This window comes from Aulonocara sp. 'chitande type north' Nkhata Bay, linkage group LG18 (assembly GCF_057382095.1).
Source record: "Aulonocara sp. 'chitande type north' Nkhata Bay isolate Kocher_YH1m ecotype deep benthic linkage group LG18, A_spYH_male_GT1.1, whole genome shotgun sequence".
Taxonomy (NCBI): domain Eukaryota; kingdom Metazoa; phylum Chordata; class Actinopteri; order Cichliformes; family Cichlidae; genus Aulonocara; species Aulonocara sp. 'chitande type north' Nkhata Bay.
This window is the reverse complement of record NC_141361.1, coordinates 3,215,986-3,357,707: the sequence shown is the minus strand read 5'-3', so window position 1 is coordinate 3,357,707 and position 141,722 is coordinate 3,215,986. Positions and strand designations below refer to the sequence as shown.

The 141,722-nt window shown below is 42.9% G+C and overlaps 2 protein-coding genes across 2 annotated transcripts; both read right to left on the bottom strand.

Annotated features, from left to right (window-relative positions):
* Positions 1 to 4,965: 4,965 nt before the first annotated feature.
* Positions 4,966 to 16,410, bottom strand: cavin4a (caveolae associated protein 4a). The gene is made up of 2 exons (XM_086271875.1): positions 15,783 to 16,410; positions 4,966 to 7,456 (listed from the first exon to the last, which is right to left on the bottom strand). The coding sequence occupies exons 1-2, from the start codon at positions 16,188 to 16,190 to the stop codon at positions 6,860 to 6,862; spliced, it is 1,005 nt and encodes a 334-aa protein (XP_086128001.1). The 5' UTR covers positions 16,191 to 16,410; the 3' UTR covers positions 4,966 to 6,859.
* Positions 16,411 to 21,457: 5,047 nt separating this feature from the next.
* On the bottom strand, positions 21,458 to 128,159 carry tmeff1a (transmembrane protein with EGF-like and two follistatin-like domains 1a). Its single transcript, XM_086271859.1, has 10 exons — positions 127,396 to 128,159; positions 80,195 to 80,304; positions 72,571 to 72,700; positions 54,021 to 54,050; positions 41,622 to 41,718; positions 40,630 to 40,778; positions 29,728 to 29,787; positions 26,043 to 26,169; positions 25,666 to 25,827; positions 21,458 to 24,502 (listed from the first exon to the last, which is right to left on the bottom strand). Exons 1-10 carry the CDS (start codon positions 127,541 to 127,543, stop codon positions 24,418 to 24,420), a joined length of 1,098 nt encoding a protein of 365 aa, XP_086127985.1. The 5' UTR covers positions 127,544 to 128,159; the 3' UTR covers positions 21,458 to 24,417.
* Positions 128,160 to 141,722: the final 13,563 nt, after the last annotated feature.

Below are 141,722 nucleotides of genomic sequence, written 5' to 3'. Positions count from 1 at the left end.
GCGTATACGGACAGGACATGGCTGCGACAGACTTCCCAAATCCACCTTCGCTTTTATAGCCGTGGTCTCTCATCTTGATTACACGAAGTAATTTACAATTACTACTCTGAAATATGAATTACATCTGTAATAATCACATACATGTAATAGAATGTTAATAGTACATTTCCCTTTTTTAGGAAATGACCTGTATGTATCTGTGTGACATCAATAAAAGGATCAAGTGCTGCATTGTCTTTAGTTACATTGATGTTATTTATTTATGGTACAACAGTGGTGGAATATCGCTGTTGCTTTCGTATGAATGACGCGGGCATACCTGCGTGGCCGCGATCTAATCCTGTTTACATAAAGTAAACCTGCTCCCCAGCAGGTTTACGCTTACGGCTCTGTTGCTATGACAGCAAGTCCCGGATGGGCTTCGGGGAACCGAACGATCCAGGATCACGCGAAATCGTCAACAATCTAATCCAGCTAACTCACTTAGCGCGGTACGAAGAACAGGCCCCTGAAGTAGGATTCACTCACGTCATCACTTAACGACCGGATAATCTCTCCAGCAGGTAGTTGGACGTAGGTAGGAGGCGCACAGGAGAAATCCCAATAATGTGCCCGAACTGCCTCAGCTGACTCGGGGATTTGCCTCCGTGCTCCCTCCGGATGTCCGAGCTCATCGCTCTCTCTGAGGCGGAGCTGAGAAGACTCCTTTCGTCTGTTTGCATTTGTGACTGCCGGCGAGGGTCTCTGTGTAACTTCTAAAACTTCACCACTTATATCAGACTTTTTTGTTATGAAGATTTAAATGAGCAAAACTTTTTTGTATCAGGTTGTAAACGTTTTTCTTCGTGCTGTCGGACTGTGGGGACTGACCGGCTTTGCAAATGTTCTCCCTGATCCTGGAGTTTTCAGGTATCAGCTGCTGCCTGCAGGCTCACCGTTTGCCTCGGCCTCTAATTTTGTCTTTGTTCACAAATTGGTTTGTTCCAAGAGCCTCGAAGTTCCTCAGCTGAACAAAACATATTTCAGTCGGCGTGTGACAGATGAAATAACAATGTTTTCCTTTCAAAATAAAGCTCTGACCGGGATGCACTCTACAGATAATTGTATTATCCAGAGCCTCTTTGATCGTCCTTCATCTTTACAGGGTTTGTGTTGCAGCCGGTCAGTTTGATTGGACTCTTTTAGGAAATAAGAGCCCCGGGGTTTGTAATAAATGTAATAAATTCATACTTGACAAACTGCAGCGGTCTCTGGCCATGCAGAGACGAGTCGCACTGTAAATCCCCTCTGGAGCGAAGCGTGGTGATTGGCGTTTTATTTGGAGGCCGGCGGCGGCAGCCGAGGGGTGACTCGGCGGGACTCTGCTGACTCGGTTGAGCAATCTTGTTTTACCGGTGCTGACGTCCCGGCAGTAATTTAATTTGAGCCACAGACAGTTGCGATCAGAGAGGAGGGATGATCAGAGCTTCTGTTAAACAGATGTTACTGACAAAATCATACATCTGTAAAAATATGAGCGTCAAAGAGTGAAACCTGATGAAAGTCAGAAATCTAATTACAGCAATATGAATTGTAATCTGCCCACAGGGACCGATGGAGCTCAGCAGTGATTTTATCGATCTGAGCTGTCCTGCATTAACCTGATGAGTTAATGGAGTTCTGAATTGAGTTTAAGGGCGATCGTGGCTCAAGAGTTGGGAGTTCGCCTTGTAATCGGAAGGTTGCCGGTTCGAGCCCCGGCTTGGACAGTCTCGGTCGTTGTGTCCTTGGGCAAGACACTTCACCCGTTGCCTACTGGTGGTGGTCAGAGGGCCCGGTGGCGCCAGTGTCCGGCAGCCTCGCCTCTGTCAGTGCGCCCCAGGGTGGCTGTGGCTACAATGTAGCTTGCCATCACCAGTGTGTGAATGTGTGTGTGAATGGGTGGATGACTGGATATGTAAAGCGCTTTGGGGACTAGTCCTTAGGGACTAGTAAAGCGCTATATAAATACAGGCCATTTACCATTTTTAATTAAAGAAAAATATCTCAAGCTTTCACATGAATACAAACAAGGAAGAGCCGGAGAAGTGTATGGGCTCAAAATGTGGTCATAAATATTTTGTACTTGTAAAAAAGATTTGTATGTGTAAAAAAGATTTGTATGTGTAAAAAAGATTTGTGTGTGCGTAAAAAAGATTTGTATGTGTAAAAAGAATTTGTGTGTGCGTAAAAAAGATTTGTGTGTGGACTTAGAAAAAAAAAAACCCAAGTTACAAGTACGGATTTTGACCCTATTTTTCTTCCTTTCATCTGATTGGTCAATGTCATGTCAATCACAAATGTAACAATCCAATCAGAGAACAGATGGGTTTAGCTGTCGGAGGGGCGCTTTTTTGAACTGCAGGTCCTTGAAGGGTGATACAGTTTGAAGCTGGAGGATCGCTATATAAATATCCGATAGCAGCTAGGTCCCCTAACTTTCAGTAGCTGTTGAAAGGAAAAAGTTGTGGTATATCAGTGGTTAGAAACACCATTATTACTTTAGGATTAGTTTAACACAAAGTCAGGGCTGACCCGGGACCATTGCTGTGAGTCACAGTGCGCAGCATAAAAGTCCTTTCACATCGGACGCAGGATGTGCTGCTAATGCTAACTGCTAACTAAAAGCAAAGGATCCAGAATTTGTTACGCTGGCTGCTGGGCTCTGTGGGTTTGTGCAGCAGCTCTACCTGTACTAGATGCACCTGCTCCTTGTCGTTTCTATCTCTGACTTTATGTCCTCTACAAGAGGTTTTTTTGCTGGTTCTTCAAATGTTCAATAAAAACATGTATGCTAATTCATGACGAAGAAAGCTTTGTAATGAAGACTGTCATTTCCAAAACACTGCCCGCCCCCACCCCGCGGTCCGCAGCGCTGTTGAAAAGGCTGTGGAAGTCCCTGTATTAAACACGTAGACCTGTGACACAAAAATCACCAAACTCGGACGACCACAGACTGTTTTCCTTCGTGGTGATGAAGGAAAACGCTGGGTTGGCATGTAAAAGGGCATTTATTCCCTTCAAAGACCAGCAGTTCAAAAAAAGCGCCCCTCCGACAGCCAAACCCATCTGTTCTCTGATTGGATTGTTACATTTGTGATTGACATGACATTGACCAATCAGATGAAAGGAAGAAAAATAGGGTCAAAATCCGTAAGTGTAACTTGCAGGGTTTTTTTTTCTAAGTCCACACACAAATCTTTTTTACACATACAAATCTTTTTTACGCACACACAAATCTTTTTTACACACACACAAATCTTTTTTACACATACAAATCTTTTTTACGCACACACAAATCTTTTTTACGCACACACAAATCTTTTTTACACACACACACATCTCTTTTACGCACACACAAATCTTTTTTACGCATACAAATCTTTTTTACATACACAAATCTTTTTTACAAGTACAAAATATTTATGACCACATTTTGAGCCCATAGAAGTGGACCCACCACATCGGGCTGAAAAATGAATCAACACTGCAGTTCCTCTAACGTCCACTAGAGGCTGCTTTTAAAGGTGAGTCACTGCCCATAGACTTCTATTTAAAAATGAGCAACTTTACAGCAGAAATTAACAATTAACAATGAACAAAATTAACATTCAACCCGATGCAAACAATATTTTTGGTCTTCTCTCCTCATATCAACAGTACAGAGGCCGTATTTGTTTACAACTCACCTACCTTTTAAGCTAGCGGAGGTGTAGCATCTCGGCTAAACAGAGTGGCTGAAGTGGACGTGTGCGCCATGTCTGTGCTGGAGGTGCAACAGAACTTTATCTCTTGATGTTCATTGCTGAACGGTGAACCCTGAATACGTCTGTGTGGCAGCTGATAAAAGTGAAAGTTCAGTTTATCAGGATCTCCGTTAGCTATAGCGGTGCAGCAGCTGGTCTTCCCGGGGTCCACGGAACAATCTATTGTCTCGCTGGCTCATACTGCTGGGAAATGATTAATGTTTATGTAAGGTTTTGTGTCTAAAATGCGCGCAGTTCTAACTGTAGAAATGAAAACTTTGATAAAACCCTGGCAGCACTAGTATGGAAGCCAGGAGAAACCTGATGGCTAAACTAACTAAACTTGAGCTGTGAGGTCTAGCACCATCATTCTGAAGCCAAAAATGTCGTAATGATTGTTGACACTGGTCATCTTTTGTCTGTGACAGCCCAAAGTCACACAGCATTCCCAGTTTATGGATTTTAACACCGTAGAGGACGACCTGTTCTCCTGCTGGCCTGCATCTGTTTTATATGACTGTATTTAATCTGCTTAGAAGACTCGGGCAGACTAGAGTCCTTTATGCCCCCCCCCCCCCCCCCCCCCCAGTGGAGTTCATAAAACTTTATTATTGTTTCCTGACACTTTTTTCTTTTTTCACTCACTGATGTGTCCTTGTTGAGTTAATTACAAACTGTTTGCCTGATTATAAATGCTTTATGCTTCTCAGGGCGCTCTTGAAAAGATGTCTTCAGTCTCAACGAGATGACCTGATTAATAGATTGTTGAGAAGGAAGGGACCCAAAGTGGAGACAGAACAAATCACTCTGTTCAATCATTCTGTTACAGTGTCACATATTTAAATGTAGTGTTTTACCGTACAGCTGGCTGAATAGGGTACAGAGACATTGTAGAAACCCTGTAAATAAAAAAAGTGCAAAGTATCAGTCCTGACTTTAAGCCAAAATAAAAGCTAATTGGGTGAGTTAGACCTGTGCAGGTGTAAACAAACGTTTTCTGTATCAGGTTGGGAGTCAATGGGCCCGAGTCATTGCTGGAGACAGCTTCTAGTGGACATTAGAGGAACTGCAGCTGTAGTCAGGTTTCATTATTCAGCCCTGGATGTTGGTCTCTCGGTCATAATTAGAGCTCTGACTTGATCAAACTGTGTGTGGACGCTGTATGAATAAAGGTTTAATAACAAAGGAAAGAAAAAGCAACAAGGTTTCACAAGAACTTTATTTATAGAAAAATGAAATAAAGTGAACAAAGGCAGCTGTTTTTCATCGTGTGGCTGATTATTGTAAAAATGGAAGCTGAGCTGTAATCAAACGTGAAAAAAGAAAAGCAAGAAGTGAATCCAAATATAATCTACTGCATTAAACTCTCTCAGCAAGCATAAGTAGTAAGATACACAGGAAGTGTATTTTCAAAATAAGGCACAGCACTAATGTATCACGGCAGCCCTATGAAAGCAAAGCCTCTAAAGAGTATCTGATGACTGAAACGTGGAAAACTTTAAATCCTGTGATCCTGATGGAGGCGGCGACCTCAGTAATCACTGCAGGAGAATAAACTCAGCGTGCTCACTGAACTTCAAAAGAACCTATGAATATCAAGCAGCAAAAAATAAAACATTCATACGCCAAAATCTCTCGCAAACCTTTGAAGCCACCAACACCAGAGCTCAGACCGCCTCAAATCCACCACATTCAATTTCAGACAGTAATTACAGTCTGGCTAATGTCACTGCTAGAAGGGGCTGCGCCTCTCGACTCCATGCAAACTTTTTATTAGTTTTAGCACCAGATCCTGCATCTGCTCCTCTATTAAACCTAAAGCTGCACCTAGAAAATATTTAATGAAACGCGTTTGACGGCTTTAATCAAACTTTATTTAAATTCTCTTGGACATCCCAAAGTTTCTGATGTTGTTTCAGGAGAAAAACAACCATAAAGATGTCCGTTTGGGGAGTTTGGGGGGGTTTCGTGGAATGATGCAGCCAAAGAAAACACGGGTTACTCGGTTTAAATATTTAACCTGCTGTAAACAAAGATGTAAAACAACATGTATCTTTAACCGGTTCACGCTGAGCAGCCTGGCGCAGATTTAAAGGTATTTTCTGTAAAAAATTTAATGAAAACTTTAACCACAAGGTGGCAGTGTTCCAGCTCTAAATACTGCGCCGATGTTACAGTTTCTCTCCATGTTTGACATTCTTAACACTTCCTGTGTTCTTCTGCATGTTAAGTTGACACTTTTACTAAATTTTAAACGGTTTTAAACCATCTTTAAATGATTTAAGCTCCTTTCTGAAAAATGTTTTATTAAATATGACTTCAAACAGAGCCCATAAAGTAATCTGGAAGTTTAGTGAGGTCACAAACCCCTGAAACTGAGGGCTTACTTATAGAGGAGGCGCCCCCTGCTGGTCAGAGAATCCAGGTTTATTCTGCATTGGCTTCAGGACAGCGTTGTCCATCCTTTATGTACAGTCTCTAGACAAATAGTTCCTAAAATTGGATATGTCACTTCCTGCTTGGCACCACGTCTCATAAACACTTTCAAAAACCTTCTCAGTGGCTTCTGTGAGGTCATTGGTTTATTTAAAGTTAAAGCGCTGGCTGATGTCGCCTCCAACTCTACAGGGTTACCTTTGCACACTGAAACCAGCCTGACATCGACTCTGTGTTGGTGTCTTTTCCCAACAGGCTTCTCAGAGACCAGCTGAGGCCAGTTTTACCTCTCCTGTGTAAATATATATATATGTATACTGTATATGAGCATCCTGATAAAAAAATCTCAAACTTTTGTTGTATTTCTCTAAGTTCTCATCAACATCTGACGTCTTTCGTTTCCGTTGTGCAATCAAACCTCGACCTCATCTGCACCTTTCACACTTTATGGACCTTTGATTTAAAGAAACCTGAATTTGTCTCCGTGCATCAGCTGATTTAAATATCTAGCGAACCTTTTAAATAACCAGTTGATATTCTGATGAATTTTCTGGTGTCAGTACCAACTTCTTCCTTTAAACAGTCAGACAAATAAAATGTCCTCCAATGATGTCGACCAATCACAGACCTTCTCTTTGATGTGTCCTACTTTGGGCCTTCTACTTCCTGTGATCTTCCTCTGCTATCCGGGTGGCACCAGCTTCCTCCACAGGCCCCTCCCTCTTGCTCTCCAGTGCGACCTTGGTGTAGGTGACCCCCTCTTCCGGCTTGCTCTCCTTCCCTTGGAGCTCGGCCTCGGCGCCCTCCTGGCCCTCGGCGCCCTCCTGGCCCTCGGCGACAACTCTCTCCTTCTTCAGCTTGATGCGGAAGGCCTCCTTGCTTGGAGCTTTCTTGGCGATGTTCTCTTTGAGCCGCTCGCCAGACTGCTTCAGCCGCTCGCCAGCCTGGTGCATCTTCTCCCTCCGCTCGGGTGGCATCACCTTCTCGCCCAGGTGGTGGAACTTGGTGCCCAGGTTATCTTTGGTTTTGCTCATATTCTCCTTTGAGAAGGCGGCCTTCAGTGTTTCCGTGCTCTTCATGACCGACTTCTTGAGTCGAGCAGCTCGCGAGGGGTCGGCTTCTTCCAGACTCAGGTACTCCTCGTCAGAGGAGAGGTCGGCGGGGACGTCGTAAGAGTCCGGCTCCATATCCAGCCCCTCCAGGCCGGGTCCTTTAGGGGACTTGGTGACGGCCACTGACGGGACCTCTGTCTCACCCTGCAGATTAAATGAAAGTTAATTAAATATTAGAGATTTATTATCGAATGTTTTTATTATTCCTGTTTTTAATGATTCTGTGTTACTGTCCCATCTGCTGAGTGTAAAAGAGATTTTAATCTCAATTAGAGATGCACAGAGTTCATTTCTTTTGTTTCCGCTTCCATGTTACAGACAGAAAACTTAGATTTTGGCTTTAGATTGAGACACGTTGGTGGTTACAGTTTTTAACAGAGCTTAAATGTGTTTGTTCAGCCCTGAAAACATCACATGGAAATAACTTATTTTCTTGAGACTGATTTTATGAGAAACAACCCAACAGGGCCCGTAATGTTGATTTTCTGCTTTTGTTTCCAGTTTAGTTGAAGTCAGGCTAAAACACTTCTTATTTCTGTCCTGGATGAATAGAGGTGAAACACATATCCAGTTAAAGCATCTGAGTCTGTGGAGGACAGACATCCATCTCAAATGTGCTTTAAAGATCTGGAGTTTGATTTTTATCCGTCTAAAGTGCTCATTAATCTTAAATATGCTTGACTCCTTACACTTTTGCAGCAGAAGTCATCATTCATTAGCAAAGCGCCTCGTCTATCTCGGGATAAACACACGCAGTTGAAACTGATATCCATCTGTCTCTTCTATCCACTGAGGATAAATTACTCTGCTGCTCGTAACACTGAAGGGAGCTCGCACAGAAAACTCGATATTCCTCTGAGATACTCTGTGAGACTCAACCTACAAGCTCTGAAAACACCGGCAGCGTCATAAGATCCAGTTTTTCTATTTTTGCACATGGCGAGTAACCAAGGAAGCGGCTGGCAGGAACGACACCTGGAACACAGAAATACTAACTGTACCACCCGGTGAAGTCGGAATTCTGGTCCCTGTTGGACTGAACTGTTATCACAGCTGATTTGAACAACTTCTCATCTCATTCTGTCAGATAAGCATCTCGCATGTGAAACAGTGGCCGCAGTATACCGTCCACCAAGAGACAGTCGTGTTTTACAGCTCGTCCACGTCAGGAGACGAGGGGCGGTGGTGGCATACGCCCACGAGACACCGATCCCAGTCTGGACCTTTGAGTATTACGCTCTCTGTTCAACTTGATGATCACGGCAAAATGTGTAGCAGACATGTGGACATGCACGCAGAAGATGCACTACCAGCAGGGGGCGATAGTGTATTTAAAGCCCAGAAGTTGGTAGCAAAAAAAACTCATATGAAGTACACTGCAGGGTCCTTAATCGCCAAAGATTAAGCTAAGTGGCTAACATGTACATATAAGTTAATATGTTAATAATATGTGTTTAAACACTTTCCTGTGATTATTTTCATGGTGGCTTGAAATAAAATGTCCCTCTGCTGTTACTGCAGCGTCTGCATGATGCACCGACGTGTCCGTGTCACGCTTTGCCATCATATCAGGCTGATCTGTTACTTTAGCTTTCACTCACTGAAAGATTTGCTAAAAACTTCTCGCCTCAATTCAGGCGCTAAAAATATCTCAGCTAGTTTTAGGTGCCAAAAACTGCTTGGCTAGCTCTGGGCACAAAAACAGATTGTTTAAATTCAGGTGCTAAAAACCGTAAAGAGGCTTGATTTGTTACTAGTTTGCTAATGCTAACTAACTTATTGTATTTTCGGACAGTAGAAGGAGAATTTGGTGAGTAAAATAAATGAGAAAAGGAGGAATTAAATGTCTCACATTCAAAGTTTAGTGCCCTCCTTAGTGCATGATGGAAACCTGTGTCCATGTGCTCGGGTTTTACAGCGACCAAGAGTTTTAATTGTTTTCGCGTCTTTACTCTTTCGAATGGCCGACACAACGGAGCAGCCGCTGGAGGAAGCTCGTCGCAGGCCTGCTCCACCTGCTGCGCCCTACAGGTGACTTTGGATGTGAAAGCCAATTAATCCTAATTAAGCCGTGGCCACCTGAGACGATGACACTCATTAATCAGGGCGGAGTCGTCAGAGCGTATCCACACGCTGTGAATGACACAATAATTACACCGGCAGGGAATGTGGGTCGAAGTATGTATTAATAACCTCGCCAGTAAAGGAGGAAGAAGAAACGGAGAGAAACCATCAGAGCTTTTAATTATGTTAACACACTCAGCCACACTCGAATCCCAACCTTTATGCGTTTAAATCATGAACGGGGTCTACCGCGTGCAGCAGCAGGGGCCAGGGGTCAGCCTCTAGTGAGCGTTAAAAAGAAACACAAAGCCACTTCCAAGAATCACGCGAACAAATTAAAGAACGACAAGAAAATCACAGCAGAGAGACGCAAAGGACAACAGAAACACGCAAAACAGGTAAAAAGAAACACGGAGAAGCACGAAGAGTCCAAAAGTGTCTGCAGAGAGGCACAAGGTGATTACAAGTGACCACAAAGAAACACAAAACAACCAAAAAGACACAAAAAACCCTCAAGGAGAAGCACAAAACAACTATAGACACATAATAAAAGAACACAATGACACCAACACAAACAAAGTAAAAGCACAAAATTACACAAAAACGTCTTAAAAGTCAAATTAAATTACTTCAACATGACGACTGGATGGAAAATAAACACAAAGAAACAAATAAATAAAATAAACAAAGTATTGATGATCACTATGAGGCCCGTCGTGGTTAACAAAGCTGCACAGTGAAGCTGTGAGTACGTGTTCAAATCTCAGCCGTATTTGTGGCGTTTGAAGAGCTTCCTGCTGCGGCGCCTCCTGTTAGCAGGGTGACCTCCTTTAATCGTGTTTGTTCACTCCTCATCGTCTCCCTGCAGAAACATCACAAACTAAAAGCCATCAGCTGCTCTAAAATTACACATTGTCCTCTGATGTCCGCCGCGCGCACCACAGCGGCCCTGAGAGTAAACCGGCGGCCATTTATCTTTTTCTTATTACTGCCCACCGTCCGCCCGTCATCATTCAGCCGCCGGCAGGCGACGAGCGTCTCTAACAAAGCGCTCGCTGCTTCCTGGTTAAACGGCCGCAGCCGAAGCTCTATATTAGGAGACGAAGGGAGGCCTCAGAATAATGACAGCACATCGGTCATGTGGAAACTCAACACTGCAACTGTCTGCAGAGGCACCGCCCGGGACCAGGCTGAGCTACAGCTGGGCTCGCTGTGAAGAAGGACAGCAGTATCTCATGTACTGTAGCTGGGAACACGCACAACACAGCAGATATGAATCATCGTCCATATGCGCACACGGCCTGGGGCGCGGTCATCGAGTGGAGAACTGCTGTATGATGTCATGTTGTTTTTTGGAGCCAGAAATGTAGTTAAGTGCTAAGTTAGCCGCTAATGTTAGCCAGCTTGGTTCAGTCTACATTCATAGACTGTATAAGTTCATCACACAGACACAGATAACTGCTAATTAACGCAAAGTAACAACATCAACACAGTTTTTACTGCAAAGCGCCCGCATTACCCCATATGGAAAAGAAATAGAAAAACTTATAAAAGACTTGTATGAGCTTTAGCTTGCTTCATATAGTGAATCATATCAGGCTTACATGATTTACTCATGAAAGTGGCCACTTTCTCATTACTTTCATATATTGTTTTTAGGAGGTGTCCAAAACATACAAGTTTAATTTATACAACTTTTCAAGGGATCTTATATGTGTTTTCACTCTTGTATGCTTTTCATACAAGTTTCACACAAGACAGATACAAACTTTATAAGATTTATATATATCTTTTCCATATGGGTCTGGTCAGAACACTGCATTAAAAATGCTCCAACAGCAAACCAGAGATTGAATAGAAAGTGAAAACAAGCAGACAGCTAGCAGCTACAGCAACCTGTAACTGCGTCTACTGACACAGTCGGTGGGAAAAGGTCAGTCAAAAAGACACCACCCCAAATAATCCATCCATTCACTTCTGCTTATCCTTTTTCAGGGTCGACCCCAAATAATGCAAATGTTAAGTCTCAATACAACTTAAATAGGTGTGGTACAAACTAAAAAACTAAAAACTAAAATCAGCCCCTCTGTAGTTTTTATAACAGAGGAAAAAAGCAAAAGAAATATATGCAAAAGGATACAAAATAAATTTTTAAAAACTTTGGAAAAAATTACAAAATTAAAGCACATGACCGCAAAGACACGCAAAACAGTTATACATGCAAAACATACAAGACAAACTACTTTTAAAAAACCCACAAAACACACCAAAGTCATGCAAAGCTGCTTGAAAACATTAAAAAAACATAAAAGTATCTAAAAAGAAAGAGTTTAAATGATCACAGAAACATGCAAAATGTCCACCTATGTCACAAAAAGACCACAAAACTGCACAAAAATGTTAACAAAGATACAAAAAACTACATGAAAACGACTTCAAGCAGAGGTTAAACAAACAACTACAGACACAAACTGTTTTTTTTGTTATTTCCAGAGTAAAAGTTCTTCTGAAACGACCTCAAAGAGATAAAAAGGTCCAAATGTTTCCACAGATTAATCGTGCACAGCATTTTCTTAAATACTGTAACCATGGCAACCCAATGCTGCTCAGATTTGCAGCAGCGCAGAGATGTGACCTGGACACCTGGAGGACTCTGACTTTCTCGCTCTGCAAGACCGTAAACTGTGTCTGCTCACAAACTCCCGTCAAACACAAGCAGGCCGAAGACGCGTTCAGCGGTTCGAACTGTGAAATGTGACGGCGCAGGCGAGAAGAACAAAACCCACCAAACAAAGTTGAGTGGAGCCCATAACCCTCCGCCCTCCCGTCTCTTTTTTAATGCAGACTCATCTCACAGGATTTTTTATCTTCTGTTATCCTTCATCTCTTTGGCTGCTTTTTAGCAGCCGGTCAGGTTGATTGACGTCTCGTTTCTCGCCACATCCTGACCGCTGTGATAAGCTGACATATCAGAGCCTGACTCTGGCTGACAGCAGTTTATGGCCTGTCCCTGCCGGCAAAGAGGGAGAACGCTGTGATCCCAGAATAGGCCCCTCTGTCACGGATCCACAGCAGCTGTTAGCAGCACACACAGAGCTCCGGTTACTATTCTGAAGTCTGAAGACATTATTGAGGACAGCAGGACCTGCAACTCACTGCTCAACTTATCTCTGCAGAGCTGCATGGAAAAGAGAGCAGGGCAGCTCCCACAGCTTCCCACTGGAAATGTGTGAAGGCTGCTTTTTGATTACAGGCCCAAAATATTTTCTTTATCAGCGCTGTAATGGACTCATTTCACTGTGATCTGATGTCAGTCACGTCTATAACTCTGCAAAACTCATACAGTGAATCTGACAAGAAAATTAATCTAATAAAAATCTGTAGCACTGGCATAAAACACTAAAAAACCACAAACACTCCAGTTTCAACCAGTGAGAACGAGCTCTGCAGCCAACTGTCTTTGAAGTCAACCCAGTTTAAGACTTTAACTGTCTTCAACAGTTAAATGCAGACTTTGGCTTTTAGTTGTCTTTGTACAGAAATAACCAGGCTAAAGGTTTCAAGTCTCTGTGCTAACCCAGGATAAACACGCCGTCACTACAGGCCGAATAAATAGGTCCAACTCTGAATGATCGATGACGCGCCGCGCTCTGACTGAAGTACTCTTAAAACAAACTAGAACATAGAAATACCAGCAGCGTTTGGAGGATCAGTGAGCCGGTTAGTTGACACACAGTGATGTGCTACCTGGAGCTATAGCTAGGCCAACGTGAACACAGTCAGTGGCTACATCCATGTTTGACACTATCTGTGTTTGGCACTTTAAATCTTATAGCTTATGATCCTGTTAAATGGACAGATGAGAGTAAATAGCACAAACTAAAGCTTTAAAATACACGACACGTACATTTGCATCCCAAATATAATGGAGTAGAAGAAGAAAGCATCATGACACAGAAACACAATATTGTAAGATTAAAAGTACTGTAGTCTAATGTTATACATCTCAAGTTTTCAGGCCCCTCTTCAGGAGACAGACACTATCTCTATTTTAAGGCCTGCTGAGGCCTCAGTTTTAGGCTTCAAACTTTCCTTTTTGCTAAAGCATATAGTTAGGGCTGGATCAGGTGACCCTGAATCCTCCCTTAGTTATGCTGCAACAGGCTGCTGGGGGATTCCCATGATGCACTGGGTGTTTCTTCTTCACCCACTATGAGTTAACAAACCTCTGCATTGAATCATATCTGTTATTAACCTCTGTCTCTCTTCCACAGCGTGTCTTTATCCTGTCTTCCTTCTCTCACCACAACCAGTCACAGCAGATGGCCCCGCCCCTCCCTGAGCCTGGTTCTGTTGGAGGTTTCTTCCTGTTAAAAGGGAGTTTTTCCTTCCCACTGTCGCCAAAGTGCTTGCTCATAGGGGGTCATATGATTGTTGGGTTTTTCTCTGTATGTATTATTGTAGGGTCTAGCTCACAATATAAAGCACCTTGAGGCGACTGTATAAATAAAGCTGAATCATCAGTAGGTGACGTGTACGAGTCTGTGATCTACATCTGTGATCCTTTTAACGAGGACTAAACACAAGACTGTAAGTTCATGCTGCTGATTGTTAGCACCATCACTAAACAAACAGTCGAGCACTCCAGTCTAAATGTTCCTGATTGAGATTTAAAATCCGACACAGCTGTCATCTGACAAAAGCTGAACTTATAAGGCCCCCAGCTACGAACACCGAGTCTTTGATCACCGTTATAAATCTTTCAGTTCACAGAAATGTTTTTTTATTTTCTGTCCATCATCCGACCAGCTCCTTCAGCAGAAAATCCCACCGCACTGCGGCTCCCAGCTGCCGTCTCTTCACGACTGACTTTTTCCAGCCGTTCAGGGAAGACTCGACAGAGCTTTTATTCTTGTAAATGTTGCTGTGCTTTCTAAATTAAAGAGTTCAGTCGAGTGTTTCTTATTAAAACTTTGAAGTGAATCCACCTGATCTGATTAAGGTCGCCCACACTTTGGCTGAAAGTGCGCCCTCTCAACATAATGAGGATGCTTTTCTATTAATTGCCAATGTTTTGGAGTCGAGGGTTCTTATGAGTTTGAACTTAATCCGCCCTTCATTTCCTCACATCGACGCTTGCGCCTCTCACTGCGTCCACCGCTTAATGAACCGAGTCAGAGTTCATCCAGTTAAGATCTCGCTGCTTGGCACAGACTTGGTCTACTTCATTTCTGATGCTTAATCATTCTCCAGTTGCTCGTAAACAAAAATTTGGATGTAGCTCAGAGATCTTCTCTGGGGACTAAATTCAGATTTTATCTGCTTTTTTAACTCATTCCACCGTTTAACTAATGTTCTTTAGCAGCTCCGCAGCACCGAAGGACAAAAGAGTCATTTTACACCAAATTTAAGGGTTGAGCTTTGGCCTCTTTTTTCCACGTGGAATAATGAGATGCCGTCCTAATAAAGCACATTAGGTCTCAGTCATGCAGGTCTAGAGACCGTCAGCGAGTCCACTGTCAATCACTTGACACTGGAAAAGAAAAGGGGAATTCCCAGTTCCAGAGTTGTTGCTGTGGTGGTTATTCTGGTCTCTTTTGCTTTTTGTTGCTTAACTATCCTCTTAAAGTCTGATAAACCCTGAAATTACTCAATTCAGCAATTAGCCACCCCGTGCCAGTTATTTGCTGGTCATTTGATTAAGCTTGCTCTAATAAGAAGAGAGTTAGTGGCTCCCAAACGTTCAAAATTTCTCTGCTTATTGCCTCTCAAGACGTGACATCATTCAGAAAATTCAACAACTTTTGTGAGAAATTCTAGAAAATAGACTCTTCTGATTTCCCGCGCTGAAAATTTATTTATTTTCCTTGATTAACTAAATCTGTTTAAGTCCTGATGAGGTCATCGTCAGAGAGACTTTGTGCTTCTGCACAACTATCTAACTGGTACTGGTACCAGTTAGATAGTTTTAGTACCAACATCTTCCAATCAGACGTTATCAGGCTGAAATGTGACACTTAAAACTCCAAACATGATTGTTTCTACTTTTCTATTCAGCTTCTAATGTGAAAATTTAAAAATATTCTGATTGGCTGGGTCATGAATCCTCTTCTATAAATTAGTTTATTGGATTACTGAGTGAAGACTGTTGACTTTGCTGTTATTTAGCTGCAGTTGTTCAGCTTCCCTTTAATATATTTTTGGTTTCTTTTGGTTTTCATTGATTAATTGTGTCCATTTAAGTCTTCAAAGATGTCAGTGTGGCACAATAATAAGTCTTTCTAAGAGAGAATCTATCTAAACCCTGCAGTTAAGCCATTAACCCACAGGCTCACTGTGGTGTGTTCAATGGGAAGAATTCATAAAGTCAACGTTTAAACATCCGACTCTGAGAAACTCTGCTGACCTGGTAGATGACGACTCTGAACTTGTTGCGGGTGAGCAGCTCATCCTGCGTGGACTCCACCTTCTTGACTCGGACGTTTTGCTTCTCCACGCGTGTCCGGACCTCCTTGACGTTGGCGCTGACTTTGCGGGTTTTCTGCAGGAGCTTCTCCACAGTGCCGCTGGTGTCGGTGTGGTCCTTTGCCAGCTTCAGGACGTCCCCCTGGATGGTCTTGATGTTGTTCTCCAGATCCTGCTGACGCTCCTCCATGCGCTGCTGGGAGGACTGGACGTTATCGATGATGCTGGCCACGCGCTCCAGCAAAGACAGGATGGTCAGGGCGCTGATGGGGTTCCCGGCCTCATCCTCCATCCCGGCGATCTCCAGCTTCTCCTGGATGCCTGCGCTGTGGTACTTGAGCTGATCCATTATCAGGACTCCTGAGATTCAAACTTAAGTTGTAAGAAAAGTTGTGGTTGTGCAGAACGGAACCAGGATCGTTGGGGTTACCGTCAGGGAGACCAGGGCAGCAGCACCGAGCACTTTGACCCAAACTCCGGTCTGGGGACGGGAGAGAGGAGCAAACTCCACCTACTCCTTTTTAAAAAGGCTTCGGATCCAAAGGGAGCCTGATTCAGTCCTCATCGGGATGTGGGCCAGGTGATAAACTTAGAGGGGAGCAGCAGTGCTCACACGAAACCCCCCTGCAGCTAAAAATAAAAACTCTTTGTAAGGCGACACGCTGACATTTTGGGAAATGCAAAGCAGGAGATGATGGAAATTCCCATTCAAGTTCCACTTTTCGATGCCAGCCCCACACAAGACTGATTCATAATTTTCCGTCAGTTTCACACGTTACACGCCAGCAGCTGTGAAACATGTACATCAGCAGCAGCTTAGGAGTCACTCTGCAGGCCTGCAGGGGCAGATGCAGCGAAGTCCCAGTTGTCTGGTGTGATTACACAGCGCGGGAATGTTTAGGGGATTAAACACTGCAGCTCTGCCCTTTTTGCTTTCCCAGGACGACAGAGTCCAAACATTGACTGAGATTCAGATCTGAGGCTCTTTATAGAGATGACTGACAGTTCCAGAGCGTGAGGAGGAGTATCAGAGCGACACTATTTTAATACCTGGTCCTCTGAAGCGGCACCGCACAGAGGGGTTTATTTAGTCTGCACTGTTCAGTGTGCAGCACACGTGTGTTAATATGTTGTATTTAGTGCTCGTTGCTTCACAGTCTGACACCATGAAACCAAACGTGCAGGCTACACTTCATCCTTCAATGACGTGCTGAAAAATGGGTGTTATGAATTAATACACCTTCGCTTAAAGCTCCTTCATCATGTACCAGCAAACTGAAAACAGTCTCACAGCAGTCTGTGAAATACTCACAAAATGTAATCTATTGATTTGTGTTCCTGAACACCAATTTTACATTTTGTAGAAAAAAAACATGTTTGTTTGTTTGTTTTTTTTACAGTCCAGACTTTCTATTGATTCACATGTCAGAACAGGAAGTGGAATTTTTCCAGACGTAACCTCTGAGGTCTAACTCATTGTAGGTAATAACCCTCACCTAATACTATACTTTGGACAAAAGCAAAACTGACCTTTCGGAAATGAAATTTTTATATCAGGTAGAATTAATGTTATCCTCATTCCCAGATTGTCAAAATTTGGACAAATGAGGGCTTAACATTAAAAAAATCTGTATGTAGGAGCGTGATGTGACACTCATGCTTCTGCATAAAGTAGTAGGCATGTCCCCGCTCTGAAACTCTATACTGTAAGTTGACGGGCACCTCCCTAGAAATGTGACCGATGCAGCCCACAAAGACCACGATTGGCCCCTTCAGTACTAACAGTATTAACCCCCTGTGCATTTCCTGCTATCTCTTATTTTGCTGTTAGTTTTTTAAATGGAACGAAAGAGAATTTACGAACTCATGCTTTCATGTCAAGCTTGCACTTGACTCCTTTTATGAACCAAAACTACTTACTACAGACGTACACAGACATTAGCTAAATGCAGCCTGTCTGTGGGAAGGAAAAAACCAGCATGAGTAAAGACTGGACGTCTTATGAGTCGCTGTTAATTATGAATAGCTTTTCTCAGTCATTAGCACAAATTTAAAGAGGACATAAAAGGATTTTATAAATAATTACTATTGTTGGAATTTATTCTGTGAAAAACTGGGATTTAAATTGATTACTTGTTAAATTATAATTGATTTTCGTGTAATAGAAACTTTCTGGCTCAGTGACCACATCACAGGCTTGGTTAGTTGGACAGCATTACCAGAAGAAGACGAGGCTGGCAGGCATTTCAACAACATACCGAGACTCCTTATATATACTTTCCAGTCGAGCAGGAGGAGAGAAAGAGTTAGCTCGGAGGAACTGGGTATTCAGAGGGGTTGGGCAGCATCACCTGGTGCAGGTGTGGACAGTGCACGGAAATGCCGATCAGCTGTCAGGGTACTGGTGTGGATCACATGCTTGTTTCCCCCATGACCGACATTTACCAGATGTTCTGCTGCTGATGTTGGAAATGGACATGCATCAGCAGCAGGTACGCTAACAATAACTAATGATAGCTTGTTAGCATCTAAAATGTGACAAAATGATGTCTGAAACATGAAACTTTATAATTTAAGTATGTCACTAATTCTGAGTTGCCATATACACTATCACTGTTTGGTTAATAAAACGTTCTTTGACTTGCTAGTTTGCTAACTAGCAGTAGTTCTGAGGTATGGCTGAGATATGGCACAAAAAGCATAAAATTATAGATGTTCTACAAAAACTAGCCTTGACTTATTTATGGCTTGTTTGACCCTGTGGTTAAACGAGGCTAACTGCACAGACAGTCTAACCTAAAGTGCTCCTACAAACCCTAGCATTGTGGCTAGCTATCACTTTTGTGCAGCTAGACAATAATGAGGAATCACTCGCTGCTTAAGTGGTAAAGAGAGCAGATGGACTGTGTCTCCTTGGTTTTTACCTCTATTAAATTAATTGCTGCAGCGATGACTATGGCCAAGTCCTGGAATATCGACATCTATATAGTTATCTGGATATTTGCTGAGATCTCTGCCCTGTAGCCTGCCACATCTGTCCCAGATGTGAAGTATACTTTAGCTTCAAATCAAAACTTTGTGTTATTTCCATTCAGTCACTGCTTTAAGTGATGTATACATCAAATGAAACCAGTAGAATTTGATCAGCACAGAATACCATATTATTACCTTTGTTGTCATCCTTGTGTCTGATTGGTACACAGTGTTAACCAGCAGTGTTTGACAAATTTTGCAGCAAATCTAATCTGATCATTTATCTGAAGCCCTGTCATAGCTGGCGAATGACTTCAGTGCTGCATTTGTCCTGAACTCACTGTTATACTGTACACAGGGTAAAGTAGGTTCATTTAATATTTATATGGATTTTGGTTTGTTTAGAAACAGCTCTCATATAAATCAGTTTAATTACACAACAACAAACATTTATAAAGTTACTGTTTTCTTTCTTCTAATTCGCTGTAAGTCCAGTTCAATAAAGACCAAACATATTAAATCAGCAGTTGCTCGCTCTGCCTTTATTTAAGCATTTCCTATGTTACATAACTACAGTCCATCCTTGTTTATGGAGAATAAACTACCTCTGGAGGCTGTTGAATGAGTGAAGGTTTGATCCTGGTAGGTTTTCTTTTCACTGGCTGATAGTTTGGAGCTGACTGACTGCTGAGTCTGGTCGACTGAAATCAGCAGCTGCTGCTGTCCCTGAATACCCCCCAACCCACCCAGCTCTGCTTCTGCACCCACCACCTCCAGTCTGCATCTCTATATTTACCCGGGGTGGCGTGCCTGAGGCCCCGCCACTGACAGAAATGTATGACACCTATAATGTGGCGGGTTTATTTTCATATGGCGAGCAGTGACCTCTGACATCTGCACACCAGGAGAATTCGGTTGGACAGTCGACGCTCCTGTGAGGGGGGGGTGCAGCGATAGTGGGAGCTGAAAGTACGACTTTCATATCCAACATCTGTGTTTGTTTTCAAACCACAAACTCCCACATCAGGGCTGATGCACGTAAACACTGTAACCACGCTCTGTCATTTGAACACTATTATACTGAGATACGCACGACTCTGGCAGCTCCACTTAATGACTAATTAAATCTGATAGGTGAGTACAAAATACCGTGAGCCAAGTTCATTTTCATGTGCTGCAGCCTGGTGGTCGTGCCAGATGATGCTGCACAGATATTAGAAAGTAAAGTCATCCCACAGTCCAGCTTTTACCGCCATTACTGTCTTTGTATCAGGAGAATATGAGGAAGATCCTGAAAAACTTTTTTTGTAGACTCAGCTTCTTCACACCTGGCTCATGCCTTCATCTGTCTCCTGACCCTAATCATTTTGACATTTATCAAATTATGAATTTATTCCAAGGGCAGAGTTACCTATTTTTTCAAAGTATTAAAATACCCGTGTGTGTGTGTGTGGATAGGGCCAGAGAGTCTAATTATTAGTGAAAATAACATCAGCCTGTTACGGCAGATGGCCCCACCCCTCCCTGAGCCTGGTTCAATATACAGTACAATATATAGTACCTTGAGGCGACTGTTGCTGTGACTTGGCGCTGTATAATAGATGGATGGTGTTTCCAGGTCTTAAAGTTAAGTGCCTTAAACCTGCATTCTTTTTATGTGCCAGCAGGGGGCGACTCTTTTCATCCCTAAAAACAGGTGGTTGAACACAAGTCTGTAGGTACGGAACCCCGCAGGGGACATGGGAGAAAAAAAATTAAGACGGACTTCGAGTTTGTTTTAAACGCGTGCTGCGTTTAAAGCATGGAAGTACTGACCTTACTTTGAGTTTGATTCCATAAAAAGTGACAAAAACATTAGCGTCCGCTGTGCGTGGGAAGAAAACTTCTTTTTACAGTGAAAAAAACCCCTAAACTTCCAAGCAAGCACAGAGTGCGCTACGAAGTAATGTAAAATTCACAGAGAAACTCACGGATTCTTCAACTGACAGCTGCGCACACCTGCACCAGGGTAACCCTCCGCCTACCGCAGTCCTGCTTTACAGGTGAAAATAGAGCAACAGGACTGCTAGTCTTTGATTTTATTTATTTTCTGCTGTGTTTTACTTGCATCTATTTGAAAGACTGAGTGTAAAAACAAAAAATATTTTATTTTATGAGCTGGAATGTGCAGAAAATAGGTTTAAATATTAAACTAATTTCTTCCAGTCAGAGAATGTTGCATATAATTAAATGTTTGCTTGATGCATAAAGTTAAAAGATTAAAACTAATAAGACAAGTTTTAAAAAGAGACTTTTCCATTTGATTACATTTTGTATGATGATTATGTAGAAAAAGTAGAATTGGGCTGAAAGATCTATTGCTTTATCACCTCTTCAGGTTGTAAATCGTGCTGATGAAGGGGCAGAGATGGTGTATGATGTGTAATTTTAGTGTTCAGTATGAAATGAGGACATCGTGTCTGTACAGGAAAAACAAAACTGTCTCTGGTCTCCAGCGACTGATGATGAAGGTCATCTCAACACTCAGTTTAAAAAACATCATTAATTCATCACAGGGCGTCGAGTGTGCCGTAACACGAGAGCATCAGTCACGAGAAGACGCAGAAATCGAAGAGAAAGCTCACAGGACACTCAATCAAATGACGCCACAGCACTCCGGTGTACATTAAAAAAACATTTTTTCTTTTTTTTATTTCGTCAGAGACCAAAAATAGCCTCGCCGAGTCTACATGCAGAATATAACATGTCAAACACATTCTAGTCACATTTAGAGAAGTCACGGCTGCGATGGTCGACAACAAGTAGAAACACGTTGCTCAGCAGAGGGGTGGGGGGAGGGGCTGACCTACAACCTGTAAATGTAGACTAAGACGGTACAGAAAACGTCAAATCAGAAACATACAGAGAAGAAAACAAACCTCCCTGGACCTGGGCACAGCCTCGGGGGCGTGGTCGTGAAATCTGGCGGCATCACCTGCTCATGTCTCACCTTTACCAGCAAATACAGTAAATTATTTACAGTTATTCAGTCGTTTTTGTGTATTAGCTGAACCAAAGGACTGTTTGGTCTCAGTGGATGATGTGAGTTCGCTGCTGGTGGATGGTTTCTGAATTAAATTTTAGAAGTAAATCAGCTGACACTTGTGTTTGCATTAAATACATGAGGATATTTTTCTTGTGTTGTATTCCCACAGACAAACTCTCTGACCAACTTCAACTTTAAATACAGCGTAAATGAGTCAGACCTTAAGAAAGTTGGCAACTTGGTGAAAAACAGATTTAAGGATTTTCTGACCTCTTGAATTATTACAACACGACTTAAAATGAGTGCTGTCGGCGTTAATCTCGTTAAAATGACGCTAACGCCATAAGGTGGCAAATCTCCATTAGCGAGTTAACGCGGGTCGCTCCCGTGCGAGCGGGTCGCCCCGTGCGAGCAGCTGCACAGCGTCGATGCACAAGTTAGCTTGTTAATGCGTTAGCGCCGTGCAGCCCCTCGAATGGGGCGATCCGCGTTAACTCTCTAATGGAGATTTGCCACCTTATGGCGTTAACGTCATTTTAACGAGATTAACACTGACAGCACTACTTAAAATGAAATGTTGCACCTTCAGAAATGTGTTAAAGTTCACTTTCACTGAAGAATGACATCCTTCAAATTTAACACAATTTGAAATGAAATTTGGATGTTGTGACAAACAAAAACACAAAGCTGGACTCAGAGTCGCACAGGCTCGTGACGGTCAGGGACACGAGGAACGACACAGAACTCATTCACCAGATGACACAAAGATCCCACGGAAACGTCGGCGTGATTGCTGTCGGAGCAAACCTCAAATGTGTTTTCTTGTTGTACGTTGCATTCACAAAAAAAATAACACCAAATTAGCTCCAACTGCTCTTTTCATGGTATCACCTCTTAAGCCTTGATTACAGTCTGTTGTGGACTCGGACAGCCGGAGACGGCACGGCCGACTCGTCAGTCCAGTCAGTTTTCTGCATTTCCACCAACTGGGGTGCAAACGTAGTTGGTGCATCGGAAACTCTCACAGAAACTTGCAGGCACGTCCACGAGATGACGTTTACGTCACTCAGACTCTAGCAGACGGGCAAAGCTTTAACATTAGCCGGCGTGCTGGCGACCTGCTCGGGGCTGTGGTTTTAGCCACGAGCACACTCTCAGAATCTAGACGAACAGGTGAAACGTCCATTACAAAAATAATCAAAACTTTACATCGAAACAGAACAAAAAGAGGAGGCTTGGATTATTTATTAGGATTACTAAATTACTCAGGATACTGATCAGATTTTTCCTCCTCCTCGCCGAAAGTACTTGACTGTGTTTGTGTGAATAACGTAAGGCCAAATGACGCTATGATTTCATCTAAAACCACGAGACACACATGTTCATACCAGAGAACAGAACGCTGCTATATTCTGTATTATTACTGTGTTATTTTTTCTCGTGGGATCGTCTGTGCTTGGAATGTTTTGCTGAGGGGAAAACACAAAACAGAAAACAAAATTATTCCCTCACATTCAGAGAAAATCCTTGATCGAAGCAACCAAGACTAACGTGAAAATTACCGTCAGGACGTTGACGTCGATTTGAAGTCCAGCCCTTCCTTTACAATCTTGCATACAGCATTCCTGCCTTTGTGTTCATGGCTTTACTGGTTTTACTTTCCTTTCATCAACGACGGGCAGAAATGCTCGTTGTGTGTTTCCTTGTCTTGATAAAGCCAACATTTGATTTCCAGACAATGCACATTCCTTTTCAGGGAAAAACCCCCAAACCACCCCCCGACTAACGCCTTCGTCCTCCATTCGTCAGTCCAACTTTTAACCGTACCATTGAAGGAGGGGCGGAGGAGGCATCGAGGCCGACAACTTTTCCTTTTAAAAAGTTAAAACTACACCACAGTACACAGTTATCACAAGTCATGCTAATATACATAAACTACAATTTCGAAGAAAAGTTAACATAAAAACTTCCAGTAAAAGCTACTTTCAAGAAAAGAATTCTTCATGGTAAGAATAAATTATTAGCTTGTTTGAACACAGTGAAGTCTTTACATGGACCAAAGGATGAGTGTAAACATATCTATGGTACCAGCTGGCCCCTCTCACCTCTACAAAAAAGGACGGAAACAAAAAACACTGCATTTGGTAATCAGCTGCACGTTATTAGTAAAAAGCAGAAAAGAAAGGGGCAAAGAAATCAACTTTTCAATAAATAGCACATTCCAGAGGGGCAGATGTGACTCTGTTAGCCAGCTCGACAAAGATACCGCAAAGCATTCAACAAAACCTCGTAGCAGGAAAACTGAGACGGCGGACATGGCGGCGATGCAAAGTGACAGCGGGTTGTGTTGAATCGGCTCCTTGAACTATTTGCGGCATTGGAGGAAAAAACAAAAAAATAAATGCGCAAAGATGCCATCCAAAATTAAAAGGAGGGAAAATAAGGCCCCTGAAATAAATATTCTTCTTTTAACAGTTTCCTAGGAGAAAAAGAAAACTCACTACACCTACTGTTAAAAAATGGTATATTCCCGCGTCGTAAGAAAACAATTATCAAAAAAGACCTCCGGCAGACACGGCTATACCATCCTGTTGTTAGTGTCCGAGGAAAAGTGTCCGAGATTTTGTTTTTGCCGGCGACCCCTGTTGTTCTTCGGGCATTTCCTGAAGACAAAGAGAGCGAGAAAGTCGGTGTTACAATTTGTGTCCGTTACTAAAATCAGATTTATATGCTGTGATTGAGTCAATCTCCCAATTTGGTGCCTTTTCTTTTTTAGATTTTAGATCGGCCATTGTACAGTATTGTGCAAAAGTCTTTTTCTTTATATTTTCTTTCCAAGGAGTCAGACTCGTTAGTTAAAGTGGTCTTGGCCAAAACTTCTCCAGGTTTTCTCTGCCTGACCATTTTCAGACAGAGGACGTGTTTTTCTTTCTTTTTGTTTGTCGAGCATAAAAAGGGCACAGATCTCAAGCACTGAACCAGCGTTGTGTCTACAAATAACGGGCAATTTTGCAAAAAACCATTTTTAAATTGTATCTTCGAGGCAGCGTGTCACAAAACCTCATAATGTGTTCCAGTTTATTTAGTTCAGTCCACAAAAATGTCACTGGCAACACATTTTGACAGATATAAAAGAGTATTTTTACACCAACAATGTGATTCCCAGAGAGCTATTTGCTGAACACATATCTTGGCGTGGTGTGTTCTTAAGTGGAGGAATAAAAAGTGACCAGTGAAAAGGAATTATTATTATTATTATTATTATTCAAGACCTGGACTGAAAATCAGTGACCACAGGTCTCATGACGGGACGAATGTTCAGTTCAGGTTCGGTGAGGGGAGCCATCTGTAAAACATGGCGGAGGCTCTGTTGTGTTTGGAGCTGTACTTCATGCAGTCGTGTTGGAGATCGTCACAACTGATGGTGTATTAATGCAGAAAGTTACCACCAGGCTTTTCATTAGCATGTAATGATCCCAATGATCCACACTGCCACTGCAGGAAAACCAACCAGCTCAACATTGTACAAACTCTGTTTTTGCCTTATTTACTGTGACTTCATGTTTCAGTCAACTCGCTGCATCTATTTTTCTAGTAAAGTATAAAATAATTAACACAATACTACTGCTATTACAGTGTTGAGGCTCCTGTGAAAGAAATGTCGCTCTTTTGATAAATACTGTAAGGACACAAAAGCTTTGTATCAAGCAGAAATGCTAAAGACTAAAATCAGTTAACACTTTGTAAGTATTTTAATGAGACGTAAAGACATAAATATTTGACAACTAAAACTTTAAACACTATTTTTTTCTTTGCACTTGAGTACCTTGTGATGCACATCACTACGGCAACAATGATGGCGATCTGCACGGCTCCGATGATGGCGGCGATCAGGACGTAGTGCAGCTTCTGTCCACTGGGGACCACGTAGAGGATGTTGAAGTCCTGAGGCTCGTCACACTGAGGACCTTTGTATCCTGCGTCACATCTGAGTCGGACACACAACAAGACTGTGTGATGTCACATGTTACATACTTTAGGATGGTGTAATAGTTTTGTGTTTGTTTCATGATTTAAACTTTGACATTTCACACTTTTACCACCACACTTCTGATGAGATCCATTAACTTGGACTCTAGTAAAAACAAACGCTTCATTTTTATGTATTTATTTGAAACATTTACAGCGGAGGCCGTTACAAACCTGCAGGTGGCCATGTTGTACTTGTTGATCTCACATTTCCCGTGAACGCAGAAGCCGGAGAAGCTGTCGGCACACGGGATGGACATTCCCGGGTAGAAACCTTCTCCGTGATCCACAATCCTGGTGTCTGAAAGGACGAAACGAGAAATCAGAGACACAAGGTGAGAACAATAAAGGGATTTTTATTATTGATTTACATTTTATTACATATTGATTTATAGTTTCTGTATCAAACACAAATCTTTACCACAATGCTGATGATGATTTGTTAGATTTTCCTTTGTAAGCTTTTCATTTTCGTTAGTTTCTTCCCTTTTTTCTATATTTAACGGAACAAATCTTCTTCCATAGTTTGTTTTGTGATGTTTATTTGATTGAACTATAGGCTGTTTTTCATATTTGGCCTAATCTGATCTCACAGCAGTTTGTGAAACAGTCACAACCTGTAATCTGTTGATGTGTGTTTCTGGACAGCGACCTTGAACACGGCGTTTAATCTTACAGGTCTACAAGGGTGAATGATTTTCCATTTTAAAAGGTAAAAGCAGTTTGTAGTAGGAGCTCGGAGGGATGGTGGTAGAGACCCACGATCAGATTTTCACACATCATTTAAACACAACATAAAGAGGCTCATAACCAGCAGCCTGTCACCTGGTTTGGCTCAAGTGTTAAACGGTAATTGTTTGGGGTTTGAAAAAGTCACGTTTATTTTAAAGCTTCGTTTGAGCCTCCCCACGGTCTCAACCCCAGATTTGTGCGTCTGACATAAAACATATTTCATGCCAGCGAGGACAAATTTGTGATAAAGTGTTTCAATAGGAAATAAGTCCATTTGTGTGAAATAAAGAGGAGACAATAGATTCACTACATGATGATTTAAAGACCTGAGACTGGGCTGTAACAGTGATTTCCCATCTTTGGGATAAATAAAGCACATCTTACTTTATTTGATCTTATATCATAATTTTGTAAAGATATATTTGGTAATTTGAACACACAGACACGTTTCATTGAGTTTGACTGTGACGTCGCTCATCTTACATTCAATTAACGAACATTATTAATATAATAACAATATACTGTTGTTTTTTAATGTTAAAGCTAAATTTGGTAAAAGCAGATCTACATTTTATGCTCCTAATAATAATAATAAATGAAGTGCTGTGCCACAAACGGAGTCATCTGCTGTGCGCTGCAGCGCTGTGCGAGGGCATAAATCCTAATAAGTCACACAGATCTGTCTCTCCGTGCTATGATTCACTGCAGTCTTAGAGGAAAAGCTGACAAAGCAAACTGTGCTGCTCATTAAAGTGACTGAAACGTTATATACCAAATCCACATTAACATGAAGGAAGCTGTTAACAAGAAGCCGCCTGTGTGTGCGTGTCACCAATTTTAAATTCTGCTGTTCGCCATGTTTACGATGGCCGCGATGACATCTCAGAGATTCGCGAGCTTAAGACTGTCTGAGTGCTGCTGGATGAAATGTTTGAACGAGATTATAGGACAACCTGACTGACAGTGAGAGCAGCGCCCCCTGCTGGCTATGAGAAAGGACGCGTGACTTAAATCCGCGTTTTACATCCAGACTGAAGTAAAATCACATAAAGTAGAACAAATGTGCATTCTTTTTAGTGGCAAGCAGGGGGCGCTCTGTGTGGCAGCAAACCCTTCTGTTCCTGTTGGAAAAGGATCCTCTGCTCTGATCCTAGTGAACACTTTCCCGATGAGATAATGAACTTCTCTGCTTTGGCTCATTTTGGAAAAAACATCAAGCCCATCTTATAAATTTTATTCCCTCTCAGAGTCAGAAAAATCGATCTTTTAAGCCGCCTGTGGTAAAACGTTGTTTTAAAAGTTTTTTTTGTGAGTGAACTTCTTCACTCCCTTTTTGAGTTGAGCCTTTTTAACCTTTCACTGTCTTTGGGAGCCGTGAGTGATGAAAGCTTGTAGTGAAGGGCAAGTAGGGACACGCCGCGGTTTGATTCATTCGTCACTGAATGATTTACTTATTTGAAGGACAGGCGCCGATGTGGTGAAGGTCACCTGAACGCTGCACAGAAGGAGAAGCTCAGCCTTTCTCAGCTCTTTATCGGAGGCAGAAATGTGTTGCTGTGTCGTTCCCTGTTTGCGATGTAGACAATGCTGCAGTTTAATCCCGCGCTTCTTTTGTCCGAGTTAAAACTCGGAGCGAAGGAGCTGCGGAGGAATCGCTCCCCCTGAGACGTTGTAAATGCACGGCGAGCTCTGCAGATAATAAAACGCTTTCGATTTTGTTTCATCTCCTCTTTGATCTCCAGACTCAACACTTGCGTCGTGCAGCTGATGGTTAAGGCGCTGAAATGCCCTCATTCTGCTCCTCTAATCTGCATGTTGACTTATGAGAAATCACACAGTCGCACCGGGATCAGGCTTAAAAAACTGTGTACTTTCTTTCTTTCAGAGCTGTGCCTTTTGATTTCCTGCACTTTTTTTCTTGCCCCCCTCTGAGGACCTTATTGTGTATTAAGGAGATTTTCATTAGGTTTTATCCTGCTGCTGTTGCTCCTCAGCAGGTTCAGACGCAGGTTAACAGGCTGCCGAAAGGCCGCAGGAAGTTTTACCGCATTAGAGGCAGGAAAAGTGGATTTACAGTGTGGTTATATAATATGAGCAAATACAAACAGAGTCCCAGAGGTTGTTAATGCGCAGACTGCTAGCCATGCTAGCGGCTCAGCTCTGTGCATATCCATCACATAGTGACACAGACTGAATAACAAGTAGAAGCTCGTGTCTGGATGGACGGCGTCCTGTAATTCTTCATTTAATGCCATCATTAGGTCAACACACCTGTGGTATGAATGCACCTGAGCTGCAAATCTGCACTGACAGGAAACTCTGTCGCTGCCAACAGTAATCTGATTCCTGAAAGTATCTTTTCAAGATTCAGTTTGACTTGTCTCTGTGTTCTCATATATGCATGATGCTAATGATGCTCAGGTTTGAACATAGGGAACAAAGACACTGACGTACAGGTAAAAGCTGTGCTGACACACTGCACAACATCTTCCTAATGGGGTCATTCTTGGCCACTGGAGGCTCCATCCCCACAGACTCTCGGGGGATGTGGGGATGGAGCCTCATGTTAAAATGTCCATAAAGAGTTCATCTTTTAAGGCTTTTCTAACAGCTGGCTGTAGCTGTTAGCGCTCTGCTAGCTGAACTGGACCTCTCATGCATGTTTGTGGTGTTGGAAGGAGTCTGCTCCACTTTTGAGGAGTCAAATTAAACGCTACATTTTTATGTGAATCAGTGCTAATTATCAGGTGCAGTTTACAGACGTATCTTGCAGTGTTAGCTGATAACTTGCTACACTATCCTCTCCTCTAAATCATTTTTTGCTTTGTGATCCACGCTGGAAGTCACACACAGTCAGAGCAGTTTACAGTACATTATTTTTCTTTTTCATTTTTATTGACTATAAATACAAAATCAAGTGTTTGGAAAGCTGCATGGAGCTTTGAGGGTGTTGTGCTATTTTGTGTCTGAACCTCTACAACACAGCTGGAGAGGGCAGTGTTCGTATGACTCACAGGGGCAAAATAATAGGGAAAAAATCAGGTGGAAATAATCTACATTTTCCGTTAACTTGCAGAGTGCAGCAACCTGGCAAAAAAGGAACATGAGGCGTGTTGAGCTTCCTTACCCAGGACGTTTCCTTTGAAAGGGCTGCCGTCGTCTTTCTTGCCCTGTTTTTCTTTGTCAGCTGCAGAAGAAACAGAAGGATGGAGTCGGTTACATTCAGAAATCTTCTCTAAATAAGCTCCAACAGTTTCTTTTTTCCCAACGTGATGGAAAACAAAGATTTCAGCGTTTCCATCCAGGCGACGGCTTGAGATCATTTCTATTTCCTCGGGTGAAACAGACACTGCCTGACCGCTTGACTTCCTCTTCGCTGTCTTGCATCGTGTCTTTTGTGATCTGTTTATTGACTCTGTGTGTGTGTGTCTGTGTGTTTACTCTTCAGGACAGACTAAAGGAAGTGAAAGATGTCGGGGGATGTTTACTCGCCATCTGAGTTTCGCTCTGTTAGAGTTGAGGTGGGTCAGTCTGATGGTCTGTGTGTGCTTTGTGTGGCCAACAGTGGTGGGTGCCAATAAACAAAGAAGCAGCAGGGTTTGGGTTCTTGTGTTGTTGTGGTTATTTTCCTGTTGACAGGCTTCATGTCTTCGTGCCGTCTGCAGGAGGATCTGCTGCGAATGTTAAACAGGGCATACACTCCGGTTTGTACGTCTATCATTGTGGGGACCCTGGTATACATATAGCCCTTATCCACTGGTACCTACTTAGCTCGGCTTGACTCGGTTTGTAGACTTTTCCTATAAGGTGGTAGAACCCGTTTGCTCAGCCCGCGTTAAAAATGGATCCAAAAATGTGGTGTCACCAGTGGCCAGCCAATGGCGTCACTCGACGAGTCATGAGACTGACTCCTTAACAAAAATTAAAATGCCATTTTTGAAACCTGGCAACGAAGGAAATGTGTCGCATACAAATGATGTTACGAGACTTTTGGCCACATTGCTACAACAACCCCATGCGCACAGGAGGTACAAACAAACCAAACTGAGTAGAGTCGAGTAGATACTGGTGGAAGCGAGGCTGTGGTGGACTCCCAGGACAATGTTTAATCATAACCTTTCGAATCCCTCCCACTTCCTATATCTCAAAAAAAATTCAAAATATGGGACAAGATGATATCAAGGTTTATTTGGGGTGGGAAGAAGCCCAGAATAAGACTAACAACACTGCAACTCCCGAAGCGCAAGGGAGGGATGGCCTTGCCGAACCTAAGGGAATACTTCTATGCAGCCCAACTCAGACCACTTGCTGGTTGGTGTAGACCAGAATATGAGGCAAGATGGAAGGAAATTGAGAAAGAAATCGAGGGAAACAACATTCAGATTTTTATCTCTGACAAACATTTAATGACAAAGAATAAAAGTGGAATGAATCAAATTGTGAAATTTACATTAGACATATGGCACATAGTAATAGAAAAATGTCAGTTAAAAGAACAATTATTTATACTCAGATGGTTTAGACATGATAAAAATTTCAAGGCAGGACAATTGGACCAAACATTCAAACAGTGGGAACTAAAAGGGATTACAGCAGTTTGTACCCTTATGAAAAACGGAGGACTAATGAGTTTCCAACAACTAAAAAACAAATACAAATTGGAAAATAGAGATTTCTTTAGATATTTGCAAGTTAGGGACTACTACGCAAAACAAATAAAATCTGACTGGCTTGGGAAACCACTGGGGGTTGTCGGAAAAGTAAAAGACTGCTATGAACATAAACAATTTAAAACTATTAACCTTTCGAATCCAGATGTCAGGATCAGAGGTATAGTTTAGTGAGAAACCAAGAACACCGTCTACTCATTAGCTTAATTATGAACTATGTAACTCATTTCAAAGTCTTTACTGAGGTCAGAGAACAAGTTAACCCAGGGCTGTTCTCACAGGGCTTATTTTTTCATACTGTCAATTCATTATTTGATACTTTGGCCATGTTTGATATGATTCTCCACAAGTGGAACAGTGTACACATATAAATGAAAAAAAAAATCCAAGAAAGATTTTATTTCACAGGGAATAAATTATAACAGCACAGCTTTCGTTTGCCTTTACCGACTGACGAAACTTAAAATCTCTGTGTAAGTGATAACAGCGATTATCAGTGATCTCTTCTAAGTTGGGCTTTGTGCTTCAGGCTCTGTGCGTGCTCACATGTGGCAGTGTTTCCTGGGATATATGACTCTTCCACACAAAATGATCCCTATGAGTGTCACCTCCTCCACTCAGGAACATAGAGTGGACACAAAAAGTATAATAGTGAAATGCAACACTGTGCCAGTAGCATGAGAACTGGATACATTTAACCATGAACAGTTACTGTTCCACGGTTTAATACAGACGATGCTTTAGTTTGTCAGCAGATCAAAATGAAATCAGGTGTTCTCGATGCACGGTTCAGCAGTGTGAATAAACTCAGCAGCAGATTAGAATCAAGTATAAAAACATTTACACCGTAACCATGGTGATTTAGCCAGTTAAGATGGGAGACACTTTGAATTTTCTGTTTTATAAGGTCAATACAGTTCACTAAGACATCAGCCTGACTTTTAAGGTCAGGTCCTTATTTTGTCTGTTGATATTTGAAATCACACCCAAAGTGAGGATGTAAAAAACCCACATTCTACAAAGTTGTCCTCATAATGCACCAAAATGCACTTGGTCTCCACATAGACATGTGTACACGCACACACACGCACACTCATCCATTTTTAATGCTCCATCATTCCTGAGGAAATATTGACAGAAATCTCTTTGTCTCCATCTTACCCTCCCCCTCCCTCCCTCCATCAGCATCTCCCCAAAGCCTCATTGTTTCCCATCTTTGCTCTTGCTCCGCTTTTTCTGTATTTGCAACCAAAAAATAAAAATCATAAAACAGTCTGCTGATGCAAGAAAAATATGAATGACAAACTGTTATAATAATTTTATGTGGTATAAGCATTAATATATGGACACCCTAGACCAGGGGTGTCCAACTCCAGTCCTCGTCTTCTTCACTTGTTCAGAGTCTTTAGTTATTTCTGGGTCCAAATGAGTCACAGATTATTATGTCAGGGTGATTTCATGCTGCAAGCTTGTAGCTAGCTTGTAGAATCTCCTGGTCTCGACTCTGTGAGCTTTCTTGTGTAATTGAGTGTAAATATCATCGAATGGCTGAAAGGATCCATCCACATCGTCAGGTTAGTTATTAACATGTTAATGTGTGGTTTGCATCTCTCACTATGAAAAACTCGATTCTAACAAATCATGACTGGTGTTAATAAAAAGCTGGGGCTGTAGAGAATTACAGCTTTTGTAATCAGTTAACAAGCTTACGTGAACCACAGGTCCACATTCGACCAATATTTGGCTCCGCCGCTGTGGAATAACAGGATCAATGTGTTCAAATCCTTTGAATTTGGTTTCTTGGCTGTGGTGCACTGAGTCACTGGCCTGCTGCCCTGAGGAAATAACAGATCAGAGAAGGTGGCAGGTGCTCTTCACCTCAGGGTGCAATACCACCCTCACCACCCACTCACCCTCACCTGCCACCTCACTGAGCCAATCAGATCACTGGCCACCTAAAAGCAATAACCACTGACAAGAAATCCATAACTCTTCCCAGGTTAGGGTCTCCTTAAAGTTCTATCTTATCTTATCTTACATTGTGATTCAAGGTGAGTCCATCAACATAAATCAGACCTGAGGCTCAGAGCTGTGCCGAGGCTGGAGGAGCTCTGGGTGTTGGCACAGACTGAAAAACATCACGCAGCAAACTGTGACTGCAAATGAGGTTTGCATCTAACACTTGCACCTCACCCTCGGCTCCTCTGAGAGGAAGAAACCTTCAGTGATGGTTCAGAGGAGCTGTGACTCATCGCAACGGTGTTTTCATCTCTGCCATAAAAAGATGCTCTGCATATTTGAGAATCAAACATGGGATTAAATTTATAAAACTGCGAGAAATCACTCAGAAAAAGAACTAACAGGCAGCCCAAAGCTGGAGGATGCTGATGAACCTTTGGACTCCTTTTTCATGTTTTTTGGCTGTAATTTACTCTCTTTTAAAGCTTCTGAGACAAGAAACCTACAACACTTTAAAGAAGAAAACCTTTAGTTACAAATGTCATTTAGAAGCTAATCAACTTTAAGCTTGAAGTCCAAGTCAGAGTTTTGCAGTCACAAAATGACCAGCAGCTTAAAAAGGTTCAAAGTAGTCTCACTTTCACCAACAGTATTACTATTATGATGCACCACAGTGTTCCCCTTTAATGTACTTAAAGTAATGTCATTTTATTCAAGTTTTCCTCCATTTTATTCAAGAAGAAAGGAAAACCATGAATCCATGACTGTGCATGTGGACATGAACCTCCTTATGCTCAGTAGGGGGCGACTCCTCTTCTTTAAATGCACAGAAATCTGACAGACGAAGGTGACGTCAGCGCACATGTTCTTGGTGAGTTTATGCTGTCAGTCACTAATCTGACTGAATATAACAGGATGGTCCCTCAGTTTGTTCTATGAACTCTTAAGGTTAGGGTTACTAATAAGCAAGATTACAATAACAATGTCCATATATGGTAATGTTAGGGAGGAGTTTGGGGTCAGCGGATGGGTCATTTTGATGACTCATATTTCCTATAATGCTGATCATTCCAGTTCTTAAGAGAACTGCTGTTCATGTTAATCTTCTGTTACAATGAGTCATGCTGCATTTGCGCTCTTTATCTGCAGAGATTCGTGGAAACACTTTGACTGAAGCATCATCGAAACTTTACTAACCAAACGGTGATGTCACAGGGGCAGTATTCATCATAGCATGTTTGACATACCATGTCAGCACCCACCAGTTTGTAAAGCCCTGCTGTGACTCCCTTGAGATTAAATTTTTCCCACCCTGGTGTCTGAAACCAGATGTAATGAGTGAGTCATTACCCAGCGAGCATATCTGGATAATAAGCTTTTTTGACAAGTACAATTACCGTAATTTATCAAAAGAACTCAGGGTTTTATTGACCTGAAAGTAGAGACTGAGACCCAAAACTCATCAACAGGAAAGTATTTACAGAGGTTCTTCTACAGGACGTGAAGCCTTTTGGCAACCGGAGGTAGTTTCACTGGTAGCTACCAGAAATAATTCAGGTTTCACTTTTCAGACCCACAAGTCACATCCATCTTTTATACTGTCTGTCTGGACTATGGGTATGCAGCTTACCCAGACATTCTTGTGCACAGTCCTCTAAAAGAGCAGTATGATGATGCTAGGCATCAGCTAAATACAAATGAAAAATTAATAATAAAAGATTAAAACAGCAGTATGAAAAGAACAAAGAAGAAACGGTCGAGTTTTCACTGTTTTCAAAATGAATTCAAATCAGGAGTTGATGATAATTAAGGCAGGCCTACAGATTAGCTAGAGGCCACATGGAACCACTGTTTGGAAGAAAAGTGAGTATCCCCGACCACTTCCTGTATGGCTGACGCTTGCTTATGAAATTGGTCACAAAGAGGTGTTGCACTGGAAAATTGGGATTTTTTTGGGTCTCTGGTAGGCTGCCGCAGTTGCCTTCAGTTTGTATGGAAGATGCCAACGTATCTGCAAACACAAACTACTCACTAAGTAGTTGAAAAGTCTGAATCAAGTACAAGTTTGCAAGTTGTTGTTTAATTAAGGCAGAATTTTTGTTTGGAAGGCAACGTCCTACATTTTCAGGTTTCACTACCTCTCAGTAGTTTGTGTTTGCAGACGAGTTGGTGGCTTCCATGCAAACTACAGGCGACCACAGCAACCTGCTAGTGACCGAGGCAGTTGTAAGGAGGGTTTTGGTTGCAGCACCATGTACCTCTTCTTTCTAATGTGATTTATTTCCCTCTCATTTAAACGACTTAAAATATTTGGCATGAACATCCCTACGGGTTATGCGATTCATATAAAGTCTATTATTTTGGTGGTGTTGTTGCAGACTTCCTGTTTGATTTTGCTGGAAGAAGCTGCAGGCAGCTGGGAACTCTTTCTCATAGTTTTCCGAGTTTTCTGGTAGCTTTGAAGTCTCCCTGCATTTCTGTTGTTTTGATTGTCTTATAGCTTTACCTGATAGTTTTACCCGAGTACTTCAAGGCAGAATGAATTCTGTTGGTTAAGCTAGGCTATAACAAACTATGGCCTTTTGAAATTTGAGAGTTGTTCTTTTAGCGATTGATAAAATGAAAATACTGCACTGGATTTAAATTCATAAGTTATGGCTCATATTACTCTGTAGGTGAAACTGATCTGAACTTGAAGTCTCTGCGTCTGTTCACTGTACTTAAAGTTGCAGTACAACAAACTAACTCTGTATTTCTGACTGATGTTATTTAAACCTGCTGTTGGTGCCAAGCAGGCCCTGCGTGTCAGATTATTTCAGGATGTTAACAAGGTGTGGATTAATTTCTTGCGGATTAAAACTGCGGCTCCTGCTCACTTGATTTGTTTCTTAATTGAAAACACCGGTGATTAGATGCATTAATTTGTCTGACACGGTTTCAATAACGAGGCTGATTTATGAAACGGTCACAGTCGTGCAGTCAGCAGTACTCAGCGAGCCCTGAACGCCATCAGTCCTGCATTTTACTACATCAGCAAGTCAATGTGAAGTAATGACCCACGTCTGCAGCCAGAGGAATAACGCTCAAGCTGGAAGATTTAAACAGCAGCAGTGACGGTCTTCAACTTAAACAAGTTTTTGAAAGTGAGCTGGAAAAACAAAGGAACGAAGAACAAGGTTTCAGTCAAATGAAGCAATAAGGACTAAACAGAAACAGAAGTGGACTCATATAAGAACGTAGAAGGAAAAAGTAAAGAAAGTAAAAAAAGATGGAAAAAGAAAGGAGTTAAAACTGAGGAAGAGAAATAAAAAGAGGAAAGCTTACATTTCTGAGAGAAAGATCAAAGACATCAGGAAAGAAGGAGAGAAAGGGCCGAAGACAAAAGAAGAACATGAAAGTGTGATTAATGGAAGGACGAAAAAACGAATCTGGGAAGAAAAGAAAAGTTCAGTGAGGAAAATAAAGAGTCAAATACAAAGAAGTGAAATGAGTACTAAACTTCTTCGTTTCATCCATTTAGAGTGTTTTTCCTTTCAGGGCGGGTTATTGTTGAAGAACGAGCTTATTTCATAATCCACACAGCTGATGGCGACCGTTTTCTGAGATTCGGTGAGATTTTCCAATCTGGATCGGATCAAACAGCCGCGGAGGCGTCAGTGGGCAGATTTCTGTCTGAACACAGAGCGGCGAAGCCGAGAGCTGCTCTCGACTTGCTGCAGTCGAGGTCAAAGGTCGTCGGAGCGGCTCAGACTGTTTACAGATCATCATGGAAGCATCAGCAGAAGCTTCGCTGAGCCACGGGGGACGAGCAGCGAGGGTTTACTACAGGCTTCAGCTCCTCATTGAGACTTCATCTCACAACGTCTTTTGTACCAAAGCCACAAATGTTTGGTCCACGGAGTCACGAGGACGAGAGGCCAGCTGTTGACTAGAAGTTATTTAAACATGCTTTAAATGATGTGATTGTCTCATGTGTGCACCATGAATAAGATCACTTTATCAGGTTTTAGCTTTTCTTCACAGTAACCTGTGATAGTTATCCTTCTGACAGCTGCATTTAATGCACATTTATACTGTCAGACTTAATTATTGTAAGCAGATCAGTTGATCTCAGAACTCAGCTGAGAGAATTCAGACTCAGAAATGAAAATTGGCGTCAACAAGCTAACTTTATGTTCATCAAATGGTTCTGAGTAACAGGAAAAACCAACACAGCATTAAAATGTCTCTTCAAAGAAACCGAAACATGAGGAATCAATCAGTCTGTAAAGTCGGTGATGGTGCCTGATGAGGTTAATCCAGCTTTGCAAAGTGAACGATTCGTTTCCTGTGAATTTGTGACTTCAGACTCGGTAAACTGCAAATCTGTTTCTCTGACTATTTAAGCCTCCTCAGGTTTATTATGAAAAATGGATTCAACTTCCTCCTGTTTCTTATTCGATGCTTAAACAAGCCTCTGGGTATCGTCGAAACGCCTTCACATTCAACTTGAGTGTCTTTAAAAGGTCAGTCGGTGTTTGTTTTCTGAACATTGATCAGCTCTGTGGACACGTGGAGCACAAACCAGCGCTGTGTTTGCTGCAGGTCAGGTTATTAGGAAAAAAAAGGAAACTGAACCATAATTACTGCTTTGTGTGACACTGAATGCCTCATTTCTGTCACACAGGAGGGACGTCTGTTTATCAAAACCCTCCATTTTCTGTCACGATCGTCTCCAGAGATCCGCTCTCCTCACTGGCTGAAAAAGGTGTTGGCGTCACTTATTCACACAGCGCTTCCTGCCGGCCGCCACAAAGCTGCACGTGGAGCTTTGAATCCAGTCGCTCATGCACGTCAGGAAACAGCGTGATGACAGAGAGCTCAGAGAGCTGAACAGACTGTGGGTGGAGGCGTACGCCATCATGATGGAGGTAAATCAAAAGCTTAAAAAACAGACGCTCGGAGATGTTTTACATTTTCACGTGCAAACAAAACCAAAATCACAGCTTGGTATCTCATCGCTCTGTGTCACAGGGCACCACCACTGTCAGAAACAGCTGAAAACACGAGGCATTGACGGAGTCTTATCATGGAAACACACACACACTTAAATAACTCTCTCCTCATGCAGATAATCACACCAATTATTCAGGATTGTTTATGCAACTGAAAAAACCCAAGAAACTCAATATTTCTTCCTCATCTTAGGAGTCAGCAACCATTTTGCTTTTAGTCAGAACAAAACAGCTCTGCTGCAGCTTCTAACTCACCGTGCACCTGCACCAGTGGAATGACCAAAGTATGATGCGCCATTTAAAAGTTCAAACACCTCACTGGATTCAAATTTGCATGCAAAACAGGAACACAGCCAAAGTGACGTCACCCACCCACATTTTTTAAACAAAATCTTCAGCTAGCACACTGAGAATATCGCTCTAATACCAGAATCTTTATTGTCAGTGTAGCATCGAAACACTGAACAATAAACTGAGGCCCAATTCTCAGTATGGACACTGGTGTAATCACGGCTCAAATAAGTGGATCGTATATCAGTAACAAGCCGCTCGGTTCAGTTCAGTGCTCTGTTTGCTGGTGGGAGAGCTAACGTAGCGTGACAGAAACTGAGAGCAGCTTTTATTTCGTCTTTCTCTGTCAGCTCCACATGTGCCAGAAGGTAAGTAGCAGCCAGGTGCTCCTAATCAATGCACCTGATTAACTGATCACGAGCAGGTTTGAGCGCCTCTATAAAAGTGACAGATTTGCTGGTCTGGAGATTCAGGTGTGTGTTAACAAAACACAATCTTCTCAGGAGTTCAAGATCACGCCATGCTGTTCTCAAAGAACGCGCACAAAATCCAAAGAGCTTCATTTTACCCTCTACAGGTCTCAGCATGTTAAAGGCAAAGTTCATGACAAGACAATTAGAAGATTGAACAAGAATCAGTTGTTTGGAAGCGTTTCCAGGAGGAAGGTGCGTCTAAAAAACATGGAACAAAAACATCTGGAGCGATGTTCTTTGGACGGAGGAAATAAAACACTAACACAGCCAAACAAGAACATTTTTAAGTTATCTAAGTGACTTATATATCATGCTTAACCTGAGTAGAGAAAGACTGCAGGGGTCTAAAAATGATGTGCCAGGAGTCCGCTGTTCTCGCCGGCTCTAGTGAGGCTTGAATCCCCGGCTAGCTCTCGAGCTGGTGGGTAACACACGAAAACGTCGGAGCACTTTTGCAAATACGTGATGTCCTGATAAACTGAGCAGATATTTGGAGTTTACACAGCTACATTCTAAAAGTTTATTTTGTGACCCAGAAAGATTAATAAGAGTAATATTTAAACTAATTAGCTGCCGCCATTGTTGGAAACTGGAACTGGCTGTCCTATGAATTCTGGGATAGTTTGGGCCATGAAGGATACACCCGACCCATCCTTTAAATCTGGGGAAATGAAGGAGGCATTTGTCTGCCACGTTTGGAGCAGCCTTCGTCGCCTGGCTGTGACGTAATTGGCTGACAAATGCGGTCTCCGAAAGATGCGGCCAAGGAATTGGGACATACCTATTGAGACTGCCAGCATGGTTGGGGAGGGGTGATGATTTGAGCAGTGAACCCCTCTGTACACCAAAGTATTGTAGAGTCAGGAGGCCGTGTGGCTGACAGCTAAACGCTGGCTAAAAGTAAGTCATGCAACGGTCCAATGATCCCAAGCTGAGCTGCAAATCTCCAAGAAAATGGCTGAAAAAGAAAATGCACCAAAGTCCTGACCTCAGCCTGATTGTAATGTGACACCTCAGGAGAGCTGTGCATAAACAAATGCTGCAAAAACCAGTGAAGTGAAGTGACGCCGTAAAGAAGAGCGTGAAAGACTGATAACATCATGCAGAAGTTACTGCTGCTGAAGGAGGATCTACAAAGCACTGCATCGCGGGTGTAGTTCTTCACAGGACTGCAGACAGTCTGGGTTGGACGACGGGGTTCTCTGCAGTCTTAAACAGGCCTTAGAGGGGCTGAACTCTAAGCTGCAACAAGCCTGATAAAACTGCATCGTGTTACTGTATCACCACCTCTGCTTCAGCATGCAGTCATTTATAAACGAGTTACAGTTACAGCCTCATTCTGTGATTTAAGATGAGATTAGCTTCAACGCGTCAACCTGAGCAGCTTTAAACTGCCCACAGAGCTCGTGTAATGCAATCGTGTAATCTCGTTAGGTCTTATGGGGAGGGATAGCTCAGTAGGTAGAGTGGTGGCCCCATGATCGGAAGGTCGGGGGTTCGATTCCCCTGAACAGCTACCCTGAGGTACCCCTGAGCAAGGTACCGTCCCTACACACTGCTCCCCGGGCGCCCAATGGCTGCCCACTGCTTCACTGAGTGAATGGGTTAAATGCAGGACCAATAAAGTACACTTTCTTCTTACCGGGGCACCTGCCCAGGTGTTTGACATCGATCTGCTCCTGCTTCATGCACGAGGCCTCTCTGACCAGGCAGGGGTTGTTGTAGGAGTTTCCGTCAGTGGCGCACACCGGGTTTTCATTGTGACCGCTGCAGTCGATGTTACATATGCACCTAAAGGGAGGAGAGGAGTCGAGTCAGGAGAATAAATGTTGTGTCTTCAGTCTGAACGCGTCTCTGCCACACAATCATTAACTGAAGTGCGTTTAGAGGAACGAAGACGCTGCTCATTAGTCCTCCACAGACCGGCTGCAGATACAAAGAACTAATTTCAATCCCTTTCAAGAACTCCTTCACTCGTGATTAATGGTTTCAAATTTACTCCCAGAGTTCAATGGTGGGACCTAAAAAAAGAACTTTTTGACTCTTATTTCAGTCGATTTATAGTCTTGTTTCGCTACGCTTAATAAGTCAAGTCGAGTTCATTTATGTAGCCCAATATGCCTGGAAGGGGATTGCAATCGATACAGTATAAAAAGCCTGTTGTCCTTAATCAGATCAGAATATCTCCCTTAAAAAACAACTTATAGGTAAAAATATGGAGGAACGCTCACAGAGAGAAGCAAATATATTGCTCACATAGAAATCAGGACCTTTATTTACCTCAACTACAAAAGTCAAACGGCCTTGGAGACGGATCTTATTTGTAAATCTCTCTCTGTGTAAGTCTGTAAAAGCCTCACTTCAGTTTATTTAAGTGGATTTTTCCAGTGTCATATATTTTATTCCTAGAGCAGCTTTGCATGATTGACAGCCCCAAATAATCCTTCTTTATCTCATACCGGGCCTCAGTTTATCCTGTCTGAAACAAGCTGTAAGCTAACTCTATATGATTGGCTGCCGCACACAAACAGAACAGGAGACAAAAAGTGAAGCTTTGGTGTTGTTGGTGTCAGTTTGTATTTACACAAACCTCGGGGGTGAGCTTCGTATGAATGTTACGAGTCGAACACTCACCAGACGTCCTCCGAGTCTTCGTCACACTCTGCTCCGTATTTGCATGTGCTGCACTTGGTGAACTTCTTCCCGACGTCTGAGCCCGAGCCCTCGTCGTCTGAAAGACACAAAGAAGAAAAACTTTAAGTATGAGTGTGCCTTTAAACAATAATGATTATTAATCAGTGTCTTTTCACTTTTTGTAAATCGCTTTGGACCAAAAGACGGTGCAGTGAGCAGTGAGATATACCAAAATGTACCAGTATTATTCACGGAGGCATTAGCTCAATTTTCTACAAAAATCACACACTGGTATCATGTAGCTATATGGAGCATTTTTTTTAAAGGAACACACACATTAGATTCCTTAGGGGTCATTTTGAGACAGGACCCCCTTTCAATAAACAGTCGCTACGGGAAAATGTTGTTTCCCAACCAGTAGGTGACTATCTGGAAACCACTGGGTGGAACCTACGGGTTGCTGGCAGTCGCTAATGGGAAGCCAACTGTTGCACCAAAAACTTTGTTGTGATTGCAACTTCTCCTTTGACGGAAGTGTGTGTTACCACTGAAAGCACATTTCAAGAAATGCGGCTTTTACTTTGAAGGTGAGCACTCCCCATTTCTGGTCACATTTCTCGAGCGTCGCTGCAGCTCAGAAAGGAAATGAGCAACTGCAGGAATCTGCCAGCAAAAAAGCAATCGCACTCTCAATAGAAACCAATCATCAACTAGTGGGGGAAGACACAATTTTCCCTTGCAACTAGTGATTACCAGATGGTTGCTGACCAGTGTTTTTATGTGGGACCAAACCTTAGGCCAGCAGTGTCCAACTCCAGGCCTCGAGGGCCGGAGTCCTGCAGGTTTTAGGTGTATCCTTGATCCAACACCTGGTGGTGAAAGTTTTCAGTAAAACAAAAGCTCAGGTCACAGTGATTCACTCTGATCCAAAAGTTCAAGGCCTGAACTACGATACATGCAGGGTTTGTTTCTACTCTTAACTCTGTATGAGGTCAAAGAGGGGAGATTTCCCTAATATGGTCATGTCAGGCACAGGAAGTCCCACCACCTTCTGTTTATCTGGTGCCTTAAAGAGAGCTAAAACAGCTTGTTTCATGCTGCAGGTGAAGCAGAATAGGCCCTCTGTGCCACACTGAGTACTGGTGAACCAGACCTTGACCTGTTTGCTCTTCCAACACATGAACCCAGAACCTGTGACTGTTTAAACACAGTTATAACGTCTGAATAAATTCAGCTTCACTTAAAAGTAAAGACGGGTTGTAAAGGAGGAGCCATGGTGTTGTTGTTGTACACTGTTACTGAGGAGCAGAGACGAGAGCTTGTACTGTGAAAAGTGTGCCGTTATTCACCTGTGACACTCTGCTTGTTGTTTCTCCAAAAAACTCGTTTTAATTTCAGCGCGCCGTCTGTTTTGCTCTGCTGGCTGTGAAACTCTTTATTCATCACTTTCCCCTCATACTTAGCTTTTATTATTATTATTTGTGCACATCTTTCCAGAACAGAAACCTGATTTCATTTCAAAAACAACCTCCAGCTCACATCAGCTTCTGTTCCGGTGAGCGCCGCCGTGCCCTTAACGCCGCAGGCGCCGTTTTCCACCATCAACACGCGACACGGCTCACGCGCTTTTCTATCAGACACAGCTGAACGTGTGAAGAGGCTCCCGAAGCTTATTGGCCAAATGGAAACAGAGACAACGCGTTATCATCTTATGATATTATTATTATTACCATTACAGGGGGATGCGTTTAATACCATCTCGCATGACGGCGTCTATTTTCCAGCAGGGAGCGAGTTCAGAGCAGATGAGGCGGTAACAACCCACAGCATCAAATATCAAAGAGCCGCGGGGATTATCCCAACCCGCCTTTCATCAAGGGAGCAGTTTTCATGATTCATCAAGTGTAATTTTGTCATGTAATAGAGGAAAAGCTCAGAGCCATCAAGGGGACGGAGAATAATCCGCAGGAAATGTAATGAGCATCCTCAAAGCTGCGCCCGGAGCCATTAAAACATCTATTCAACCTTAAAATCCAAAGAAAGGTGAGATCAGAGCTGCAGCTCCACTGCAAACAAGCAGCACCCTCAAAAACACTGGAAATAAAACACGAGTACACGTATAAGCAAAAGAGCCTTTACTCCAAAATCACAGTGTTGGACAAAATCACCAACACTCGTCTTTAAACCTTCAGTCTACTCTGATTAATACACAAGCAGGAGATTTAAATTTACTATGATCCAAAATCAGGATTTAAAATAAAAAAATCAGAAAAGGAAGAATCATGTAAAGATTTCAAGGAAGCTTTAAATTGTAAGTGAAAAAAGTCCTTCAGCACTAGAAGTTGCTTTTGAAACTGACCCCAGAGGATTTTATTTTGAAGGGTTTTCATGTAGGATGACATCAGATGATAATCCGTTTAATCTAATTCTGCACCTGCATCAGATTCATCCTCACTGATTACCTCGTATCCAAGTTTGAAAGATCACATGTTCCTTTCTCCTTCTAATTTTAAAATCTTATGAGAATTACTAGATTTTTCTATTGTTGTCAGTGTTTATTGTAATGACTTCATGCAGCCCATTTGCAGTACCTTCATGGCCCGCTGCGGGGCTGCGGGCCACACTTTGGGAATCACTGATTTTGTTAATTTGATTTGGTCCAAATCTAGCTCGACGTTTTATTACTTGTTTAAAAAGATGCTGAAAAAGTGACTTCGACGTATCACAGACTTTTAGGTTTGGCTGAAAGGTGAATGATGAAGTCGCCTTTTTAGGATGCGGGAAGATCTCCGTATGCATACAAAGCCTCTGAGCAATTTTCTACTCTGATGGTTCCTGAATGATGTGAAAGGCCAAGCTGGGCTTTAGTGGTTGCGGCTGCTTAGAATGCTGCCCCGCAGAGCCACACCTGATGGATGGTGGGTGGGTCCAACCACATGCTAAATAACTGCATTCAGTTTGGTGCAAAACGCTAACTAGTCAGTCTCAATCAAACACAGCTTTGAACAAAAACACGACTGTAACAGGAGCATAAACACAGCAGTGTCTCGAGCACTCACCAACACTTTTATTGTCTCAACAGACTTTAAAACCACAGCAAACACTGCAGTGGAGACATATACGGTACAGCGCTCATATTGTCATACTGCTTTCCTTTAAATGACTGTTCGCCTTAACCCTTAAATCTAAGCAGATGAGAGGTTGTGAGTGAATCAGTCCAGATCATCATCGTTCAGTTCAACGATGCAAAGACATCTGCTTTGTCTGTCTGTGAAACGTTACACAAAACAGCTCCACTGTTCACTTTCAAGGAAGCGAGCATCTGTCCGCACATGTCGCACATCTGCAACCGTTACTGTGAAATGTTGGTTTCACTTAACGGGAGCTGGTCAGCTGACACGTCCACCATCTTGGCATTATTATGAAGGAGGACTGTGGCAATATCTGAGTTTTAGTAAGCAAGTCTAGTTTATTTATGAAGTGTTTTTCACAGACATGCACAACAAAGTACAAAAAAACTGTAAAAACTATAAAATCAAAACCAAAAGAATAGAAATATTCACAGACTGAAAGGTTTCGTCCTCCGTGTTCTTCAGTCTCTGAAGAGATGAACAAAGTCTGAGCCTGCGATTGAAGACTGCGAGCTGCAGTGTGTTTAAGAGAGGCTGGGATTAAAAGATTGTGGCTCAGGAGGCAGCGCAGGAAAGGTTGGTGGTTCAATCCCAGGCTGCTCTAGTCTGCCAAAGTATCTTTAGGCAAGATACTGAACCATCTGAGAGTGATGTTAGATAGAAAGCATGCAGACGTAAGGTATGCTGTACAGAGCATGATATAAGAACCAGTCCGTCCTAAAATCTCTCTTGAACTCACTCAGTAGTCGGTAGTCTGGCTGCGACGCTGGAAACACGATTTCTCTAAACAGGGCGTTCCAGTGTTCGTATCGCTCGTTACAGACACATTTATAGAAGCTTTAAATAAAAAAGTATAATTAAAATTCCTGTTTGTTTAAAAAACAAACAATTACAGTGTTATTTAAAGTATTATCCTCTGTGGTTTATTAACACAGCCAGACGCTGCTGTTTTATTATTAATGTGTGGCAGCCAGATAACAGCTGGCCACTCATTAAAAAAAGGTGATGCCTCTCTGACAGCCTGTAGCATGTTCACAATATTATGTCCACCTCGAGACACACAGAGCTGCATTATGAGTAAGGATGGAGAGGTCGCGCTCTTATTATTTCTCACTTATTGCAAGATTTCGACAGCAAAAGCATGATTAAAATGACTGGTGAAGACAGACGCTGCAGTGTGTGTGTGTGTGTGTGTGTGTGTGTGTGTGTGTGTGGGCCTGCTGGCTGACAGATTGGCCTGCTGTGTGTGGATGTATTGAACACGGAGAGCTCAGCTGGGGCTCGGAGGCTGCCGATCGATTGACGGGGATCTGCAGCAGAGAGGCTCCTTTGTTTCTGTTCAACTCAGCTGACAGCAGGACGCTGCTGCTCCAAGCCGTCTCCACCCACAGCCAGAAACACAGCGACTGCACCAACAGCTAAAGCCTCCTCATATCCACACAGTGTCACATCTGGACTTTCGTGTTTCATCATTGAACGGGTGTAGAAGTGGTGCTCTCTCTGTGTATGAGACTTTGTGTCTGCATGCATGCACATAGTTTATGTAAAGACAAATTCATACACGGCGCAGGTACCAGGCTGTGTACAGAACCACTCTTAACAGTGAAGGAACTACACATCCCATAATGCACTGCAAATGCAAGATTCTAACGCAAATGACTTCCAGTATTCTTATGCAAAGTGATTCAGTATCATAGTGTTTAGTATAGTTTTAGTCTGGTGTGTGTCTGTACCTGTTTATATATCTTTGTGGGGACCAAAAGTTGGAATGTTACTATAGTTGTGGGGACCAACAGTCACAGCCCAAAGTGTCTGTCCTCACGAGTTTGAAGGCATTCTTGAGACTCAAAATGTGGTTTTAGTGTCAAGGTTACAATTAGGTTATTGTTAGGTTTAGGCTGAGGGTTAGGGATTTACTTTTGATATTTAGGGTAAGCGGCTAGGGAAAACATCATGTAAATTACATGTCCTCACTAAGATATCAAAACGAGAATGTGTGTGTGTATACTGAAGTAAAGTACACATGTGTAAACCGTGTTTTGTTCCCGAGTTCAATCACCGCTCTAATTGTTTCTCAAATTTCATGCTTGCCACTGGGTTTAAACATTGCCATGGTAATAGCCACCTCCATTAATCAGACAAGTCAGTGTTTCAACTTAGAATTGTGGGTAGAGTAGTTCTTTTCCCTGACATCACAAATAAAACGTTGATATCTTCGAGACTTGTGTTTTCTACAGGAGCATCTACAGCCGTTTCACTGTTGTGACTGTAAATAAGTCTAGTTTAGATGGTTACAGCTCATAATTATGACATAGTGGGCGTCTCGCTTTTTTTTTTTTTTTTAGAATTTTGTCATTCAGATATTATAAAGTTCAGGATACTCTATGTGTCATGTCTCCTTTCATAGAGGATTTCATAGATGTTAGCGAGGTTAGCCACGGTTGAATTACGTCACAGCTAAATCTCACATCTTTTGGATCCATCCTCATGTAGAAATCAGTCCACGTGCTTCATCCTATCCTCTGGCTAATGTTAGCTAACAGTAGCCAAACACACCCGTAACACAGAAAGAAAAAGCTAGCTATCCAACATAGCTAACCATAACTTTGTTGCTAACATCATCAGGATGTTATCAGCTGGTTATTTTTGCCCTCATGAGAAGTTATGTGTGGATGCTGCTCGCTGTTGACAAGAGGTTTTGAGGTAAAACACATGGGAGCAGCTTTAAACATCCCATTGGTTTGGATTTCTGTGGAAAACCCATCTTTGTGGAGTCTTTCATTTAGAAATCAGTCCTCAAGCTTTCCAAGGCAACTGAGAGTCAAGGAAGGCGCCATTTCTTTAAGCTGCGCTACAATCGATTCACACTTTAGCATTAATAAAAATAATTTAACACACGAAAAATATGAAATAGTAAAAGATCCACTGAATCTGATTTTCTGATCATCCAAACCTTAAACCGGTTTTGTGTCCAGAAGTGGACAGAGATCAGGTCTTCATCCTCCCCCTCATCATCACAGCGCTGACATCTGTTCAGTTTCAGACCAGGAGGCATCGAGGTTCAACACACACACACACACACACACACACACACACACACACACACACACACACACACACACACACACACACACACACACACACACACACACACACACTACAGAGGCAGGAGAAGGCTAATTAGACGTCGACAGAAAAGGTTAAAGTATCAAACTGACAGCTCAGGGTGGAGGCCGAAAGCAGCAGGTCGCCACCCGTGAATCATCCACAGCATCATGTGTTTAATCCAGCGTCTGTTATCATGAAACTAATACGTTTAGCATGACTGCAGATCAGGACAGATGTGACAGTCAAAGACAAAGGAAGGAAACAATAAGCTTTAAATGATTAATGTGACACAGAATTAAAAACTATAAATTATATTCCAGCTACTGTGCGATCAGCGCTGACGCTTAGTGCCAAAAATGCCTCTGAGAAGTTAATGGGTTTGTTGAAATGAAACCGTGTGCGTGACTCGAGCGGCGGAGGTATTTCTGTTCTAACGCAGACGTTATTTATTGGATGAATTATTCACGCCTTGTACAGCTGATTTGTTTGTTGTTGTTTGTGAATGTCAGGCTTCGTTTTATCAGTCCCGAGCAGATGCACTCGCTCCTCCTGTGAAATGGTGTGAAAAACTGCAGTGACCTGCTGTTACGGAGCCTTTTCATTCAGCCGTGTATTTGTGAGCTGAGGTGACTCACAGGTTCTGTATTTTCCAGCTTATTAACTAAAAACTTTCATTAAAAAGTTTTTTTAAGGCTGCAAATTAGATGTAGATTACAGGATACAGGTATATTCTTGCTTGTTGCATTTAAGCTGTTTAAAAGCTTAAATAAACATGAAGTTAGTATGGATTTCCTTCCAGTCACTATAGATCGAGTTGGCTTTGTTTTAGTTAAAGATTTGTCTCACTGACCTGTAAATAATGTGACTTTATTAGGTGATTCTCAGCTGTTTATGGTTTATGTTTGTAATGCACGAACCTTATATTTCTTTCCTTATCTAACGTTAAATGTTAAAGCTATTTTCTCAAAAGCTCATATATAATAAATGTATATTTAATGACTTAACCAAGAAGCAGAAACTTCTTTGGAAACCCATTTAGCTGCAATTTAGAGCTAAATCACAGCTGCTATTTAGTTGCTATTACAGCTGCAATTTACTGCTAAAAAAGGTCATGCACTGAAATGATAGATTTTTCCTTTCCTTTGCAGATTACCTGGAAAATACTGAAATAAAATTTCAAACTGCTAAGAATGGAGGGGAAAATAAATCTCATCGCGTATGCTCATATATGAACGAACCCACGGCCTGACACAGGGTTAAATCTGGCTTTGCAGATGCAGAAGCGTCGTGTTAAGACTGGTTAGTGGACAGTTTAAGGTTTCTAAGTTATTGGGGTGATCGTGGCTCAAGAGTTGGGAGTTCGTCTTGTAATCGGAAGGTTGCCGGTTCGAGCCCCGGCTCGGACAGTCTCGGTCGTTGTGTCCTTGGGCAAGACACTTCACCCGTTGCCTACTGGTGGTGGTCAGAGGGCCCGGTGGCGCCAGTGTCCGGCAGCCTCGCCTCTGTCAGTGCGCCCCAGGGCAGCTGTGGCTACAATGTAGCTGCCATCACCAGTGTGTGAATGTGTGGATGACTGGATATGCAAAGCGCTTTGGGGTCCTTAGGGACTAGTAAAGCGCTATATAAATACAGGCCATTTACCATCTGGACAGTCATTCCCAGAATGAAGAATGCTGGAGCCCAATTTTATGGACGTTTTGGATCTTCTAGTGCAGGAGTGTCCAACTCCAGGCCTCGAGGGCCGGAGTCCTGCAGGTTTTAGATGTGTCCTTCATTCATCACAGCTGATTTAAATGGTTAAATGACCTCCTCAACATGTCTTGAAGTTCTCCAGAGGCCTGCTAATGAACTAATCACTTGATTCAGGTGTGTTGACCCACAGTGAAATCTAAAACCTGCAGGACACCGGCCATCGAGGCTGCAGTTGGACACCGTTCTAGTGAGTCTTTTGGCGAGTGTGATCTTTCATCAGCAGCTTTCATTTTGTCTCACCACGGCCATCGCTCCATTTAAAACTGTGTGGTGCCACTGCTGTACCCCAAATCATGACCCTCTTGATTGGGAGTCGTCTGAAGGCCGTGTCCTCTGCTGTCATCACCAGTAATCTTGGAGTTGTGTTTGATTAGTCCCTGACACCAATCTAAAGCAGAGCTCTACATGCCTGTTTTTACAATCTCAGAATTTTTAGTTGATTGCGTTTCTAAAGAGGAGCTTGCTCATGCACTAATGTAAATGTATGTAATCCTGTATCCACTTTGGTAATTTGAATCTTTCTCACTCAGTAAATCTGCCCTGGATTTCTCACAGACAACTTCAGCCAGCAGGTCAAACACACGGTGTCGTATCACCGCAGTACTAACGCTCCTGCCACAACTTCACAGCTACTGTCACTGTTTACAATTAGAGTTTCTCACCTACGGAGCATGTCACTGTCAGGATCACAGCTGTGTGGTTTCTCAAGTTCTTCGACTTTAAGACGAATGTTTGTTCCACGGCCCATCGATACGGGGTGATGACGTTTCCAATGGCCCTCAAACACTGCCGGTAAACTTGCTGTCGTCTCCTGACAGTCAGTGGCGGCTGGACGATCCACATTCACCCAGCATGGACTGGAATTGATTTACATTTGTGCAGAGATTTTGCAAATAATCGCACCACGAGAAAACCGCTCTGGCTTGGTCAGACACACAGTAATAATGTCTCTGCTTAAACAATCTGACCCACTCTGGATGAATTTTTACAAACTGCCCATCGTTTATAAGGACAAAGCTTTTCAAGCTGGTTTACAAGAGCAACAATTGCTGCTTTTTCTAACATCTACAGATGGGTTTGTTCTCGTTGAGTCACTCTGTGCTGCACTATTGTCAGTAGGGCAGCACAGCAGTGAAAATACATTTTAACGGCCAATGAACAAAATATTTAAACAGCTGAGTGCAAGTAAAAAATATGTTGAATGGTTAAATTCGAACGCAAGTCTGCTTCTTTGTGTTTGAATCCAAAGCTTTGTGCAGACACATTTGTCAGTCAGCCTTTACCAAAGAGAAAACCAAGCCTTTAAACTTGAGCTGTAACAATTTGACCCTCAAAAAATGAACATGAAAGCAGCAAAGCCCAAAGAAAATTACAAATTACAGTGGAGAAGAAGGACTTGGCATCATCATGTCTCCCAATCAAGTCGAAATTATTCACACGGATGATCTGTGAGGAAGGAAAATCACCACATCTCCACGTAATCATTCAAATCACTCTTCATAAAGAACTTATCAGCCCTGAAGGGAACCTTTCAGATTTTAAAGGACAGACATTACACATGAATAGGGTAAAATCTTTTACCTAACAGATCTCATTAGAAAACTCTGCCAGTTGGTTGACCTACTTTAAGGGCATATTTTCTTACCTACTTTCTCTGATTTATTTAGTAGAGACTGCATCCTTCTGAATTCAGCAAGCATCAGTCTCCAGCTCACACCGGAGCAGTTTTCCATCATGGAAAAAGGTGGACTGCCATCTCAGGATGGAGAGGAGCTGCTGCCTCAAGTTAAGGAGTTCAAGTATCTCAGGGTTCATACGTAGGGGAGGAGTGGAGCAGGATATTGGTGGACAGATTGTCTACTGTGGTAAAGAGAGCTGTGAAGGCAGAGTTGCTGGTTTATTGGTTGATCTATGATCCTATCCTCCTCTGTGCCCACGAGCTTTAGGCACTGACTAAGATAAACAACAGAATAGAATCTGCTTTGGATTTCATTAAAAAGTTCTCCAGACTGTTTCACATCTGTCATATGTGCTCAGGGTGAATCTGCTCTCACTCATTCACAGCACAGGGCGCCAGTGGTGGATCTGCCAGTTCTGGTATTCTATGGCACAACTAGAGGAGTGATTCTCAAACTGTGGTACATGTACCACTTGTGGTACTTGGGCTCTCTCTGGTGGTAGGCGGGAAATCTCCAATGTTTTTAAAGATTAAATAATGTACCATTGTGGAGGTATGCAAAGATGACACAAGAGTTTCCGAAGCTCTTCTGGCAGCCTGAGTCGACCAAAAATGTCTCCCCGAGCGTGAGTCCTCTATGAAGAGCAGCCTTTCCTTATCGCCAAAGGTTGCGGCTGTTACAAAGCGCTGGGTCTTAAAGTTTCCCTGGGTCTTAAAACTGCAAAGGCGGCACAGCGTTGTCACGCTGATGCTTAAAACACTGCCCTTTTCCGCGGTGCCACCGCGCTGCGATCCCAGCCACCATCGATGAGTTGAAGGCCCCCGGGAGAATCGGTGGTGGTGCAGTAGATGCTGTCGGTGAGTCGGGAACTATCGCCTGGATGCCGAAGCACCTGGTTGCCAGGAGAATCTGATCCGCTTCTGCGAGTGAGCGGTAATCCTTCGCGGCCAGCAGCGGGGAGTTGGCAAGGCCAGCTCGCACCGGCACCTGTCAGAGGAAGACGTGAGTGAAGAGGAATCCGCCGTCATCCTAGCAAGGACAGCGTACTCTCCGTGGGCTCGAGAGCGGTACCATCACCCAAGCCCGAGAGAGAGAGGAGTTTCTCAGCCGTTCTGCATCGGAGAGGGAATAGCGCAGCACCAGCAGAGCCTTGAGAGCGGTGTATCATCACACGGCGGGTGGACAGCGGATCCAGCAAGGCCACCGCAGGATGGTATTTCGTGTCATCGGCTGAAACGCCACGAAGACCAAACTGAGCTTCGACATGCACAAACCAGGAAGGCCTGGAAGGCTGCCACAGCAAAAATTAAAACGTGCAGCTCTGCTATCACTTCCAACATAAATGAAGACAGAAAAATAAACAGCAGCGACGCTTGTAGGGTTACTGAAGTCGGGCTAGCTGGTATACAATGAGGTGCTGCGTGGTGGCTAGCTACACAGCTATGGCTAGCATAAACACAGTGAAGCTGGAGGATGAACGCTAACTTTTTTCAATTAAATGACAGTCTTAATAAAGCGGAGTAGTTTGGACAGACAGCGGTCCTGCTGATGGGTTGAGGGCCTTCTACGGTCCTGCCCAGCTCTCCTAGAGTAACTGCCTGTCTCCTGGAGAGACAGATATTGATGTACCATCCTGGAGGAGCAAACTCTGTAGGGCCCAGGTATCACTTCATGATACCATTAGTGACACTGACGGCCAAACTAGTGAAAAAACAGCGAAAAACGATGAGGAGGGAAAACGTGTCAGCGCTCTCTACGTCTAAAAACTGCTCCTGTTTTTGGGGTTGTCTCATTGCTGCCTTTCTTGTGCACCCGTTATAAATTTCATTAACACTAAAGCAGCTGGAAGTGATTAACAACCCCCTGTGATACTTACCTGACCAGATCAATACAACAGACGTTTGATTGAAATGATGAAGTTGAGGTTCCTCAGTCGATGACTTACATAAAGGCTTAGTTTGTAATGTATAAAATTGTATGTTTGAATATAAACGAGTTATTCTCATCATAAATGCACACAGATTTGTGCACATGTACAGTTAACAAAGTGAAATAAAGAACTAAATGTGTGTTTTAGTCAATTTTATTCTGCATGTCACATGCAGCCATGATTTACTGTTAGGAAACAAGTTAACAGGTGTGAACATGTTTAAAGAGCTGCCGTTAGTTTTCCTAACCTTTTCTAATCCTCCATGGATCAGCTCTTCCATCTCCTGCTGCTCAGAGGCCCCGCCCACATGCAGATGGCAGCGGATGGTGGAGGTACTGCCTCTCGAGCAGCCGCCTCCAATTAAAACCCCTCCAGCAGCCAAATTAAACAACAAACACTGTGGTCCGTGCTCACAGATGGTTGCAAAATGTCTCTGTTGCCAAATTTGGCAACAGCGAGGCTTTAAGCTCGACTCCCACAGGACAGACAACACCATTGTGTTCTTCAGGGAGGACTTAATGAAACCTTTATTAGAGGAGTTAACATTCAGGGCTGCAGAGGCACAGAAGGACTCACAGAGGCAGAATAAACGGTTCTGCGTGGAGGGGTTGTTCAGCCACGTTTTGACCTCAGTGATTAGTTTCTTCATATCACAGACGGCTCACAATACAAGCAGTTAATGTTTGTGCAGGGCAGATAACGACTCTGCTGTAATTGATTTGTGTTTGACTTTCACCCGCAGCAGAAGTGAAGCAGGAAATGAAATCTTTAAATAGCCCAGTGAAAGACAGACACTCACCGTCTCCGTCTCCTGAACCAGAACCGGGATCTGCGAAGACACAAGAGACACAAACCATCAGATTTCTGCTTGTTATTAAACCCTTAAACCAACCGTCTCCTGGACGGGAAGCCATGCAGCTTTTTAGTTCCTTTAGTGGTTTATTATATAAAGATCTTTTATTTAAGATATGTGCTTTTACAAACTTCATGTATAAAGTTGTTATTTATTGTAAACCCGACTAGAATTTGCAGCCCTGAACATCCAAGGGAAGATTTCAGATATATGCAAATGCCCTCCATGTTACGGATTCATAAGACTGTATGACTTTTGGGCTTTTTAAAAAGAAATCAATTCCATTACTGACTGATGATGAATTTTCGGTGTGGGCTTGAGCAGGTTTGCAGCATTAAAGCCACTGTTACTGCGATTATCAGGGACTTTGAACATTATTGAAAGAGGTGTGCATGTAAAAATTGTCACTACCATACAGTAAGTGAAAATAAACCTTGGAGATGTTCCAGGGAGTACGCGTACCACTTGTGGTACTTGGGCTCTCTCTGGTGGTAGGCGGGAAATCTCCAATGTTTTTAAAGATTAAATAATATACCATTGTGGAGGTATGCAAAGACGACACAAAAGTTTCCGAAGCTCTTCTGGGAGCCTGAGTCAACCAAAAAATGTCTCCCCGAGCGTGAGTCCTCTATGAAGAGCAGCCTTTCCTTATCGCCAGAGGTCGCGGCTGTTACAAAGCACTGGCGGGCTGGTTTCCCTGGGTCTTAAAACTGCAAAGCCAATTAGTCCAATCCAGTTTCAGTGGATTGGACTAATTGGTACTGGTATAAACAAGAACCAGACCCATTTATATAGCATCAGTACACAGTCACCTACGAGCAAAAACCTGGAGATGGTCGAAAGGAAGAACTCCCGTTCAACAGGAAGTGACCTCCAGCAGAACCGAGCTCATAGACTCTACTTGGATAGACCACCCAAGTGACTAATTTTAGCATTTTTTTTTATATTTTCAGTGATAATCATGCAAATCATGATCTATTGTTTTGTGTGAATAGCCTCAATGGTTCTGCTTTGATTTACTCAAACCAAGTACTAAATCAAACCCCATAGTTAGTAAAAATAACGCTATTTCACTCAGGGGGACTACAAACTTAAATATTGTTCCATCTATGAGATTTATCAATGGGTTGTGCCTAAAGGCATCAGGTGAGCCATCGGGTTAAAAAGAGCTACAAACCAAGAGCTTATAATTTCCAAATTTGAACAGAAATGAACCAAAATATACTTCAAGCATAATTCAAATGTTTAAACCGGCACAAACATATAAAGGCTGACACATGAAGCTGCAAACATTTGTACTGAACCCCAAAATCAGGGCTATTGATCTTGTACTCATTGATCAACTTTCATTCATTCATCCATTAACAGAGCAAATACATGTCAATCATGGTACAGCAGGTACAGGTATGTGGATGTAAGGGTGTATTCCTCTCTGGCAGCAGGTTTAAATAAACAGGATTATGTTTGCGGCGCCTCGTTGGCTCAGACCTGCGGCTCCATCAGGAAATTGACTGACAGCATAAAACTTGGCACGTCTGCCTCGAATTAAGAAATGGACGCCGCGTTTGGAGTTTCTGGCACGCAGCTGCTGCTGCATTAAGAAATGGACACCGGCTGCTTTGTTCAATTAAATTTCACCTTTAGCTGCTTCACTTCTTTACAAAGTCATGATGAGATTGTTTTTCATGGGAAAGCAGGAAGAAATGGTCCAAGAGTGGGTACAGATATTAATGGTTCTGTCAGTATGGTATTGATTAAACGTTAAGAGTTTGGTTGCAAACTGTAGGTGGGACTCTGCTTCAACCTCTTAAAAGCAAAAAAACAAAAAAAACAAAACATCAGTGGGTGAGGGAGATGTTAATTTAGTAAAGAGAAAATTATTTAATGTTCAAGGTGAAGGGTTTAAATCTTTTTCCAAAATCAGTGAGCAGTGGGGCTTGTTCTTTGATGCACTATTTTATGACCAGTATTCAGTGTTTGTAGTCATGTGACTGCTAATGACATGACATTAAGTGTAAAGAGAGCATAAAGAGACATTGTAGACCGATCTGCAACCACAGGCCAAAAAGGGAACGTTCCCAGTTTCTGTTTGGTGTCCAAGTTTTTCAGGTCAGCTAATAGTTTTTGGCTAGCTAGCCAAATAACATCTCTAATCACATAATATATTTTCATAATAATAACCATAGGTAGCAAAACACAGTTAGTCAGCTAGCTAGAATTAAATTGATAAAGTAACTCACAGTAAAGTATACTCTATTCCAGGAGTTGAATTAGCCAACCACATCTATATTAACATAGTTTGCTAAATAAGAAATCTTAAAGCATGTTTGTGTCAGCTGATAGCCACCTTCATGTGTCCACTTGCTGATATTACAAGGAGAGAATCCAGATAATGAAAAGATCCCGGGTGTGGTGAAGTTGCTTCCTTGTACAGGACTCAGAAAATCATCTTAGGATCAGAAGGTGCTTGATCCCTTACGTAGCACCTAGCTAGCTAACTTTAGCTAAACTTGCTAACATTGTTATTAGCAAAATGCTATCTGAAGCTACAGCAGTGGGGTTTTTTTGTAGTTATGTGGGGTTTGTGAGCTGAGAGACAGCCTTTTATTGACATTTGTTTGACATTTAATCATCTGTAAGCTAATATCATATATTTTAGCATCAAAACTGAACTGAGTTCTTAAAATCAGTCCACAGCCTGTCAGAGAAGTCAAAATGTTACAGTTACAATCTGTTCTAACACTGAAAAAAAAAAAGAACTTGTGAAAACAAGTTACCCAACATACATTTTATGAAATAATGCATTTATAACCACACTTCTGTGTCCTTCATGGTTTAGTTTGATTTCCTACAATCTAATCAAAACCTATAAAACAAGAGCTTGAAACAGACGTTTGTTGGAAACGGGTCTATCAGGGATTTAATTAGATAAACGAAACATTACAACGCTGTATTGATTTGCTGGGGGGGAGATTTAGTTATACATGAGCGCAGAGCACACTTTAGAAACTGATAACAAGTAATGATTAGAATTGCACTAGATGAGACAAAGAAAGATAAATCACGGAAATATATGCACCGTGGGTAACGAGAGGAGTCAGTTGGTACAGATTGGAAAATAATAAGGAACACGAGTGAAAGTCATACTTTTTTTTCTAAAATCAATTTGGCCTAACTTGAAATAAGAATATAAAACAGAAGCTAATGATCCCTGCTGGGAAATGCAAGGAAATCAGCTGTCAGTCAGACCCCACTGCGCTCACTGACCTGCCGCCATATTTAGCCTATATATGAAAGAGCGATGGGTAACAAACTAACAAGGAATGAAAGTAATTACAGGTGGGAGAAATATACTGAACTCTAAACCTGTTTTTACTGTTTAATTCATACATGATGTGACAAAAGAACAAATAATCCATAGTCCACTGTCATTCCCACACAGCAAATTCAAAAGTGTTAAATGTTTTGGTGTTAGTAGTCTTCTTGCAAAAGTAGAGTTTATTTTACTCTAAGTAGAGTCACATTCTTTTAATGTAACTCTGAGGTGTAAAATGATAGTAGTTAAAATCGAGTGTTAAAAATGAGTGTTTCTATTTCAAATCTGGAGGTGTTACAATGGAAACATTAACTCTTGAACTCTTGAACTCCAACAGGGGCTATAACACCAATAGAGTAAATTCACAGACTCCGCCCCCAGCACCATAGGCTCCAAACGAAGCTGGAGTGAAGCCGTTTCAGAACATTTTGCTCTACATATTTGAGTTGTTTGCCATGCTTGGTAAATCATTTTTTCAAAGATTGTTTCAATTATTATTATTATCTTTTACTTCTGTGGCTCTTTGGAGTTGAGACAAAGCTGTGTGAAAGGCATTAGCCATGTTGCTCGGTGATAGCATAATATTCTGTTTTAGCTAGCTGAAAGGTATTGTTTGCGGGCAAATACCACAGCCTTGAAAAACAGCTTGCATGTGAATTTTCAGTCAAACTTTTGGTCAAATACACCTAAAACAATGTCTAGATAGTGAAATGTTGGTATAATGGTGCCCACATCAAACATTACTGTGTCTGATGTGGGCTTATCTGATCATTACTGTGTTTTCTTTGAAAGTAAAATCTCAGCCCACACAAATATATCAACAGCAGTGATCACAAAACGGTGTATAACTGAAGACAGTAGTGAGATCTTTAACCAGGTCTTCCCATTAACACCTGACCTGTCCAAAGGTTCAGTCAATGAGCTCGTCAATAGCTTTAATGCAAAAATGTTAAATGTAATGGATACTATTGCCCCCATTAAGGTGAAGGTTATCTCTGGAAGGAAAAAGTCTCCATGGAGAAACTCCACACTAGTGAAAAATGAAAAAAGAGAGTGTAGGAAAGCTGAGCGCAGATGGAGAAAAACAAACCTCCAGGTTCATTATGACATCTATAAAGAGAAACTTCACAATTATAATTTACAACTGAGGAGTGCAAGAAGGTCCTACTTCTCTGACATCATCACTAAAAACAGCCATAATGCTCGGGTCTTATTTTCTACAGTTGACAGGCTAACAAACCCTCCTGTGCCAGTGGCAGCTGAACTTCATTCGACCATGGCCTGCAATGACTTTGCCAAATTCTTCACAGACAAAATCAAAAAGATTAGACAAGCAGTTGGTACATCAACAGCAGATCCAGGATATGTACTGTGTCCACCGAAAAACTGTTTAAACACCATCAAACAGTTTGACCCTATTAACAGCAAAGACCTGGAGGACATCTTAGGTCAACTGAACTCCTCCTCTTGCTGTTTAGATGTCCTGCCAACAAGTTTTTTCAAAAAGGTCTCAAAGACTTTGGAGTCAGACCTGTTACAGATCGTCAACTTTTCCTTAATGTCAGGTGTGTTTCCAGAACCACTAAAAACTGCTGTAATCAAACCTATACTGAAAAAGGACAATCTTGACAAGACACAAATGAAAAACTACAGGCCGATCTCAAATCTCCCATTTTTAAGTAAGATAATTGAAAAAGCAGTTTCTCAACAGCTCAATTACTTCTTAAAACAGAATAACTGCTACGATGCCTTCCAGTCAGGTTTTAGACAGAATCACAGCACTGAAACCGCTCTGACCAAAGTGTTCAATGACATATGTCTGAACACAGACAGTGGAAAAATGTCAGTCCTAGTTTTACTGGATCTCAGTGCAGCATTTGATACAGTTGACCACAACATATTACTCAAACGACTGGAGAACTGGACAGGTCCTTCAGGAACTGTACTAAACTGGTTCAAAACATACTTAGAAAACAGGAAATACTTTGTATCAATAGGTAACTTCACATCCGAGCAGACAAGTATCACATGTGGAGTTCCCCAAGGTTCCATCTTGGGACCCCCTCTGTTTAACATTTACATGCTCCCACTGGCACAGATTATAAAGAACAACAAAATAAACTACCACAGCTATGCAGATGACACACAAATATATATCACAATGTCACCAGGAGACTGAGGCCCTGTACAGGCTCTTGGTAAATGCATTGAGGAAATTAATGACTGGTTGTGCCACAATTTTCTCCAGCTAAACAAAAACAAAACTGAAGTAATAGTCTTTGGCGCCAAAGAAAAACGATTACAGGTCACCAGAGAACTTCAATCTATACATCTAAAAACCACAAACCAGGCGAGAAATTTGGGTGTAGTGATGGATGCAGACCTAAACTTAGAAAAACACATTAAGACAATAACAAAGTCAGCTTACTATCACCTCAAGAATATATCAAGGATAAAAGATCTGATGTCTCAACAGGACCTGGAAAAACTAGTCCATGCATTCATCTTTAGTAGGCTTGATTACTGTAACAGCATCTTTACAGGTCTACCTAAAAAATCAGTCAGACAACTACAGCTCATTCAGAACTCTGCTGCTCGAGTCCTCACTAAGACCAAAAAAGTGGACCACATCAGTCCAGCTCTGAGGTCTTTACACTGGCTGCCTGTCCGTCAGAGGATAGACTTTAAAGTTCTGATGCTGGTCTATAAAGCTCTGAATGGTTTAGGACCAAAATACATCAGTGACCTCCTGACCCAGTATGAACCTTCCAGATCCCTCAGGTCATCTGGATCCGGTCTTTTATCAGTTCCCAGAGTCAGAACCAGACACGGAGAAGCTGCATTCAGCTTTTATGCTCCTTATATCTGGAACAAACTCCCAGAAAGCCTCAGATCAGCTGAAACACTCAGTTTATTTAAATCCAGGTTGAAGACTCACCTGTTCTCAGCTGCATTTGAATAAAGCACCAAATCCACACTTTTAAGCTTAAATTTCAAAACTTACACTAACTACTGATCTTATCTATTTCTGATTTTATCTGTTTTGATTTTATATACTGTTTTGTTTGTTTGTTAAGCTTAAATTTCAAAACTTACATTAACTACTGATTTTATCTACTGTTCTGATTTTATCTGTTTTGATTTTATATACTGTTTTGTTTGTTTGTTTGTTTGTTAAGTGGGTTTAGAGCTCTGGGTAGCTCCCCAGCTGGGTCTAGACTGGGTCTAGAGAGTATTTTAAATTCAGGGAATTTAAAATAGAAAGTAGCTCGTCCACAGAAGGACTGGTAGCTCCCCTTACGATAAGGGTTCAGATCGCGCAAACAGGTGTGAAATGTGTGTGTTTAGTTAGTTTGTTTGCTTGTTTTAATCAATTTTAAATCATGCTTTTTATTTGTTTTTGTTTCTAATGTCTCTGTAAAGCACTTTGAATCACCTTGTTGTTGAATTGTGCTATACAAATAAATTTGCCTTGCCTTGCCTTGCCTTGCCTACTTGAAGCCTGAAAACGATCTCCCATAAAAAAAAACAAAAACGAGCAAACAGCAGTAGCAGACGTCCTGACTGGATTCTACGTTAGCATAGATCCCTCCAGAGTTTTGTGCACACGGTTTAGGTAAAAATGAAAAAGGTTGAGGTTTTACATTTAGTTCAGTATTACCTGTTGCCTGTGTCCTTGTCTTTTGGGAAAATACTTTATACAAGTAATGGCTCAAAAAGGATTCCTTTTTTTTTTTAACTGTGCTGCAATTGATTACTGGATTATTTGTGTCATTAATTAGTGTCAACTAATTTTTATTCAATCTCCACATAGGATATGCTTGTGAAGATGGAATATGGGGGAGAGCAGAAGTGCGTTGCAGTTCCACAAAGTGATGAATGAAGGACATGCATATTGTATTTTGTATTTATTGAAATAAGTGATGAGATGCTGTTATTTGCATTGTTATTTGCATTTACCAGCTCACCTATGTCAGACCTTTTGATAAACAAAATTCTAATGAAAGTGAGAACATGTATACTGTTACATCTTTCAGAAAATGTTTTGAAATTGTGGTGCACAGTTCAGAATAAATGTTTTTCAAAAACCATTGCATCTTTTTAGTAAATGTTTATTTCCAAAAGAAATTTCTAGAAGTTCAGAACAGTAAAATTCCCGCTTTTTAGAATGAATTAGAAGATAACTCTTACGTAGTTAAACTAAAATACTCTTTGAGAGTTAATATATAAACTCTTAACACCTAGTTAGCATTAGTAAGTGTTAAATTATCAACTCCAGACAGATTTGGTGTTTAACACTAAATCAGAGTTAACGTACCAACTCTCCAAAAAGAGTTAAATTAACACTCTCTGGTGTGGACCCATATAGACACTTTAATAGTGTTGAAATCTTTTTTTTTTTTGTTGAAATCAAATCTGACAGTGTTAATTTGGACATGCTGGATTTGCTGTGCAGGACATCTAATACTTGACTGAGTTTGTCAAAGTCATTGATTTTCACAGACGCAGACACGTGGTGTTCCTGAAACGATTTTGTTGCCTTTTCTGACTTTGGGTAAATTTTATTCCTCAATTAAATTGAAATGGTCGGGTCATATTAAGATTCGCCATGCACTGTTATTAACTTAAGAGACATAAAACTACAGTAAACGTAGTTTCTCTGTAAACTTGAATATTTAAACATTGGACTCTCAGCTTTGAACAAACCTCAAGTGGCCATTGGAGGGACTGCAGTTTATGGTGTTTCACTGCTCGGTTGGCGTAGACTGAAGAGAATGTTTATAAATGTGTGAATGTGATATTTTTGTGTCAATAAGACTAGAAAACTGCTAAATAAAAATCAATCCACTTACAATTTACTGTTCTGATGAAATGCAGATATCCAGCTGTTAAAGATGACTGCCGTCAGTATACCGACTCACAGTATTTATAGAAAGCACTTATTTAGATAAGCTGGCATGTGGACAGTATACATAGTTTTAATTTGGCTCTGTCCCATCCTTGGCTTATTTCTCAGCCCAGGAAATTCCTGCTTGGTCCGACCACAGCCTCGGACAGAGGTCTGGGATTTTGAACAGTTTTTTCTTCAGAGTCCTGAGTTTGGATCTTCCTCCTTCGAGATATTCAGAAAACTGAACTAAAGTGCAGTAAAACAAACAGTAAAGCACAAAATGGTCATACTGGACCAGAACCACGGTATCCTTGCTCCAGCACCCTCCCTCCAGCTTGCAGCAGTTTAAAACAGGATTAAATGTCTGTCTGAGCAGTGATGTGTTTGAGACGTGAGATGTCACCAACATCTGAAAATGACTGTTTACCCTGCAGGATGAGAACACACAGGGCAGGATGGAGGCAGTTTTCTGCAAAAAACCTTTGAAACAAGTTGTTTCTTTATCAAAAACTGAAGAAAAGCTCAAATTTGAAGTTTACAGTTGTGATTTGATCAAACCTGAAAAAGCAGGGATGCAGGCAGACAGGAAGACGGAAGAAGATGAAAGAATGCGAGATTGAATCAGACTGAGAAGCTTTAGGTTTTAGATCCAGCTGATAAAAAGAATCTGTAACTGCGTTGGACACTGGATCGCAGACACCAACTCTTTCTGATCAATAAACTTCAAAGAACCTCGGATTTAAAAAAAAACAACTTTCATCCTGAGAAGAGAAAAAAGAGCATCTTTCATTTAATCTGTGAAAACACCTTCAGCTGCGTCGCTGCTTTTCTAACACCTTTGTCAGCCACCTACAGACGGTGGAGGATCATTATAATTATAAGGATACGTAACTGTTCATTAACCGCGTGGACACGTTCACTCCTACAGAGTTAAACTCCTACAGAAGAATCGGACGCTGCAGCCGCACCGAGTCAATAAAATGAAACATGGCTGACCCTGTGGTTAATGAAGCAGGCCGAGGCTTTTACCGCAGCTCGCTGCTTCCTCTGCTGCCGTCCACATCTGTAAATCAATCTGCTTCCGAACGCTAAATATCATTAAAAGGTGTTCCTAATGTGCAAAATAATGAAAAGCAAATGAGGCCTGACAGGACGAATGATGAGCTGAAACCCACCTCCTCAAACATCCTGACAGATGTGGAGAGATGTAGGTGCGATAATTTAATTCACATTAAATTTAAACACAAGCTGCTGTTTTTAACCCAAAGCTACACGAACTTTACTGTTCACGTCATGACCAGCCTGCTGTCATCCTGACAGCAAGTCTGCTGTCCTGTGGCGCCCTGATGCATTCGGTTATGACGCTGCAAACGCATTGTTTATTAATGAGCAGGGTTACTGTCGTTGATGAGCGTCTTATAACCCAGAATTCTTTTTCTAACCAAACCAGTAAGGTTTTAAAGCTAAAACCAAACCGAGAGGACTCTGCTGCCTAATCTAAGCTTCTTTTCAGTGCTGAAACCTTACCGAGTAGTTTCTAGTGTCTAATCGTGACTGAGTGCTTATTTACACTTTAAACCAGTAAAAATATCATTTAAAAAAGAGCTGATACACCAACACCTGCAACCTTAAGACGCTACCATCATTCCATCCTACTAATAAGGACTTTCTTTGCCTCAGACAGTGCAGTTATCTCTCAATTCAGTTCAGTTCAATTCAATTTATATAGCACCAAATCACAACAGCAGTTACCTGAAGGTGGTTATTATTGCAAGTTAAAAACCCGTCTTTGGCCTTTCAGTGGCCACAATTGCTTCACCCATCAGAGCCATGATGCCAAAAATACTCCTTGAATGTCACAAGAGATGCAGAAGGTATCTGATGACAGAGGATTATGTCACCAAACCCAGGTCTGGTCTACACATTTAGAGCCTCGGTCACGTCACGCCGGACCTGTTACTGGACTTCGCTTCAATATTGGTGTCTGCAAAGTCTTTTCCTTTGTCCTTACAGTTGTCGATGTTTGTAGTGTAATGAAATAAGTCAGAGACAGAAATCTGAGACGATTTACAAGTTTATGAAAAAGGAGAAAAATGCAGTTTGCTGGTGTCAAACTAATAAACCTTTGTGTTATTTTAAATTAAGCGCTTTTTCAAATGCATTTTTTTTTCGCTTGAATTTTTTACTTTAAACAAGAAATTTTAATATCACCGCTACAACCATTAGGCTAGTGCATTGATTTATAATGCATGTGGAATATTTTGGGTCTTTGTTTGAGGATGTGTTGTGTAACTGGACCTTCTTAAATATTATTACATTTAAAAATGTCATGTAAAAGAGCAGGAAGTTAACCAAACCCTTCTCGACAGCCTGGCTCCCCGGTGACCTGCTGAGTGTTAAATACACCTGTAATCTGTTCAGTAGGTGTGAAGAGAAGAACCTACAAAATCAAGAGGATCCATCCTCTGGAGACTAACAATCCCGGCAAATATGTTAAGATGAACCACTTAAAGACAGAAAAAGGACCAAAAGCAGGTTGATTTCTTTTTATTAACTATGAAGTCCGTAAAACTACAACCAGCTGAACACTGGACAATTTCTACAAATGATCTGGTACTGTGACAGGTCAGAAATATCTGATGTTGTAACTCAGACCTCAGTGAGTTTTAATAATCACCCAGAAAAAGGGTTTTACGTTAGAACATCCTGCACACTCCAGCTCCTAATTAAAGGGGAAGTATGTTTCATCTGCAGGGCGAGTGCTCTGACACATAATGAAGTGCACAAAGAGCTCGTCTTTGTATTGATCAAACAACTGATTTACAAACTAATTGGGCCAAGAACAGGATCTGAGATTAATAAAGATTCCCACCTCATCCAGAGCGCCTCCACACCTCGAAACGCTCGCTGCCTAAAGGACACAAGTCTCCCTGCATTAGCACTAAATGTTGGCTTCAGATATAGACTGGTGTGGGACTGGGCGTAATTCCTGGGGACGCTGGCCTGGCCATCGATAAGCTCATTCCGGCTCCAGCGGGGCCCTGTTTGTATCTCAGGTTCACATAAACATGAAGGAAAATCGATGACATTGATGTTTGTCCCAGAGCTGCTCACTGCATCTGCATACTAAACAGCACATGCTATCGATAGCCAGGTCCAGTTTTGCTTTTAAAGTGGACCTCTTGTGCTCATTTCCACCTCTGTAGTTTTTACTATTGGACTCCACTAGAACAGCTTTGCATGACTCACAGTTCAAAATAATCCTTATTTATCTTACGAACCTCGGTAGAGCCATTCGATTCAACTGAACCAAGCTGCTTTAGCTCATTTTCTTTGAGGCCAACCTCCCTTTAGGCCAATCAGAGCCGATCTAAGAAAGTCATTCTGCTTCCACTTAATCAGACTATAAAGACATCAGGTTCCATCCAGGCAGGGAAATGATTCAACACCCATAACCAGCTGCTTCTGCTACACATGATCTGTTGGAGTTACTGGTTGGAAACAGCAACATCGAGGGTCCTGCTGTAAACTCTGAACAGACCAGTCTGCGTGTATTTGTGTAACAGTCTTTTATGGACAGCGTTCCTGTAAAATAATAATAAATAAAGACAATAACTGATATTTTTTTTCAGATTCTGACTTATTCGTGAGGACAATCTCATGAGTGGCCCCCATGAAACCAAAAGAGCGCAGACAGTGAGAACTGTCTTGATTTTATTACAATTTTAATATTTCATAGAATTTTTCTTATTTGGTCACATTTTGACATATTTGGCTACAGTGGTGCCGTCTTTAAATTACAGTCTTAATGTTTATACCCCTCCACACCTGACTGGTGCTGGAGGCTCATGGGTATTGTTGTTTTTGATTAGTTATTTACATTTTTTTCAATTTAATTCTACTATTTTACACACAGTCAAGTAATAAAAAAGTGTTCAGGCTTTCACTTCTTTAAACTAGAGCAGCTCTGCTTGATTCGGTTACAATTTATCTTCATTTATCTTAGAAACTTATAAACTTTTGCCCTCCCCACACCCCAACTGGCCCCTCCCTGAGCCTGGCTCTGCAGGAGGTTTCTTCCTGTTTAAGGGAGTTTTTCTTTGCCACTGTCACCACGTGCTCGCTCATAGGGTTGGTCTGATTTTTGGAGTTTTCTCTGTATTATTTTAGCATTTTATCTTACAATATAAAGTGCTTTGTTGCGATTTAGAGCCATATAAATAAAACTGAATTGAATTAAAGGATCAATAAGCTCATTCCAGAATTGCTACTCCTACAGTAGTGGTCCAAATTTAATCAAACTAGCACAAACTAATGAGTTTTTACCCAAACTGCAATCAAGGTAAAGGTCAGATATGTTGTTTCACTGGCAACGACCTGAACTGTGATGGATCATGAGCTCGCTGATTATTCAGAGTACTCTGCTTTAGCTGCAGGAGTGCATCAATAATTTAGTCGTTTGTAATTAATGAACATCTTTACTGGTCTTTATCTTACAATATAAAGCGCCTGGGCCTTGGTCCATCCCCTCAGTTTGTTCTCTGTCTGAAACTACACGATTTAGCCCCTCCCCCTTTGAGCCTTCCCTCTGATTGGCTGCACAGCACAAAAAAGGGTTCACTGCTACAGCTGTGTGCCTCAGATGACTTATGAGGGCTATCCCCTCTCTATGACATCATGCAGATCCAAGACTAGAAAAAAACCTCAGGCAGCCATCCGTCAGCCTCCTAGCAGACACACCTGTGCTGCCATAGTTGACAGTGACCTAACGTTGAGGTCGAGGTCACTGAGATTTAAACTTTTAGTAAATCCACTCATGGTAAAACTTTGAGGCTCCTATATCGCCTCAATCACAAGCTTAGTTGTCCACACCGCCCGCCCGGTGACGACGTTACCGCATCAGCCGTTTATGGCTGTGGGGTAAAGACTGTGTGAGTGTTTAGAGCAGGCTGAAGCCTGAGAGAATATCCACATTTGCTGGCATCATTATTTGATACTTTTGGTATAATTTAATATGAACACCCACTGGAGCAGTATATATACGGCAGAAAGCAGAAGAAGTTCCCTTGAAAAGTTTGCTGTCTGAACTTCAAAGGTCTGTAATGTCACATCATCTTCTTCCAGCTGTGAAATCTGCTCTGCTCTCCTCAGCCAATGGAGCCAGAAAGCCAACAACGAGCGTTTTAAAGAGTAATAAGTCTGACCTGAGGCTAATGTGGAGTCTCAGCCTCTCAGCTGGGCAGCTACACCCACCACTGACCTGTGATCAGATCCCAGCGAGGAGTCTCAGCCGTCCCAGCTCCTGTAACCTCCCACACTGCTCTCTAAGAAAAAAAGGGACCCAAATCGCTGCATTTCCTCCATCTCCTGTCCTGCTCGGGGAAATAAAATCAGCCGAGCTTTCGTGCGGTTGCCTCGGCTCAAAGCCGTCGAACGCTCCAATTACAGGAAGCATAAATCTCAGGGAGAGGAAATTGCAGAAGGCCAGGAGGGAGGCAAGGAAAGTGGAGGGCACAAGCTCTCCGGTGTAGTGGGTAATAAGAGCAGAGCACCAGCCGATGCCTCCTGGGAAATCAGGCCACTGCCCCTGCAGATGGAGTTGACCACCACCACCAACGTAGCCGCTGTGGCGTTGCTATAAGTTTCCACAACTCATTTCTCAGGAGAGGAGACATAAAATCTGTCTGGCCCGCAGAGACATCCGAGTCCAGGGAATCTGCGGGGTGTTTGATGGGGAAAATGCTAACCTGTTAGTGCTTTAGCGTAGCTCTGATGGATGGCTGGTGAGCATCCAGCTGTGGAAGACCAGCAGCCTTTGGGAAATGAAACCTGATTCATTCCTCACACACGGCTCTGTAGATACGCAGCATATGGCCAAAGGTTTGTGTAAATACAGTCTCATCCTGTTTTTATGGTTTGCTACTTTTAATTATGTAATTAAAGTAAAATATTTTTGCACATTTAAGTGTAACAGTACATCTGCTCACATAGGCAGAACCTCAAAGCAATGGTTTTTCCAGTGAGGCGTTGGAAAGCCAGATCACCAACTGTTAGCACCAGCAGCAGCTCACTAATGGGAGCAGTGGGTTCAGCATCTGGAGGAAAGGCTGACTAAAGGTTACAGCAGCACAGTAATGATCATGGCTTCAGGATGGCTGTGGTGTGACGTGCTAATGTGGTATTAATTGTCCTGATGCAGTAAAACTCCATCTGTTAGATCTTAAGCTTTAAGTGGTCAGGATCTTCGTAAGTAATCAGGATACTGTCGGCCTTGTGCTGTAATCTGACTTCTTAAAGATAATGAGTGGTTTTAATGATCTACACAGGCTTTCAGAGTAAAACAGGCCTGGGAGGGGACAAGATGCCACAAAATATATAACAGAACCAAAGTGTCTGTCAGAACAGAGCCCAACATGGAGCGACCATTAAATGACCCACGCTAAATCAGATGCTATGGCTAAACTTCGGGCATCTTCTTTTTTTAAATGATCCAAAGCTGAGAGGTTTTCAGGTTTGTAAACAGAAATTAATATAATTGACTTACTAGATGACCACGAACACAGAAATCAGACTGAAAACAAGGACCACCGAGGTTTAGAGCAGTTAGACGTTAGCAGGAAGTTAGCTCGCTAGTTTCCTTCTAAAGATGATAAACTGTGTTCTGATTGAAGTAATTCTAAAAAACTAAACTGCACGGCATTATCACAAGCGTGGGAATAAGTGAATACTAAACAGCAGCAGTGTTTGGAGCTGTAGCTAATCTAATTTAATATTAAAATAAAGACGTTAGCATAGGGACGATGGAGGATGAGGGTTAAATGTGTGAGGGGCAAACTTCAGCCAAGAGAACATCTCAGACGATTACTCAATAAAAACACCCGGCGCTGAGCTGGACGTCCACACTGAAGTCTTATTTGGACCAAGAGTGACTCTTTAATGAAGGGTTAAAATATCTGGAGTGGCGGCGCCCCTGGGCTGCAGTTTCACTGTGAGGTTTTAAGCAGTTAAAGATGTGCTGCACATGAATAACGCCAATAAAAAGGCAGAGGAGAGCGAGGACTATAGTTTTTGGAGGCTTGTTTCATTTCTCAAAAATAAGAGCCAGAACTGCAGCACATTAAAAAGACGAGAGGCTCGGGCATAGCAGGAAACCCTCGGACTAGAAAGTCAGTCGATACGTCATCAGAGAACAAGAGAAATTCAACAAACAAATAACCAACCTCCGTTTTTAAATGGCTAAGCCACAAATAAGGGGCGAACAGAGCTCAGATCAAAGACACGACGAACAACTGGAAAGATTTTATTTCATGACTCAGGAAGATTATTTGCACTGAACTTCAGACATTCCTAAAAACGATGCGAGAACAGGAACAATAGTCCAGACTGAACTATTCTCCAGTAGTTACTGTTGTGATGTGCTCGGAAATAACTTTGAAGACTATAAGTGATGTCAGCATCTTAACGACCCAACGGTCAGAAAAACAAAGAAAGCGGAGGCTCTGTTGATTTAAATCGATATAACGTCAGAAGCTCTCACCGCCTGCATTCTTCCCGCTCGCTGTGAGCGATTAAACCGGCTGCCCTTTGTTTTGAACATGCGCGTTGGGCGTTGAAAATCAAGATTCAATCTTCTGTTCCAGGTTGTGTTGTTGCTGTTCGTCTGTGTGGGTGTTGGTTCTGATGCAGGAGGTCCACTTTAATAACTGATCAATGGATGTGACGGTGAGTCGGACTCCAACACATCCCTGAGGTTTACAGAGCTTGTCAAAGGTCATCAGAGCTGCAGCTATTTTATTTGATTTATTCAGCATGAACTGATTTTAACCACACATATAGATCCTTTCAATGTCAACAACATGAAGAGACGTTTCATTTCCCTGAAAATAAGATAACACAGCAGACCTGAGCTGTTAGAAAAGACAAGCTTTTAACTAGAAACTGTATAATATGAAGTATTTCAGGTGTTTCTCTGCACAAACATAGAACTCATCATATTTCAAACTCTGGCTTTTATAATGTGAATAAGTGCCTCACTTATACTTTTAATTACGCTCCAGCAGTCGGCCTTGCTGCCGCGTTTTCATGCCTTCCGAGTTCACTGTCATTATGTTTTTAATTGACTGAACATCAAATGCTGAGAGCTCGTCCTCGGCTTTTCCTCTGAACTCTGCACAACATCATCAGTCACATTGATTTCAGAGAACGAGCCAGTTAATCAGCCGCAGATCAATTTTAATTACGAGTCGCTGAACGAGTCAGTAAAATCCTCCCAAACCTGGAGGGTTATGAAAGTCCAGGGTCAGAGACCGAGCAGTTACACTCAGCAGAGGCTCAAATGTGATCTATCAAATCTGTCAGCAACAAAGGTGATTTTTCCGCTGGGGTTACTTGTGTAGTAGCATTCCAACAGCGCCCTGTTTTCACCCACCGTCTAGTTCCAGTAGCCCAGCTCTCATCAGGGTGTCCTGGTTGCTCAACACCTGATGCGGTCCTTGTTAATCTGGGCAGCGCACGTGTCTGAGGTAGGCTTGGTTAGCAGGGGGGGGGGGCAGCTTAGGACCTTTACTGGATACTGACGCTCTGGTCGGGAAACGAGAATTGTGTGTATATATATAAAAAAAAAACGTATAATTATCTGCTGCTAACTGTGGCTGTCAAAAATATTCTAAATAAACAAAGCGGCACTACCAGTGTCTTTGTCTCTCGTAAAAAGCAGTAAAATGTACCTTTAATGGTTTTAGCTTGTATCTAATAAAAAGGTCTATAAAAAATTTGAAAGTTATTCGATACTTTTTAAAAAATCCCTTTGTGTTAGAAAATGTCGGCTTTTTAAAAACTTCCTCTCGTAATGACGGTCACAGCAGACTAATTACAGCTTAAAAGTAGTTTTTCTACAAACTTGAATGAAAATATTCTGTTGGAGAGGATGTCACGAGTACGTGACTGCAGCGACATCTCTCTCTATTTAAGCCTCAAAGTTTAGTTTCAAACTGCTCTGGAATCTAAAATCGGGCAGTTTTCTGCTTCTTCTTCTTTCAGCTGCTAAGATCTTCCTCTTTTCCTCCAGCCTGGCAGCTCCATCTTCATCATCTTTCGTCTAATATATCCACCTTTCCTCCTCTGCACACATCCACATCATCTCCACCTCTGTCTCTTGAGTGAATCCAGTCCTTCCTGCTCACTCCCAGTGAAAGTCTTACTCTTAGCTCGGCCGCCTGTCTTTGTCAGTGCTACTGTCTCCAAATCACACATCACAGCAGAATGATGCACACTACCAGCTTTAAACCTTCCCGTCCACTCTGCTGCTGTGCTTCTATCACAAATCACCGCTGACACCTGCCTCCACCCACTCCACCCTGACTGTCCGTTGCTTTGGTGTCCAAATGTTTAAACTCTCTACCTTCATTATGTCGGCTCCTCTCAGCTTCACTGCTGCAGTTTTTTTCTACTCTTGGATTTATATGATGTCACAGAGAGGGGATATCCCTAATATGGTCATTACAGGCACAGAAGCCCCTCCTGCTGTTTAAAATCTTTTGAGCGAGGCAGCCAATCAGAAGATTGTTAGCATAATGGGAGTGGGAGGAGCTAAAACAGAGAGCATCTACTGGTGGACAGCATTAAGGCCCAAGATAAGATAAATAAGGATTATTGTGAACTGTAAATCACACAAAGCTCCTTTAGTAGAGTCCAAGAATAGAACAGGCCCACAACAAATGGAAACTTAGCAAATTTCTCATATTTTTTCTTGAAAAAGAATCTGTGCAAACTGAAATGTGAAATTAGGTTTTAGTGTCAGAGCAGCAGAAGACTTGTTACTTGAACTGCTTTTTGCACTCACCTGCATCACTCGCAGCATTGATTGATTATATCAGGCGCTGAGTATATATATATTTAAAAGTTGGATGCTTTAAGACGGTGTGTATATCATGAGGTTGTATATGAGGTTGTTTCTCGACAGTTTCTCTTCGTAATTCCCTCTGTGCTGTTTTAAAAAAGCCATTACATCATGAGTGATGGAACAGAATGAAGACGAATGAAGGCGATGTTCAAATGAAGACGCCACGACTCTTAATATGAGGCGGCAGCTGAATGATTCCCTCAGATGACGCCTTAAACGGCGGAAGCCCTCATAGCCTGACTGATGTCCTCGCAGCTCGATATCAGTAAATGAGCCGTTATAATTCACTTTTCTGACGAACCCTCACTCTCAATCGGTCAGTCACCCGGACAGCGTTAATTCCTGTTTCCATTGCGTCAACACTGTGTACTTCCTGGCACACACTCACCGGTGGAGCAGGGCCCGTCGGACACCCGGGAGATGAGTCTCTGCTGCTTGCAGGACGCCTGTCGCCTGTAGCACTCGTTCTGGTAGGTGTCTCCGTTTGAGCCGCACACAGGGACGTAGTTTTTGTGACACTGGAAATCAAACACAATCAGATGTTAATTAAGCTTCAGTGTGACAACGGAGACGAACCATGGAGAGAGGGGGTCGCTTCACTCAGGGGGAGGAGTCAAAAACATGTAGATTGACTCTATCACAACTATGCAAAACTATTGATTACATCAGCTATACACATTACAGGAATTATTGTTGGTTACAATAATAATGATGATCAATAAGGTCTAGTTTTACATTTTGGTTTTATTTTGCTCGTTTGAGTCAAGCTTTTATTGTTAAAACATGTTTAGATGCTTTAAGTTTCATCAGCGTTTATCAGTTTGAATGTTAGCTTTAGATTTTACTCGTTGTCATATGGACGACATTTCTCAGATTGTAAGTCACAAAGTTTAGAACAGAAATACAATAAAAACACTTAACACATGAGTTTCATAGGAGTCACGTGTGTGAGCACATTATAAGAGCAGAAGCTGTGGAAGTTTGCTGGTGTGGAACATTCAGGTGTGTTAACACAATTTTCCCAGAGAATTCACCCCAATCTCACACCGTCCAATGCTCAGAGAAACTGCAAAACCCCCGAGAGTTTTGTGACAGCATGTTACAAAGCACGGAGGTGGAGAAGTGATGATTTGGGCACCGTACAGTTGACCTTGAACTCCTCTGCATATCGAAAGATTTTTGACTCAAATGTGAGGCCATCTGTCCCACAGCTAAAGCTTGGACCAAACTGGGTCATGCACCATGAAATGACCCAAAGCACAGCAACAAATCTACAACACGAGGGCTGAAACAGAAAAGAAAATGAGATCCTACAAGCAGTTTTTCACAGAAACACACACAGTCCTGAATAAAACCCTTCAGATACAGAGTATTTTATTTATTTGTGTTACATCAGAGTCAGAGAAACGTTACTATGTTATCAAATGTAATTCGCTATATTATTCTGCAACACTGTTGCAATGTGGTTCTAGTTTTCTTCTTAACTGAGCGGCTCTCAGCATGTTTTCTTTGAAGGTCCTGAGCCTGAGCATCACCTCCTTTGGATGTTTGCACAGAAATGAGTTCACGACTTGAAATGAGTCCATGCAGTGCACGTTTAAAGGTAGAGAGGAGAAAGATGGTGTTATCAAGCCTGTGCTGTACATGTGTGATCAATATGGGTCAAATATGATGCAAGCTGTCAGGCACTTACAGAGTTTCATTCGCTCTCCATGGAGGTTATATAAACCCACTCTGCTCACACTGTCAGCTATAAGCTACAGCTGCCAAGGACACATATCAGTGTTCAGCAATCCATATTCTATTAACTCTCACACATCAATCATTTAGCAGGAATCCCCTGCAGGTTTGACCTCCGTGACCTCCAACACACTGCAGAAGCAGTCCAGGTTCATATCCAACAGGAAGAGAGTCCGATGGAGTCGGCAGCTGAAATCCATGAAAGACAAAACAACCGATGAGCAGCATCCAACCTCCAGCTGAGAGGAGAACATTTTTCTGTCCTGTCAGGAGTCTTCCTGGTTTGCTCCGTCAGCATTTTGTGGTTTTGTTCTGCTGAAGTAAATTTGTTGTAACGTGTTTTTTTCTTTCCATCAGACTTTCAGCTAGAGCTCATTATCAGCACTCATCAGCATGTTTGGCTTTCTTTGTTCAGTTTTAGTGACTGAAGCTCTTTTTCTGTTCAGAGAAGCAAACTCAGAAGTTTTAATGATCGGGAATTAGTCGGATCCCTGCTGGTTAGAGGAGAACAGAAGGCTTATTTCGGTGAAAATAGAACAGATTAGTCCTTTAAATGAAGGCAGGTGTGATGAGTTTCATTGGAGGTGAATGTTTGATTTTTTTGACTGCATGGCCCTGCCTGCAGGCAGGCAGGTGGAGCAGCTCCTATCAGACAGTGAAATAGCTTTAATGAGGATCTCTGTCATCTCACTAAAGCGTAACACACGTAAAAATGTGTGTCTTGGACTGATTTACATTCACACATACGCAAACCTGCACAGAAACCATAAAGTTTTAATGGTTTCGAGCTATTTCAAGGCTCCACGGGAGATAAATCCGCTGAAAACTGCTGACTCGCAGTGCAGAGTTAGATTTATTTATCTGCATTAAAGGGCCACTTCAGCTCTCAGACACTTTTTACTTTCACAGAGCCGATAATGCTGCGAGGTGAAGCACAGCCATTGTCAGAAACTATATTTGAAAAGGGAAAATTTAAATAGTGCCAGTTCTGCTCATCTCCAGCTCCATATTTTTACTCTTTTAGAGTAGCTTTGCATGACTAACAGCTAAAAATAATCCTTCTTTATCTCACAATGGTCCTCGGTGCAGAGCCTCAGTTCCCCCTCTGTCTGAAACAAGCCCCTCCCCTTTAGGCCAGCTTTGTACTGACTGGCTGACTGTCACAAACAGAAGGTTTGAAGAGCAGGTGGGTGGGGTTTCCAATCTATGACATCACCAAGATCCAAAAGTAGACGCAAAAGTGTTTTGAGCAGTCTGCAGCCTGAGCTTTAGGCACACGAGGAAGTTTAATATGAACATCCACTGCTGGAAGAGGATATGTATGACAGGAAATGACTTGCCTCCAAATAAAACTCACTTTGCAAACATCTGGATCATGCTCCCAGTTGACTTTGGGGAAGTTCTCGTCCATGAATATTCTTTGTGAAGATGCAGACGTAGAGAACTGAACACAGAGACGGGCACCTCCGCCTGCCCACAAATAAAACTCACTGAAGCTTGAACCACTTTTCACATGGTTTGCTTCGGTGCTTTGTTTTCATATAAATTTTCAGATATAGAAATCTGAATCAACTGGGCCTCGATCCCCGCTGTTTGATCCCATTATAAAACCCCCAGAAGCGCCTCTTCCCCTACACTACATCTGCTCTTCCCTGCAGACACGAGAACACAGTGTGATGTTTTTTTGCACCATCAACAAGCAACCTTCAGGCTGTCCTTGAGGCCTTTTGTGGAGACAAAACAGAAGATGACAGTCAGGTCGTTCTCAAAAGGATCCAGCGTGCTTGACCTTTCAAAGCCTTCCAATTACAATTACTGTTCATCTTGTTAGCAAGTCTAGTGGCAGAAAAATGAAAACAGAACGATTTAGCTGTGTGAGGTTTGTGGAGCAGCCAGAAAGGCTCTGCTTCTGCTAATAAGCGATTTTAGTGTTTATTTATTAATAAGCTTGCACTGTTTAATATTAAATGTAGATCCAAAGCTGCAGCAGGAAGTAGTAGACTTCTGCATGTTTGAACTACCTGTAACGGCTCTTTATTCTTCTTTTGTTTTGCCACGATACACATTTGGACACTAGGGGGCAGTCACCTTTTAAATGACTGCATTTATAAAGGAAGGCTTGACATGATGATAACTATTTACAACAAATTAAAGGGTCATTCCATGAAAAATCACCCTGCTTGTACCATAACTTGTTTAACTCTGTTGTTTTGAGCCCTTGGAACTTCATCCATGCAGGAGATTTCCACGTGAAGTTCGCAGGGCTGAAAGACACCAAATAAATGTTACTGCGACTCCATCTGTGTCCTGATCTGAAGACAAAATCAAATCTCTGTTCAGCCTTATTTATACCTCTACTTTGAGCGTCACTATCATGGATACACGTCTGTGATGTGCAGCAACAGAAACAAGCTTCGGTACTCGGATGTTTGATCTTTTTTTCTCATCATTCGCCAGAGAAAAACTTCAAAAAGTGCGTTTTGGATAAACTTTAAAGGATCGGAACGTCGTGTGGGATCAGTTGCTGCTACAGCACATGCAGGATCTTATTGTACCTGTGTTTGCACACCAGGCTCATCTCCTAGTTTTATAATATAATCATATTTTAACACTTGTGAACATGACGAATGGCGGTGAGATGGAGAAACGGCACTGGTGGTCTCACACAGCATCACACTGATCAAATAACTTCAGGTCCTGAAGAAGCGTTCTGGGTGATGTCGGGGCTGCGGTGTGGACTTACACGAGTCTCATTCTGCAAGTTGTACTTGACTGTATTGCGTGCTTCAGGGCATGAACTGCATCATACTTTGCAGGTGGTCAGGGTGGGCGGTGGATTTACAAAGGGCCGGGCTTTTCATCATGCAGTCAGTGTGGACTGGAAGGCTTTCAGGCTCTTCCTCCTGTTACAATCAGAGTTATAATTCAGGCTGTCGGTGCTTCTGTGTGCAGCTGAAGACTCCTCAGAGCCGCCGTCTCGCTCGGACAGCTGTGAAACTCCTCTGATCACGTCGAACGGCTGCGCTCGCTTCGCTCTGTCCTCTTTGTGTGCACATGAATGTGGGTTCTGCTTTCAGCTCACGGAGCGTGACGGCCAGCTTCAAACAGCCGCCGTGTGTCTTGTTATTGCGGTGAAGCTGCGGCTCTGTGGTGAATTCTGCTTCCAGGAGCTGCCCTTCACGCTGCCGCTGCTTTTATTTTGCAGCCGTTCGACTAAATATGCAGCGAATACAACAGGCTGACGGGAGAGTAATTATATTTTGTTTCATATCAGAGGAACACGCTGCAGACGGGTCATGCTTCTTTATGTGTCAGAAAGAACTTCACGGTGTTTTTCCTCATTTTAGCTCCTAAAACTTTTTTTTTTTTTTTTTGCCTGTCCCGTTTGGCTCTTTTGCCCTCAGAATTGTTGTCTAAAGGCAAAGAAAGATGCCCAACGGATTTACTTTACCAAACTGACCATCCCAGCCTTGCCGTAATGGTCCATTTGATTCACCTTTTATTGTTTATTTTATTTTCACTTACTGAATACGGGACAGACTTGACTGGGGTCACTTACTGAACACGCTGCAGGCGGGTCATGCTTCTTTATGTGTCAGAAAGAACTTCACGGTGTTTTTCCTCATTTTAGCTCCTAAAACTAACAAGAATTAACTGAGAAGAGACCGCAGACAGGCCGGCTGCTCGCAGGATTTTATTATTCACACACTGCTGCTGTGACTGCTCCATTTTCATATTAAAGAGGGAGGTGAACATGACATGCCTGTCTCATTTTCAGAGGTAGGGCGCCTGAGCTGCCAATGAGAGATAGTGCTTCCTTGTGCACTGATCAAAGTTAGCATTCTGGCTACCACCATGTTAGCTTTTTCAGAGCTAGAAGTGACCGGCGTGTGGACAAGAGGGTGGAATTATCAGCTAATGCTACCTAGCTTTGTTAGCGAATTTATTTCATAAATGGGGTGCAAAATATAGACGCACATAAGTGTTACTAAAGCATGGAGTGTGCATTCCTGTCACACAGTGTTTACACCCCTCACCCCCAACTAATAGCTGCCCCTCCCTGAGCCTGGATTTGGTGGAGGATTAAAAGGGAGTTTTTCCTCCCCGTTTTCAATTCAATTCAATTTTATTTACATAGCGCCAAATCACAACATAAGTCGCCTCAAGGCGCTTCATAGATACAGAGAAAAACCCAACAATCATATGACCCCCTATGAGCAAGCACTTTGGCAACAGTGGGAAGGAAAAACTCCCTTTTAACAGGAAGAAACCTCCGGCAGAACCAGGCTCAGGGAGGGGCGGGGCCATCTGCTGCGACCGGTTGGGGTGAGAGAAGGAAGACAGGATAAAGACATGCTGTGGAAGAGAGACAGAGGTTAATAACAGATATGATTCAATGCAGAGAGGTCTATTAATACATAGTGAGTGAGAAAGGTGACTGGAAAGGAAAAACTCAATGCATCATGGGAATCCCCCGGCAGCCTACGTCTATTGCAGCATAACTAAGGGAGGATTCAGGGTCACCTGGTCCAGCCCTAACTATATGCTTTAGCAAAAAGGAAAGTTTTAAACCTAATCTTGAAAGTAGAGATAGTATCTGTCTCCTGAATCCAAACTGGAAGCTGGTTCCACAGAAGAGGGGCCTGAAAACTGAAGGCTCTGCCTCCCATTCTACTTTTAAATACTCTAGGAACAACAAGTAGGCCTGCAGAGCGAGAGCGAAGTGCTCTAATAGGGTGATATGGTACTACAAGGTCATTAAGATAAGATGGGGCCTGATTATTTAAGACCTTGTATGTGAGGAGCAGGATTTTGAATTCTGGATTTAACAGGAAGCCAATGAATGTTGTCCCCAAAGCGCTTGCTCATAGGGGGTCATATGATCGTTGTGGTCTCTCTGTATTATACTGCATAGGGTCTTTATTTTACAAAACCCTGACACAGGAGCTGAGACGTGCATCTGGACATTCATCCCATCCACCTACTGTTAGACTACTTAAATGACAAGAAATGTTCAGCCTGTGTTAAGGAATAAAGGTGGTCACACCAAACATCAACGTTCAGGCTTGTTAGAATTGCACAAACTCTGTTTTTGCCTCATAAGCTGTATTTCTGTGCATGTTTGCATGTTTCAGTAAACTGCTGCAAACACTTCCTGTTTTCATGGCAACCTATAAAGACATGCGGGGTGGCAAGACTTTTGCACACAGCTTTCCAAATATTTACTAGAATACCGTATTTTTGCACCGTAAGGCACATTAAGCAAAACAAAACAGTCAGATAAGTCAAACTTTCCCATGTTGTTGCAGTATATTAATGACTAATCTCGTATTGTGGATGGATTATCTCAGTTGTTCTCCTGACTGAAGTTTGGTCTGTTTACAGCATCCTGCGATTGCATTTGTCCCTAACCATCGGGAACCCTCACGTTAACTTTTATGGAGTGGAAAAAGGTTAGCGTTCATCCTCCAGCTTCACTGTTTATGCTAACATAGCCGTGTCGCTAGCGACCACGTAGCACATCATTATATACCAGCTAGTCCAACTTCAGTAACCCTACAAAAGTCACTGTTGTTTAGTTTCATGTCTTCACATTTTAATTTTTTCAGAAATCTCTCAGTCAGAACATGCTATATCATGTTTAGGTGGAAACTAGCGAGCTAACTCCATGCTAACTTCAAACTCCATTAAACTTAATAAATTCTGTTTTCATGGATGCCTGGATGTTAAACTTAATTGTTGCACCTTATTACAACGCTGATCATTTTATTAAAGATGAAAGAATTTAGACAGTTTCTAACTCTCAGTGATGCCGCAGTGTTCGTTTGTTTTTGGGACCTGAAGTGGACGGAGTTTAGGACCCAGATTACTCCGCGAGGCTCCTGACGATAGCTGTAATGCTCCGACAATCCATCAGGCGGTGCGGCTTCGTAGCTTACCAAAGTCGTACAAAAACATTTTCTAACAGATTTTTGAGCGCCGTGTACCACATAAAATGGGTTTGAGGTCAGTAAGCACATCAGAATTCATACATAAGGCGCACCGGATTATAAGGCGCACGGTCGATTCTTGAGAAAATGAAAGGATTTAAAGTGCGCCTTATAGTGCGGAAAATACAGTAATACACTTTATAGATAATATCAGCGAATGTTTCTGGAACCTTGTTAATATCAACTAATGGAACACAACTCTAACTTAAACATGTCATTGATGAACAGGTAAACGTTTTATATCCAATAAGATTAAAAAAAAAGAAAAATGATGTCATCTACCTGGAACTGGCAGACACACTTGAGCTGAGCACCGTCCTCTCTGCAGGTGCCCCCGAATCGGCAGGTGGAGTCATCACAGACCCTCAGGTCGCTCTTCTTCTCTGACAGATCTAACGGCAGAGACACAAACAAAGGCAGCGCGTTAAATACGGAGACAGACAACAGGCAGGCGGATCAATAAGGTGAGTCACACCTGCGGCACCTCCACGAGTGCTGCTGCTAAATCCCGACATCCCGGCTCTGATCACACGCTCCGTCCAGACAAGTTTATGAGTTTATGAACAATGAGAGCAGACGGCGAGCTAAGCTGCAGGAAAAATACGGACACGACAGAGATGATTGTTTATCAGCCCGAGCAGACACCTGGACTACAGGTGAGTGTTTACACCGGGGAAATAACAGATGGACTCGCAGAGCTGAGAAATCTGCTCTCCTCAGAGGGAAGAAAACTGGTGGGTGGTATCATCATTAATGCACAAAGCAGAAGTCACTTCTCATCTTCACCTGCCTGAGGAGCTGCTCACAATTACAGGAGTCTGACTGTACTCTGACTCACGGAGACGGTTCAGGTGGAAAAAAGCTCTCTCCCGGGGAATCGCTGGCTTCTTCGCTGTGATTTTTCCTCTTCAATCTAACGCGCTCGGTTGAATCGGTTACTGTGGATTGGTGCTAAATAAATCAAGCTGAATTGGTGGTGTAACCTAACCATGAAAACCCTGCTGTATCCCAGTAAACCAGCCTGATACTATCGGTAGATCCAAGATAAACGGAATAATCCGGGATCAACCTATCCTGACAGTGTTTACATGGATAAACATGTAAACACTATGGCTCAGTTTCACAGGGATGGACAACAGTCGGTCTCGTCTTAGACCACAAACTGTTTTTAATAAAGATCCTTTCAGTTCGGTGCTAGGCTAATCCGAACCTGGTAAACTGGCTCATGGAGTTAGAACTCCAAGAGGTGCTACTGTATGACTTCAAAGGATAAAATAATAATAACAACAATAATAATAATAACAATAATAATAATAATAACAATAATAATAATACTAATAATACTAATAATAATAATAAGCCCCCAGCTTTGCATGGTGCACAGTCAAAATAAGCCTCAGAAGGATTGTTAGCAGGTGGGAGGGACTTCTGTGAGGCAACAGCTAATTTGGGGGATTCTGGTGTAACCAGCACATATCTGAACCAAACTTTGGCCTAACAGCCAATAAAAAGGTACGATAGTTTACAATGAAATAAACAAGGAGCCTAAAAATACATAAATTATAATGAGTCAATAAAATCCTCATCAGGAAGCTTGTTAGTTTTATTTTATTTATTGAATGTTTAGTTACATTAAAAAGAAATTCAAAATAAAAATCTTTATAAGTTAATGCACGACATGGTTTTTATTCTCGGACTCTGACTCGTTTTATCCTCTCGGTTCATCCGTCTGAAACAAGCCCTTCTACCTCCATCTATTCAACTTGTTATTTGCCTCCCCTCTCACACAAAAGGTTTTAATATCAGAAGCCCCGCCCCTCTTAGTAGTAGAAAACACACCTATATGATACTGAGTGTTGAAACTTGTTGAAACATCAGAGCGCCGCTCTCAGGCTGAATGCTGTGGGGACAAACTCGCAGCTGATCCTGAATCAGTTTGGCTCTTTAAACTTTCACTCACGATCAGTTCATGAAATGTCACAAGGCGACTTATTTATGGGCATTTTTATCTGCGAGACTTCTAGAGCCGACACACACACACACACACACACACACACACACAGATAATAACAGGCCTACACGGCTCAGAAATGTGCTGTGAACTTGAATAATCCACATTTCCTTTGAGATTCCTGCAGCAGATTCCCGCCTCGGTGCCGGCACGAGCGCTGCCGAGTGGCTTTGAGGAGCCGTGTAATGGCCTGTAATTACTGTTTGCAAACCTCCCCGAGTCCCAAAAATGGCCGCCGCTGGCCGCAGTAACAGCCAACCCTGGAGCTCAGCAGCGTCTCAGAGACGGGCAATGTGAGCCTCCAGCTGAGAAAATAACACTCAGACTCAACGAGCAAGAAAACAAAAGAGTAACAGGCGAGTTTGGAAGAAGTCGTTCAAGGTAACAACAGCCGAGTTTTAAAATGAATGTTATGGTGTCTGATGTGAAAATCCTCTTACGTGTTTCAGCCAAGGCCCACGCGCAAACAGATGCTGTTTAAGAAATATCACAAACATTCACCGATGCTGAACGTGTGAAGCTTACACATGTGATCAGTTACTGATCAATAATTTCAGTTTTCCTCACCGTGAACCTCACACTGAGCCAAACAGCTGAGGAGTCTCACCTGTTTGATCTGAGAGTTAATCATCAGGATGCTGATTAGTGAACGTGAACGTCACATCATCAGAGACGAGCAAACAAAACATCAGATTTCACTTTCAGGGGTGAATTTGTGACAGAGAAAGAAAAATAAACTGCGGTTAAAGTTAAAAAGGTTAAAAAGAGCCAAACGGGACAGGCAAAAAAGAAGAAGAAAAAAAAAAGTTAAAAAGGTTAGTAAAAATCCAAAAATGTGGTAAAAGTAATGAGAAGTAAAAACATGAGAGGAAACAATACAAATAACAAACACAGAGAGCTTCAAAGATTTTTAACAAGTCAAAATCTTTTAAAAATAAAGTCAGAAAAATTGTGCAAAAAAAAAATTTCAATATGAGAAAATCTTAAATCTGAGATTAAAAGTATTAATCTCATATTAAAATTACTGGAAAAGAAAAAATGTCAAAAAAACTAGAACAATATAAAATATGAATATAACACAATGAGCCAAAAATAACATTAGAAACAGAATCTCAAATATGAGAGAAGTTATTCAAAAATTCAAAAAAGTAAATACAGGAAAAAATGAAATAGCAAATGAAACACGTGAGACATAAAAAAAAAATACAGAAAATGTGAGATATGAAGTTTAAATTCTGACAGTAAACGTTCAGAGCTGCAGAGCCAACCATCGTTAAACATCCCAGAGTCGCATCATCGTTTGTCCTAATGCCATCCGATCGTCCGGCTGCTCCAGTTTCCTCCACTTATTGATCTCATTTCTCAAATCTCAGGTGTCACCTTCTCGATTTTGACGTCTCTGTGAGAAATAATGGACAAACCCAGGAGAATCAGAGCAAATGAGCCGGTTCAGCAGCCTCGTGTAGGTCTGCAGGGCAGTCGTGGCTAATTAAGTCCAAGCAGCAGCCACATCCATCAGCCTGGAGGCCGACTGCTGATCAGCTGTGTGTGTGTGTGTGTGTGTGTGTGTGTGTGTGTGTGTGTGTGTGTGTGTGTGTGTGTGTGTGCGCTGCTTCCTGTTTGCAGGTTTAATACCCAGACAATTTGGGATTATGCTGATCGACAAGCCGAAGTCTTTAAACCTCCAGCTGGAGACAGACACACATGCAGATGAAGGCGCCTCGTTCACAAACCAGTGTTGGTGCTGTTTGTGTGTTGGCGCTGTTTGTGTGTCCGCGCCGTGTTATCTGCCTCCGCTGCTGATGTTTTTCTGTTTGTAGTCGACCGCGGCCGTGTTGTGTTCGGGTTCCTCGGCCTCATACATTTTACAACAGAAACAGGGATTTGAAATGCACATAATTCCCTCCTTTGGATCGGAGCAGAACTAAAGAAGCTGACGGAGCGTGGCAGCAGCCGCCGCCCGGAGGCACATCCACCTCCCAAATCCCTCGAGCCCGGCCCGGTCGTCATGGCCACCCCGCCTCTCCTCCGGCTCGTTATCTCACCCCCCTACCCCCCCTCCCCTGCAGCCCTGACTCCAGGAGATGGACGTCAATACTTCATCTTCTGTCTGCTGCTCCGAGTCCTTCGACATCCTTTTAACCCTTTCCCTGCAGAGACACAGATATGTGACTCCAACACACCGGAGCAGACACAGCCCGTCTGAAAGGTGGTTAGAACTGCTTTTCTCTGGATTTACAGGCAAATCTGGGAAAGACTACTTTTTTTTTCTCCTATTAAACCCTCTACAGGACCCAGATGAGCTACCTCAGCCCTAAATGTTACCATCGTGTTCTTCTTTCACCTTTACTTCATTTAAGATGAGACCCAGGCTGTATGAAGACTGACCCACCTGCAGTTTATTCCACATCTGGACTGCATTTCTTCACGTTATCTTTTTGGCCACAACGATGTTGCTTTTAACACTTTTACCAGCTCAAACACGGCCATGAGACCCAGTTCAGGGACGTCACGCCTTGAATTCCTCCACCCAGTTTCATGAGTCAGATCTATAATAAAATATTCCTGCTACAGCTGTTATGCTGGAATCAGATATCGTGTGACTCTGTGGGGACAGACTCAGTCTTTAAGCCAGCCTCGAGTGGACATTAGAGGAACTGCAGACTCTGGCTCTGTAGTGTTGGTTTAAGCTTTGTAGCTCTGGAGTTCAGCAGGTCCCAGGCTTCATGGAGGGATGTTTGTTTGGTTTTGGAGGTCAGCGCTGACCCTGGGATGTCTTTCCTTTAGCTAATGCTAATGAATGCTAGCCTGCCTGCTGAGGTCAGCGACGTCCGGACCTTTGAAAGTTTACTTTGTCTAAAAAACAAGAGTAAAAACTGGCACAAATGTGTGACGCTCTGCAGGCAGCCTATGAAGGAGCGGCCTGCCCTACGGTGCGTTGTGTTTAGTTTGTTGATGATCTCACGAGGAAAGATGATTGGCTGGTTTATGCATGAGGAGTGACTCAGAGACCCAGCAGCGCCAGAGCCGCGGAATGAGTAATTTTTTTTCTTTGTGCTGTTTTCGTTTTAACTGAAACAATATTTCTGTTTTTGTTGTTTTAGTTGTCGTTTTATAAACACAGCAATCATTGTAGATATTTACACACACAGTGGAGAAATCCTTCAGTGTTCAGCCTTGATTGCAGTGCAGCTCTAGGACTCTTCAGAGGTGCAGCCTTTTCTGCTGGTCACTGGAGCACAGCTGCTCCACCTTAAATAAATAAATATCGGACTCATTTCTAAACACGGTTACATCCCTGCTGCTCACAGACAAAACTGCATCAGATCAGATTACTCATCGAAACTCAGCATCGCCTTACTTAACGATAATGTAATCCTTGTAAAATCAAATTAGTAAAGTAGCCCTAATTAGGCCCAAATGTGTCTGCCATCTGAAACATATTTGAAAATTTTACATAACAGAAAACCACGGCCTCCTGGTGGGCAACGGCGGTACTGCACGTAAGCAGCAAATTCAACTTCTTTTATTTAACTGAAAATCTTCTTATTTTCTTCTTCTTCTTTTTTTAAAGAAACAGATGCACAACCTTAAAAATCAGATGGTTTAACGTTTATATGACTCACGCCTGACTCAGAACATGTAGGATGTATTAATTCAATTCAACTCAACTTTATTTATACGGCACCAAATCACAGTCACTTCAAGGCGCTTTACATTGTAAGGTAGACCTTACAATAATACATACAGAGAAAAACAATCATATGACCCCCTATGAGCAAGCACTGTGGCGACAGTGGGAAGGAAAAACTCCCTTTTAACAGGAAGAAACCTCTGGCTCAGGGAGGGGCGGGGCCATCTGCTGCGACCGGTTGGGGTGAGAGAAGGAAGACAGGACGAAAGACATAATCTTTAATAATCCTCTATTTCTGATCCTGAGAAATTAAACTGGAGAGTAAATCACCACAAAATCAAAACAAATAAATAATATCACAAAACTTTTTTTGTGCAGTTTTGTGTGATTTTCTGCTCTATGATGATCACAGCAGTCATTAAAAGGTTTGGGTTTGCTGCAGAAGATTTAGAAGTGGGCCTCTACAGTCTGGAATTTGGCCGGCTGCTTTAGAGCGATGCCAAAGATATTAGCAGCAGATTCTCTATAGCTCACAGTCAGCTGCCTCCCAAATGGCCCTCGGTACGGGGAGCACCAACGACAGCTTCACGATATGAGGTTTAGTCCCGACACCTTTCAATCTCCATCACATCCAACACCCTCACCATTCACGTACGCCCAACATATCCAGACCTCGACATCTATGCTATCAGGATAAGCCGTGTTATTCGCCTCCTAATGTTCTGGCTCATCGAGGATTCAGAGTTTGAAAAGGACATCGGAGAAAATTAGAGCGTCCTTAACAGCGTCATCAGTGAAACTTTCATCGCACTCCTTTCTTCTCCAGACAAAAGATCGTTTTCAAAGGCCACAGGAAGTTCAACATCCTCTGAAAAGTTCTGATAAAAACCATTCACACACACACACACACACACACACACACACACACACACACACACACACAGGCTGATATCTCCAGAGTGAGGTTCATTTCATAGAGAAGTGGAACCTTCTCAAGGACTGCTGTGGCGTATTGATTTGGTTTGCTAAAAGCAGAGAATTTATCCTCGGCAGAGACGAGAAACAGGAGAGGGAGGCGGCGTGACATTCATGTAAAGTACAAACATCAGTGATGCATGATGGGACTTCACCCCCCCTCTCAAAAACCCAAATGTTCCACTTCTTTGTGCCGTTACAGGCACAATGGACCCACTGCATAACAAAACTATCGGTTTGTGATCGTTCACTTTGTGCCTAAAACCCATCGTGAATGCTGATGTGTGAAGCTGCACATCCAGTATATTCAGATTTACCAAAGCCACGAGGAAACATGTCAGAGCGCCTTCAAAATAAAGTCAGAGCTCCTTCACAATAAAGTCAGAGCTCCTTCACAATAAAGTCAGAGCACAAAGGAAATGGCTGTGAAACAGAAGAATCTCATTCAGTCTTAACGTCCCCGGTGATTTACAGCTACACAATTACCTCATTACGAAACCTGGAGATGATCCCAGAGTTTAACAACGTAAAATACAATAAACTAACACAGATGACAAAAGCTGCAGTTCCCCTAACGACCATTTGAGTCCCATGTTTAAATGTTGAAATGCCCTCAGCCGTGTGTTTTGTGTGAATTAGGAAAAAACGGTATGGCTTCCTCTGAGGCAAGAAAACAGACTTTCTGGGAATCTTCATCCGAGGATGAAACGGTCACCTCACCAACACCCACATCTACCAGTTTTCAAGCTACTACCACCTTTCAGTGTTATATACACACAGCACCAAATCACAACAACAGCTGCCTAAAGCACCTTGTGTTTCTGCAGCCATCAGTGATGATACTTAAAAAGACAGTTAAAGGCTGAATAAGCTGCACAGGTGCAATGACCTCATCCAGGTATCTGCTAATTAGCGCTCAGTGAAAGAGTTTCTCACCAAACCTGAAGCAGAAACTTGTCGGATGTTCTGACCATCACGGTGAATTTTTAACACACCAGCAGTTCCAGTACAGCCCACTGGTCCTGCTCAGTGATTCCAGTTAGCTGAGGTGAAGCTAAGCAGACAGCTAGCAGGGACACTTCAGTTCAAGTAGTAACTTCTCTGTTAGGCCTTAAAATGGCTCAACTGAGTAACAGGCTTAAAGTTGTCCTTTAAGGCTGTAAACATGTTTATTTCCTTTGGACATTAGAAACACTGGAGTCTGTGTGACGGACTCACTGCTGGAGCCTCTAGTGGCCTTTGAAGAAACTGCAGCTGTTAGTGTTTAGCTTCATTTTGAACCCTGAGCTGACACGATGATGTTGATGACTCAGTGCACGAGAAAGAAACCAGAAAGGCCGTTTCTGTCGCAGCGAGTCTTCACTCAGTCCTCGATTTGACTTTGACTTGTCTCAGTAAAGTTGAGTGACGCTGCCTCTGTGCAGATGTTCCTCTGAAAATCATGAATTCTGATTAATTACTACAATAACTGTTTCGCTCAAGTTTTATATTATCATAGTTTTAGTAGTAAAAATAATGCGCTTTAAAAACAGCTACATCTTTATGAGGCGGGATCGTCTGCCAGGTTTCACTGCACCTGTTTCCTGTCTGGGATTTATTCTCTGATTTATTGATACTCCACAAATAACTGCACGCTTTTTGGAAACAGGCTGTGAGAGTTGTTCATAAATGTGTCTTCGCTATCAAACATGTGGATGTGAAGGAGAGCGCAGAGTGGGGCTGATGATGGATCTGAGCTCTGCTGACTGATGAAGAGTAAACGCTGCGAGCTGCTCGGCTCCTGTTTCTTCCTCGATCTTGGTGAAACCTTCTGACCGCAGCAGCTGGATGAAGAGCTTTTGTCTGTTCTTCTTCTGCTGCTTGAATAAAACATGAAAGCCCGACAGCCCCTTCCTCCTCCTCCTCAGCTTTATCGCTGCGAGCGATGCGAGCATGATGTCTTTAACTTTAACACTTTTAAATAAAGTGTTTGTTATTTTTTTTAAACTACAGCTGCCTCCCTGGCCTTCAGTTAGCGTCTCAGAAGACACGTTTAACAAAGACAATCTACAGACACTGAGTTTTCAATCTGCAGGGTCGAAGAGAGAAAAAAAACTTCCTGCAATAAAACAGAAACTCAGAAGTGAACTGAAATATTCTGGGAACGTTAACGTTAACGTCCCTGTGATGTCTCAGTCTCACAGACTGGACACGCTGCTTGTTAACCAAGCTAGTTAGCAAATACAGTGACCTCTGGCTCCAAAGAAACAACATGGCATGAGTAGGAAAATGCAAATTCAAAGCAAATACAAATACATATCAGTGCAATTTAAAAGTCTTTAAATTAAAAAATCCACTTGATGCTGAGTCCCAAACACTCGTCGGTTTTATAAACTGGATTCTCGGCGATGGAGGAAAAGCTCCCTGATGCTGTCTGAGAGCAGCTACGTGACTTATCGTGTCCTACAAACAGAGAAAGTCACTGGGCTGAAAATAAAACTGATCCCTAATCCCAGCTGTTGGTTATACTTTGGAAGGAAGTGATTCTCCCACTGGCGTCAGAACTGAATATTTATTATGGGATTTGAAATGGATCCAAAATCCTCTGAACTTCATATCTGGTCTAAAAACATGGTTACGATAAAATTCCTCCTGAGCGCGCTCGCCCTTTCTTCCTCGCTCTGCTGGGCTCTGAACGGTGTTTTTTCCTGAAACGATCCGACGTGTGAAAACAAAAGTGCAAATGAGGCCAAAGCAGCAGCACACAGCACAGAAACATGAGGCGGCGATTACATTTCAGGGATTTGAACCCCCGACCTCGTCTGAATCTCAGCAGATGCTGCCGAAGGACCTGCTGTCCAATCACAGCTCCTCCTCCTCTTTGTAACTGCAACTAATTTGTCCAGGTTCGAGTTTTTATTTCCTCCAGGGCGTCTGAGCGCGGGAGGCCTGGAGGGCCGGCAGACGCTCGGCTCGTTTGGCTTCATCAGCCGCGGCTGCTGCAGACTAATCTTCACCTGGGAAGCAGCGAGTGCAGCGCAGAGATAACAGCTTTGATGTTTTATTCATGTCGAGCAGATCAGAACGACACCAAAACTCCTTTTAGCTTCTTTCTGGAGTCTGACGCAGAGACAGAGCAGGAAGTAATTGACCTCCGGGGAAGTCTCTCCAACAAGTCGGGTCGCAGTTTGCTGTCAGCAGATTGGCTCGTTAGTAACAATCAAGCCTGAGAAGGAGTTTTCACAGAGACATCGTCTCAGATTTTCCATGCATTCTGGAAAATCTGGAATTCTCTGTGCAGTAGTGTCAGAGCAGGGTTCTTTCCTTGGACTCTGGATATATTTGGATTTCATTAATTCAGCAAAGCGTTAATTCAGACAGGGCGCAGAGTCAAGCTCCACCGTGATCCTGGCAGATCAGCTGATCTCAACGCCAACCAAGATCAGCTGATGGCTCAGCAGATACCCGTCTACACAGCTAGCTGGCAAAGCTCACAGAGGGAGCATTGTTTAGCATCTGATATCTGAACCAGCTTAGGCTGTGCTTTAGCCACATGCTCAACAAGAACATGATGAGAAACTGGAAGATGTCCCACACACGTCCACATCTTGAGTCTTCACTCTCAACAGTTACAGAAAATGAGTGTTTCCTTCAACACAAACCTCACAGGCTGTTGGCTATAAACAGCTAATGCTACCCAGTCCTGTGTTTAGGCTAAGGTGTGACCCACCTGCCACAGGCTTCAGTACAAGAGCAGCAACTTCAGGTCAGAGCGACGGCACAAAGTAACCAGCTTGAATTCACGTTTCTATAAATCTGCAACTGTTCTGTTGTGAACACGCTGCCAGATCTCTGACTGATCTGCACTAATTTCAGCTGTGAAACCAGCAGCTAAACTCCTGCCTTTTACAGCCCGTCCTTCAGGTGTCTCGCCATCACTAAAGTTTTTAAAGTCGTCCCCTGACCTGTCCGCGTATCGTCACGGCGAGCTGCAGAGGTGTGAAACAGCCGCTGAGCTGTGACACGCTTCAGACCGAGGCGTTAAACGAGCCGCCGGACCGACTCGTTATCCAGCCCCGTGCGTCCGTGAAATAAAACTCACTGAAGTGCGATTTATTTATCCCGCGGGCCAGAGCCCCGCCTCCAGGTGGCAGCAGCGGCGCTCACCTGCCACCTTAGCGCTCGGCGGCTTCCCGCCATCTCGGCCCGACGAGGCTTTAATTGTGTTTGTAGTGTTTATGAAAAGCTTCTCTGAGGCTGGTTTATTCATGGACCTAATGATGCCGGTCATCACAGCCGCTGACGCTGAGCCACACATCAGGGTTCATTTAATCACACCAACAACAACCCGCTCCTGTCCTGTTCTTTAATTACACATTTCAGCACATATTTCACTCACAGAGGCACCGAGAGAATCAAACGGCTGCTTTTCACTTTACTTTCATTCAAGACATTCTCCAAAAATCCATTTAGTACTTTTAGAGCTTCATTTAAAAAACCTCACTTGGAAAAACTGCAGAGAGAAATGAAGAGAGATGTCCTTAAAGCTACCCGACGCTGCAGCTGACGCTCCTCGCTGATTCACTGCTCTCAATATTTTTGTTGTTACAGTTAATGGAAAACCTATTTGCAGATGGAAAGTACTTTCAGCCATAATTCAGGCTGTATTTTATTTCTGTTTTGCCTGACTTACAGTGCCATTATACAGGCGCACATTATGTGCAGTAAAAGCTGCGCGACGGGGAGCACTTTTCAGCCAATTTGACTTCGCCCCACAAAGAGCTGACAGCAGGACCTACAGGCTAACATTTGGCTGAAAAGTGAAGGTTTTAAAGCTATTATGTGCTCCTTTTACATGAGATGGCAACCATCAATTGTACCGCAGCAGCACGCTGACGCTGAGGTGGAAAATTATTTTTGGAAACACACAAGAGCGACAACAAAGTAAGATTGTGATTTCCTCAGCTCAAAAGTGTGTCGCTGTATTTGGATATTTCACATTTATTTGTTATATTTGCACATTTAAAATGTTTATATCATGCGTATCATAGCTCTGCTGTTACTAATGTTATTAAAAATATACAAATATCAGCATTTTTCAATGGAAGCTCATCTCTGGGATCAACACAGATTACCAAGTGTTGATCCCAGTTTTCTGTTCGTACTGCAGCAGCTTTATTATTATTTACCAAAAGGACAATCTTCAAAGGTAAATGCTCTTTCAACCCCACACAGAGCCAGTAAGAGTCTGTGACGTATCATCGCTCAGTTTGGATGCAGCTCATCCTCGAGTCAGTCGCCACAGACTCCTCCTCCTTCACAACGACCGTACGGCGAGTGACTATTTTTTGGATTTTGTTATGGTTAAAAGTTAGGGGCGTGGCCTCTGCTGGAAGGTGACACACTCGACTGCTAGGCTTACCTCTAATGAAGTCATCACCTGGAGCTCTGATGCCTCTTTGACGTATCCAATAAATAAACATCTACTGGGTTTGCTGCCAAAGTGTGAAACTAAGCACTAATTATATATGCATGTTGCACGTGCTTATAGATGCAGCTTTATAAACTAGTTACCATTAGCTTGACACAGAGCACACACCTGCTTATCGAAACATGACTGGCTCCAAAACAAATGCAGAGTCCAGAAACCAATGGGTGGATGTGTCCATCTATTATATCCAGTCTGTGACAGACGGATGAAGTCCATACTAGAAGATAAGGAGGGTGGTGCACGGTGGAGTAGCTCAAACTTTGATGTGAGACGAGACATGGGTTCACGTCAAGTGTTTGGATAAATATTTCTGGATGAAGTCGTCTTATTTTTCATGCATTTCATTTTTACTTTAGCTTCAGTCACTGTTTGGTTTGATTTCTGAACCCAAACTACTTTGTTATGCTTATGAGGAGATCACCTCGGGGCGCCCAAGTGATCTCAGCAGAAAAACTCAAACAGTGGTTGCATTTTTTAAAGAGAGATTAAAAGGATTGATGTTTCCAGGCTAGCTCTTCCACTAGAGTCAATCATTTAAAATCTCCACCCTTCGGTGAAGGTCGGTGATGTCGTCAACCAGGAGAACAAAGGAGGAGCTTGTTCTTTTCTGTGGAGTCGGCACATGAGTGGTTGGGTCACTTCACTAATTTCTATGAGAGCAGGCACGCATGAAAAGAAAGTACAGGCCAGGAAGTCTGGCCGGATTATCACAATAAAAGATTTAAAGGTCGGTAAAGTATTTCACTGCATTTCTGGAGCTCTAATGCTTCGATATGCTTCTTCATTTATATAAATGAGGGGATTGCATTTCCTCCCACTGAGCTCTAATGTGGTCCTCGTCTGCTTACATAATTAAAATTAAGGACAGTCAGAGAAGATGAAGAAACAAGAAAATGATTTTAGTTCCTGAAGGCCGAGTCAGAGCTGAGCTTCAGAGAAAGAAAAGAGGAGAGCGAGGCAGAAAGCAAAGACAGCTCCTAAATATCCAGCAGACAGTCGGAGGAGGAGGAGGAGGAGGAGGAAGACGAACAGAGAGCTGACGACAGGATGAAAGACTTTAAGTGCTGAAAGAAGTCAGAGGCTGGCTCACCTCAGGCTCTTAGTCTGGAAGATATATGCAGTGTGTGTGTGTGTGTGTGTGTGTGTGTGTGTGTGTGTGTGTGTGTGACAGAGAGAGTGGGAGAATCATGACTTGATGTTTGGCACCTATTATCTAAACTGTAATCAGGCTGACATTTGAGAATCATTAGAAAGAAAGCCAGTGTGTGTGTGTGTGTGTGTGTGTGTGTGTGTGTGTGTGTGTGTGTGTGTATATCCTTGTATTCCTTATACTGTGAGGACTTCGTTTTTGGACTAAAAACATGTCTCTCTAAGACAAATTAGGAAATATAACTGGTTTAAACCAGTTAATCAGATGATCCAATCAATTATTTGCAATTTTTTAAAAAAAACCCCAATAAAATATAATAAATCTTCAACTTTCAGAAAAGATTTGCTGCTTTTCTTTTTGCAACTTCCACGTAACAACCTTGAGGACAGTGAATGATAAAAGTCTGGCTTTGTTCTTATTTTCCTTCTCAATGTTTATGCTACAGCAAACAGTGTAAAAATGTTAGCCTAGCTAACAAAACTGCTTCTATCAAGCCTGATTTCCTTGTCTCTTTATTGGCTAATCATGAGAATCAGATAGATTGGGAGCTATTTTGTGTTCATGTCAGCATTAAAAAAAAGATAATAGCTATATATAGCAAAAACTATAACTGCTAAGAGAAAATTAAAGTGGATCTGTCCTTCTCTGTCTTAGCTTCTGTCATATAAACTTTAGCCATGTTTAGCATCCACCACTGTAATAGTCGTGGATGCTAAAGATGGCTAAAGTTTCCAAGTAATCTTTGTAAGCTAAAAGCTAATGCTTCAGACTGCTCTGCAGACTCGAGTTTCAGGCATTTTTTTCTACCCTATCTAAAGGATGACAGAATATCCCTAATATGGCCATTTTTGCCTCCAAAAACAAGGTCAGAGGACAGAAATCATTCATGTCAATATTCCTTTAGTTTAAACGTTCATATTCATTTAATGGTGGTGTGTGAAAGAAAGAATTCAAGTTTATTAAAGCAACATTCACCTTCACTTTTCTGATGATGCTTTCCTGCAGGCGCTACGAGATTCTCTAATTATTACAAGGACGAATCTAATTGTTTTTAGGTTCACTAATTTGCAATAACAGAGTATTTCTGGGTAAAAAAATATGAAAATATTTCAGTTCCTGGCTAAGGCATTAACAGAAGTGTAACCCTGGTGCAAGCTCGAGGCAGTAGCTCAAGGTAATTCTCCTCCCGTTCACCTTTGGCTGCGACCCTGACAGTAATCTGTTTTCTACTCGTCCATCAGTCCACTGAAACCTCTGCTCTGCTGCTCTCCTCACTGTTCGAGCCGCTGCAGAGGATCTCCACACAAACCTCCTCCCCTCCCCCAAACTCTCAGCCTGCCACAGGAGACCGAAGCACTCAGGTCGACAACACAAAACGCACACGAAAAGAGACGAGGCCAAGGCCAGTCGAGAGGAGGAACCGCGGGCGCTTTCATTCTGCGTGTTTGTTGGCAGCTTTTATCCGTCTGTCCATGTTGTTCTCTCTTGTCAAGCTTAAAGGTGGTTTCACCGAGGACAGAAATCCAAACAGGCCAGAAACTCCTGCAGCTGCTTCCACCACCACCGCAGCCAAACGGACATTTAGGAAAGAGCAGCGCTCCAAAAAGACTAACAGTCAGATACTCGAGGAGCTAAAAGGCCCCGTTAATCACATTTAATAGCCTCACTGGCATTACGGGATGCCCTGCAACAGTTTTAGGATGGTGTCCTAGAAAAATGTGCAATAACCGTCCATGCGTCTGAATCGTAAAGAGCACCACTACCATTCAATCACTGCGCTCAGAAGGATGTCATACGATCCACTGACTGCTCCTGAAATCAGACTTTCAAATGTATTATTTTGGTTTCGTTGACTGAATGTTGGAACCTTCGTGACTTAATAAATATAACATCTTTATTTCACTGATTTTGTTCACCTTAGTTTCACGGCGCACAAGCACAAAATGTCTGAAGGCTTTAAAGGCTAAACAACAATCAAAGACCGACACTCGACTCTGACACCTGATGGCTACGACGGGACCCCGTCGAGTGAGCCGGCTGGAGGGGAAACACAAGAAGGGCTGAAGCTAGTTAGCAGTGACTGAACTTTCAAAATAAGAGCGCAGATGACGGTCCATTAATTACAAATGATGCTGTGTTTAAAAATGACTACGATGAGATGGAAAACGCACCTGGACAGCTAAAGATACACCTGAGAGGCTCAAGTACAGTCAGTGTGTGAGACGCAGTCTAACGGGTGAAAGAGGCCGTCCTTCAGCAGAAGCTAGTAAAAATATGACAGTCATCGGGTGACTTATCCAGTGACAGGAGCAGATTTTGGGGTTCATGGTGGATCTAAGACATCTGACGGTGATGCTGGAACAGAATATGTGCCTGTGTGTTGAGACCTGACTGACTTTTGGCACAAACAGCAGAAATCTGGCGACAACGGTTTTACAGCAGCTTACCCAACAGGGCAGAAAAAGCCCAATCTGGCACTGCTGGCAGGTTAAATAAAGCAGAAACACTGGAGCCGCTTTCCACAGCTTGAAGCTTTGAAAATAAAACTATCTGCTGTTATTATGTTGAGGCGACTCTTTGAATTAAAGTTGACATATGGGAAACAATAAATAGCTTCTATTCATTTGAAAAACGGAAAGCTGAAAAGTCCTGGGAGCGCGTTTGTGTTGGGGGCTGTTTGAGTGCAGAACAGTCTGCATGTGCGGCTTTGCTGAGTTTCAGCAGGAGTGAGTCTCAATAACCTGCAGCAGACTTCACTGACATTATTGTGATATCTCAGTTTGTGTCACTTTTTTGGCAAATAATCCAAAAATGAGCTGTGCTGCAAAGCTCCACAGGTAAGAAGATGATTTTGAATTTGAAATTAGACAGAATTTAAATCAGGCAGGTCCCAGCCCTCACAATCAGCTATTTTTGTACACAACCTTTGACCTTCCTGCTGTGAGAAAAGGATCTCCACAAAGGGAAAATGTCCTTTTTCTTTTCTTAATGTTGAGCTCGGAGAACGTCATCAGCAAAAAAGATCCAAATAAATCCATCAGGGCAGGAAAACACTTTTAAGCTCTGTTAAAAACTGCAAACAAATGATTGTTGTGCTGCAGCCTGAAGCCAAATTCTGTTTTTCTTCTTTTTAAATTCAGCACGATTTGTTGATAGCCAAATTGAGCGTGAGTGTCATGGGACAGATCACAGCTTAGTGATATGAGCTCCGTATCAATATGTGGGCAGAAATTAGTTTAGAGCCAACCCCACATGGTGATGTGACCCTCAAAAGTTCACCCAAAATGCATTTTTGTAAAGTTTTATCTGATAAATCACCTGCTCGTCCCTCTGCGTCACATCAGACCGCTGCAGTTTCATGAAACTGTAACATTAAAGTAAAGAGGAAGAGCTCACACAAAGGAAAGACAGGAGACAGAGAAGGGCATGATGGGAAACACAAGAACCACTAACGAATGAGGACAAACTCAGGACCAGAACCTGGTACCACGACAGGATTTAGTCAGGGCCGCTTCTTCTCTGCACATGAGCATTGTTGCGTTAACGAAACGTATTCCTCATTATCCTTTAAATTTCGGTCCTTTGGTGATTTCTCTGTCTCTCTTTCACTGCTTTCCTGCGGCTGTCTCACCTCCTCCACCAGATGTTTCCATCCCGGTGGTGCAGCTGCATCCAAACCCTCGAAGCAAACCGCTTCCTCACAGTCGCCATCATCCTCCTCATCACCTCGCCACCGGCTGTGAATTAGCTTGTGTGTCAGCCTCTTCAACTTCCTCCACCCCCGCGAACCGCTGTGTAATTTGCATAATTACCGCCCTATAACTTCATACAGTGTAATTTGTCTCAATACGATGTCGGCCGGTGAATTAACACTGCAGCGAGCTCAGCTTTACTGTATGTTGGTGGGTTTTTCTTAGACTGTGGCTTTTTATGGCAGGAAGGATGTAAAGAGCCACTTTGTCTCAAACCAACTGAGCCTTACTCACAGCTCTCAGAAAAATGTTACACTTCCCAATCTGCAGCAAAGTGTTTTATATATTTTCGACTCAGCCGATGTCGGATCTATTCTGTCCCATCTGCTCTCACCTGCAGAGGATCTGACATTCAGACTAATGTGAGAAGGCAGATTTTTGGTCTCATTTATGTCACTTATCTCGCCTTCAAAGACATTAATGACTGCAGGGACGGGGGTTCAGCACACGTCAGTTAAATGTAGCTCCGCCCACTCTCTGTAACAGGACTCGGTATTTCTGCAGTGGCACCAACGGAGGATAGGAACAGTGGATTTTTATTTCGCTTCTTTTTTTCAGTTCTGAATTGGTGTCCATGCAGATGTGTTCTGGGGTGCAGCGGTTAGAACATCTGCCTCACGTGTGACAGCGCTGGTTAAAGACAGAGAGCAGACACAAACATGCACTTTCATCCCCTTTGGGAAATAAGTGAGCAGCTGGGTGGAAGCAGTGCCTTCTTCTACATGCATGATGTGAGTCAACAGGTAAACCTGCAGGTCTCGATGTTCACCTGGTTGTTTAACGCGGTTTCATCCTCTCTGTGGGTTCTGCAGCATTTTTATGTGCACAACACTGAAAGAGGTAACAGCCTGATAAGAAACAACAATGCTTGTAACTGTTGTGTCAAACAAAACATGTGACATCACACGATTTCTCCTCATAAGCTTCTATAGATGAACGATGAAGTCGGGGCTCGATCGCGGTCACAGTGATCGGTGCAAGCTCAACAAAGGCTTTTTTTCCTATTAATGAGTCGATTCAGTTTTATTTATACAGCTCCAAATCGCAACAGTCACATCAAGGTGCTTTATATTGTACAGTAGATTCTACTATAATACATACAGAGAAAAGCCCAACAATCATATGACCCCTATGAGCAGCACTTTGGCGACAGTGGGAAGGAAAAACTCCCTTTTAACAGGAAGAAACCTCCAGCAGAACCAGGCTCAGGGAGGGGCGGGGCCATCTGCTGCGACCGGTTGGGGTGAGAGAAGGAAGAAATTCAATGAAATTCAATATTAGCATTAGATTAGATTCATATTTACTTCACCTTTACTGGGATCTCTGCATATAAAAAACACACACTTGTGACTCGACCACAGCTTCGTGCATCTCTGCCATCTTTGGATCTGCTTCACTGAGCCCTGATGTCAAAACCAGACAGACTGGCTTCATTTTAAATGAGAAATTTGTTTCTCTCCATGTTTGCAGAGGCTCGTTTATGTCCTCCTTAACTTTTTGTTTCAGCAGGTGTGTAAGAAAGAGTGGAGGTGAGACAGGTGAGGCATTTCACACACTGCCTGAGAACGATGAGGACAAACGTTATAAATCGAGGCTCGCGCTGCTATAAACTCCCCGTGAGTGTTTCTGTCTCACCAGCTCTCATGAGTGTGCTGTTGTGTTATTTTTAGTCTGTATTACTGAGGGTGGAGAGCGCTGACCTGCACTGGTCTCGGTCATGGAGGCCACACAGCACGACGATGTTGGACTGAAGAGTCTCGTTTATGAGACTAAACTTGTGATCCAGCGATGTTCTCCCCTTTGTTTGCCACATCACAACCAGGCGTGCAAGAAACGATCTTACAAAGAGTTCAAATTGAATAAAATCTGTATTTGTGTGTTAATTATTGTGTTTCCTTGAGCGAGACCTTTGAGCTCTGCTGCTGGTGTCCAGTTCTGCTGCGTCTGTGTGATTTCCCGGCTATAAAAGTGCTGCTTTCACTGTGGAAACCTCTTCAGAGCGTCTGCGAGCAGCGCCAAGCAGAGCCTGAGAGGCCCCTTTGTCCTCCTCGCGGCCGTTCTCACAGACTGTTTACGGCCTCTCTGCATGTTAGGACTGTTTATGAACCTCGCAGACGCCCCTGTCAGCTCGCCACGACCTCGCAACCGACCCAAAATCTGTCACAATCTTCCCCCGCTTCCCGAGGAGCGGACAAAGAGCCGGCGAACCTCACGACAGCAGCAACGACACATTTAGAAACCTTAATGATTAAACTGGATTGTTTAAAGCCGCTGTCACAAAGCAAACAGACGACCGTCTTGGTTTTCTGCCTCGCCTCACATTTGCATTTTCAATTTCAAGCTCTCACGTTGGTTTTATCCTTTGTTTTATTTCCCCTCCTTAACCGTCTGTCAGGATCTGTCTTCCTTTCTGCCTCGCGGTGTCTAACCTCACCCTCACCTAACCCAACCAATCACATAAATCTCACATCTGGCGTGTTAACGGCGCAGCGGAGATGGAAAATTTCTCACCCTGGTATTGATTCAGAAGCAACGTGATGAGCGCCTTAGTTCGAGACATCGCTTTGTCTCCTCTGGAAGACAAAAGAGAGATTTTAGCGGCGAGATGCTGGAGACAGAAACGGCCTCCGGCTGCAGTCGGAGTACTGCGAGACAAAAACCTCAGAAGAAGAAGCAGAGCTACTGAGATAAACAAGCGGCGAGACGCGAACTGCAAACAGGTGGAAGTCTGGCGAAAGCAGCCGGCCCCACACAGAGCGAGGGGGCTCATCAAGCTCGGCCGACATTTTCAGCGCCATCAATCAGAGTCAGACAGGAAGAGCGTTTAATTTAGCCGAATGCAGCTCAGCGTGGAGGTTCCTCCTCAAACGCAGGCAAGTTAAAAGAAAACACCAGAAATAATCCTGCATTTCATTATTTCTCAGTCTCAAGCACACTTGTTAGCTTCATTCCCAGACTTTAAAAAAATACAGCATTTTAATAACTCCGGTCAGAACTAGAGGATAAAACAGACGCGTGGCTGGGTGTGGGCGCTCCACGGCTCCTGTCGCATCCTTTACCGGTGTTGCGCCAAAACATGATTGCTCGTATTTAAACTGCAATAATAACTTGTTGGTCTATAATATGTGAAACATATGTCAAATGCATCCCACATGAATGTCATCAAGTCCTCCTGAGCCACAAACAACATTCCTGTAACAAGGTAGAAGCTGTATCCTTATGTGTCCTTTATTTATGCAGTTAAAAAAAACCTTGTTGACATTAAAAATGTCTTTTGTAAGAGGAATCAGCAGACCTGGCAACAAATATATCAATAGTTCTGCAAACATACTTTAAGTGGACAAAAAGAACCGGATTGGTTATAATGTAACTACAATAACACAGAGTTATGAAGATATTTCAAAAGCAGGTAATATTTAAATGTTATATAAAACCCTTTGTAAACCCTGTTCACCAACATACAAAAATATATTAGACACAAAAAACACACGGAAACATTGGAAATCAGTTTTTGGCACAACGCCTCTCAGTCTATAATCTGTATAATCTGTAATCTTTACAGATGGTTTTTTCAGGACACACTCAGCCTGCTCTCAGGTGTTAGTCTGTGATCGTCGCAGCTCTTTGTGCTCCAGGTTCTCCACATGTGCCTGCCCACCTTCCACCAGCGCTTCCTTTATCACACAGTCTCTGCATTATTTCAACTGTCAATTAAAGCCTTTGGACCTTGTTGTCTGGTGTCTGCGTTTGGGTCTGCCAGGTCTCTGAGCCGTCACCTGAAGATCAGTTGTTGTTTTAGGTTTTGCAATTTTGAAGCTTTGGCTTCATCATGCATGCATCGTCATCCTCACCTCCCGTAAGCATCGGCTGACGGAGGTCGCTCTGCTTCAGGCTGAACCGCGCTGCAGCATGTTCTTCTGTTGAGTCGGTACCACAAACTAAAATGTTCACACACAACCAACCACAAACTCTGAATGTGATGAATTCACCGCTCACTGCACGACACTGATGACTCTGAATCTGCTCTTAAAGTTCAGCTGCTACAGGTCGCCAACGACACGAAGCACAACAGAGGTGCATCCATTTCAACAGCACATGGCAGCTGCAGCTCCTGCTCACAGGACTGAAACCTGAATGATGGAAGGTGTTAAATGACAAATTGATGAAATGAGATCCAGCAGCAGCCATACAAACGTGAGTCATACGTCTGAATGATTCAGATTAGGATCTGAGATGTTGCTCTACTGTTAGTGCCCCTGTTAGAAATTACAGGGACGTTAGATCAGTCTGCAGATGCTTTATTCGTGGCTTTGCTTTCATGTGACGACTCTGATGTTTGTAATTCATCAGAGTAAAACAGGTCCAACCGCTGCGCCTCAGATCCAGACCAAAGGAAAGCAGCTTTGGTTACAGTTCTTGGAAACATGGTGGTTTCAGGTCAAAGTGAAGGAACATTTTCTGTCCAATCATCGTTTTATGTGCAGAGAAACATCACACAAGTGCGTACACGAATATAGATTTACTGCATGTTATTTATTAGTAAATCAATCGATGCAAACACAACGACGATAAATAACAATCCACTCACACAGCTGAGTCCAAACTGTGCGCGCGTTGTTCTGTGACGCGTCAGTGAAGCACGTGTTTGTGCTTATTTACAGGATGTTACACGGATTAATTTATGTCATTATAATTAAGAATAAAATAATCGTGATTTTCTTGACAGATACTGTTTATTGACCCGACAGCGAAGCACAGAGCCGAGTGCACTGCGGGGGTTTGTCTGTGAATCACTGATGCACGCCGTGTTTCCAGCTGCTGGGTTACTAACAGAACAACATAGAACTGAGCAGCATAGACTGACCCAACATCACAGAGCCAGGATCATATGCTAAACTATCCAGATAGTAACTCGTCTCATAAGCTAACAAACATATAGATGTAAGAGATTTTAAAACATTTTCCTTTAAATTACATTTTAAAAAGTGTATTTTCTTCTTTTTTCACCCTCCAATTCAATTTAAAGTTACGACGGAGCTAAAAGTGACATTTTTGTTGCATCTTTACAGATTCAACAACATCCTTGTCAGTGAATATTTGTTTTTTAAGGCTCTTATTATAACAAACAGGAAGTAAAAAGCTGTACCTCTACCCGACGATGACACAGGTACACATTTTTCCCATAATTTCAGCCGTTTTTAGCGGTCTTTAAATTTACATGCGTTTACATTTGACAGAAAAGCCTGGTCTCCAGGAGGAACGACAAACACACTGAAAACTCTCAAACACAAAAACACGACGATTATAATGTTTCTCCCAGAGAAACAAAACGGCAGCCTTCGAGATCAGGCCTGATCATCTCAATCATGTGCGCCCCAAACACTGAGCCGGAGCCCTGACAGATTTATATGTGAAGCACTTTTTCAGCCCCTTCCCCCTATCCTCCTCCTCCTCCCCCCCTCGCTTCGCAGAATGGATTTGCCCAAAGAGTCGGTGATGCGAGACTAATCAGGCCCAATTCCAATTCCGGGCACAGCGGAGGACACCAGACCCCTTGTCCCCGAGCTCAAACAGTAAACCAGCAGGTGATTTGCACTTGATGCATTTTAATTGGAGCACAAAGAGCTCCAGAGCTGTGTGTGTTTTGGGCTGTGAAATACATCTCTGCCCCTCCGCCCTCCCCCTCTGCAGCGCCTGACTCTGAGGAAAACAGGAGCCTTCAGACGTTGCTCTGGGTTTAGAGATGCCTGGCTGGAGCTGGAGGCTCCTTCGATCAATGGTGTGGGTGGGGGGAGCTAACCCCGAGCGCTGCAGCGGCTAATGGCTTCACAACAAATCCTGCAGAGAATATGAGCTCCTGAGGCTTGTGGTGACAAAGGCCGAGGAGGATGAAGGAAGGGCCGCATAGCTGTGCACACGCATACCAACAAACCACAGTGAGAGTGATGTACGAGGGCTGCAGAATTAAAAGCGAGGGCTTCACTGAATTATTACTCACCTCTGGCATGGAAATACTGGTCCAATCAATTCCCTCAGAATAAATAAATGTATGAACGGCCTCCGCGGGTGATTTTTGGATGGTGGAATTTATCACCATCAGCAAGAAGCTGCTCTGTATCCTCCAGCTAATAACGAGACATGAAGACAGTGTTCAGTCTCCCAGGCTCGCAGCTCACCTACAGACTGTTTACCAACGGCAGCGTTTCCCACAGATTTAAACTGTGTTTGTGGAGATACTGAGTCAGAGAGGGTGGATGCAACAATAAGAAAAAGCTGAGCATTTACACTTCGTAGGTTTCTCCTTCTGTGGATGGACAGTCCAGGACAGCTCTCTGCTCTTGGACTGTAGATGCTAGTGGTAGCTCCAGTGGGACTCAGTGGTGCCAGTTTTCCTGTGGACCGATGGAAACCCTTTGTTGTGTTCTGCAGCTCTGAAGCTGCACAAGTGCAGAAAACTTACGTTTGATTCATCGACAAAGAAGCACCGAAAAACGAGGTTGCTCGATGAACTTTCACATACACGTGTAACATTTGTCTTACTCATTTAAGTTAAGGGAGATAATTTGAACTTTCTGTACTAAAATTTTTATGCCTTTGGAGATCTGGATGTTTTACTCCCTTCTTGGCTTCAGGATCTTGAAAATGAAGAATAAATAAAAAAAAATGAAAGTTGGAAAAGTTTATTTTTTATGGAAAATGAACTTTTTTTTTTTCAGAGCGCAACTGCTCAAATGTGTAGCTTCATTAATGTTTTATGCTGAACAGGCTTCACAAGGCATGAAGTTGTTTTTCCGGCCTTGTTGAAGAAGTTTCAGGGGATTAAAACACAGTTTGGCCGACAGAATCCATTAAGGCTCTTTCAAGGTAAAAATGGCAAGGCAAGTTTTTAATTTCATTACATACTGTAATCTAATTGGTTTCGCCTGTGGTTAAATGGATTTCAGGGAGAAAAACACAATAAAACTGACCTAAATTAAACCTTTGCTGATTCTGAGCCTGAATTAATGATCATCGGTTTGAAGATACAAATGTGTTTTATGGGTTTTTAGGAGGAAAATTCAGGGCTTGACTCACCGCTGAACTGAACCTTCATTAAACAACAAAACTCCTCGGAGGTCCACCTGCTTTGTTCTGGAGATTTTTGGACTAGTTGAACAGATTAATTAATGGATTATATAACAGCAGGGTATCCTAAATCGGCTTGTCGTGGGGTCGATTTGGTTTTGGATACTAGTGAAACTTTAACAACTAGCAAAGTTTTTTTGGAGGCACGTCTTCGGCGTCGTAGGTTGCAGACAGAAAAATGAACAGATTAGAACATTTGAAGGAATCCTAATGGATTTTCCGACCACACTGATGTTTTTGTGTCAGGACAGAAGAAGAGAGGATCCCATTTAAAAGTGGCCAAAAACAAAGCCGCTGCTGAATGTGAGCCATAATTAGAATCGAGGCGAGTTTGGCTTTAATGTTATTTGGCAGAATTTAATGGGATTTTCTCCTGAAAAAAGGCACAAAGCCAAACCAAAATCTGTCAGCATATACAAAATAATCTAATTATTCAACTAGACATGTGTAATAAGCTGTTATTATCAGTTTTTTCTTGACAATGCTGTTTTCTTCATATGTTTGACGTCTCTTTCAGGCCCAGTAAACTGACATTAAGATGCTGGTCCATTTCTCAGGCACAGTTTAGAGCCCGAGTCTTTGTCTGTAGGCGACAGAAAGCCCTTTTCACAGCTTGATTTGGGAGGAGAGACTTTCCATAAAAGAAAAAGGAAATGTGCAGAGCTGGAGTGGAGACGGTGTGGCTAAAGCAGGCAGAATGTGGCTATCTGGATGTGCAGCCACGGTTTTGAGAGGTGGGGAGGCTGAAAAACAAAGAAGACAACACTGTGGAAATGAGGCTGGTGAAGCATCGGGAGTCCTCTGTTGCCATGGTGTTTCTCACAATGCTGAGCTTGAAATGAGGGACGTGGTGTCAGCGGAGGCTGAGTGCCTGAATAAATGAATCCCCACAGAACGCCGTATGTACGTTTAAAGCTGCCTTAATCAATAATTTATACGTAGCATGCAGGGTGCTGAATGTTGTGACAAAGCCACAGAAAGTTTCAGTGTTTCTGCAGCTCTGCTGAGACTTTTAGCCTCTTTTAGGTCCTCGTTTTGGTTTTGCAGAACATTTCCTTCTCAATATTCTGGCAGGCTGTTAACCTCCATTGTAATCAGCTATGAATCCGTAATCAGAGTGAGGAAGAACATAAAGTCTCCCCAGCAAATAGCCCACTGTCATAGGCAGAGGACCAGGCTACTATTGCAGGCCTACATTTGTGCTTTACATTACAAAACCAGGAAGTAGAAAATTCAGGGTTTCAGATCCCAAACCAAATCTAACCAAACTGCTTTCATTACAAACTCAGTTAAAGCCTCCAAAGCAGGTTGTAGACGAGGACCTGCTGCCAATCATTGCTGGGTTTTATTATGGATTTCTGGCACCTTCAGCAGAAAAAGGAACATCTGTGATTTCACAGCACCGAAAGTGACGTCTACAGATCAATGTACCATATTTTCGATGATTATTTTTGCTGTCGCCATGTTGGTGTTTTGGAATTGGACCGGATGAGTGAGGAGCTGGTCTGACTGGGAAACTGAGCAACACTGATTGCTCATTGGCTACCAAGTTGTGATTGTTAAGTCGTAAGCCAATGAGCGTAACCTAGGCAACCCTCCTGTTTGACTCTATTAAACACCATCAATTACAAAATGAACATGATGTTGTTCAGTCAATAAGGCATCAGCTGAGGACAAATTTTCTGTAGACTTCTTTGGAAGTGGAAGTCTTCCTGTTGGTCATTAAGAAGCTTTGAGGAAATTCCCTTCAGATCCAGATCTGAGGCTACGTCCACACTAGCCCGGATAGATCTGAAAACAGCGTTTTCCGCGTCCACACTAGCGTTTTCATTCGTTTTCACAGAGTTGTGCATCCACGTTGAAACGGCCCAAAACGCTTCCGTTCCAGTCCTGCGCAAAAGCGAGTGAGAGTTTGAAGAAAAGCTACCTGGAGCATGCACAGACTGATATTCATCTTTTTAGGGCTGTCAAAATTGAGAGCAAACAAAACAACTGCTGTATTATGCACTTCGCTATGTTTGTTTAATTGGTCACATGACTGCATCACATGACTGAAATGCATCATCGTTTTAGAAAGTCTGCGTTTTCGAGCACCCACACTGCGACGGGACAGCTCCGTTTTGAAATGTATGCGTTTTCGAGAGCATTTTCAAAACGCTGCATTTGTCCTTGAGGAAAGCGCCGTCTCAGTGTGGAGGGGAGGCCAAAACGAAACAAAAGGTGTGGCTGTAGCCTGAATGTCTCTCTGTGTTAGCTCTGCGACAGACAGACAACCTGTCCGGGACCCCGCCCCTCGCTCTATGACAGCTGGGATAGGCTTCAGCCGCACCACAGCTCTGAATTGGATAAGCTTAAGAAAATGGATGGATGGTCCCCCTAAGAATCAGCAAAGGAGGATTAAGTAGCACACGCTCATTTGCTAATGACTCCAATCAGTCATGAAGCTCATCACACTGACAAAAACACTTTTTTATAACCGCTTATCCATTCCTAATTTCAAAATCAATTACACCTAAATTAAACCTTAGACCAGGGGTTCCCAAAGTGGGGGGCACGCCCCTAGGGGGGTGGAGGGTGCGAAGATTTTCTTGTAAAACAAAGGGGGGCTACCAAAAACTACCTTAGACTTACCAGCCATTCTAACAGTAATGTTAGCAATGCTAGCACCGGCAGCCTTCCTTCTCTGTAGGTTAACACAACTGATCATTTCTTTATCAAAACACTGCCTGATTTTATTAAAGTCATCCATCCTATAATCCACCTGACTCGGCCATAGCTCCCATTACTGGATACAGTCAGAGATGAAATTAGTAATTGGTTTAATAAGCTAGCATTTCTGATGTTGAGCGCTAAAGGTTCAGAGCTAAAATAACTTCTGTGTTAGCCTTATTTTTTAACAAACAAACACCCACATAAAATATTGTGATAGTTTAAGGATATGAAAACATAAACCATGGGACAGATAATAACTGGCACCCATTGAGTGGGCTGGTAACATTCAGAATAGGAGAGCTTTATTGTCTCCTGTGTGCCGTCTGCCACTGGATGCAATGAAGTGTCACAATGTGCAGAAGAAAACTATCAAGCGAGTTCTGCCATAAAAACATCATATTTTCTGTTTCTTTGGGATGAGTGTCACACTGAAACAAAAACAACAAAACATATCAGTGCGTTCACATTTTACAGACTTATTTTTGGCATAAATATCAGAAATCTGGCCCCAACAGTTTTACAGTAGCTGACCCAAATGGGCAGAAAAAGCCCAATCTGGCATCACCGGCAGCTTAAATAAAGCAAAAATCCCTGGCATTGCTTTCCAAAGCCCGAAGCTACAGAAGCTGCTATCAGGTTATCGACTGCATCCACCAGTGAAAGGCAAACACAAGAGAAATTCCCACACACGAAGAACTGCGTGTAAATAAAGCAGGCACAGCTGCTTTCTGCAGTAAATATTCAGAGCTGTAAACTTCCTCCGGGGATTTGGAGGCCTGAGAATAAACAGAGCATCACATCAGCTCGTCGGATGATAAAACATCATCTCCTCCTCCACGTGCTTCTATCTGCCCAGAATGAAAACTTCACAGTTCTAGAATCCATTAATCAAACATTTCCAGGCTCCTCGTGCTCCTCCAGCAGGGTACAAGCTGACCAGCTAACATTTGCTAATGCAGATGTACAACATCTGTCTAATGTGTATTTTAAACAAGCCTCAACAGGTTTGAATGTAAAATTTGGAGCTGCTGAATCATCCATAATTGGTCCAGTTTAGCTCATCAAACTTCCTGTTTTAGTTTCTGCAGATATTTGACAGAACTTTCATGATGCTCTCCTCCACAGAGCGAGGAGCATTCAAGCATCAGCAGCTAAGTAGCAAAACTCTTCATAATGATTTACTAGGTGCTGAATCACAACAACAGTTGCCTCAGGGCACTTTCCACTGCAAGGTAAACCCCTACGATAATACAGACAAACCCCAGCGAGTCAGACGGCACACACTTGGCGACAGTGGGAAGGAAAAGGCCTCTTTTTTACCACAGTCTACGTGGGGACACCTACATATTCATTCAGGAAAACCTGCACGGCAACAGCAAGGATGTGGCCGTGTGATGACGCAGTGGCGGCTCTTAAGCCGTCTCGTTTTGTCCTCTTCTTCTTTTATCACACTTTGTCACACTTTAGCCATTTTTCCCACAGTGCATTGCTGGTGTATTGTTTGATGACTGTTTGGGCCTCAGTGCCAGCCGAGACAAACGACTGCACCGTCTCTGAGATAGAAAGTGCTTGTGGCTCCTCACAGCTTGGAAACACCCTGATATTCCAACCAAAGCTAAATCCCAACCTTTGTATTTGAATCATGTTTGCGAGCCCTTTTTTCTACAATCAGAAGCGAATCCGACAGAGAGAGGCAGAGTTTGCTGTAAGAGAGCAGCGGGCAGGCCGAGCCGCTCTAAATCTGACAAATGAGGCCTCTGCAGTCCCACTGGCTTCATAAACCTGCCGTTCACGCCTAATCTACCAAACCATTGACGCATGCTGTATCACCTCACATAATTGGCAGCCCACGCATTAAGCCAATGTCACCGAGAAATCATTTTCATTCTTTCAGCCAGGACGGAGGAGGCTGTCATCAAGTCTTAATTGTTCCTTTGGTTTGACGCCCAAACATCAAAAAAGATCAAGACGTGTTCGCAGGTTGTGTGAGTCAGACGCTTAGTTAAGAGACGCTGCGGGCGCCTCAGTCTGCAGTTCTTCCAGGAATTTGACATATTTAGTCTCATTTATCAGCAGCTCCATCCAGGAGGCGCCTGATCCTCCCGGAGCAGAACAACAAAGCCAAAAGCTCCAGCCAGAGTCATTAGAAACCTTCATCGAGCAGAAGATCAACAGATGGTCCGAACCCCCACAAAGGCTTGATATCAACATCATGGAGTCAGTTTGGTCTCACAGGAGGAGACAGAAGACACTGAGGCAGCTTGAATCTATGTTCTTCACAGTGAACATGCAAGGAACCTTGAAAAACTGTTTGCAGGATGACCTCATGCATCAGTTTGTGGACTGCACCATGTTGGAGTGACGAGAGGGTGGAGACTGTACGGTGCATCACACGGACAGCCGCTAATTAGAGCTTATTAACAATAAAATCCTGAAGTTTCACTCAGTGAAACATTAGCTTAGACTTCTTGGACAGTGGCAGTACAGACAAGCACACAGCAGCTGTATTATTCTTCTGATAACAGCAATAGAAATACACACACAGCCCAGAGGTCCAGTTCAGTGACTCCAATTAGCTGCTGAGATTAGCTCTCTGATGGGTGAGCTATAAAAGAAATAAAGCAATCATCAAGGAGGAATGAGGGAACCATCCGTATAGGCCACACTGCTGCAAGCCAATGGCTGTGATGGATTCATAACAACAAACAAAACCAAACATATCAGAAACAACACTTCTTTTGTTTTGTGCGAGTGTTCTTCTCTTTTTCTTTTGGTCTATGTGCTTCCACACCCGTCTCCATCTGGCCTGATCCAGAGCGCCTCCCGGCGTTCCTTGATCTGATCCAGCCATCGCCTCGTTGACCTTCCTCGAGGCCTTTTCCCTTTCAGGCTCACGTTTTGAATCACACGTCCACACCATCAAACTCTGGATCTCGCCTACCACCATTCGCTGTCGCACAGCCTCGGTCTGAGTGAGGCTTCGGCACAATTTACAAACGGTTACTCGTAGCAGCTAATGTTGGGCTCTCAAAATAACTGAAGCGGATAGCCGACGTCGCCGTGACTCTTCTATTAAAGCTGCTTCAGGCAAATGTTTTTGTGATTTGATGCTTTAAAAATAAAACTGAATTTAACTGAGTCGAATTACAATCACTTTATAGACACAAACACTGAGTCAGGTTCAGTTCAGCTCAACTTTCAGCAATAAAACTGCAAATCTTCCAATGATGAAGTCAACAGAGTCTTAAAATTAAAAGAGATCATCTACAAAAATATGTCCAGGACTGTTTGTAGTGTTTATATTTGAAGGTATTTTCCTGCAATGACATAAAATAAAGTGGTCATCAAAGCAAAGTGATGCTCCAACCCACGACCTTTGCCCTCCATCCTGATAAAGGAGGAGGCGATAAGGAAGGAAAAACCACAGGAAGCGAGGGCTCGTGTTCCTGCAGCCTGAAAATAACTTGAGCTAATGAGTGTGAGATCAAAGAGGTGGATCGATCAAACGCTGGCCCCTTCAAACGTCCACACCTGCAGTCAGACGCTGTTAAGATTTACATTTTGGGAGTGAACGTCATCTGAGGCTTCAGCTGAGTCACGCCAGCCCTCGTTTGAAGTGCAAACATCGGTATTTCACGCTGCAGCGATACAGAGAGACGTGATGTCAGCTCACCTGAAGGCCTGCAGGCTACAGCACACCTGCAGATCTGCAGGATCACGTTACCGGGAGCTGCTGCAGCTCATGAAACACGTGTAGAGGCTGATGGATGTCCTGCATTTTCAATGTTTCAGACATGTGAGCGCTGTGGTTTGTGGTACTCACAGGTTTCCACAGAAAAGCTGTGCATTTCCACTTGACACGAAGATATCTAGATTTGTTTATTTTATTTGTTTACTTTTGCACATCTCTCCACAGAAACAGCAGCACTGACAAACAACGGTGACGCCAAGGAACAAGATCCTTCTCAAATCCTCCACCACATGCCAAAATGATGGGTTCAAAAAGCTGTTTTATCCTGAAAAACAGACAAAAGAATCCCAGACTGCTGAAGTGCTTTTTAACCGCATTACTGCCGAACCTGCAGGGACAGCAGTGGACTGCAGCTCAGCAACTGTTTGATGGGTTTCTATGAAATTTTGCAGAGATATATTTATTGTCCCCCAGATTGAAGAGAGAAGGAGAGATTGCATGAACTGTGAAGAATTTATGTCTATTAACCTGATTACCTACCACAGAACAAATCCACCAGAGCTCATCTTTACATTTTTAAATGCTGCATTTTTGGAGCATTACCCCTATTTACACATCAATACAACCTTTATATCCCAAAATTTAACAATATCGATGTAATACGTCCACAGTAAATAAATATATTGCAAAAAAAGTGCAATAAAACACAAAGAAATTGACTGTGTTCATAAATTCATTTTTGAGACACCCAGTTTTAGAAGTTGTTGCAAAAGGTTGTTACTGTGCACAAGTAACATGATGACGGATACTCCAAAGTAGGATGTGCTGAACAGCTGATCAGACTGAAAACGGATCACAGTGTTGTTGCTGTTTTGTGTCCTTTTCACTTGATTTCAGCAAAAGCCATTGGTGGAAGGAAACCATGCTGTGGGACGCGCTCGTGCACGATATGTAAGAGTAACTCCTGCTGTTTTATATGAAAAATAATTACTGTGCTAACTTATAGTTAAATGTCTGCCGGCATTTAAAAACAGAGCGCAGGCACTCTTCTTTATAATAAACAGTTAAGGGATGCTAACTGGCGTGGTCATTAGCGCCTTGAGGCGACTGTTGTTGTGATTTGGCGCTATAGAAATAAAATTGAATCGAACTGAAAAATTAGCTTATGTAGCAAAGCTCTTCTGTTCGCTACGCGTGCTGCTTTCGCCCAAAACATATATACATAAAACCCCTTTGTGAAACATTTGCAGCATTAATTAGCTACTACTATTGTGCTAGTGTGCATGACAAGCTTAACTTGACCACTAGAGGGCGTTTAATTTCAAAACATATGATGTCATAACAGCTTGTCGCTTGTTGTTGGGAGACGATCATGTGACCGCCAGCCTGTTCAGAGGCGTAACAACTCTGTGAAAGGCCCCAGGGCAGATATCGCTTTACCACCACATCACACTGCAGCAAACACAACTACAAGTGCAAAAAATATTAGCAAATAACAAGCACACCCATTTATAGAATTCCTCATTCAACACTCATTCCCAGTAGACTAGCTTCTACATACGTCACACAACATATTACAGTACGAGTGCGGATTTTCGGCATATAAGTGGCAGCAATGTTTCAGACATTTACAAAAACACAAACAGAACTTCATCCTTCGGGGCTCTTGCTCTGCAAAGTCACTGATAACGCTGCTAAAGTCCAAAGTCGAGGCGATGTGCTCATCCTGCTCTCGTCTCTTCGTCCTCGTTTGAGCGCCACTTTTTCTCTTTGCTTGTTAAACATGACTTAAAATGCAGCTGTGCTGACAAACTGCTCGAAAGACACTCGCTGAAAATGGACTGCTGTGTTGTTGACATCGAGGGGTTTACAGGCATTCTGCACAAATGACAGCAGGCAAGGTCAGTAGGTACAGGTAATATCTTTACCAGCACGTTTTAACTAAAGGAATCCAAAATTATTAAATATTTATATTTGAAATTCAAGTCATGTGTCCATTTTTATCCAGAATATACTCCATGTAACGTGTAAGGGCCCATTAGGTAGTCATGTTTACTGGACTCTTGTTTTCTGGGCTTTAGGGCTTTGTCCTGGCTGCCCTGCAGGATATTATGTCTTTGAGCATGCTAACACGCTAATGTTAGCATTCAGGTCAACCCATAGCCTCACAGAGGCTGCAGACACTTAGGCTAGTACATGTGAAATTTATCATTAAGCTGATCACAAGCTGCAGTTGTGGGCCAACACAAGCCCACTTCCTGTGTCCACAATGAGACTACTGGTCTGGAGTTTCTAACTCCAACAGAGCTGCAAGCAAGGCTCCAGATGACTCGCTGAAGATTAGACGGTAATAAATGTGAAATTTATGTCACTGTCGTCACAAGAACTCTCTCATATGACAGTGGTTCCCAATCTTAAGGTTAATGGGAGAAGCTGCACAAAGTGGTCCTTATTTTTCCAGACGTTCCTCTAATTCCCTTTTCTGCTTCTTGTAAATCAATGTCAACTCCTGCTTTTTCTGCAACATTTAAAATATAAAGAGTCTCCAGAACAAAATAGTCCTTGTAGCATTGGTCAATGCATGTAAACACGAACAGAGACAGCACGAGGGGTTTGTTTCTTTCTGTTCACAGCACGACTCGATTAGAATAACACTTCCAATCTCTGCTAGATAACTTCTACATTTAAGAATTTACTGAGACTGAAATATTAGATATCATAGTGTTACTGTCATGTTTTAGAGAAATGATTTGAATCTGAGTCAACTTGTGAATCTTGAGTTTAATAAAAACAACTGCAGACACTGTGTGACGTCCGCAGACCTCCTGACAGACAACCGAGCCTTCCTCCAAAGAGCACCGTGACTTTATGGCTCGATTTATCCTCCAGGCTTAATTAAACTCCAAGAGCCACAACAGATTTAGAAAGTCCACATCCAGCCAGTTGACAAACACCCTTTATTGCCTCGTGGAAGACAATTAAAAGTGTCTGTCACCCTGTAGCGCTGCAGATAATTGGTTTGCCCTAAACTCAGCCCGCAAACCTGATCGGCGGATAATTCCTCCTCAGCTGGAGAGGAGCGACGCTGGGAGAAAGTGAATCGACATCAGTGAAAACGCCACGCGGGTTGATCCGATCTGTCCTTCACAAATATAATCTGTCGAGCACACTCTGTGCTGGCATTTCAGTTTTGGGTTGCACTGACTCAGAGTGAAGCAGGTGGTCTCCGTGATTCTGCAAGTAAAAGGTCAGCATGACTTCAGGCTCCATTTTTATTTGTGAGACTCGAATAAACTCCAAAAGAAAAGGAAGGTGATGCAATCCAAAATTCATCGCTCCCACTTTAACCCACAAACTCTTGTTTTTGGCATTTTAAGAAAACAAACCCAGACCTCTGAGGCGGTCCGATCACCCTGACCCACAAACTCCAACAGCTCAACCTGAAGTTCCTGAAATCTTCAATCCTTTTACTGATAAAGTGCTCAGTTTGACTTTCATTATGAATCCAGCTCTTTTCTTTACAGCGCTGCACTTTTACTCGTCCACAGACGCACAGATTTACTTCCTCTATAGTTTGACTCGAGTTAAGATGACTGAAAGAGAGCCTTTGTTTAACAAGAACAACCTACAGGATATAAAAACGTGGTGGTGTCTGCAGACGCCTGCTTTTCCCCCACAGAGGGTCTTGTGTCCACCTTCAGTCGTGTTGGTTGGTTCTCACGGGTTAATTCATTTTTAGGTGACTTATTTTTTAGGTGTGAAGAAATTCACTGTCAGAGACTCTTCAGATCAATACATGCACAATGTTTGTAAAGTTAACAGCCCCAAGTAACTGTGTCAAATAATCGAGATCTCAATTTTGACTAAATCAATTGCAATTAGTGGTTCCTGCAACACTGGAGCAGCCCAACCACCGAGGACACAGGATTCACCTTCTGGGAACCATTAAGGTAGAAAGACTACGATGACGAGGGAGACGGTGGAGCAGAGGTGAGCGCCGTTTCCTGCTGAGTTCAAATCCACCGAGGGGCTCACAGGTCCGAGTCATCACTGGAGACAATCCTCTAACCTTACTCGGACCATTTTCCCTGAAAACATCCACCAGGTCAGCGATGATGTGGGGACAGGAACTTCAACAGCAGACACAGATTCCTGACGACGGGCCTTCAACCTAAAAAAACCTACCAAATGAGACGTGCAGAGCTGCTGTGGTGACTGCTCGTGAATTTACAGCATGTCAAAATAAATGCACGAGACTTCATGTGAAAGGTAACACCGTCTAGTCTAAGACAATCTCTCTACTCTCCGTCTCTCAGTCCTGTAAAGACGGCTGTTAAGACATGAATACTTTAAACGTCGTATAAAATGACATTTAAAGCTGAAGAATGAGGATCTTAATGCTTCTGAAATTAGAAAACAAGCTCAGCACAAAGACGACATCCAGCCAGCCACAGCTAATGCGACCTGACAGCAGATCTACGACAAATGAAGGTCTGATTCACGGCTCCCTCCGGACTCCGTTATGTAACAGACGTAAAAGCCCTGAATCAAAGTGTGAACCGGACTTCATACTTTTCTGCAGACCTTCTGGAAAGTGGCAGGTCTTTGGAGGCTTTAAAAAGCATTCGCTGTGTTGTTGTCTAACGTTGGCGGTCAAAGCAAACAGAACATTCAGTTCTCACACCTCAGAGGCTCCGGTGACGAGGACAGAGGGGAGGGTGACGTCCGTTCCTCTGCCAGCAGGCTTCACCAAACCACAAATATTTTATTCATTACAAGGAAGATTATTTTGTCACAGTGTCCCAGAACCCATAATGAGATTTTTGAATCTCTTGTTTTGTCCCAAAAGCTCTTCAGTTTTCTGTGATGCAGAACAGAAAACTGCTCAACAGCACATCATCAGTGGTGCAATAACAGTATAAATACTGAGGTAATCGAGTTAGTTCTGCTCGCAAACAAGCTCTGAAAACAGACGCGCTCCGTCGCTGTCTTGCTCTGACTTTGGTGAAGTTTGGCGAGGTCAGCTTCACATTAGAATAGAATAGAATTCAACTTTATTGTCATTGCACATGCACAGGTACAGGGCAACGAAATGCAGTTTGCATCCATCCAGAAGTGCTTTAGTGATATAGATATATTACAATATATACCATTCATCCACCGGCTGCAGGTTTTTAGATGTTCTTCATCTCTGGTGCAGTCAGAGCCCATCAAGCTCAAACTTCTGTCGGGGTTGTTTCTGCTACGTGCAGATTATTAAAAACAGAAATCTTAATCTAAACAAGCCTAAAATTCTGACAGAGGATATTTCAGTTCAAGAGTTTTCAAATAAATGACTAAATCTGTATTAAGGGGCTCATTAAAACGTTGAAGTGATTTCTCCAGCGTTGCTTCGCATTCAGACTTGTTCCCATCCTGCTAAAGAGTGTTATCTCACTTCTAATTCATATTTAATACTCGAGCTTTCAGCTCTTTGAGCTCTTAAAAGACAAAAGACATGAATTCAGATGACAACTTGTCAGCTCTCCAACTGCTGCTGTCATGATAATTTGGGATCCTAAAAATTGGGCTGTGATACAGAAAAGGCTGAGAAAATGACTGTTCTGACATTTATTTTGTACAAAAAGACAAAACTGCCGTCAAATTAAGTGCAGAAATGTTCCCACCAACTCCTGAGCTATTATTTTCTCAAAGAGTAGAAAAATCAATTTTCAATTTTCTCCATTTGACTCCGGCGACCGGTCCTGCTCCTTTCTGCTCCGTGTCTCAGGAGAAGAGAAAATTCTCTGGGAAGTTTTCGGGCTCGTCGTACCTAAACTCGTTAATTATTCAAATTAGGAGACAAAAAGCAAAGTTTAACTCAAATATCTGGAGTTTATTCAGGATGCGATCGTCCAGGAGACGATAAAGACCTTCTGACATGAAAAACGGAGTCACAGAAACAACAAGTCCTGAGTGTAATCATCTCAGAAACTCCCAGCGCTGCCTGTGCTCGTGTTTATGAAACAACAGACGTGTCATCAATCAGGAGCATCTGCATGGAAACACTTAAAACTGCCTGATATGTACAATCCTGGAGGAGGTATTGTGTCTGTGCCAGAAATATGATTAATGTTGTTTCTGCTGCTATCTGCTGTGCTGTGAATAAATTGATATTTTGGTTGTTTTTTCCTCACAAGGGGACCGAAGCAGAAGGAACATCTTGTCATTTATCATCTGTTTGTTTCTGCTTCATTACGATGAATAAAACGCTTGTTAAACAGCCAAAACACACACACGCCATCACCCAAAATGCAGCTTTGTGTTTGCGTCGCTCCTCATCGTCAGCTTCAAACTGATACTTCTGCAAAGACTTTAAGGAGAAATAAAAAATGTGGACACCCTGTGCTTAAAGCCAAAAGTGAATCCTTAGATGTTTGTGCATTTCCAGATTTTAATCCCAGGGTTTTTATTTCTGCAAGAAAATATTTGTGGGAATAAAAAAGGACTAAAGCTTCCAGCGCAGACTCGTTAAACCAAAACCCTCCTGTGATTGCTTTGGTTTGGTTTCTGCCGACTACCCACCTGTCTGCAAACACTCACCAACTACTTGCTGAGACTCAGAGAAGTGTAGCACAAACAGGAAGTGGACGACATTTGACTTTCCCCTGTTTCATACATATTCCGTGAGTATTTGGATCCATGCAAACTTCCCTACAAATGTGGGAATTTAAAGAAATAATTGCAAGTAGGGATTCAGTGCAGGCCTGTATGCATAGATCATGGTCGGGGAGGTCCAGTGTTTGACGTAGTCAGATCTGGCCGCCTCAAAGTATTGATCATTCCCGGGACGTAAGAAGGCAGCCTTCAGTCTCGACCGCTTCGTCTTCCCTGGCGCCGCAGTATTCTGCTCCAGATGGGACATCGACATGTACAAACCACCACCTACTGATCAGTTCTCTGGAAAACAGCGTCACCATTCCTGGAAGCTCCCTCAGAGCTCAGGCTGCAGATAGTAAGAGAAAGTCTTTTGCTTTTAAAGACTGAAGTCTTTCCCAGTCGAGCATCATTAAGAAATCCAGATTCTTAGGGGCTTTTTTTATTGTGGCTGCAAGTTTACAGTGATTTTATTATCCTATCAGCCTTTAAAAAGTGATATGATCCTAAAACAGGGAACCTAAGACCGGTTTTCTTGTTGAACTTGCATTAAATTGAGACTACTCACTGGATTAAATCCTGTTTATGGGTTCTTCACTTCCTCTCAGACTCTGAAAGGCTGCCGGAGTTCCAGCTGAAAGGACGTAACTCTTGCTGCAGGAATAACCTGATTTAAGCAGCAAATCAATGTCCCTGAAAACGCAGTTATCATCAGATCTTCCTGAAGCTTAACGACGGGACAGTGATGCTGATAAGTGTGCTACAGCGCTGCTCTGACCACTCAAAGCACTTAAAACACACATGTTCATACAGCTCTTTATAAAACCACGCGCGCTGTAAAGCTTTCAGAGTCTCACTCCGCTGCTTTGTGTTTGTAGTTTAAGCTTTATTTCAGAAACGTGCTGCTCTGCCTCTTTTCTGGAAACTCACTCATACCTCACATTGATAAACCTGAGATGATCGAGCTGCAGAACCACCTTCATGTGACTGATGTTAGTTCGAGGGAGGCAGGATTCAGTTAGAGCCGGGCCTATAATCAAAGGCCTGGTGGCCTGGGAACAGTGAGTCAGCTGTGCAAGCTGATTGGTTGGCTGTTGGCCCATTTGAAGGAGTCATGGTGTTTCTACCAACTGATTCACCCGAGATGCAAACCGTTGTTTTTCTTGCTGTCACTGTTCAAAGTTTAAAATCGTTGTGATTTTAAATTTAGACAAAAGTTTTTAGTGGCTCCCGTCCGCCCCGACTCGTTTCACACAGCGACGGGATGCTGAATAAAGAAGACGCTAAAAGGGGAGCTGTGTGTGCAGACTCGACAGACAGGCTTGTTTTGTTTGCCTCCATCTTTAAATTTAATCAGATTTCTGGTAAACTTGGCCGCAGGCTGTCAGCAGCCGTCCTCCCTCTTTCTAGCTGGGACACCTGCAGCATGCTGGCAGAGTCTAAAGAGGGGAAAGCATGTCCTCCACTACTTTTATATTATAGTTTTAGGTGCCGTATATACAGATATCGATTTATTGTGCATTAATCATTTAAGCTGTTATAGATTTGTTGTATAGAATATTAGCCTACGAGTATTTGAAGTAACTACAGCTTTGTGGAGCAGTAAGTCGGACCTGCCTGCACGGTGAGGTGAAAATGTTACAACTGCTGAGAGCAGGTAAATCCATCACTGACTATTTTTGGGAGAATTCTTATTTTATTTTGCAAATTTCTGAATAAGATCACAGGATAGCGCCTCCCTCCTTATTTATATTGAGCCAGAGTGGAGGCTGCACACAGACACTGACGTGTGTTTGGCAAAGAAACCTAAAGAGATGCAAAGCACACAGACTTTACTTCCATGAGCTGCGCAGCCATATACTGCGACTCACTTTTGCATTTTTTTATTTTTATCTGTGGTTAAACCGACAGGAAGTGCGCTGGATATCATGTTACCAGCAGCTGCTCTTTCAAAATAAGAGCGAGGGGATTGTTTAAATCAGCTGTGGATGGCATTGTTATTTCAGATGGATTAAAAACTAAAAGCTGACAACCCAAACATATTTACATGTATTCATTATAGTGTGTGTGTGCGAGAAACGCTGTCCTGTCAGTTCTTGATTTCAAATGCAAATTATTCATGTCGTCTCATTATCATGTTGAAAAACAGGTCACCAAAGATTAATCTGCCTCATCGCTGATGACATTACCACAGCGACACCTGAACCACGGCCCTCTACCTGCTCGTCACTATTCTCCTCCACCCCTCCAGCTTGGCAGGAAGATTACTGAGGGGTGTATGTCCTTCTCATCATCAGCTGCTCGGCTAAACGGCCTCCGAGTGTAAACAGTAAACAGCATCGACAGAACATCAATATTCATCCGCAGCTCTGTTCATGTCGGAGCCGCTGCTGAAAATTTAATCGCGCCCGTTACACTTTCCCCAAGTAAATTTGTCGTGTTTGCGCTTCCTGGCACACACGTACGAGCCTCTGAGCGTGCTCCGTGGGGCGAGGCGGAGGACTTTGAAAGGATCTCCCAGGAGGCGAGCGTTTAAAAGCCTCGCGCAGGGCCAAATTATACAATATGATTTCATTTATCTTGGCGAGGGTGAGTGAGCTCCGTCCCGGCTGTCAGGGAACATAACCCGACTCAGCCCGAGGCGAAGCGCCCGACAAAATAAAAGCAGATCGTGACTAAGTGCTCCTCGTCCTGTCGGGAAACAGCCGACTGCTATTAATTACAGCCCATCTCTGCTGACATTTCCCCAGTTTTCAGGTGACATTTGGGCGAAAATAACTGTAGAGTTTGATTTCTTTCACTTCTTTGCTCCACCTGCCCGTCCAGGCACTCGTCCAAGTCCTGCCATTTTACTGTATGAGATTTATTACTCATACTGCAGCTGTGTAAGTAAGAAGTAGAGCAGGGAGCTGGAGAAAGCCACAGGAATTAACTTGTTTTGACCAAGAAATAAAATACTTGTTGTGTGCCACGGGTTTCAAACTTAAAGCTTGAACGACCACAGTCACAGCGAGACTACAAACAGCCGACACAAGAAGGACAGATTTACAACTGACATCTCATTTCCTCTGAGTTTGATCAAAATCTTAATCTATAGGTGGAGCTAAATCTCCACCTGCTTCCATTAAACCAATGCAGATGAAGAAAAGGCGAACGAGCAAATATTAATAAAGTAGAGAATAAAATAGGCAACATAACAAGGATTTCTAATGGGTACAAATTCTACCTGAACTCAGAAGAGCTGAATTTTTACAAAGGTTTTCGATTCCATTTATTTAAAATTCAATCATTAAAACTCCAGTTCCAGACTTTCAGCATTTAACCATTTTCATGCCACCGATCTTGGATCCAGTCATAGGCTGTTTACTGGACGATGGGGCAACATTCAGTTTCAGGATTTTCCTGATAGAGTCGGTCATGACCAGAGGTTCCACTTCCCTCCACACGTTACTGAACCTGGATGCAAAAATTGTGAAATTTTCAAAAAGGCAAATACAAAGCTCAGAGTTATTCAGATAAAGATGCTTGTTTATTTGAAAAGGAAGTGAATCTATTTTCAATGATGAAAGATGAAAAAAATGATGGTTCCCACCAAAGATAATCACCAAGTCTAACATCTGCTTCATCAGATTAACTCGATGACATCACTCAGATCCAGGAGCAGAAAAAAACTGCTTCAAACTGAGTGTCAGGACGATCAGAGACCTTCATACTGACCTCGTTTTCCAAAGTTTGACCGTGTTAAATATGAACATCCACGACTGGAACAGGAGATATATGACAGGAAACAGAGAAATAAGGAGAAACAGAATAGGCCCTTTTAAGCATTTAATTGGCTGAAAAACAGCTCTAAACCACATCCTCGGATACAGCGAGGGGAGTCTGCTGAACATATGTATCCTCCAGAAAAATAAGCATCCCAAATGAAATGGTTGGTAGGCCACAAAATTACACAGTACAAACATATGGAGGACAGAGCTGACGTGCAAGCAGCCGACTTCAAAGTCTGAGCTTCAGACTCGCCGATCTTACTTGTTCTCGCAGTAATCTGCCGATTATGGCAGAACGTTTCACCTGCGGACGACTTTATGTCCAAACACCTCACCTGAACAAACAAACAAGACGAGAACCCTGAAAAGTCGGCGTCTCCGTGGGCCACGCTACATTTACTGTCTTCAGACAGAGTCGCGGCATCGCTGCACAGCTCGAGCTCCCTGCTGCTTTTCAAACCTTCACAGCTGCATCAGCATAAATCACATCTCTAAAAAGTGAAAAACTGGGCACTTCAGGGTTCTCCGCATCAGCTCTAGAGAGGGTGCAAACGTTCTCTACCACAGTCTGGGAGCACCGTTGAAAATAAATATATTTGAAATATGAAGACAAACTGCTGGCCAGTATTTCCCCGCTTCAGCACAAAGCCTTGACTATTGTTTGTGATGATTCTCCCCCAGCAGCTCCCACTTTCACACGTGAAGGTTCATAAATCTATTTAAGGTTTTTGGCATTTTTTCCTGTGGAGCTCTTTGTAATTATTTATGGTTGGTGTGTTTTTCATTCATGGAATTGCAGACCTTGTATATTTAACTTTTTTATTTATGAAATCTTCCGATGTCAACAAAAACAGCAACAATGCAAACTAACAAAAGAAATCCCCTGGGTTTGGGTAAAAACCTGGATGAGTGGATTAATGCATCACTGAGTCGTGGTGTTCTCCAGCAGATACAGATTTCTTTACCGAATCTTGGTTTGAATCAGTCGACTTGCAGCTGAGAGCTCCGCTCTTAGTTTGGCTCTTTTTAAGGGATTAATCAACCAAAGGTAAACTTGAGAGCATTTTTTGGCTGGGACACAATCATCAGTCAGCTGAAGGACTTCAGGAAAGGAAACTTTCTGATTTCAGGTTTCAGTTCCAGCTATCGTGGCCGTCGTGTTCGGTACATGCAGGCTAACAGGTCTCACTGCCTCTTCTGTGCAGACACAATAATGCAGTGCTGGAGTTCCAACATCCAGCATGAAGAGAAAGTGACGTAATCTTTAGCAGAAAGAAGCACTGAATCCCCAATAACCTTCTTTACATACACGAACGACTTAACCTCCATTAATTAGTGAACATTAGCAGTAAACTGAAAATAAACTGTATCAAGTTACAAACTTTTGCTGATCAGTTTAAGCTTTTGTTCTTTTTTATAATTTTACTAATTTATGCTCTATTCTAATGCAAACCCCGAGGCCGCTGGGATCTTATTATATTCTCGGTCCTAATGAGAATATAATGTGTCTGAACTCAACCGTCGTTCTGACTCGAGCTGTGCAACGTCGAGTTTCCGGACTGCGCTGCATCGTTGTGCTTTTATTGCACAAGCAAAAGTTTCCTAATGAGACTTGGGTGGCCTGCCCTTGCATGTTGATAGCCGCCATCGTTGATTTTGGGGTTTGTTTTTCCCCCTTCTGAGTAAAAGTTGCGATCCTTTTACTAGTGGACAGCGTCCTTGCTTTTATTTTGATAGTTCAGTCGATGTAAACAGGTCCTTGTCGTGTTCCTCTGAGGGCTTGTTGGGTTGCGGTTGTGCCGTCTTGTCCTGCTCTAACTGCCATCTTGGACTACAAACAGAAGTCCTGCTCCAGCTCTGGACATCCACCCGGAGCTGGTGGAGAGCTGCTTGTTTGCTTCTACACCAAGGTCATCGAGCTGAATGAGGACGACCGTCACCAGAAGCCAGACAGAGTTCATCCACAGAAGATGAATTTCTGATGTCACAAGTTGTTAATGATATTAATTAACAGAAGAACACCTGAGTGTGTCTTCGTTGGCACGCCACAAGTGCAGTCCAATTCAGCTCACAGACAGGAAACACATGGATGTGTGATACAGGTCCTGATACACTTCATACAGGCTGAAGAGCTGCCCGGTAAACAGCTCACGCATCCATCCCGTCCACGTTCTTTGCCCAAATTTGCTCTAACTTAAAGTAACTGGAAACGACGGCAGCAAATGGAAACCAAACTCCAAGCTTCACGTCGCCCCTCAGCAGCAGATGGCTGGTGCCACAAATGCTTTTCCACATCTTATATTTTACACTTCAGTACCAGAGAATATTGGTTCGCTATGAATGCTCGATGTTTCTCCAGGGCTGCATTTTCCCTTCAAACCCTGCGGCACGCTGCTTCCAACAAAGTGCCAAAACCCATTTTGTTCCGTCTCTCTCGAGACGGCAGAAGCTCGTCGTTTATTCTGTTTTTCAGATGAACACCAGTTCTGAAAGAAGCGCCGTCAATTATTATCTGGTATCAAGACTCAGTCCTGTGCCACGCGCTTATTGTTATGCATGGAGCGCTGACTGTGTGAATTAGGCTGTCCGTGCTAAAAATCAAGGTATTTGGTTTGTTTAGTGACTCGGAACATTTTCATTTGCCTCTGCAGAACGTGGCATTATGTTCTGATGAGGATCGCGGCGCTCGTCTGCGAGGAAAACGCTCCATTTCTTAATGCAAACACCGCGAGTGGCCCGAGCAGAAACAATTCAGAGGTTCATTAATAAAACATGAGCGAGGCGGGTTATTCCAGAGTGACAGCTAACACTCATTTACATGGCTGCTGCTCCTTTCCTTTAAATATTTCATAAAAGAAGAAGAACAGAGTAACGGTGCAATGAATGCATGAATATTAGATATTGATGCAGCAGGATGCAAACACGATCGCAAATAGCATCGACTAAAATCCCTGTCAGAGTGCATTACGCTAAGAGTAAGTGATAGGCTTATAGAAGCTCGGTGCTCGCTCACCGCAGAGGTCACGATGAGGGTGTTTCAGGGATGCTGGACGTGAGCGGCAGCTCATTGTTTTATTATATGAAAGAGCTGTGGTGCTTCTAAAGGGAAAATACCAATATTTTCACTTTCCTCATAAATGTGATAGTATCCAATAGTGCATTCAAACTAGATTTACATAAACAGTTTTAGTCTATATATAATCAACAGTTAATTAGTTGTATAACAGCTAATTCATTTCCATGATGAAAACAATCTGGAGGCAGAGGCTCAGTCATTAGCAGCACATTTAAAGCTTTAATATTTAAATTTTCTCGACTATAAAACATTTCACGCCTGGTTCAGGCTCCTTGTAAAAACAGAAGCTTCCAGTCAACTTGTTCTCAATAGTATTGTTTTCATAAATGACTCTTTTTACTTGAAAAACATCCACGGATACTCCGCACACCAACAGAAGACCCAGAAAGCCGATCCTCACAGTTTGAACCTGGATAAAAACGATCCCAACAGTAACACAGTCACGAGTCAGTATTCTGCTGCTAGTCTGCTGATAGCTGGTTTGCACAGCTTGTTCTCACACTCCATGTGCAAACAACCACCGGCCAAAACAGCGATACATAAATGAGACTGTCCAGGGTTCCTACAGGCACCAGAGAGTTCAGAGTTTTTAAGGTGTTTTTCAAAAGATCTGCATGAACTTTAAGTCCAACAAACCAGGAGACATCAGCCTCCTGGTTCTAGTGCTCTGTGCCGAGTGTATTAAAGCGTTAAACGTTTCCTCATCTGCATCCACAAAGGGAAACGTGTGGGAGCTGCCTCATAGTACCATCTCAAACACTTCCTGCACAAAGTAATTTCACAGAATTCACATGTCCGCTTGTCTTTGACAGTCAGACAACTTGGCTTTAAAAATTATGCATGTTGTTTCCTCTGTTAGCTCGTGTGATATTCATGCTCATCAGTAAATTATTGAAAAAAATCTGTAAGTGCTTGTTTTCAGAAAAAACGATGAATAAAATCGACTCTCTTGACGCCTGAAACACTGACCGAAGACTTTTAAATACCAACTATTTCCATATTTTCCTCTATTTCCATATCGGAGAGGCGGATGCTGTCCAAGATAAAGACAATGTTGGATAACACCTCCCACCCACTCCATGACATGTTGGTCAGTCACAGGAGCTCGTTCAGTGAGAGACTGAGATTACCGAAAAGCACCACTGAACGACACAGGAAATCATTCCTGCCTGTGGCCATCTCCCTGTACAACGCATCCACTTAACACACTGTTTGCTGCTACAACTACACATGTTTCTTTTCCAAATATTTATTTATAAGTGACTTATGTATGTATGTATGTATATATATGTATATATTGTACTATTCTTAGTTAGCGTATTGTCTGTCTTGTCTTAATGTTGGTTTAAAATGGAGCACTGTAACAAAAAATAATTTCCCCCAGGGATCAATAAAGTATTCTGATTCTGATTCTGATTTTCAGATGAATTAATTTAATACATTTCAAGACTCTTTAAGGACCTGCAGGAACGCTGCTAATCGTTTACTGTCAGTCATGTAAGCTGTGCAGCGTCTGAGGGACCGGCGTGGATTCTCTACATCTTAGTAGTTTAGTGTGATGCTGAGGTACGTTTGCTAACATGCCCTGTGCTCCTGCTGGCAACTCGGCAAGAATGAAGAAGCCATGATGAAAGAGAAAGAGGAGGAGGAAGAGTCGGATACATGAGTGTGAGATGCTGTTCTTCCAGTTTATAGATGTTGTTGCAAACTGATGTTCGTGTCAGCTTTCAGTAATTTTCTTTAGAGATGAAAACAAGTCTGCATGTCCTTCTTGCTTTCAGACAACCTAATTCACTTTTTTGAGATATACTGTCGAGACTTATAAAACAGATGCATGTGTGACGTGTTTGAAATTTGCAGAACGTTTGGAAGATGAGCAGAAGTCTTCCTCAGAGCTTCGATCACTTTGGAGGAGTTTAGTTTCGTCTTGTTAGTGTTTCGTGATTTCTTCGTGCTTCTCTTTCCTCTCGGCTGCGTCTCCCTGGCCTGAATCTGATGGAGGTTTCTTCCTTCCCACTGTCACCGAGCACTGCAGAGGGACTCAGATATTTGGAGCCATCTCTAATATTTATCTTGCAATATGAAGCTGTATATTAAATGTGTCCGATGCATTAAAACTGAACTGAGTAGGCTCACATCAGTCAGAGCTGGTACCCGACTGCCGTCCCAGGCAAACAGAAGAGGACAGAAGAGTAAATCATGTGTATGTGTGAGTCAGCAGGGATTGTATTAAATGAGAAAAGCAGAGATTAATTATTTGAATGTGACACAGGCCGTCTGAGAGCCTCGCTGTGTTTTCCTCCCATACATAAAGACTGAATATAAGAAATGAAGTGTGTGACACCGTGGGGGGTTCCACTCAGAGTGTCCCTCCACCCAACTGCTCCCCTGAAACCTGCACGCCTCTGCTGGTGTTCCTGTAAATGCAGTTTTAAAGCTGCATTTTCACCTAATAAGCAACTTTAAAATCATGAATCCAAAACTGGAGAAGTTCATTAAAATCAAACAATTTACTGCTTTTCTCCCTGAGAAAAAATAGAAATGCAGCTTTTGCTGTTTTCAAGACATTAGAGAAGCAAACTGTACCAAAAATTTCAAGGTGCTCTTAAAACATTTTATTTTGCATTTGATTCTTGTTTTTATGTCAATAACTGAACCTGCTTCTGTGGAGAACAGATCAGCTGCTCGGTTTCTTCATTAATGTCGGTCTTTAGTCTGGTTTCTTTCAGAATTTCTTTCTCTTTGTTTTACAGGTTTGTGTATGTTAGTTTGTCCATGTTTGAATATTTTGTTTTTTCCCCATTTTTAATGTTTTCGTGTCTGTGAAGCCCTCTGAAACTTTACATGTGCAAATAAAAGCGACTCAACATTCCTGCTTCAGAAAGCAGACGGACTGTGAAACAGGAGGAAAGAGCTTCAGCCAACAGTTTGGCCAAATTTATCAAAAGAACAGCAGGAAAGTTTGAGACAGAGACGCCTTAAAATAAAAAGGTTAAATCTAAACTCTGAGTTAAATTAAATGAAAAATAAAATTATAAGTACAAAACAACAACAACCCACAAAGTGACTGCAGGCCACACGGATCCAATCATGACAACATGGACCAGATATACAACTCGGATCAGCTGTGATATTGTAAACAGCTCTTTAGGAATAAATGCGTGGATACTCCAGCAGATTAAATTCACAGCTCACAGACTAAACTGACTCGCAGCAGCAGGAACATTAACCCGACTCTTCATATTTCAGCTCGAAGCTCAAACAGGCCAACAGACACGGACATGCAGGACAATGAGGATTCAGTGAGATTCAAAGGTCACCACAGCAGCAGCGGCTCCAACAAGTCCCCGAATCACAGAAGACGTGCCCACGGGAATATCACACATACAGACCCGCGCGCACATCTCGGCATCAGATTAGGATTATTCAAAGCACAGAGGCTGATTTACAGCAGGAGGGGTGGAGGAGGTGGAGGTCTTACCTGTGCAGTCCTTTCCTTTGCCTTTGCACTCGCCGCTCTGAGGATAAGACCCCCGAGCCTCCAGCAGCAGAGACAGCAGGCAGGCGGACACCAGGCACCGGACGACCCCGCCGGGACGCCCGCGATGCCTCGCAGGGCCTGACAACATCGCGAAGAAGCCGATCAGACCTGCAGACGCCAGCGGGACGCAGCGCTCGGATGTCGGTTCAGGTGGAAAGCACAGCTTAATCCCGGGTGCAGCAGGCGGAGGCTGGCTCCCACTGACGGAGAGCGCAGAGGGGGGAAGGTGGAGGAATGTGCGGGTAACGCTCGCCGGATCCGCGTTCAGGAAGTCTGGGAGGCGGTCCAGTTCGTCCGGGCAGGGAGCATCCTCCCCCTGCGTCCGCGCCTCTATCTTCAGGCAGACCGAGCTGCACCGGCTGGATCCGGCTGTCTGTCTCGCGCCGCACACGAAACGATCCCGCGCGTCGTGGATCCGTCACGGAGCTCAGCGGGGCGCTCCGGCTCACAGACGCGCTGCAACCACAACAAAGAGATCCGGACCGAGAGCAGGGAGGACGGGCGGGCTGGTCACGTGAGAGGACGCAACGCTCCCCTCCACCTCCACGCCCCTGACGCACGCGCGCGCGCACGCACACCTTGAGCTGCAGAAGGCTGCAGTGAAAGAAGCTCCGGCAGGTCGCGGACCTGAACCCGTCAGCCCACATCCACGGCCGGCAGCACGTGCGACACCGAACGTGACGGTTTTGTTCAGTATCGTTAACGATGCAAGAAGGAGCACGTGACACTTTAGAAGGAAGCGTGTCCACTCAGGACGTGAAATCGTTCCGGTGGAGGCTGCTGTTCCACCAGCAGCTGCTCGGAATCCGCTTCAGACAGTTTTCACATTTTTCTATTAAGAAGTCCCGGGAGAGAGGCGGGAACGATCTCACGGGAACGATCTCACGGGAACACGCTGCTGAACTCTCCTGAAAATAAAAAGTCACGTGATTAATAATCAGCACGAGTCACGATGAATTGATTAACAGATTAGATCGATTGATGAAGAGTTTGTGCATCAAATGAAGACTCTGTGACTCTGTTATTGCACCTGCGTGATCATCAGTCCTTCGTGGACACTTGAAACTGTTTTAGAGTTACTGCTGAACTTTCTGTTTCCCTCTGATCTCTTAAAAACATCACTTTAATGTCACTGAGACTTTCTAGCTGGATAAATAAAGGATGGTCACTTTGCCAGAAACTGATCACAGCTTCTACCTCGTGACAAAAACGTTCCCTGTGGCTCGACATGACTTCATGTCATTGATGGGAGAAATGTTTGACACCTGTTTCACAGATTATAGGCCAACAAGTCATTTACAACGGTTTAAATATGGGCAAGGTTCAAATCTGGCTGGCCCACTGATCAATAAGAAATCATTTCATACAGGATGAAGTATTTTTGAAAAGTATTTGTTTTAAACGCTCCTCAAACGTTGATTCTGTTCATCTGGAGGTTCCCTCACTCATCAAAGTGACTTCAAATGACTTTGGGCTTTTTAGGCTTTCCAGGATCTTTTCCTGGATCTTTTAAAGTGCTTTCAAACTAAGGGTCAGTTTCACACTGCACAAAGTCCAAAGACTGTTTTACTCAAAAATCATCACGTTGGTGCTGAAACTGGAAAACAGTTTAGTTCCACAGACAGGCTGGTTCTAAAAACCAGTCGGTCCCCACAGTGACTGGGTCACTATCTTCGCTGTGACTTGAACACAGCACTGCCTGGTTTCCTTCACCTGAACTGAGTCACCAAAGCCTAAACCGCAGTCGGGAATCACCACCGTGGTTATCAGCACTCACCGCTTTAGACTCTGAGCACGCTCATTAAAAAGGGGCGTTTCATGCCTCATATGACTCCAATCAGAAATGTTATCAGATGATGATGATTCATTAGAGTTAACTGTTTAACACTGAGCAGGTTTCACATTAGAGCTCTGAAACTTTACACCTGAAAGGTTTCTGTCCCACAGTCTGACGAAGCAGACGGAGATCACTTCAGTTTGTCTGCAGGTCAAAGTGCAGTGATCTGTGTTCTAGTTTCCAGTGGAGTGAAACAGACTCAGCAGCAGATTAGAAAATAAAAACATGCATCATCAGGTTAAACCAGGCATCCTCCAGTGAGTCTGTATCTCTGCCTTCGTTTCATGCTTTTAGTAGCCTCAACAACTTTAGCTGAAATTCAAATATTTTATCAGTCACTCAGTTCTAATTAACAGGAAGTCTGTTTATGCTAACCAGGACAGCGGTCATTAACTTAGCCGTCCACCTCTCGTCTCACTGCAGCCTCTAAACACCAACGCAGCAAAAACATTAACGCTGAGCTTAAAAACAAAGCAGTGAGCGATGGAGGCGACATCTGTCCATCTTCACATCTGTTTTCATGGTTTTATTGTTTTATTTTATACTGTATGTGCGCTTTTATTGTTTGGAAACAACAAATTGGAGGTGACAGAGTGGAACATGTTGAGAGATTCATTTGGAGCGATCAGAATAAATGAAACATCAGAGGTGGAGCTCAGGTGGAGCTGTTGGGAGACAGAGTTAGAGAGGCAGGTGACATGGTTTGAGCAGAGGAGGGATCGTGGATATACTGGATGACGGATGTTGAAAATGGAGCTGCCAGGCGGGAGGAAGCTCACAGAGGAGATTCATGGATTGGTGCTGGTGTGACAGAGGTGGATGTAAAGGACGGGGTGAGGTGGAGGCAGAGGATCTGCTGTGGCGACCCCTAAAGGAAGCAGCTGAAAAGAGAAGGGTTTTGATTGTTTCCTGTGACTCAGGAGATCCAGGCTTCCCTGTTTCAGTTAACAAAGGTAAACATCAGCACGAGGTTGTCTGACTGTGTTCAGTGCTTTCAGTTTTCTGCAGCTGCGTTTTCTTTTACCCGTCGTGGGTTTTGTTTTTACGGTGTGGCGTCAGTATTTCAGAAAGGATCTGAATGCTTCCTGAAGTGTGCGCAGCAGAAACCACACGTTCTCTCAGGAGACGTGAGCCAGCATCACGAGTCCCTGTCCTCTGCACACGTGATGATGATGATGATGATGATGATGATGCGGCGTCTGATGTTAGGCTTGAATGTCAGTGTAGCAAACAGCAGATGTGACATTTTGAACCAGATCTGTCCTGTTGTTCTGATGACCGACTTTCCTCCTGATCGGAGCTGTGCGGTCACTCCAAACTGAATGACAGATTTTTGTGTCCATCTTTAAAGCATCTAAACAACATCTGACTGATACTTCCTCTTAATGGCGTTGTGTAGCAAGGTTCCAGCCCCGCTCACACATTTCATCACCTCTGTGTCACCACGTGAGCGAAACCTGAGCTGGTTGTATAAACGGGCCCAAACACGAGTCATTAAACCCTCCTCGCTGACTGGATTAATATTTACACTGCACATATTGGCCCACGGCTTCATTTTGGCCTCCGCTGGCGCTCCACCAAGGTGGACCTATTTGGCACGCTGCCTTTCATCCTGCTGCTGTCGGTTTGTCGTCTCTCCATCACGTGCACATTTTTCTGACGTGGAGGCAGCAGCAGCAGCAGAGGAGTCTTCAGCAGCGCCGTTGGACATGGTCGGTTCCACGCCAGCAGCTGTAACAGCTCTCCCGGGTGCTATCACCGCCTGCCAGATGGCAGAGTGGAACGAGCCTGTTCTAAATCACTCACAGCTCTGCTGATTAGCTTCCCGGACGAGGTTAAAGACTTTTCAGAAGATGTGGAAGGAGAGACCAGAGCTGAGATAAAGAAGTCTTCCCTGATTTATTTCACGTCACGCTGACACTGAGCCAACGCTGGCAGAAGCTGACACCCGGACTAATGTCCGCCTGCTCAAAGTCCCATACAGACCTCGACTCATATTAATGACTCCTGAGCAAGGCACTTAACCTCGGTGGCCCAGCAGGTGAATGTAGAGCAGTGAAGGTTTACTGCCAGAGCTGCTCCGAGGTTTAGAGAAAAACAAGGAAAATTGTTGTTGCATCTCTTTGTAGGGACCAAAATCCAGGTCCCTACAAGTTTGAAGACATTCTTCAGACTCAAAATGTGGTTTTAGTAGGGGTGGGTTTTTATAATCGATTTATCGATTAAAATCGATTCTGGCTTGGATAACGTGAAATCGATTCATTAAAATCCTGAATCGATTTTTTTATATAAATTTATTTTGCCCGAAATGCCAGAATCTCAGGTGAAACCTCAAAACTTCAACAACCAGTGAATGAGAGCAGGAACACGGCTTCTGCACAAAGACGTAAACACAAAGCTCTGACCGCGGATCAGAATCAGTGACATGTGACTTTCTCACATGTCACAGCTGAAAGCTGACAGCTGGCTGATTCTGATCTGTCGGCAGGTGTGTTTACGCCCTTTTTGCGCTGATTCTAAAGCTGTTAGTTTGATGTCTCTCCAAACAACATTGACCGAACCAGCAGCAAAAGAAGATCCAAACTACACTTCACATAAACATCGTCATGAACTCACTCTGACTTTTGCTGTTTTGCTTCCACCACGATGCACAGCTCTCTCTCTCCCCCTCTCTCTGTCTCTCTCTGTCTGTCTGTTTTCTGCATTATTCGCTTGCTTGTTACGCACAAGTCTACCGTTGTTTACAGGCTGTCAGCCGCTGTTTTTGTTTGTTTTACATCTGAAAAGAAAACCTAATTTCTGCCGTTCAATACTGAACAAATGTAAACTTTTTAAAATTATGCAAAATGCAAAATGCTCAGCCGTGTCTCTAATAAAACCGCTGTAACTTCAGATTACAATCATGTGTTGATTAATGGTTTTCTTTCGTTTTTGATCTACTGCAGAATATTTTTATAAAATCCCAGAACAGGAAAATCTCCTTCATGTTTTTCTGTGTTATCTTCAGCTACTTTGACACAAAGGCCTCTGCTGTGACGCTCACACCTTTGATAAAGTCTTGCATGTGTCAGCTTCCTTTTCATAGATACAAAAATATGTAAATGTACTGATCTGAATTATAATATTTCTGACTGTCAAAATTTCCCAGATTCAAATCGAATCGAATTAAATCGAATCGTGGATCGAATCGATTCGGGACCTTGTGAATCGGAATTGAATCGATTCTAGAAATCAGTGACGATACCCAGCTGTAGTTAAAAGCATTATGTCGATTAGGTGTCCCCACAACATATCAATTACTAACGTGTGTGTGTGTGTGTGTGTGGTTTACACTGTTCACAGCAGCATCTGTCTCCTGGTGTTTTGTATCAGCTCATTAAGTGATGATGCTCAGCCTCGGGTCCAAGTGTTTGTGGCTTTAGATGAGTCACAGCGCTTTTAACAGATGCATGACCCCCAACATTTTTAAAGCCCTCAGTCTCCCACTAAACGCACCTGTGGCATCAATTTGAAAAGCTCAGGTGCCTTCTTGAGTTATTGCATTTACAAGATTTTCAGAAAATGTGACCTCTGACCTTGAACTTATTTGATACTTTTAGGATGTGTTTTATCTCCAGTTGACGTGGAAACCAAAATATCAAGACTTTCATCCTGATGATAACATGTACGAGCCCATCCTTGTTCCTGCTGTTCCTTTATAAGAAATAAATAAAGAGGACAAACAGAACAAAACCCTGACGACACGTTCAAACGTCTGCACAGTTTCACTCACGGCTGCACACGCTGCAGAGGAGGCGTTGCACAAATCTGCTCGTTTAACAGGAGCTTCACAAACAGCTTCAGAGGGAAACGTTCACAAGCTTGTGAGCTTCCTTAGTGTGGTTTGTGCGTTTGTTCCTGCTTCTGCTTTCCATTGTTGGATTTCGACTTTATTCAGGCTGATGGTTTGAAGACATCTGCCATGTGTTAAAAATAAAACTTCAGCTAACAGACTATGTAAAACAAACAGGTGGCTCGGTAATTAGAAAGATGCTCTGCTCTGTATTCTAGAGACAGTAGGTGAAAAACTAATGGAAGTGCTGTTTTGTGACTCGCTCTCTGAAGGTTTTGTCTTAATTTCTCTCTAAGCTTCTTCAGCTTTGGTCGCCTGTTTGGGGTTTAAACTGAAGCTTGGCCGTCGTCAGATTATTCCTCCCACCATATGCTCCCATCCCACCGCAGAGATTTACAGCCTACCTGGTGCTGACGACATATTCGGCTGATTTTACAGCTTGGAAACTGCAGAGAAAAACAGTAACTCGCCAAGTAAACATACTCAAGCAGAAATAACGTTTTGAATATAAAATGAAGAGAAACAATTTTAAATAACTAAAAACAGATATTTACATGTAAGTAGAGAATTTCTTAATCTAGAGACAAAATCTTGGTTTCCATTTGTGGTGAAGTTTTGTATGGCATCGTTTCTCACTTCAGGATCCAAATGTTCCTCCAGTCCCTGAAATCAAACAGCTGAGACTTAAAGATGGTCCAAACTCCTTCAGCTCTAATAAAACGATCAGTGTCTGTCCATCCAGCTTATAATAATGTGTGACTGGGTTTATCTAAACACACCAGCAGGGAAGCTGGTGCTGATGGGGAGACAAACAGCGAGGAAGACGATGCCGTAAACGTACCAAACTTCAGTCTGAGGTTGGTCACTAACATGTTGCTGCAGTCATTAGATGATGTGAAAACGTCCTGATCCTGAGCTTAACGTCCACGCAGAAAGTGATTCTCCTGAAGTGTTTAGTGTCCGTGTGCTGCAGTGATTAAAAAAAAGCTCCGTCTCACCTTTAAAACACGAGAAACTCAACCAGCAAAGGAAACACCTGGAAACACGGTCGAGCGCTGCTCGCACAAGTGGACGGTCACTTTGGGCAGGTTGATACCAGAACAAAGCTCATGCAACAAGCAAACAAAAGATTTCTTCAACAAAAATGCATTGGCAGAGGACTCTGTTATCCCCCGACAGAGATTTAGCTAAAAAAATCGAGGTCCATTCATAAACAGTGACCGAGGAAGTCTTGAAACAGACATTCAGGCTGAGGAGACGAGTCAGGGGTATTCCAGCATCAGTAAAACACATCTGTAGTTAAGATGTATCCACGCTGGTCCTTAATTACGCTCTCAAAGAATATTTGCTGATAAAAAATAAAGTAGTGATTTCAAAAATCACATTTTAAAGGACTTAAACGTTACATTTTAGGCACTAAAACAACTTTCTTTGGGCTCTGCTGCTTCATAACGATTAAACTTACTCTGAAAAATGCTGACTTTGGATAAACACTCCGAATCTGCTGCCAAAAGACAACTTCTGTAAAATAAAAATGCATAAAATCGTGTTCACTGTGGTGCATATATAAAATTGAACTGTTACCACAAACACGGCTGAAAGTGGTTCCAGAGAAAACGTGAGCAAAGTGATGAAAGGCTTTTATTTCTTCTGTTCCAACCTGATGCTCAATAAACAAATTCAGAACATTAAAAAGAGAAAAATCATACTTGGGACGTGAATTCAGTGCAGTGAATAACTCTGTCACCGCACTGATGTGGAAGCTTTACATCATGTTGACCTTTTGTGTGCAAAAAGGTCAAAATCCCGAGAAGAAGAAGAAGAAGCCATTTCTGCCAGTTTCATGTGGACGTTTTCCAGCCTCTGCCATCGTTTCCAACTCGGCTCCTCTCCCGCTGTTCCCGTTCGACTGTTCTTGCTGTGGTAACAGACAAAATCCTCACAGCACCCCTTCAGAAACATGTGCTGTTTGCTGAAGTCACAGTCTGCGAGATTTTCAGCTTCAGAACGAAGACAAAAAACATGAATAAGTGCAGGAAGTGGGGAAACAAAGACTCTGAGGAGAAAGAGGTGGATTTGTGTGATTTGTGTCATCTTACATATGCAAACAGACATTTAACAAACTGACATTTTGCTGAATTTGATGCCAAGTTAAGCACATTTTTCATGCATTTGAAGGACGTCACGGCTGAAATATGTGCACAATCTTTGCTGAAATATCCTGAAGTATTTCTGCTGATAAAAAGTCTCTTCTGCACATTTTTAAACTTTAATTTCTTGGCTCGGTTGGTGGGCCGCCTGCCTGCCGCCTGCCTGCTGTAACAGAGTGTAAACGGGAGGGGCGGATGGGATGGGTCATGTGGATTGTGGAATGGAAAGAGAAGGATGGCAAATGAGCAATGCTAATTCGATTAAGTTCCACGATAGTTATCTCTAATTGGCTTACTGCATTTGTTGTGGATTGGCAGACACTCGGAGTCTGTTGTCTCGCTGTAATCGATGCCTGCTTGTAAGATAACATTAAAGCAGAAAACGCTCAGATCTGGGAAAATTAGCAATGCAACAAGTTCTGCAATTAAAAATTTCACTGCGAGAAACATCAACCTGTGGAAGAATGAAAAGTTTACAGAGAGCCGACCCCCCCTGGATGATTAGAAACCTGCACCTGAGGGGAACCCGGCTGTTTTGGGGGTTTTAGCTCTGATCCTGATCATAGCGTGCAGACTCTAATTTCCTCCGCCATCTGTAGCTCCAGCTCGGCTACAGGGGAGGCGCGACCCCCTCTGCTGCCGATAACGGGGAGGGGGAGATAATCCAAACCATCCTGCAGGGCCGGAGAGGGGAGGGTGGGGTCGGGGTATAGAGTTTAACCCTTTGCTAATCACCACACAACCCTTCGAGTGCAGGAGTCTCAACGAGCCATTTAATCTCAGCCACCGTCTGACGCGCTGTTTCTGCTCCTGGATTAGATAAGCAGGAAACAAAATAGTTTATTACTTCTGATTTTAGAGCATCAGAAGAGCAGAGACAGAGATGCCAGTGTTTTTTTTACCTTGCATACCCAGTAATTGAATAAAGTACAAACAATTACACTCAGCTGTAAGTATAATGACAATCTCATTAGTGCACTGATTTGTGAAATTATTGCAAAAGAGGCATTAAAAGGATGACTGAGTTGTTCCAACGATTGTGTTGACGTCAGCTGGACTTTTGTTCAGGTTCATGAAGACAGTCGTGGCTCGTTGGAGCCGCTTCTCCTGATATAAGAGCTAATGGGGGGGTTGCAGGTATTTAACCTCTAATCTTCACGGAGGTCTTCCTGAGAGTCGCTGACCCAGGCAGAAGAGCTCTGTCATTCCTTATGTGGCAGGATTGTTGGAGAAACTTTCTCCATGCACAACTTCCCGTTGCACCTGAGACCCAGCATCACCGTCAGACCTAAACAGGCTCATCCCAAAGGTCATGTGAGCGCCCTGCAGACTCATGGCCCAGCAGCTCATCAGGCAGGAAACTCATGAGAAGACAAACGTTTGAGGAGCTTGTTTATGTCCACCTCTAATAACCATCTTTGAAGAGGTGGGGGCTCAGATGAGTGAACAGAAAGTCACACTTTGACCCACGGCAGCCTGAATAACCCACAGGACTGCAGGATCATCTCAGGCCCACCTCCAATGTGAAGACCCCACCCGAGGGTAAATACCCGTGACTCCTCGTCAGCTTTTAGAACTAAAGACGCCTCAGAGATGAGAGATGAAATAATACAATGGCAGTTATATTGTATATTTTAATTTAATGATGACATATTCTAAGTGTCGTGTCTCCTGAAAACATCACGAATGCAAACGTGTTCGTATGTGAAGAGCTCACAGCAGCTGCACAGATTTGTAACGGGACACCCGCCCTGCAGAGCTGTCCTCCTCCTCGCATTGAGCTTCAGAGGAGGAAAGTAACCGAAGATTCATCTTCCTGCGCAGCGGTGCCTGATTTTACATAATTAATGACTGCCATAACGTTTTAATAAGCTGACCCTGTCCTCTCCTCAAAGACTCTATACAAAGCCCATAAACGGGCTAAGTTCATAAAATCTAATCGTCTTAAAGCCACGACTGACACATTATATATCAGCTTTATGTGGCAGTCGTGTCATTTTTTAAAAATAAGTCATTAGACGAAGTGATTTACGAGGCTTTGGGAAAGGGAGTTCATTGAAAAGAGATGAAACTGTTGAAGTTTTTCTCTCGCCACATTTCTCCCGGTAACAGTTTTTCTTCCATTAATCTGACGTCTGCAGGTGCTTTATAAATTCAGATTGCACTTTGGACGAGATTAATCGTAACGAGGCGGCGTCCGCTAAATGTCCATCATTCACAGCACAAGTTAAGAGGCCTTCATGTCAAACTTCATTTTGTTTGATTCGCTGCGTTTATTTACAACCTGCGTGTCATAAAAATGTTTGGAGACAAAGTTGGAGAGATGCTTACATAAAGTGGACAAAGGATGATGAAGATGGAGCTGCAGTTCAGGAGGAGACCTCTGAGGATGTAGTGAAGGAGGACATGCAGAGGGCTGGTGTGACAGAGGCGGATGCTGGGATGAGGTGAGATGGAGGCAGATGATCAGATGACACCTGAAAGGAGGAGCCAAAAGAAGGAGACGTCATAAAAAAGCCAAACACAGAAGTTATTTGGGGGAAACTGAGCAGAGCGCCTCGTTTCTCTGACGTTATGTTCTAAGATGCTCGACAGCTGTTTCAGGATACATCGAAGTAAACCATGACCTGTCTCTATGCTCCTTCCCCTCACCCTCTGACCAGTCACAGCACAGAGCTGCCTCGTGATCCACCACGTGATATAAATTATAACTCTTAAAAGGAATATTTAATTAATCTTTTAATTGTCAGAAGGTTTAATAAACACACAAATCTATGATTTTCTGGTGATTATTTCCTGGTTCAGACTGTAAAGCCTTAAACCTGCCAGGAACGCGGCCGTGACTCTGGCAGACGAGCTGAACACTTTCTATGCTCGCTTCGAGGCTGCAGCTAAGGTCTCCAACAATGCTAGTGTTAGCGGCGCTAACGGCTGCAGACAGGAAGATACTGCCAGCACCGGAAACGTGCTCGTCATCTCCGAGCATGAAGTAAGGAGAGCCTTCAAGAGAGTGAACACCAGGAAAGCAGCAGGACCAGACGGCATCCCAGGTCGTATCCTAAGAGACTGCGCATACCAGCTAGCTCCTGTGTTCACTGAGATATTCAACATCTCTTTATCTCAGTCGGTGATCCCCACATGCTTCAAAGAGTCCATCATTGTTCCTGTCCCGAAGAAACCCCACCCTGCTTCTCTCAATGACTATCGCCCTGTAGCCCTCACCTCAGTAGTGATGAAGTGCTTTGAACGCCTGGTCAGAGACTTCATCATTTCTTCACTACCAGACACACTGGACCCACTACAGTTTGCTTACCGTCCAAATCGTTCCACAGACGATGCCATCTCTCATCTCCTCCACACATCACTCACTCACTTGGACACTAGAAGGGGGAATTATGTTAAAATGCTCTTCATAGACTACAGCTCTGCATTTAACACCATAATTCCCTCCACACTCACCACCAAGCTGGAGCATCTGGGACTCAGCTCATCTATGTGTCTGTGGATCTCCAACTTCCTAACTGGCAGACCACAGGCAGTAAGGATGGGCGGACATGTCTCAGCCTCCACCACTCTCAGCACTGGAGCCCCCCAGGGGTGTGTTCTGAGCCCCCTGCTGTACTCTTTGTACACATATGACTGCGTGGCCACTACCAGCTCCACCACCATCATCAAGTTTGCTGACGACACCGTCGTGGTGGGCCTGATCTCTGATAACAACGAGACGGCCTACCTGAAGGAGATTAGGAATCTGGAGAACTGGTGCCAGAGGAACAACCTCCTTCTAAACGTCAGTAAGACAAAGGAGCTGATAGTGGACTTCAGCACTAAGCAGGAGAGGAACTACCAGACCCCCGTCATCAACGAGTGCCCAGTGGAGAGAGTGGACAGCTTCAAATACCTCGGAGTTCACATCACGCAGGACCTGTCATGGTCCTGTCACATCAACACCGTGGTGAAAAAGGCCCGACAGCGTCTCTACCACCTCAGACGCTTGAGAGACTTCCAACTGCCCTCCAAGGTGCTCAGGAACTTTTACTCGTGCACCATAGAGAGCATCCTGGCGGGAAACATCTTAACCTGGTTCGGGAACAGCACCATGCAGGACAGACGAGCTCTACAGAGGGTTGTGCGGTCAGCTGAGCGCACCATCCGCTCCGAGCTCCCTGACCTGCACTCAATCTACAGCAGGCGGTGCTGGACCAAGGCCAGGAAGATGGTGAAGGACCTCAGCCATCCCAACAACAGACTGTTCTCTCTGTTGAGGTCAGGAAAGCGATTCCGCTCCCTGAAGACCAACACAGAGAGACTGAGGAGGAGCTTCTTCCCGCAGGCGATACGGTCTCTCAATCACACCACCACACAGTACTGACCCACACATATGGTTCTTACACACACACTGGACTTTCTGGACTTTGGTTTTGCACAACACTGGTCACTATATTCTTCATTTCCGGTTAATACTTGTACAGCTGCTGTTATTGTGTATATATTTATTTATATTTAGATTTCTTCATACATTCTTATATAGTTCTATATTGTGTATTTTGTTGTACAGTTATTTTATTTTCAACTTTAATTTATATATTTTATCTTATTCTTCCCAGTTAAATTTACCCTTCATTCTAATTTGTGTTGTACAGTTATTTCATTTTTAATCTTAATTTATATTTTATTCCTTCCTAGTTAAATTTACCCTTTTTAATTTTTCATATTTATTTCCTTTCTTATTCATAGCCTTTTCCTTTTTTGTTTTCTTTAGGTCACGAGCAGTTGTCCAAGCATTTCACTACATATCGTACTGTGTATGACTGTGTACGTGACAAATAAAATTTGAATTTGAATTTGAGGTTCCTTTGTGTCACCGCAGAGATGACTTATTTATTTTTCCTTGTGGTCCCCATGGAGGACTTGAAGATGTAAAGCAGAGATGAGCTCCTCTGTAAATCTTTGAGTAAAAACCCGACCACCCCCCCAACAGGAACGTCAGAGCGAACCGAGCCCGCCCCGGGACTTTGATTCAGACAATTCTACATCAGGTCGGAATCGCTCGCCCTGGGCCTCGCTCCTCTCTTCCTCTCTTCAGAGCTTGAAAAGGAAATGACTTTTCCCCTCCATCTGTCACAGTGCTGCTGCGCTAATTGAAAGCTGAAAGCGTGAATCCATTCAAAAGGAGCTACATTTTCATTTTCACAAAACCTGTCCGATCACAGCGGCGGATGAACCTCGCTGCAAAAATTAAATCAGGATGAGTCACAGAGGACGTTCGGTGCGGGAAGCTCGTTTGTAACTTTGTGTCATCTATAATTAAAGGGTGAGATGATGTACAAATTAAACTTCTCTGTAAGATTCGGACTTTAATAACGCTGATTACTCCTCAGCTCCTGGTGGATTGCGGGAAACTGAAGAAAATGAGTGAACCAGCCAGATGATTGATTCATTCAAACTGAACAGAAAATCTCTGTGGAGTTAAATTTGACACTGAGGATACAGGTGAAACGATGCTGATGATGCTGCTTCCTCAGCTCAGTCATCACATGATGTAACGTGTTCATGTTCCAGCCCTAAAGTGAACATTTACTGGCTCACGTCTGTACATTTTTTAAATTGCAGCTAATTATTTTATTGCAGGGTGTAATGTCTCAATAGAGTTAACTAAAGTCTGGCTTTCTGCTAACTTTAAATCCATACGATGTTCTGCAAAAACTGCTGAACTACAGTGGTCCCTCTGCACCCTGCCACCTTTTTAGACTTCAACAACAAATATGTAGCATCATAATACAGTATGCATCAGGTAACCGATCAACAAACAAACAATCAGCCTGTCAGCCTTTGAGCAAACTCTAAATTTCATGTTGGCGAGCTGTTTAAGCTGCTTTAGCCTGCCTGCTGTTGCTAATGCAAGCCACTTTGCAGCCCACCTTCATCCCAGCTTCTCTTCTTCGTGCTGTCTGACATGATAAATATCTGTCGTTCTGTAAGTTGCTGCTGCTAACATTTAAAGTACTGCAGCTTTTACACAAGCTGGCTGGTCCATGGGCAGAAGAAAACTCAAATTATAAAAAATACTTTTTGCACAAACATGTCTTTAGAAGCGGTTAAATGTATTGATGCACTGATTGCAGTTTTCTTGGCCAGTTCTGATTTCCGTCTGTGACGTGCCGATACCAGTTTATGACGATTCCAGTTTTCTTTCTCAGAACTACGACTGACAGCATATACAAAAAAAAACCTAAACCAGAAAGCAGAGCAAAATATTAACCTTCACAGTTTCCCCCAAAGTGCAGCAAATCACAGGATCTAAAACTCTTTGCTACTGAAAAAAGGCACAAACAACAAAAGAAAGTGAGCTGCTGTACGCCCAGCGTGACCTGATGTATTTGACCTTACTGAACAAAAGCAGGTGCAACAGATTTAAATAGCAACACAAATAAACCGTCATTGACCC

Coding starts and splice junctions, on each gene's coding strand:
- cavin4a (XM_086271875.1), bottom strand. CDS start 16,190: ATGGATCAGCTCAAGTACCACAGCGCAGGCATCCAGGAGAAGCTGGAG. Junction 7,457..15,782: donor TCAGAGTCGTCATCTACCAG/GTCAGCAGAGTT, acceptor TTTAATCTGCAG/GGTGAGACAGAGGTCCCGTC.
- tmeff1a (XM_086271859.1), bottom strand. CDS start 127,543: ATGTTGTCAGGCCCTGCGAGGCATCGCGGGCGTCCCGGCGGGGTCGTC. Junction 29,788..40,629: donor ACACCTGGGCAGGTGCCCCG/GTAAGAAGAAAG, acceptor TTTCTTCTGCAG/CTGACAAAGAAAAACAGGGC. Junction 26,170..29,727: donor TTTCAAAGGAAACGTCCTGG/GTAAGGAAGCTC, acceptor TCGTCCTTTCAG/ACACCAGGATTGTGGATCAC.